General features: G+C 40.8%; 4 protein-coding genes across 7 annotated transcripts; 1 reads left to right on the top strand and 3 right to left on the bottom strand.

Annotated features, from left to right (window-relative positions):
• The first annotated feature begins 27,181 nt into the window (after positions 1-27,181).
• Positions 27,182-91,816, top strand: LOC116523631 (phosphatase and actin regulator 1). Its single transcript, XM_032238744.1, has 11 exons — positions 27,182-27,254; positions 30,644-30,811; positions 33,859-34,065; positions 44,254-44,578; positions 58,989-59,191; positions 61,442-61,598; positions 72,012-72,067; positions 76,244-76,305; positions 83,651-83,791; positions 84,298-84,374; positions 87,274-91,816. Exons 1-11 carry the CDS (start codon positions 27,194-27,196, stop codon positions 87,287-87,289), a joined length of 1,473 nt encoding a protein of 490 aa, XP_032094635.1. The 5' UTR covers positions 27,182-27,193; the 3' UTR covers positions 87,290-91,816.
• A 2,393-nt stretch (positions 91,817-94,209) lies between these two features.
• Positions 94,210-108,086, bottom strand: LOC116523641 (TBC1 domain family member 7-like). 4 transcript variants are annotated; one of them, XM_032238770.1, is made up of 9 exons: positions 107,613-108,086; positions 106,074-106,160; positions 105,708-105,827; positions 104,095-104,175; positions 101,829-102,016; positions 99,124-99,261; positions 94,903-95,048; positions 94,502-94,628; positions 94,210-94,360 (listed from the first exon to the last, which is right to left on the bottom strand). In XM_032238770.1, the coding sequence occupies exons 3-9, from the start codon at positions 105,817-105,819 to the stop codon at positions 94,274-94,276; spliced, it is 879 nt and encodes a 292-aa protein (XP_032094661.1). In that variant the 5' UTR covers positions 105,820-105,827; positions 106,074-106,160; positions 107,613-108,086; the 3' UTR covers positions 94,210-94,273. The 4 variants fall into 4 exon arrangements, with proteins under 4 accessions (XP_032094661.1, XP_032094660.1, XP_032094659.1 ...); XM_032238769.1 differs by having other exon boundaries at positions 107,617-108,086; XM_032238768.1 differs by lacking the exon at positions 106,074-106,160.
• Positions 108,087-122,421: 14,335 nt separating this feature from the next.
• On the bottom strand, positions 122,422-124,291 carry LOC116523643 (glucose-fructose oxidoreductase domain-containing protein 1). Its single transcript, XM_032238771.1, has one exon. The coding sequence runs from the start codon at positions 124,238-124,240 to the stop codon at positions 123,377-123,379; it is 864 nt and encodes a 287-aa protein (XP_032094662.1). The 5' UTR covers positions 124,241-124,291; the 3' UTR covers positions 122,422-123,376.
• Positions 124,292-141,548: 17,257 nt separating this feature from the next.
• On the bottom strand, positions 141,549-142,029 carry LOC116523644 (40S ribosomal protein S15a). The gene has a single exon (XM_032238773.1). The coding sequence runs from the start codon at positions 141,997-141,999 to the stop codon at positions 141,607-141,609; it is 393 nt and encodes a 130-aa protein (XP_032094664.1). The 5' UTR covers positions 142,000-142,029; the 3' UTR covers positions 141,549-141,606.
• Positions 142,030-144,179: the final 2,150 nt, after the last annotated feature.

The following is a 144,179-nucleotide window of genomic DNA, read 5'->3' as shown; positions in this document are numbered from 1 at the left end:
ATGGCCGGCAAGCCACTCCCTCAAAGGAGGCCACACCCACAGAGTAGGTTCCAAAAATTTTTGAAACCCACCACTGGATTGTAGTGCCATTATTCTAATTACAAAATTGTGCATGTACTGTATATCAGCTTCATTGCAGAAGTAAAGGTTTGAGCAACCATTTGGATGTTCAAATTGCTATTATTTGTTTTCAATATTGGGAAGAGTTGCTTTTTTTTTAACCAAACAAAATATATTTAAATAGCGCACATTTAGACCCATAATACTGCATACTGTATTTGCATTTTGCACAGGTAGGCTACTGTTACTCTCAACGTTTAGTTCAGAGTAAATAAAATGACTTTGAAGTATATTTTGCAAGGTAAAAAATTGATAATAAAATTGAAATTACTACAGGACTCTAGCAATAACGGTGGTTTTGAGCTCCCAGACGGAATTATATAATCAGGCCGCAGCTATCGCCTGGCTAAAAGTTTGGGTAAATTTAAATAACAGAAGACTATTGTTACTAGAAGGGCATAACTGGCATGCCTTCCTCTGGTATGGCAGAAATATGGCACACAAATATTTCCAGAGGCATTATGTGAGGAGCGCATTGCTTAACATTTGGGAGAAAATTAAACTACAAGATTATAGGGAAGTACCAGTCTGGCTCTCTCCAATGGAGGCAATAATATATCCAAATCTTATAAATTGGGGGGGGGGGGTTGTATATTACAAGGATATTTTAGATGAAAGGGCTGATCTTAAATCCAGACAACAATTGCAGAGTCAGGGGATGGACTTATCCTGGTGGCCGTATTTTCAGATCCAATCAAGGCATGAAAAATATGTTAAATTATGGGGTGTAAATAAAGAACAAACAGCATTGGATAACATTTTAATGGGGATGGATGAAAAATCGATTAAAAATATATAATTATTTACTGAACTATAAAATGGAGGAAGAGATAGTTAAAGAAATGATTGCCTGGGCAAAGAATTTCAGATACAATATAAAATTAGAAAATGGTTAAAAATATGGGAGAGAAATTACTGGCCAAAATATATAAGAACTCCTTTGCCAAATGCTGGAAATATAACCAGATTCCAGGAACATACTACCACATGTGGTGGACGTGTAAGAAAGCAAGGAATTACTGGGTGAAAATTCATAATTGGTTAGAAATGATAACTGAGCAACATATTGAGTTTAAACCAGAAATATGCCTTTTAGGTATACTATCAGAAAGTTATGACAAAGCAACCATATATTTAGCGTTACATATATTTACGGCAGCAAGAATCTTATATGCTAAATATTGGAAAAATGCAAATATCCGATCGGATGACGATATAATTAGGAAAATTTGGGATTGTGCTGAAATGGATAGATTAACCTTAAAAATTAAAGATAAAAACGACTCGAAATATTACAGGACATGGAATAAATTTAATGAATGGATAGAGACAAGAGGTAGAAATGAGAGGGAAGTTGACAAATGTCAATAACTGTTAGTATGGAAAATAAAGATGCTATAGCATTATGGATATAATATGGAAAAATTGTAAATAAGCTAATGTAAGTAGAAATTTAGTTAAAGCTCTTTTTTTTCTCTTTTGTTTCCATTGGTTGTATTATTATAATTACTGTAAATATATTGCTGTTATAGTTATTAGCTTGTAAAAGTATGTTAAGATTTGCTATCGATTTTTCTTTGGCTTTGCTTTGTAATTGTTACCCTGACATGGCACTGTCTTTTCAATAAAGTATATATATAAAAAAGTTTAGTTCAGTTGTCTGCTGTTTTATAATGTTTCGACTTAAGACACCTGAAAATGGTATAAATCAGGGACATAAATAATGGCTGGCTGGGGAATTCTGGGAATTGAAGTCCACAAATCCTAAAGTTGGCAAGGTTGGACACCCTTGGTATAAATGTTACTTTGGCTTCAAAATGTAATCGACATTAATGTAACTTTCGTCACCAATTTTGAATACCATTTTTAGCATTGAAGATTGTTATGAAACTGTATTGCTTAACTTCATATAGCAGCTCATAATGCAGGATAAATATTCAAGAAATAAGTCCCTTCAGTAGATGACTAGGACTATATTGCAATATCTGCTTGTAGTTTTCTATATTCATGTCTAAAATGCACATTTCCTAATTGATGATAATATTTTACACATCTGATCAAATGAAATTGTCAGTTAAAACTTATGTCATAATCATTTGGTTAATATTTAAGGCAAACGTTCCATTGTGCTTTCCTAACATTTGGGTTTCAATTCCTGAGTTTGAAAGCTGATTAAAAAATGAGACAAATTGCTTCTTTTAGTCTAAGACACAAAGACAAATATTTCAGTGGAAATAAGTATTTCCTCTCTGCTGGTGCAATATACTTAGATATTTTAGCAATGGAGTATTTTTGATGATTTTTATCCCAACTTTATCTTGACCAATTCAAGGCAGTATACCTACCTAATGATCTTGTTTCCTATTTCCCCAGTAACAACCACCCTGTGAGGTAGACTGAGCTGAGAGAAAGTAGCTGACTAGCCAGCTTTCATACCTGAGGGAGACCTAACACTCACGGTTTCTGGCCTACCACTTCAGCCATCAAATCAAACTGGCTCTCAGTTGCAAGTAGCTCATCTTTTAAAAAGTGTTTTCACTGGCTAATGAATAGAATAGAATAGAATAGAATAGAATAGCAGACTTGGAAGGGACCTTGGAGGTCTTCTAGTCTAACCCCCTGCTTAGGAAGGAAACCCTACACCACTTCAGACAAATGGATATCCAACATCAAGTCATCCTCATTGTCCGTCCTTGACAATCTGTTTATTGTCACAGCAGTCACTTAAAAGTGTTTGTGGCATGGGAACACAGGATTATATAACCGTGTGAGAAGACTGCCGACAATTAGAATTTGCAGTCATATCCAGAGCTCCTGGCTTTAATTACAGCCTTCATGCCTAAAAGTTAAGACAGGGTATATTAAGGTTTTTATATAGTACATTTAAGATGAAGGATGTTATGTAATTGTCTTTCATATTGGCACCCCAGAATTGAGGGGGAGGACTAATTCTCCTCCGCCGTTTAAAGCCTGTAAAAAACTAAATCAGTAAAGGTTCATTCTTTGGAATATCTCACTGTTGTCCAGCATCTCCTGTGCCAGAAACAACCTTACACAGATGTCTTCCCAAGCTGTTTCTGTATTTTTCTTTGCCTTCTAACCTTTTCCAACCCAGTTTCTCTCGATAACAGCAACAGAAGAGTCACAAGGCCTTCAGAACTAAAATGAACATTGCCCTTGACTTTCAGGCCTCACTGAGCTGTCGGAGAAGGATTAAGGCCAACTAGGATGTTTTTTCTGAAAGAGCAGGGATCCATCTCACTCCTGAACTTCTTCCAGCAAAAAGCACTGTCGATGGAGGAAGATGTAGATTTCCAGAGCAGCATGATTAAATGAACAGTGCTCTAGCTAGATATGAATGTATCTAAGATCCAAATATCTCCCCGCCAGCATTATTTCTTTATGACTAGGCTCAGAGCCAGCACTTGACGCAGCCAGAACCTAGCTGAAGGCCCATAAATCAGCAGGCACATCACTTCTACTCACAGTGCACCCCTTGGTCTCTTAAACCATGACACAATAAACATTGCCTTAGAGTCTTTAAATGATAGTTGGAATTCAGCAATCTCAATACACGTGAGAAACGTTAGCAATTTCTTGGACCAAGAAATTCCAGTTAGCCTATGCTTAAGATCAGAAATGATTTAAATTGTTTAAAGTTAGCTCAGCAAGAAGAAGCTGAGATCAATGTAGAGATGTCATTAATTTCTTTATTTCTTTTTTCTCAATAGATTTTAGACTGTGTTTGTTAAAAATCCATACCGTGTACGGGTTCTGGGCAGTCGGGGGGGGAGGAGGAGGGGGGCTGGGGGGAGGGTGGAGGGAGGGAGGGGTATACATTAGGCTAGACAAGAATTTGGTGGTAAACTAGAACTATTTTGACACACACAAAAATTGTACTCTGATGTCTTACTGATTGAGGAATGATGAAATGTTTGTTTTAAAAGAAAATAAAACTTTTGAACCTAAAAAAGAAACGTTAGCAAATAAGGACTAATTCCTTCAGAACTGCCAGGGCATGGATTCGCAAGTGGGCAAAATGTTGTATGCTGTCCAGAAATGCAGTATAATGTGAGATTTGCGGCTATATAAATATGATTAATAAATAAAAATTGCTATCTACCGATATATAGGCTGCTGAGAAAACTCATTTTCCAGGGGGAAATGAGAGTTATGTAGGCCAGGGGCATTATGTGTTAGTAATATGTTTTGCTCCAGTGCCGTTTGTATACAGGTAGCCCTCAACTTACAACTGCTTGAAGTTACAACGTCACTGTCAAAAGTGACTTATGACCAATCCCCACTCCTTTGTGGGAGTGGCTTGCCGCCCATGTGACCTGATGGGAGTTCAGCCCTCTCTAAGCAGTTTACAGAGTCAGTATATTGCCCCCACAGTCTGGCTCCTCATTTTACCCACCTCGGAAGGATGGAAGGGTGAGTCAACCTTGAGCCGGTGAGATTTGGACCACCGAACTGCAGCTAGCAGTCAGCTGAAGTGGCTGCAGTACTGCACTCTAACCACTGCGCCACCTCAGAAGATAAGTTTTAGAGCTGTTTTCAAACACACTGCGCACAAAGCTCAGAGAACCAGTTGTTACACTGGTTGAATCCCACCACTGCCTCTAAGGTCCCTTCCAACCCTGTTATTCTGTTATTCGATTTGCCTTGGCCGTTAGTAGTTCAGATTCTTGGGTGTAAATAGCACGAAATAAACTCATAGTACTTTTGAACTCATCAAAACTCATAGTACTTTTGAACTCATCAAAACTCATCACTATGTGTGTGTTTGTGTGTTTGTGTGTGTGTGTGTGTGTGTGTGTGTGTGTGTGTGTGTGAAGTCCCATAGAAGCTTGTAAAAGAGCAGCTGTACGAGGGAATGGAAGACAGATTTGCTGGCCTTTTATTCAGAGGCAGTTTATTCTGGAACAAAACCTTGTAGTCCTGTAAGTGTGTACGGATGGAGGCACAAGGAGAAGAAAAGGCTGGTTTCTTTTCTAATAAGACACGATGTACTTTTCACCTGATTCCACCAATTCTAAAAGCTTTGATTTGTTGTTGTTGGTTGTTGTTAGAGCAATGAACTGGTGGTGAAGCAGCAGAAGAAAATGTTCCTAATTGTATATTTCTGAGGATGCCAAAACAGGGAAGAAAAGCTGTGATTTGTGATAGCTTTGTCCTTTCACTGCAGCTGCACAAAGCCAAGGTGCTGTTAACACAGGTGTTGGTTTGCCTTTCCAGCATGTGTAATTATATGCCTTTAAAAATAAAAATAAAAAAAAGCTGCCTCCCTTTGCTCCCTTCGGGTGGAGGTGTTATTTTTTATATCCTTTTACAAGGGCTGTGGCACCAGCGTGTGAAAGCTACATGACTGATATTCTCCAGCAAAGTTGTAACTCCATTTTACACTGCCAGGTGATTAATTTGTTTAGAGAAACTTCACAGGGTTTTTATTATTCAAGAAGAAATTTGTTGCAAATTGCATGTGGCTATTTCTGCGGGGAAATTTTTGCATGAGAACTGACAAGAGATTTGCATTGGTATGTGTGTACACACACACCAGAGGTGGGTTCCTACCAGTTCGCACCTATTCGGTAGAACCGGTTTGTCAAATCTACCGAACCAGTTAGAAGAGATTCCACCAGTGGACCCGGAAAGCAGGCCACACCTACAGAAGAGGTTCCAAAATTCTTTGAAACCCACCACTGGTCCTTGGATATGATTATTTTACACTGTCATGCTCCTATTTATAAAACTCAGTGCCTCTGTGCAAGGTAAGGATGACTACTGCGTTTGTGGTGCAATCAGAACAATGCGTGTGTTGAAGTTGTTTAACGCAAACCAAAGATGCCTTTTAAAAAACAAGTTTACATCATATTCTTATGCATGCCAGTGCTGTGTGTGAGGTAATTTAAGGTGGTTCTGACAAGTGTCGTCGGCATCTTCATATCCGGTCACATGGGTGGCAAGCCACTCCCATAAAGGAGGCCACACCCACAGAGTAGGTTCGAACAATTTTTGAAACCCACCACTGATGTGTACGTACACACACACACACACACACACACACACATACAGAAACACACATCTGCATATGTGAAAGCATATCATAAAGACCACTAAGGGTTCTATACAGAAAGGTAGATTTTATGTTAAGTGTAATGTCTGTTATTTTTTTTAATGGAGATTGTATTTGTTTATTGAGCATTGTATGATAGAAATGAAAGAAAGGATGGGAAAAGCTTTTTATAGGGTGATATGATTAAAAACTAGACTAAGTAATAGAAATAAAGGAAATATTAATGTGCTACGTTTCTATTTCATTAAATGGGAAATAGGTGGAATAATTGAATAATGAAAGAGGGTAACCTATATTGTTATGGGAATTATATAAGTTGATTGAATATAATAATAATATTCAATCTGATCAGTTTTGTTCGTATTGGAATATATATGTCAGGGCTGCTTCACTTAATAACCAAGAAAGAAACCACTCAACTCCATTTTGCAGAATTAAGAGTACTTTCACTGGTTATAAGTAAATAGAAGCTAAGCAAAACTGGATCTGAGATAAAAGCGCGCAAGCATAGATATCAATACATGACCCATTCCCCTCCCCTTGGTAACCCCAGCCCATAGTCCAATCCAATTACTCCACAGGTGTCATGTGGGAGACATCTTCAAAAACCATCATCTGGTTGGTATGCCGGACAGTTGGCCTTGGCGGGAAACTCCTCTCCCCGCTACATGCGCAGTAGATGGTGAGAAACAACTCCCTTCTTACAGTCTCTCCTGTACAGAATATTTCCCACACCCAAATACCATGCCCCCCCCTCCCTGTTTCAATGGCAGCCGAAAAGCAAGCAGCAAAACAGAGGCTGACATCATGGTGCTCAGGTGACACACTGTTCACGCATTGATGTGACATTTCTATAAATAAAATAAAATAAAAAGAAATTAAATGTGTACTTTAAAGCCTGAATATGAAGCAGTTTTTAAACTCTATAATAATAGAAACTCTGGCTTTGGGTGTTCCTATTCACTCTATTTTATTGAGGCGTCTATCCAGTTTCATAACTAGGCTCCAGTTAACAAATATATAAACAGACTTCTGCATCCGTCTGTAATGTAACTATAACTATATATAGTCTTCTTCATGATTTTCTTCTGCCTGAAAACAGGAAGCCAGAGCCATCTCCTGGTTGAACATCACATTCTTTTTAATTAGAACTCCTTAGCTTAATTGAATGTTCTGAATCTGACCACATATAAGTTGTTTTTTTTATCGAAGGGGGAAAAAGTTGTTCTTCTCCCAAATTAAGACATAATGATAAGAGACAAATTACAGGTTAGTCCTTAACTTACAACCATTCGTTTAGCGACTGTTAAAAGTTACAACATCCTTGAAAAAAAAATACTTATGCCTGTTTTTCACACATGATCAATGCAGCATCCCCAAAATTCAGATGCTTGGCAACTGACTCATACCTATGACCGTTGCAGTGTCCCAGGGTCATGTGTGATCACCTTTTGCGATCTTCTGACAAGCAAAGTCAATGGGGGCAGCCCGTTTCACTTAACAACCGTGTTACTGATTTACCAACTGCAGCGATTCACTTAGCAACTGTGCCAAGAAAAGTCACAAAAAGGGGCAAAACTCGCTTAACAAATATTTCACTTAGCAACAGAAAGTTTGCGTTCGACTGTGGTCATAAGTTGAGGACTACCTGTATCTTGCACACCCGACCCACGTGAAAAACAGGCAGAGCTTCAGTAGCACCATTGCGGCTGCCATCACTTTTGTGAACATACTCAGCAGATACATTGGTGTCTTTAGACTTTATAAGAGCCGAGGTGGCGCAGTGGGTAGAGTGCAGTACTGCAGGCCACTTCTGCTAGTTCAGCAGTTCAGCGGTTCAAATCTCACCGGCTCAGGGTTGACTCAGCCTTCCATCCTTCCGAGGTGGGTGAAATGAGGACCCAGACTGTGGGGGCAATATGCTGACTCTGTAAACCGCTTAGAGAGGGCTGAAAGCCCTATGAAGCAGTATATAAGTCTAACTGCTATTGCTATTACTATTGCTATTTAGATTTTTCAATTCAGCCTGAGATCTTGGACTCAGTTTCTGACAAGGAGAGGACGAACATGAGTGGGTGGTGTCTTCCTTTTGATGTCACAAGTGCAAAGACCAATAAATGGACCCAGCTTTTTTTTTTAAAAAAATAGACAACATGCTGCCGAAATCTGTAATGAAGATTTGGCAATGGAATTTATCTAGTGCCACCATTACACTATTTTACGGGAGGGGGGGACGGGGGGGGACCTGCAGTCCTTCCTGCACTTCCAATATCATCTGATTAATTTCTTGATTATGCTGGATTTCATTATTCAGTCACTCTATTGATTCCTGTGCGTTTTGTGAACAGCATAACCCAGAATAGCAGATGGCTCTGAGATCTTTCAAGTTAGCTATCTAAAAATACCATTTTGCTTTTTTTTTCCTGAAGAGAAAAAGATATGCATAAAATGCTAGAGTTAGTGTTTCTACCATTTTTAAATGTTTTTTAGATTTTAAATTTTAATATGTATATTTAATTGTGAGCAGCCCAGAATCATTGGCTGAGATGGGCAGCTATAGCAATCAAATGAATGAATGAATGAATGGCCCAAGGACGTGCACTCAGGGGAGGCAGGGGAGGCAGAGCCTCACCACTGTCATCATGAAAAGAAAAAAAATGTAAAAGGAAAAAGGCAAGAGCTGAGGTCAGGCTGAGCTAGTTGCTGCCAGAGTCACAGTGGATGACTCTGCTTAGTGCTTAACTGTTTAAAAAAGCCCCTTAAAAAGTGCCCTCTACAGGAGGAGGCAGGAGAACGACGTGCCTCATCTAGTCTGGCATTTTATGACTTGAGCAGAGTTAAGCAAGGGTTAAAAGCTGAAAAATTCCTGACGCTAACAGTTTTTAAAAAATCAAATTGTGATATGTAAGAATTTGCTGCAAGCCTCTTGAAATCTGGGAGGGAAGTGGGTTGAAAAATGAAGATATGCTGGAGAGCAGAGAAGATGGAAAAGCAATTATTCTATAAGTTTTCATAGCTTATTTAATAGCATGCATTGTTCCTTGCTTCTTTGAATTTTGGAATAATATTATTATGTTAATCGGTGAAATTAATTCCAAACAATTTGTCCTAATTTGCTATTATTTCAAGTTTCAGAATATTGTTCTCAGTGGATTTTATGCAAATCTTACTCATTGCATGACTTTGTAAATAGATACCTTTGGATTATTTTTGTCCTCATAATTTGGCGAATAGTAATTACCATATGTCAAATGTCACAAGTCCTATAGTCAACTTCCATTTAGCTTACTAATGAGAGCAACACTGGTTGGCTTATAGTCTCCAGCTAAAAAGAAAAATGTGACTTTGCCATGTTGTAAACGGCAGATACTTTTACAGTTAAAAAAATTCAGTCTTGCCATAGCAACAACTAATTATAAAAAAAGCTTTACAATTTTAAATACAACTCAAGTATCTTAACTTGGCCTGGTGTTCTTTGGAGGATATTGGGTTGGCAAAAGGTACTGTGAACAAGGAAATTGAGAAATGTAACTTTTACTTGAACAAGCATATGGCTTAGTTCTTCATTCATCCAGACATACTAAGAAATTGCTTTTCGTTACATGAAATTATGCCCACAATCAACCCATTACAAATATTTTGATCAACTTAAAAGTTGTCTGATTAAATTAAGAAGTATATTTAATTCAGCTACTTCCACAATATAGGAAGAAATTAGGGATAGAAATTAGGGGGGAGGGGTTAAAAATTAAGTGTAAAGCAAAAAAAAAAACAACACCAAAATATTATTGATAGGTATTCTGTGATGTCTTGCTTATTAAAAAGTAGGTATCAATCTGTATAAAACATCTGTAGCCTAATGTATATGTGGAGAGAGAGAGAAATATAACAATCTACACTTCATTAAAGGCCACATCAGGGTTTTAGCAATAGCAATAGCAATAGCAGTTCGACTTATATACCGCTTCATAGGGCTTTCAGCCCTCTCTAAGCGGTTTACAGAGTCAGCATATTGCCCCCAACAACAATCCGGGTCCTCATTTCACCCACCTCGGAAGGATGGAAGGCTGAGTCAACCCTGAGCCGGTGAGATTTGAACAGCCGAACTGCAGTCAGCTGAAGTAGCCTGCAGTGCTGCATTTAATCACTGCACCACCTCGGCTCTGTTGTTTTGTTTGACTCCGGAGGGCCAGGTTGGATGTGTGCCAGGGTGGGCATGGCCAGCTTGACATAACTCGTGATGGGGGCACCTCTGGCGGCCCGAGCACTCCGCCAAGGCAAACTGGCTACCGAGCTCCGTTTACAGCTGCAACAGCCTCCTGCAACCCTCTGCCAGCAAAAATGAAGCTCCGAAGGGCCGCGTGCAGCCCTCCCAAGCTCTGTTTTTGCTGGCAAAGGAACTGCGGGCCATTCCTTCATAATTTCCAGGGCAACCCCACGAGCCAGATCTAAGTACCCTGTGGGCCAGATCCAGCCCCCGGGCCTTGAGTTTAACATCCCTGATCTATAAAATGAGATGGCTAATTATTTAAGTTGTTCAAGATATCTATGATTTTTTTCTAAAAGATCTCGGTGGCATGTACTACTCGAGGTTCGAGGTTCGAGGTTCATTTTATTTATATGCCGCCCTATTCCCAGAGGGACTCACAAACCCAAAGGGAGAGGGGAGGTAAACACAAAGAAACTACAACAGAAAGGTACAGGGGAATTTAAAAAACAACCAACAGTCACACGATTCGAGAGGGGAAGGGAACTCATCAACCCCAGGCCTGCCAACACAGCCAGGTTTTAATGGCTTTTTGGAAAGCCTGCAGAGAGGTGAGGGTCCGAATCTCTGCGGGGAGCTCGTTCCAAAGGGCCGGAGCAGCCACAGAGAAGGCCCTCCCCTGGGTGGTAGCCAGATGACATTGGGCAGTAGATGGAACCCAGAGGAGGCCTAATCAAATGGGCCTTTGGGAGGTAATTGGCAGCAGGCAGTCTCTCAAGAAATACTACTATTTCTATCCTCCAATCCTGCTTAAAATATAGTGTTACTACCTCGAAATAGTGAAAGTCATAACTGGAGCTGAGTTTTCCCCATTCCTAACAGCTTAATGTTTTGGGCTAGTCCCAAAACACTATTTTAAGTTGAACTAAGAATCTGTTATTATAAAGTTGAGGACTCCAACTGTTAGCTTGCTTATTATGAAGTCCAGCTGATCTTTGGTGTGAAGATGACAATACCAAAATATCAGTTCTCTGTTTCTTATCATTTTTTTAAACAATTTGGAATGGATAGAAGAGCTTCTTGCAACAGACCACTAGAGTACAAATCAAAGTGATGGCCTAAATCCATAAAGCTATATACAGTTTGGATATTGGTTATCTATAAGATAGCCTCATCAAAATTCTGTTTGCCAATCTGTTCACCCTTCTTGTGAGATGATGTCTCAGGTACCCTCAGTTTGAGAGATGTGGAGGCTGTTCTCTACTGCTCTGACATTTTAGAATATGCTCTCTTCCCTCCCCCCAAGATCAAGTTGACCTCTAGCTTAGACATCTTCCTGAAACTGTTAGAACATGCCTGTTCTGTCTTTGGAGATTTATACCTGCATATTCCATGCCATCTGTTTGGCATTTTGTTCCCTTAATGCTATCCTTGATTCTAAGGAGTAATAGGATGTGTCTTCATGGTTTTGCAGTTTTACAGTTTAAATTTATGGAAAACTTTGATCTGTGTGGCAGTCTGCAATAATGGAAAATAAATTAAAATAGGAGTGGAGGACACTTGGCCAGCCTGGCGACTACAATCCTGGAGGTGACAATTTATAGACAACAAAATTCATATTGCTACTACAAAATGCTCTAAGTAAGGATGATTTAAAAAGTCAAGATGACAACTCACTAGTGCGATCAAAGTTCTACCTGGTTGTTTTATGTCACAACACTCATAAAAAGCAGTAAAAACTTCAATTGCACAGTCATAGCTGCCCTCTTGACATTTTAATCATGGCCTGTCAGTGGTGGGATTCAATTTTTTTTGCTACCAGTTCTGTGGGTGTGTCTTGGTGGGCATGTCTTGGTGGGCATGGCAGGGAAACGATATTGAAAAATCCCATTCCCTCCCCACCCCTGTAGGAAGGATACTGCAAAATCTCCATTTCCACCCCATTCCTGGGGGGAGGATACTGTAAAATCCCCATTCCGTCCCCATCCCACTAACCTGCTTTCTAGCTCTGTTCTGTGCAGGGCAGCAAAAGAAGACCCAGCCGATCAACTGGGATTCAGGAGGCAGAGAATAGATGGGGGCGGGGCCAGCCAGAGGTGGTATTTGCCAGTTCTCCAAACTAGCAATAGCAATAGTAATAGCAGTAGACTTATATACCGCTTCATAGGGCTTTCAGGCCTCTCTAAGCGGTTTACAGAGAGTCAGCATATTGCCCCCAACAATCCGGGTCCTCATTTTACCCACCTCGGAAGGATGGAAGGCTGAGTCAACCCTGAGCCGGTGAGATTTGAACCGCTGAACTGCTGATCTAGCAGTAGCCTGCAGTGCTGCATTTAACCATTGCGCCACCTCGACTACTCAAAATATCCACTACCGGTTCACTAGAACCGGTCAGAACCGGATGAATACCACCTCTGTAGCCTATGGACATCCCGAATGATATACATTGTAGGCGCATGGTCCTCCTGAAACAATTTTTGCATAAACTCAGAATTCAGAATATGGTGTCAGGATTCCAAATATACTTACCAGTCTAAGATTTGCCTATCCACACATTAAAATAACTAAATCAAACTCCCTGTCTTCTGTTTAATCAAAAAGCAATTATTTAATAGAAGTAAAAGCCTACAAGATTTCAGAAAGCTAATCTTCATAGGGTGCAGTTTTGTAGGGTTTTTTTAACACTGAATTATTCACCAAGTTTTACTCAAGTGGAAACTTCCTAGAGGCAACTTAAAACTGTACTGACGTTCAGAGAAAGATCAAGGGCCTGTGTTCAAACTTTTTTAAATTCCCTAGGTTTTTTAAAGCAATTATTTTTGAAGGTTGAGCATTATTCCATAAATCTTACAATAATCTGCTATTAATTTTATGAATACATAAACAAGATTTTCACAAAAATAAGAATTGCTGACTTCATCTGTATGTAGTCCCTAGATGCAGATAGGCTGTGGAAGTGAGTCTCATGTTAATAACAATGAATTATCTATTCTTCAGCCTAAAGTAATCTATGACTAGGAGAAACCGCTATTTAATGCAATAGCCATGGTGGTGCGGTGGTTAGAATGCAGTATTGCAGGCTAATTCTGCCTACTGCCAGTAGTTTGATAATAACCAGCTCAAGGTTGACTCAGCCCTCCATCCCTCTGAAGTCGGTAAAATGAGAACCCAGATTGTTGGGGGGCAATATGCTGACTGTAAATTGCTTAGAGAGAGCTGTAAAGCACTGTGGAAAGGAATATAAGTCTAAGTGCTATTGCAATTCCAAATTTTCTTCAGTTATTCAGGAATATCTCCAGGAAGGAAATACTGTACTGGAACCTACATATCTAGTTATGGGAGATTTGCAATCACATTTTTTAATAATTTAATATTTAAAAAGTTAATATCAGACATGCAATTCTCTTTACCTTTCTGGACAGTTCCTAATAAACTTTATCTGGTCACAGAATGCTTTTTCCAGGAGCATTTTTGCCTATTTTGCAAAACATGCTTTTGTATGTGAATAAATCTTAAAACAAGGAAATAAACTTTAAAAACTGAACCATTGTATATTTCTACAATGACTGCAAGCCTCTCCCTCTCAACTATACATATATTGTGCAGGCAGGGCACAGAATGCCAATTATCTTAATTTGATTTTTTTTAAAAAAAAAATTTATGATTCTAAGGCAGAGCTCACTCCGCTTTAAAGGATTATGAACATTCTAGCTTCAATAATGAATTTGTTATTTTTAAGTTTTAGCCATATTTAAACCTAATCCAAATATTAGAAAATGGTCAAGGGATTTCAGAAGACTTCCAGGCTGGATATTAAATTAAATTCTCATGCCAATTACCTCCCAAAGACCAATTCGATTGCACAGGCTTGGCCTTCTCCGGGTTCCATCTGCCAGCCAATGCCGGCTGATGACCCCCCGGGGGAGAGCCTTCTCTGTTGCTGCTCCGGCCCTCTGGAACGAGCTACCCGTGGAGATCCCGACCCTTACTACCCTCCCGGCCTTCCATAAAGCCACTAAGATCTAGCTGCTCTGGCAGGCAAGGGGGGCTGTTGAAATAGCCAGCCCCACAGTAACTATGAATGTTTTGTATTTTAAATTGTTGGTCGTCTACTTATCTATTTATCCCCTTCCCTTGTTTATTGTAAGCCGCCTGGAGTCCTTCCGGAGTGGGCGGCATACAAGACCAATAAAATACAAATACAAATACCCCCGGGGGAGGGCCTTCTCTGTTGCTGCTCCGGCCCTCTGGAACGACCTCCCCGTTGAGATCCCGACCCTTACTACCCTCCCCGCCTTCCATAAAGCTACTAAGCCCTGGCTGTTCCGGCAGGCTGGGGGCTGTTAAAGCACCCAGCCCCGTCTTAATTGTGACTGTTGTGGATTTTAAAATTGTTTGTATTGTCTTATTTATTCCCTCCCCTGTTTATTGTGAGCCGCCCGGAGTCCTTCGGGAGTGGGCGGCATACAAAACCAATAAACCTAAACCTAAACAAAAATTTCCAGCTCTCAACTAAATACAATAATACATGCATAAAATGCTTATTTTCTAATTAGTATTAAGTAACAATTAGTTAACTGACATAAATCTATACAAGTATCACAAAATTAAAATAAAATCAACTTAAGGTTGAACTGACTCATCCAGACAACTTCAGTTCAGACAATTGTCCTCTCTGTTATTTTGGGATGATGTCTAGACAGAAATTATGGTCAGTGGCATCTGAAGCACACTAAAGAAATTCACTAAATCACGATTCTAATTCATAGCAAACTGTGGCCATTAGGAAGATGGTGGTTCCAATCGGGTCCTTTATATATTTTCATATTTGAAGTAGTGAGAGGAATCGTGCTACAAGTTTGTATTAGGCTTCCTCATGGAAATAATTAATTAATTAATTAATTAGACTTATATAACGCTTCATAGGGCTTTCAGCTCTCTAAGCGGTTTACAATTTTTTTTAGCAAATTGAGTCAGCAACTTGCCCCCACAGTCCGGGTCCTCATTTCACCCACCTCGGAAGGATGGAAGGCTGAGTTGACCTTGAGCCGGTGAGATTTGAACCGCTGAACTGCAGATCACAGTCAGCTAAAGTGGCCTGCAGTACTGCACCCTAACCACTGCACCACCTCGGCTCTTCCCATTATGACTGGATTTCATTCATTTCTCTCTCCTGAACAGCCACCTGTGCTTCATGTTGGTATAGTTAATGAATAATACATATCTGCAGTGTTTCATGTATGTCATAATTTGTAATTGAAGTTCACCATTTACTTCTACAATATTCTTAAGTCTCATTTACTGGGAAGGGTCTGACACAGAGTAGAAGTAAATTCCATTGTGAACTGCTCACATTTAGGGAAATATAACATTTTGATTTTGTGCATTGTTATTTGAAAGCAAATCAGATTACCTTTATTCAGATATTCCAAGTAAGCATGTATAGGATTAATGCCATACATATTTTTTTTAACTTGATGAAGTACTTTAGTATTTGGCACTTGAATTTCAACTTCAACAACTTCCCCATTCAACAAAAGGAAAGTTATTATATTAATAATATAATAGTTAACTGTTCTGACCCCCTCCTCCGTCCAGTAACGAATGCCGAGACAAGCTTAAATGGAATGTCCTTTAATAGCAAGACACCAAAACCTCAGTGGCTGAAAGCCAAGCAGAACAAACAGATAAGGACCTTGGCAGCAACTCAGACAAACTCAGGCAGCAATAAACACAGATAAGGCTTGGCAGCAATCCAGCCTGCCAAGCTCACAGTACTGTCCTCCGACATTCAATCCTGCGTTGACTTCTGCAAAGAGGGGCGTGTGCACCAGTAGCTTTTTATAGTCTGGAGAGGAGCCTAATGACCACCAGCTGAGTACAATCACCTCCTGTAATTGCGTAATTGTTCCTGACGCCTAGTAGCTCTTCGATGGCGTGCATCCAGGAACAACTCACTACTGGCCTCCGGCTGACTCTCCCTTGTCTCCTCCCCACTGGTCCAAGGCTCAGGTGCCTCCTGGTGGCCAACCAGCCTCTCTGCGCCCTGCTCGGAGTCGGAACCCTGTCCAGGGTCCTCCACATCCTCCAGAGCCGACTCAGAGGGCCCCTCGCTGTCGGAGTCTGGTGGCAGCTCCAACGGCACCTGCTGGGCCACAATAGTTAACCATATAGTTGCCTTTTATTGAAGAACGCAAAATCAAAAGACATTCTCCATTCTGATAATTATTTCATTTCCAGTTTTGTTTGAAAGAAACTGTGATATATGTTCTTCCTGCAGAGATAGGATTTGCCTTTTCAACAGCTGCATAACACCACTGGCTCAAAATTTAACTTGTGTCAATAAGGATACTAGATTTCTTTTTTTCAAATATGCCATCACCAAACCAGGGTCTCCCTATCCTCTACTTGTGCCATTCAAAGACAAGTTGAAAAGTCTGTAGTTTCAGTCTTCTTTCTTCCCTTTTTTTGGAGATGAGAGCAGTGGTGGGATTCAGCCAGTTCCCACCTATTCGGGAAACCGGTTGGTAACTTTCTAAGCAGTTTGGAGAACCGGTTGTTGGAGGAAATCTCATTTTGGGTTTTTCCACTTTACAGGGCTAATCCTGTAAGGAAGGCAGGAAGGAAACATTCTGGTGTTGTTTCTAGCCTAATCTTTATTGCCCTGCTTACAGAAACTGCCTCTCCAGTTAACCCTTATTACCATTGTAACAACTAAGGCGAAGTGCCCATCGACCTGAGTGACGTTGACTTGGCCACGCCTACATGATCACATGACCACCAAGCCCCGCCTACCCAGCTGGTCATTAGGGCAGAGAACTGGTTGGTAAATTATTTGAATCCCACCACTGGATGAGAGTAATATTTGCTTCTATTCCAGTCTTCCAGGAATGCTCAAAGATTACTGAGAATGGTTCTGTGATCATCTTTGCCAGTTTCTTCAGTATATCCATTTTGAGCATTTGCAGAGCCCTACAGTGAAATAGTAATCAAACTTTATGAAACAGCTGTTCCTTTTTCCTAGTTGGGGAACTGGGCCAGATGTCCTCTTTCTTTTTTTTTAACCACATTGGCTCTTCAGTTCCTACACTTCTGTCATATTACAATCAATAATAATTAGCAACAGCATAAAGTAAAACACAGTAGCGTACCATTACAAGGTTTATTTCCATTTTATGTTACCAGGATGTGATATTCAAATCAGTGAGCAGTAGAGTTCTGAAGATGTCATTGCACTTCGTACTTGAAAAGTGCCAATTTTTAAAAAATGCATTATTTATTTGAATCCCCAGATATGGTTGACAAATAAAGGTCTGGTGCAGTGGTGGGATTTAAATAATTTAAAGATAGATAGATGATAGATAGATAGATAGATAGATAGATAGATAGATAGATAGATAGATAGATAGATAGATATAGATAGATGATAGATAGATAGTTAGATGATAGATAGAGATAGATAGATAGAGATAGATTGAGATAGATAGATAGATAGATAGATAGATAGATAGATAGATAGATAGATAGATAGATAGATATAGATAGATGATAGATAGATAGTTAGATGATAGATAGATAGCGATAGATAGATGATAGAGAGATAGAGAGATAGAGAGATAGATAGATATAGATAGATATAGATAGATAGATAGATAGATAGATAGATAGATAGATAGATGATAGATATGATAGATAGATGATAGATAGATAGATAGATAGATAGATAGATAGATAGATAGATAGATATGATAGATAGATAGATAGATAGATAGATAGATAGATAGATAGACAGATAGATAGATAGATAGATAGATATAGATAGATAGAGATAGATGATAGATAGATAGATAGATGAGAGATGAGAGATAGATAGATATAGATAGATGAGAGATGAGAGATAGATAGAGATAGATAGATGATAGAGAGAGAGAGAGATGAGAGAGAGAGAGAGAGAGAGAGACAGATAGACAGGCAAACAGACAAACATTGTTTGTGACTGTTTGTGTGTGTGTGTGTATAAATAGACAATAGAATATAGGAGATAATATATTAAATTAAGATGAAACCATAATATTGGCCCTCTGTATACTTCTCTATAGATCATCATAATATGGAGCCATAGAATCGCAATGGGATAGATGTTATAAATCGATATCTAAGGAAGCTAGCTATCTAAGTGCTTCTAGTGTGCCTGCAATGGGATCATCCCAGGTGCCTTGACATTTCCTTAGGAGACATTCTTATTTCTTTTATATGTGTTATAGTTTTCTCTGGTGCAATGACATAGCTCACTTCCAGCCATTCCCCACTTTGCCTTAGTTCTGACATGGCCTGTCCTGATTCTATTCAGGTGGCTCCATATTTTGGGAGGCAACTGCATTCCTGGAAGTGGTTTCGTTGGATCTGTGTGATCTGTTTTGTTATAGTTATTAAAAGTCACCCATCTTAATTGCCATTTTTCATCTATGTTGCAAGACTGTGGTGTGTTATTCCAAATTGGTTTCCTAGATTTAAGCTTGGTGAGAGGTAGAGGTAGACCAGTGGTGGGTCTACCAAGGTGGCGCAGTGGTTAAATGCAGCACTGCAGGCTACTTCAGCTGACTGCAGTTCTGCAGTTCGGCTGTTCAAATCTCACCGGCTCAAGGTTGACTCAGCCTTCCATCTTTCCGAAGTGGGTAAAATGAGGACCCGGATTGTTGTTGGGGGCAATATGCTGACTCTGTAAACCACTTAGAGAGGGCTGAAAGCCCTATGAAGCGGTATATAAGTCTTACTGCTATTGCTATTGCTATTGTTGTGTACCGGAGCCTGCCCAGAGCACCGGGTACTGTTCCGGTACGGTGCTCTGGAGGGCCTGCCCTCCCGCCTGAGCTCCTTACCTGTGGTTTAAGCCTTTGGCGCTTCTGTGCACACATATGGCACGTATGGCGCCTGCGCAACACTCTGCCAAGCAGCTGGAGCGTTGCAGAGGCTTGCGGAAGCGTCGCAGGCAAGTGCGATGCATGCGCGCACTGCGCGCATCCATGTGGGTTACACTGGAGCAGTTCCAACCGTACCGGTTGGAATGGAATCCGGAACCCACCACTGAGATAGGCAGTCTAATATTTTATGTATTGGAAGATCTCTAGGAGTCAATTAGGCTTATCAGTTACCTGCAGTGTAATTTTAAATATGCCTACTTAAAAGTAAATCCCACTTTACTTTCAGATTATGACACTGACTTCTAAGATGCAGCATTAAATCTGTGCTGATGTAAAGGACCCAAATTGTGGCTTGAAGCTGTTCTGTATTATTTGGGCCATTGGTAGGATCACCAGATAGGGGACGTATAGGCTGGAGGATTACTTGATAGTGGGAAATTAGCAGAAAACCTCTGCTGCTGTGTCTATTGAGTATCTGAATTTTCCAGGTGGCCTGATACCCCTCATTGAGATTAATCCAGGGGATATGATTGGGATAGCTATTTTTAGAACATCCTAATGTGGCTTGCTTTGCAGTTAAGAACTACTGATTAAAGACATAATGTTCTTGTTATTCAACCAAGTAAAATATGATGTTTCTCACCTTGTTCCACACCTGTTTGAAACTCAGATTAGATTTCTCTTTTTTAAATGCAACCTGTCCTTTCTATGTTTTCCTTCTTCCTTAATAGAAATATCTATTAATGGAAATGTGAAAATACCTGAAATGGGTTTTGTAAGCAATTCACCACATTGTCATGATGTTTGCTCATTCTTACTTTCTTTTGTTATATCTTTGCTGTTTGTTTACTTTAATTTGCTAATTCTCTCATCTGGTCGAGAGGTGGGTTCCTACCAGTTCGCACCAGTTCGGTAGAACCGGTTCGTCAAATCTACCGAACCAGTTAGAAGAGGTTCCACCAGAAAGCAGGCCACACCTACAGAAGAGGTTCCAAAAAGTTTTGAAACCCACCACTCTCTCTCTCACACACACACACACACACACAGATTCACACAGAGAGAGAAAGAGAAAGAAAGGAAGAAAGAAAGAAAGAAAGAAAAAGTGAGAGATGAAAGAAAAATGGAAAAAGGAACAGAGAGACAAAAGGAAGGAAAGAGAGAGAGAGAGAGAGAGAGAGAGAGAGAACACATGGCCAGCAAGCCACTCCCACCAGGTCACATGGCCGGCAAGCCACTCCCACAAAGGAGGCCACACCCACAGAGTAGGTTCGAAAATTTTTTGAAACCCACCACTGATCTGGTCACAGTGTCAATGGCAATGGTTTTTTTTCTCTGTATGCCTGGAACATTTGGTTAGATATACACAAGTTTGCTGGTGGAAATTGCAAATGAAAGAAATCTACATTGACACTGATGGATGACTTTGAAATCTGGATGCATGGGGAAATCTATTCACTAGGTTTGAAGCTTAGTTGACACAAATAAATGGGCAAACTGAAGATCTCTTTTCTGGCCCAGATCCTGCCTGCAGCTACAGGTTTCAGCGGTAATGTCATCCCCATTTATCAGGGATATCTTCGGGTCTTTATATCTCACCAGAAATCTTGATTGACAAAAAGTAAGTTAACTAAAATGAAAAAGTTGGTGAAATTGATCGATGCAGCATTATTCTAAGCTCAATGGAGGTCAGCATAAGGCAGGACTAGCCAAACAATTGCACAGCCTTCTCATCACAGAATGGCTCAAAACCAAGAATGACATGTGCCAATTCTTCCATACTTATTGTTTCATGTGTATTGACAAAATCTTCCCAAATTGAGCACTGCATCAACAATGAATTGGGAGGAACTGCCTTCATCCTCTTTCTCCCACACATAAGATCATGGATCATGTCCATGATCATGGATAAGTTGCCTCCTACTCCTCTGGAATGCCCCTTCTCCTTCCTGGGAATCCATATTGTTATTACAATGTACAACAAAACCTAGTGTTAATATTTTTGACTTCTTTATCATACACCTCATTCTGGAAAAAAATGATTATGATATTGCCACATTTTGTGCCCCACTTTACAAGCTAAGAAGAAGAAGATGGAATTGAACAATTCCTTGAAGTAGAAAAAAAAATCTACTTCCTGTAGAAAATTATGTTACATGTTCCTATTATGGGTTAAGAGCAGAGAAAGGAAAACTAGAGGTACATTGTCATTTTCAGCTACAATTCCAAATCTGTTATCATGTCTCCTTCCAACCACAATGGCATAGTTCCGGTGGCTGTAATAGAGATGGTAATCTCCAGCCCTCAGTAGAAAATGTCATCCATCTGGCTTCCTGTGAATGATGGCACTGCTACAAATTGAGGGAGAGCTCAAAGACATGCTTGTGATTTCTCACCAAAAAAAAGGAAAAAACACTTGCAGTATAGATGGCCTACCCACTCCCTTTTATTTTGGTTGACCTTTAAGCCTTTAACTAGGTTTAGTTAAAATGACTTTCTTTTGTGTCTTATGGATAAACATCTTTTGTTTTATCAGGAAATAATATAATCCAATATCCCTTTTCAGTTTGCCAATGCATAATTCATTCTGGAATTTCTATCTAAAGATTTCGCTTTTCAAGAAAATACTTTCTTCTTAAACAGTTTTTCAATTTATGAAAGATCTATATGTTCCTAATTTGAAGTCTCTCAATGCATTTCCCTCTTTTAGCTAAGGTTTCTAGCATTGTTCAGATGCTACTGATTTGCATTTCCTTGAGTTTCATGGAACCCAGAAATCTAACCATTGTTCTGACAAAAAATCTGGCTTTTTCTGAGGTCACCTATAATTCTGGACATTGGTGTAGAAAAGTATCGGCATGGATGTTTCGCTTCGAAGTTCTGTTTGGGTAAATATTTACTAGAATCAAATGAAGGAAGCAAAATCATATGAAGATCAGCAGAATCAGGCTGGAGAGCTATTGCATGTTGATATGAAGTAATTAAAAAATGGCCAAGGCAATGAAACATGGTTGGATTGGTTAAACTTTAGGGCGGACAATGAGACAATAACATTGTAAAAGACTTTAAGAGTGCTAAAAGGAGTTATTCATGGCACTACTATCCCACTCTCAATTTAGATGATATGTGTGATGCTGGTTTTCTTGACAAAAGAACGAGAAATCAAAATCGCTATTGATGCCTGACAGAATCACAGTTGCACCTGTTTCTCAGTGGGACTCAATACTTCAGTGATAGATTCAGCAGGCCTGACATCTTAAGAAATCCTTTGAACAGCAGGTGTAATTATCTCTTGCAATGAACAGGAAATAAAGAGATTTGCAAATTTCAGAAAAGGTCACAGATTTATTTTTTTTTAAATCCTTTGATGTGAGCTGGCACCAGTTGGTACAGTATATACTACAGTAACAACTAAACTGTGACCTTATTTGACATTTAATGCCTGAGGGGAAATTGACCGTTATTGTATAGACTTTTTCCTATGAAATAAAAATTATGCAAAACATAACTACAGAATCACAAAAGTGGCGATTTGAAAAATTCTCTTTTGAAATTCAGCCCCTCAGGAAAGGAAACTTCAAGGCGCTAGTCGTCACTTATAAAGCCCTTCATGGTATTGGACCTGGGTACTTGAGAGACCGCCTGCTGCCAATCACCTCCACTAGACCGATCAGATCCCACAGATTAGGCCTCCTCCGAATTCCATCCGCCGGCCAATGCCGACCGGCGACTACCCGGAGGAGAGCCTTCTCTGTGGCTGCTCCGACCCTCTGGAACGAACTCCCCGTGGAGATTCGAACCCTCACCACCCTCCAGGCCTTCCGCAAAGCCCTTAAAACCTGGCTGTTCCGACAGGCCTGGGGCTAAAGAGCTGTTGCCCCCGTCTCGAATGGTATGGTTGTTGTGTGCTTTTAAATTGTGTATTGTTATGTTTTGTCTTTTATTTTCTGTCTGTATCCCCCTTCCCCGATTTGAATTGTGAGCCGCCCTGAGTCCCCTTCGGGGGAAAAGTGCAGCATATAAATATAATCAAATCAAATCAAATCAATCAACTTCTATTAAGGCCAGAAAAGCATTTGAAAAGCACCCGCAAAGCATGTTGATAGAAGCAAAGCTTCTCTCTGCTACCTCTGCAAAGCTCAGCCCTGCTGCTAAGAGAGATTTCCTAGGTCATTTCTGCAAGTCTGCATTCTGGTTCTAGCTCCTGCCTGATAAATCCATAGTTTTTCATATGATGAAAAATCCCACTTTTAAATATATAATTCAAAATCGCATTCCAATCTTCAAGTCATATTAATGTTCCCCAAACCATATTAACAAATATATGGATTTGAAAGCCAACCAGAACAATGCCGTATCATATATGTAAGGGCCTTGTCTATTCGTAATTAACTCCTCTATTTACATGGAAGTTTCAAACTATGATTGTCCTAAAATGTAAGTTTATGATGTGAATAATGATCAACCTTTGATTTCTGTCCAAGACTTTTTAAATATATCTTGTTGCTGTTAATACTAGAATCATAGTAGACTTTTTGTTGTAATGAAAAATAAACCAAGTCTCTGCCAACTTATCAGAGAGACTATAACTATAGTGCTTTTTGCATGATTGCTACTTATTTCAGATTTTTTTAAATCTTACCTTTACAATTAAAATGTTCTTTCATTCAGGATTAAAGATAGACACATTTAGCATTTCCAAAGTTGTCATTCTAAAGGTCTTTCATATCTTGGAAATAGTTAATTGTTCTGACCCCCCTCGTTCCACACCAAGGCACACTCTGAGCCAAAGATAGGTTACGGCATTTAAATAACAGACAGACAGGTCCTTGGCAGCAAACCGGCACAGACAAGCTTGGGCAGCAATAAACACAGATAAGGCTTGGCAGCAATCCTGCCAAGCTCATAACAATGTTCTCTGACATTCGATCCTGTGTTGACTTCTGCAAAGAGGGGCATGTGCACAAGTAGTCTTTTTATAGTCTGGAGAGGAGCCTAATGACCACCAGCTGAGTGCAATTACCTCCTGTAACTGCGCGACTGTTCCTGATGCCTATTAGCTCTTTGATTGCGTGCATCCAGGAACAACTCACTACTGGCATCCGGCTCACTCTCCCTTGCCTCCTCCCCACTGGTCCAAGGCTCAGGTGCCTTTTGGTGGCCAACCAGCCTCTCTGCGCCCTGCTCGGAGTCGGAACCCTGTCCAGGGTCCTCCACATCCTCCCGAGCCGACTCATAGGACCCTTCGCTGTTGGAGTCTGGTGGCAGCTCCAACGACTCCTGCTGGGCCACAACAGTTAATTAGTCAATGAGTTGATTACAAAGTGAAGTTTGCTAACATAGTGTGCTGTAAAAGGCTCCACTGTGGTTGCAAGCAAGATGGCTAATCATGTCATCTCTCGGTGCTCAAATTGGCAAAAGGCCACTGTCCTGAGGTCTGCTCATGTGAAGCAATGGTCCAGAACACAAGTGGGATTTTTTTCATCCTCTCTTTATCCTGAGATGTTCCATGGAACCAATTCGCTCATCAGTTCCTTGCTATTTGCCACAGTCACCGATTCCACTTTTTCAGAGTTTTCTTCAAAAGTTCACCATAACTCCTCTGGATATCCAGAGGTCATAGAACATATTTCAGACATTCTCTTTTTTTTCTTTTTTTATTAACAAACATGTAAAATACACACACACAAAATTTAGACGTACACCACATTTACACAATACAATACAAAGAGGAGCTTCCTGTTCTTTCTAATAGCAATTATCAATCGATACCACTCACCTTATATTATTTCCCCTTCTATTGTATTTCATTTGGATTTCACCATTCTTAACTTATTTTACTCATAACTATTATTTTTTGAGTTTTGTTATATTCCTTCATTGATTCTTGTTTCTTTCCTCCCTGGATTTCTTTTGTTAGTTTGTCCATTTCAGTGGACAATCCATAACCTTTCTTATTATTTCATCTTTGCTTGGAATTAATTTGTTTTTCCATTTCTGGGCAAAGGCAATCCTTGCCACCGTAATTATATGTTGTATTAAATACTGGATTTCTTTTTTGTATTTTGCAGACATTATTCCTAATTTAAAAAAATCTTCAGGTTTCCATTCAATTTTAACCCCCATTATTGCCTCCAGCCAATTTTTGATTCTTTTCCAAAAGATTTTAGCCTCCTCACAGGTCTACCATAAATGGTAATATGTTCCATGTATTGATTCGCATTTCCAACATTTCAGATATTCTATATTGAATTGAATAACCTGGGGTAATTGTATGTGAGCAAGACCTTGAGAGACAGACAAAGAAATACTGCTTATGGAATGGTCAAATAAGAGAAGGCATAGCCTTCAGCTGAATAATAGGCATAGAAAGACGCTGAGAAAGAAAACACACACACACACACACACACACACACACACACACACAGACACCAGTTTTTCAGACAGTGAGACATTTGTTCTTTCAGGCTTGAAAGATTCCATTAATGTAGTTTTACAATAAAATAGATCAGAAGGTGGAAATTGGTCATTTTTTCCCTTCTGATCTATTTGGGAAGAATAGGTGTTATTACATAATATTAATAAATTTTGACATAAAATATTCATAATGATCAATAATATATAAAATATCATTAGCATATAATAACTCCAGCTGAAATTTTATTCTTACAGTGCCCTTATTAAAACAGAGCAGAAATTCCAAGGTCAGGTGCACTATATGAGTTAATCAAGATCTTCCTTGAGAAATAGAAGGGGTGAAGTGATGATTGGAAGAGAAATCAAGATATTATGGGAAAAATGCTGGTCAAAGCCAGTTAATTTTAAAAAATACCCACCAAAGCCTATTTGTTCCTGAACAGATAGACATAAGCAGCTTCTTATTTGTGTTCAGAAGAACCATATTATTATTATTTTTAATGAATAATTCTTCTTAATGATTTCCTTTCTGCTAATTTTCTCACTATTGGAAATTTAAACCTTAAAAATTAGAAGTGATTTATTTTTAATTTGTTTATTAAAATAGAATCATTCATGCTGAATTATTTGTCTTTTCTTGGTAATCAAAATAATATTACTGTGTTATTGTTAATGCAGTTTCAGTTGAGAATCTAATAATTTATCAGGTCTTTTTCCTCACTAAGCTGAGCAACTTTTGTCTCAATTGAATTGATTAATAAAAAATTCAACTGCAATGTTTTTTGACTGTTTTGTTTTAGGTCCAAAAAGTTTTAATTCACAGATAAATATGTGTAAATTCAGTTATTCTATAAAAAAATTCCATAATCTATGGGAGAGAGACTTTAAAGTGGTTAGATTTTTCTCTGTGTTCTTTTCATTTTGAATCAGGAATAAATTCATCACCAGCTCAATCTTTCAGCTGTTCTTCAACAGTCTGAAGGAGCTGCTGTCCCTCTGAAGAGGAGGAAGTGATTCCTGTTTTCAAACCCTGTCTTCCTGATTTCAAACCCATAATTAATCTAATGAAACCACAAAGCTGTAATTTAGGCAAAGAAAAACAAAAAGAAGTTTTCTGCTTACTAATTAAGCAATCAAGCAATCAAAAGATCAGATGATCTCCTTGGAAATTCATAAATACAGTTTATCACCACACCAATCAGAAATCTTCACATTAAAGTCAGATGTAAAATCAATAAATGGGAGGACAATAAGGGCAGATACCTTTTTGTAAAGTTGAAAAGATTGGCCAAAATAGAAGATGTTAAAACATTTCAATGATGTGGGTTTATTTAAGTCTTCAGGATTATACCAGTATTTCAAAAGATGAAAACAATTGTTTCCTAATATTTTTTGAGATCATTATTTTGACTTGTATTTTCTTTCTTTTTGTTAGCGCTTGAAAGAAAAATATCAATGAGGCAAAGCAGAGAGGAACTTATCAAGAGAGGAGTTCTGAAGGAAATATTTGATAAAGGTAAGAAACACTGTTCAACTCACGGTGGGAATTGATTGGGAGGGCGTGGATAATGTTATCTGTTTGGGCAATAATTTCTTGTAGCAAGTCCAGGACTTAGATCTGGATTTTTATAATAGCTGGACTCCAAACTACTGATAAATAAGTTCAAATGCGCTCAGGAGCAGCTTTTATATTAAAATATTCTTTGATTGGTTTTGGAATATTTTCTAGCTCAATTATCCATATTTTTATAGCATTAAAAGAGAGAGGCTATGTTCACATTTTTACAAGAAAGGGCGGTCATAAAGACAATAAAATCATATTCAAGTTTCATATTCAGTGTTACAAAATATTCAGATTAAACATTCCATTGTGAAAAGATGGGTGTTAGATGCTTATAAATTGGATTCCTTTTTGAGGTACCCAATTCCTGAGGCTATTAAGAAGTCACCTGAAAAATCCCTATAACACCTAATGAAAATGAAATCTTAGTACATTCTTCATAAAATGAATTACCAGTTTTTAGCACAAGCGATCTCCAGTCTTTTGAAAACAGATCAAGCCACACAACAACAACAACAAAAATCAGTTGTGACACCAAGGGAAATATAGGTGGACATAACGATCTAGCATTCCCCTCCAGTTTTGCTTAGAACTGAGACTCAAATCTTCCTTCTCATCAGCTGTGTCCCAGTTCAACCTTTTCGTTGGTGGAATTTAAGTATTTACTAAAAGAAGAAGAAGAAGATAGTAACAACCTAAAATGATTACTAATTGGAAGCCTACTTTATTGTCTGAAAATAACATTTGTGATGTAAGCAAAAAAAAACATCTGGGTTGTATCTACCATGGCTTTTTGTGGTGCTAAATTATAAAGACTCTTTTAACTGTATGATTCTTTGAGCCCAATTTTGAAGCCCAGAAATACATCAGTAAATAAAAGCAATTAACAGATCATTTCATGAAAAATGAATAATAAATTTAGAACTAGAATACTGCACTAAAAAAGGGAAACTTTTTTTCTAAGCCCGTTAAAGAAAAACACAACACTTTAAAGTAATTTGTTCTGTATAGTTGCGAGATTGCTGTTTGGTTAAAAATAGATCAAAGTTATTTAGTTGTTTTTTTTCCCCATCTCTTGTATCCTTTCCAACCATCTAACTCAACAGATGACAGCAAGCAGCTTGATCTTAAGTCCTTCTGTTCAGTGAAATATTAATGAAGAGACTACGCAGTATTCAAATTTAACATTTATATATGCAGTTCAAATGTCTTTCATTTGACTTACCAATATTCAGTTCATTTGACTTAGCAGTTCTCAGCTGATGCATTTTGTATTGTTATTTTATATATCTTTTACAAATGGAAGGCAGTAATGCAATTATGATTGGTTTTACCATTTTTCTTTTACCAGACAGCACAATCAGGTGCATGTTTGGTTGAATACAAGTCTCATTGATTCCATTCAGGCCTGGGAGAGAAGTGAATTGAATTGAATTGAATTTTATTATTTGTATGCCGCCCTTCTCCGGGAGGGACTCAGGGCGGCGAACAACTCAAAAGGGGAAAAGGGGAACATAGAACAGAATACAAGTAATTAAAATAACCAAGAATCACACAACCATACAAGTCGAGAGGGGAGGGGAACTCATCAACTTAAGATAAACTTAAGGAAGTTTATCTAAAACTTAAGTCCCTCTAAGTTCAACCTGCTTAGGAGAATTTCCATCCAACAACATTTCCAAACTCACTCTCTCTTTCAAAAAACAAACCTTTGAAGTTGGGTAGATTGTAGTCTCCTTTCCTTCTGAAAAAAAAAAGGCTGGGAAAAGGGAGCCCTCCCTTGAAGCAACATTCAATCATAGCCTGTAATGGCAAATCCTTGGATAGCAAACACACAAACACACACAAACAAACAAAAAGAAAGAAGTTTCCTAGCTAATTCAAAAGCAAAGATATTCATATCGATCATAAAAATCAAAAATTCCCAAAACTCTAAGGAAGTATTATAACTTTGGGGAAACCAAATTGCTGCTGTTTATATAGCTGGATTTATAATTAATGAAGACTGGGCAATTTCTAGCTTGTATTTTCATTGGTCCAAACAAGGGCAGATTAGTTTTAGATAATTCTCTGATTAGTTGCACATTGTTTCTTGTAATTGATTAATTATAATTGATTAATTAATTATAATGTCATTTAAATCCATTATAATTAATTGTCATTAATTGAGCAGTGTTTTCTGTTTGTGTTTACATAATATTGATATCAGTTCCAAGATTTTCCCCAAGACTTCATAAATGTGAATTTATGAGCTAATAGAGACTTTCAATGGAAATGAAATGAAACAAGGGTATCTCGAGCATTCTGTTCTGATGCACCAGTCAAGAACCTGTGCAGGAGATGTGCCAAAACTTGCAAATCAGAACATACTATGTTCCAGTCTGTAGATTATTGTATCGAAGAGTTGAAGTGGGACCAATATTGCACTCAAAACCTGAAACAAGATGGAGGGTGGGTGTTGAGCATACAGGGAAATTAGCCTTAGGGGCCCTGCTCTAAGAAGCTCAATGCCAAGTACACACCAGAGGTGGGTTCCTACCAGTTCGCACCTATTCGGTAGAACGGGTTCGTCAAATCTACCGAACCGGTTAGAAGAGGTTCCACCAGTGGACCCGGAAAACAGGCCACACCTACAGAAGAGGTTCCAAAATTTTTTGAAACCCACCACTGGTCCTTGGATATGATTATTCTACACTATCATGCTCATATTTATAAAACTCAGTGCCTCTGTGAAAGGCAAGGATGACTACTGCGTTTGTGGTGCAATCAGAACATTGCGTGTGTTGAAGTTGTTTTAACGCAAACCAAAGATGCCTTTTAAAAAACAAGTTGACATCATATTCTTATGCATGCCAGTGCTGTGTGTGAGGTAATTTAAGGTGGTTCTGACAAGTGTCGTCGGCCTCTTCATATCCGGTCACATGGGCGGCAAGCCACTCCCATCCGGTCACCTGGGCAGCAAGCCACTCCCCCCAAAGGAGGCCACACCCACAGAGTAGGTTCGAACAATTTTTGAAACCCACCACAGGCACACACTAAACAATTCTGTTCCAGTGTCTTTCCTTCGTTACATTATAATGTTCCAACAGCCAATTATCATTTTTACAAATACATCCGAAGCAACAATATATTTATATTAGACATGGTATACTTGGATAACTAGGTTTATTCTATTCCGTACTAAGGTTTTTTTTCCCCCTATGGAATCTGTTGTTTGCAGTTAAAATACATGAGGCAAAGGAGGGGGGGGGGACCCATTTTTCCAATCAACCTCTTTATTAAAGAGCATTGATTTTTCAACTGCAGTTATTATCTTTCTCCCATGCTATTGTGCTTTCTTTTAGATGGAGAGCTTTCTATACAGAACGAAGAGGGGTCATTGGAGAATGGACAGGCGTTGAGTTCCAGCCAACTATCACTGCAAGCCCTATCTGAATTGGAGCCATGTTCAATATCTGGAGATTCCTGTAGTTATGAAGTACTCCCGAATCCAGACGTCATGGATGGAACAGGTAGCTTTTCAATTCCATCATGAGCCACATGATTTAGAAAGAATCGTTTGAGGCAGCCTTGACTCCTGGGGATTACATGGACAAGCAGTTTTATCAGCAACTTTTTTTCTCAAAATTGGCTTGCCATTGTCTTTTTTTCTAGGGTTGAAAGAATGTGACCTGCCCAAAATCACCTCTCTGGCTTTGTGCCTAAGGCAAGACCAGAACATCCTGGTTTCTAGCCCAGTAACATTAACCATTACACCAAACTCGCTCTCCAGAATAAAAAATGCAGTGATTTCCTTAATACTTTAGTAGTAATATATCCAGACTGATATAATTCTAGATTATATCTTATCTGTATGAATAGTCTCTAATTCAGTTAATAAATATGAAGAATTAACATTTAAAGGTTTGTCAATATTAATGGGTAAGTTTGCACAGTACATTATTCTTTGGTGAACTAACTTGCCAAAACAAGTTACTATTTTGTTTTAATGGTGGCATATGTTTATATGAACTAAATTTGAAAAAAATTGTTTACAATCGGAAAGATAAGAAGAACAGAACCCTACTGAACCACACATAAAGAAAAGGTTTTAGATTAAGGGAAAAAAGAAGGCTAAACTTGATTTTTTGGAGTGGGGGACACAGTTCAGGGAGCTGAGCTCCAAATCCTTCTGAATTGAATCAGGTTGGGAAACTAAAAGAGTACAGTACACCAATTTATTTTTTCCAATGTCTAATTTGTAGAATCTACTGCAGTTAGTTGTAGTGTTGATCACTCCACTAGAGAGCTCTAAATAGAATTAAGTATCTGCAAAGAAATCAGTGACATCGCTGTTAGGGAGCCGAGGTGGCGCAGTGGTTAAATGCAGCACTGCAGGCTACTTCAGCTGACTGCAGTTCTGCAGTTCGGCTGTTCAAATCTCACCGGCTCAGGGTTGACTCAGCCTTCCATCCTTCCGAGGTGGGTAAAATGAGGACCCGGATTGTTGTTGGGGGCAATATGCTGACTCTGTAAACCGCTTAGAGAGGGCTGAAATCCCTATGAAGCGGTATATAAGTCTAACTGCTATTGCTATTGTATCTTAGTATGATGGCTGAACAGAATGGAGATATTTGCAAGAAGCAGGGCATAGAAGAGCAGGAAAGGGCTATTGTTTTTAAAAGTTGGCTGACAGACTTTCCATAGACAACAGAAATATATGGAATGTAAATCTGACACAATAGCCATGTTTGTATACTAGTACTTTAATGTTGTCTTTCCATTGATCTAGTTTCAATACAGAAAACTCATTTCATGATGGAAGAATTCCAGCAAAAAAAAATATTGGAATATTCATGAACGAACTCAAAGTTTAGCTTATGTCATCAGTGAAATATTATCATCATCTCTATCTCTTTCTTTCTCTCTCTGTCTCTCTCTTTCAGTATATGGAGGTGACAACGTACCATGTAGTGAAAAGGGATTTTGATGTGTTTATGAAACAAAGGGCAAATTCGGTTGTTTTCTAATTTAGTGGGGTTTATTCTTCTCAAAGCAATGCTTATAATAACTTGACAAGACATGCTGGTCTTTGGCAACAGCTGTACAGCTTAAGTTGTTCAGCTAAAGCCAAAAAGCAATGAGTTTTTCAATGTATTAATATTATCCTGAATTGGAAAAGAGAAATGAAGGCTTTCACTACCAATATCCAAGCAGAAATACTCTTGGTTTTTTAGGATAAAATTATGTATCTGAAGATTATTTAACAGGACAGAATAATGATGATAACTTTTAAAAGAATTGGAAAGCTGGGAATGGATGGATGGATGGATGGATGGATGGATGGATGATAGGTAGGTAGGTAGGTAGGTAGGTAGGTAGGTAGGTAGGTAGGTAGGTAGGTAGATAGATAGATAGATAGATAGATAGATAGATAGATAGATAGATAGATAAATATAGAAAGGTAGGTAGACAGACAGACAGACAGATGTAGAGATGGTAGAGAGAGAAGGTAAATAAATAGAACATAGATAGATAGATAGATAGATAGATAGATAGATAGATAGATAGATAGATAGATAGATAGATAGATATAGAAAGGTAGGTAGACAGACAGAGAGACAGACAGACGTAGAGATGGTAGATAGAGAAGGTAGATAAATAGAACATAGATAGATAGATAGATAGATAGATAGATAGATAGATAGATAGATAGATAGTAGGTAGGTAGGTAGGTAGGTAGGTAGGTAGGTAGGTAGGTAGGTAGATATAGAAAAGTAGACAGACAGACAGACAGACGTAGAGATGGTAGAGAGAGATAGGGTAGATAGATAGATAGATAGATAGATAGATAGATAGATAGATAGATAGATAGATAGATAGATAGATAGATAGATAGATAGATAGACAGACAGACAGACAGACAGACAGAGACAGACTCACTGAAGAACAATTATAACAGGAATCCCCTTTTGAAACATCTGTGCTTCTTGTCTTTCTGTGAGATATGCAGTCATGAGGGAAATATTCTACAACAGTCTGCAGCCTTTGAGGACAAGTGATATATACCTAACAAAATATCTCAAAATCCTTTGCAACATACAGGATATTTTGCAAGTCTGGTCAGTGGGAAAGACCTCAGTGTAAAAAAAAAAAAAAAAACCTTGTTAAATACTTCTGTGAAGAGGTTTTGTTTTTTTTACATTCTGAATAATCCGTGGACTTTAGAAAAAGGAACACTGAAGGCACTGTAAGGATTCTAAAAATAATACCAATGTGGTACTTACCAGTTGTGGTATGTAGTCAGTTGACTTCAGGAGAAGCAAGCTGAGAAGAAGAAAAAGAGCCAGAGAAATTGTCCCTAGATTGTTGCTAGTGAGGGATGCACGAGTGTAAGTCTGTAGTGAAAGCACCAGAATTTCTCTCTCTCTCGTTTTTTTCCCTTCCTCCTTTCTTTGTGCGTCTGAGTAAAATATGCCTACTTACATCTTTAAATCTGCATTGCTCTGCTGCCTTTGCTCTTTCTGCTGCTGCTTCGCTTGTAACCTTGTTGCGTCTGTGCTGTGGTTGTGTCCTCCAGTGTCTGAAGAGAGTCCCACGTCCAGTGAATCTGGAATCCACCTCCCTCAAGAACCTACATCTAAACCCGTCTTGCTACTCCCCCCTAAAAAATCTGCTGCTTTCTCTGGAGATCACGAAGACACCCCAGTGAAGCAGCTTTCCCTGCTCAAACAACCCCCTGCCCTGCCTCCTAAGCCCATTACCAAGATTGCCAACCATTTAGCTGGTAAGTAAATGTTCCTGTTTGGTTTCTGCTGCCTTCCCCTGAAAAAAAAATGCACTTTTCCTCACGTCTCTAGACAAAACCTTATTTTCTTCATGACACGGTCATGTAGGCCTCTCGGCTGTTTTTGCATCTTTCTTTAGAATACCTGGGTTACCAATTTGCAAATGCATGAGAACACCTGGCTATTAAGAACAGAACATTTTCTAGTGTTAAATTGTTAGCTGGAGTCTGTTTCAATCAAATGTCGGATTAATGCAGTGGTGGGTTTCAAAATATTTTAGAACCTCTTCTGTAGGTGTGGCCTGCTTTGTGGGAGTGGCTTGCCAGCCATGTGACTGGGTGGGAGTGGCTTGCCGGCCACGTGACTGGGTAGGAGTGGCCAACTTGTAAAATGTGGTGAAACGCACTTAACAATGCTCTTGCTTAGCAACCAAAATGTTGGCTCAGAAACTCTGGCATTTGAAGCACGCAAGTCTTAAAGCTGTTAAGTTACAAGGCCCTTGCACCGCTAACCCTTTAGAAAAAAAAAACCCAGGGGTGTTCAAACTTGACAGCTTTAAGACTTGTGAACTTCAACTCCCAGAATTCCTCCTCCAGTCATATTGGCTCAGGAACTCTGCCATCGAAGTGTGCAAGTCTTAAAGCTGTCAAGTTACAAGACCCTTGCACCCCTAACCCTTTAGAAAAAAACCCCAGGGGTGTTCAAAGTTGACAGCTTTAAGACTTGTGGACTTCAACTCCCAGAATTCCTCCTCTCGCTCTTCATCTTGATGATGTGCGGACGGGTGGGGAGGGAGCTGGAACCGGTTCTAAATGGCACTGTAGATTTGTGGAACCTTTTCTATAGAAGAGGATAGAACTGGCAGGAACCCACCCCTGGTTTAATGGCTCTATGTTTACTCCAGCTTCTTCCAAAAACGTACAGGTTTGTCTTAAGGAACTGGAGTTCCCCTTATAGCTCATGGGAAATAAATAATGGGACCTTAAATCTCACTCATGCATGCTTTTTTTCTTACTGTGTAGTTGTTGCAAGAGCTGATTGCTCTTTTTTTTAAAAAAACCTATTATTAATTATAATATCTTTTAGATTTCATTCACTTCTATTTATGTGTCAATGGGAATGTCACTGTTGCTTGCCTTTATTTGTTATCTCTTTTACGTATGTCTTCCACCATTTCTCTACTCTGTTTCCAGCCTATTGTAGAGGTTTATTTGAACTGTTGTCCTTCTTCACATATTTCTGTGTTTTCCTTGCTTTCTAATTACTTGGTTGGTTGGTCTTCTGCCCCAAATGTACTAGAAGAATGATCAGACTCCAGAGCTTTTGAACGGGAAGGCAAAATAACGTGACCTGATTAAATGAGTTTTAGATCCTTCAACATCTCGTTTCAGTTGGGGGCCTTATAAACTTTTTAAACCTGGCTTCAAGTGAGGACTTCCATATATCTCCTTTCCATTTTGTCCCCTCAGGATCTCTATTAACACCAAACGTCTCTGCTTCACAATACTCTGGAAGAGCTGTGATTATTTTGTTCCAGCTACTATTTCAATGTGCTATATGTGAATGCTGCACAGTTCATTTTTGCATGGTTTTGTTCAGTGAGAAGGACTTTACGGCTTATTTCCTAAATTCTGAAATTTTAAGTCTTGTAAGCTTTGCTTACTTGGCATATTACCTTTATGGCTATATAAAACTTTTTGGTAATCTAGACAAAATAAGCTCGAGATAAAACTGACAAATGTTTTTCTCGTTTTTTCTTTTCAGCATAAAATTAGCAGGACCTGTGGAAACTTTGAGTTAGGGGTTTGTTTTTTTGTTGTTGTTGCTGCTGCAAAACTCTCAGTAGCTCAGTACGGCAGTGATTTTCACTTGTTCTTAGTTTTTCAAATCAGCAGAAGTGGAGTTCATCATAATTTGCCATCAAACCACAGGTTTGAGAGGTGAAATCATAGTTTATACGATTCATCCTGTGTTGAAAAGGAAAGGTCTTTTCTAACCAGCTCTTTTGTTTGTGAAATGCATGAGATACTAGAGGTTTTAAATTTTGGATTTTGGAAGGAAGATCAAGGACTTTTACTATTTAGCTGCAATGTGAAGACATGACTTCATAAGTATTGTTCACTGCTGCAAGAGCTAATGCAGTGGTGGGTTTCAAAAATTGTTCGAACCTACTCTGTGGGTGTGGCCTCCTTTGTGGGAGTGGCTTGCCACCCATGTGACCAGATGGGAGTGACTTGCCGCCCATGTGACCGGATATGAAGATGCCTACGACACTTGTCAGAACCACCTTAAATTACCTCACACACAGCACTGGCATGCATAAGAATATGATGTAAACTTGTTTTTTAAAAGGCATCTTTGGTTTGCGTTAAAACAACTTCAACACACGCAATGTTCTGATTGCACCACAAACGCAGTAGTCATCCTTACCTTTCACAGAGGCACTGAGTTTTATAAATAGGAGCATGATAGTGTAGAATAATCATATCCAAGGACCAGTGGTGGGTTTCAAAAAAGTTTGGAACCTCTTCTGTAGGTGTGGCCTGCTTTCCGGGTCCACTGGTGGAACCTCTTCTAACCGGTTCGGTAGATTTGACGAACCGGTTCTACCGAATAGGTGCGAACTGGTAGGAAGCCATCTCTGAGCTGATGGCAAGAACATGAAATTGTAAAATGGCATTATTAGGAGAAACGACTTTCATGTCCTTACTTTGCCTGTTCTGATCAATTAGAAATCATCTAAACATGATTCCAATTCCTTGTCTTCCTGCTCCTAGCCAACTTGTCATCAGACACATAGTTCATTTTCCTTTGCTGGGTTAGAGGGTGTTTTAGGTTGTAAATAATGAGATTAAAGGGAGAAAAATATGCTGGTAGGGATAATTTAATTAGAACTCGAATGTATTCAAAATAAGCACACCAATCTCTTGAAAAAAAAACTTAATAGGTGGTAACACAAAAACTTCACATTAGTGCTGAATTAATTACTATCTATAGGGCAACATGCAATTATTGTCTCCTCTGAAACCCAAATGAACAGAACTGAATTTCTGGATGGGTTATATAATTCATGAGATTCAGGATAGAGTGTCCCTTTGAAAGTCCTTTGTACAAGGATGGCCACTTCAAAATCAGTGGCAGAGATTTATACGTTACTAATTAAGTCTACCATTTATGGGCTGCAGAAATCCAGACAATAATTAGATAGTAGCAAGGAATTTTTTTTTTCTGGATTTTTTCCTGTCCAGATAATCACCCCTCTAATATAACTTTCTTCAGGTTTAGTTTTATGAATGAATGTCCTTAATAACATGAAATGAATGAAGATTTATGTAAATCTATTGCAATTTGGAAATCAGAGAGCATGTTGTTGAATGCAGTTTTATGTAATATTATGCCCAGAGTTGTGGGGTCCTTGGTGCTTTCTGATTGTTTTCTTGCAGATGTTTCATTACCAAACTAGGTAACATCATCAGTGCTGGTAGGGTGTGGAGTTTGCTCTCATTTTATACTCAAGTGGCTTGCCCTGTCAATGCCCTGTCACTGTTGTTTACTGTTAGCTTGTTTGGCAATTGCTTAACTGGAGTATTGTTTGCTTCTTGATTACTGGTCTACTGTTAAATTTGGTGTTAATTTCTGCTTCTCTGGGTGTTGATTACTGGTGAGTAGGTGTTTTACTCTTTTAGTTTCCTTTTTGGCTTTTTGACTGTCTCTTTTGAATAGCACATAGATGTTGTTTGTGTCTATGTGCTGTCGATGGCCAATTTGTCTGAGTGCCAGGCTTCCAGGAATTTTCTAGTGTTTTTGGCTTGGTCTAGGGTGCTCAAGTTTCCCAGTTAAACTATGATTACGTGTCTCCACTGTGAAATTAAGAAATATCTCCAGTATTTGGAGTATGATTAAGGGACTGGAGACTAAAACATATGAAGAACGGTTGCAGGAACTGGGTATGTCTAGTTTAATGAAAAGAAGGACCAGGGGAGACATGATAGCAGTGTTCCAATATCTCAGGGGTTGCCACAAAGAAGAAGGAGTCAAACTATTCTCCAAAGCACCTGAGGGCAGAACAAGAAGCAATGGGTGGAAACTAATCAAGGAGAGAAGCAACTTAGAACTGAGGAGAAATTTCCTGACAGTTAGAACAATTAATCAGTTGAACAGAAGTTGCCTCCAGAAGTTGTGAATGCCCCAACACTGGAAGTTTTTAAGAAGATGTTGGCTATCCATTTGTCTCAAGTGGTGTAGGGTTTCCTGCCTAAGCAGGGGGTTGGACTAGAAGACCTCCAAGGTCCCTTCCAACTCTTCTATTGTAGTGTAGTGTAGTGTAGTGTAGTGTAGTGTAGTGTAGTGTAGTGTAGTGTAGTGTCGTGACCCGACAAATGCGCGAACGACAAAAGCGCGCCGACAAAACCGCGGTGCTAAAACCGCGATGTCAAAAGCACGCCGACAACAGCGCGCCGACAACAGCGCGCCGACAGAAGCGTGATTTAAGTTAAGGTAAGGTTTAGGGTTAGGTTTAGGGTTAGGTTTAGGGTTAGGTTTAGGGTTAGGGTTAGGGTTAGGGTTAGGTTTAGGGTTATTTTTAGGGTTAGGTTACAGCGCGCTTCTGTTGGCGCGCTGTTGTCGGCGCGCTTCAGCGCTCATTCGTCGGCGCGGTTTTGTCGGCGCGGTTTTGTCACCGCGGTTTAGTCAGGCGCGCTTTTGTCGTTCGCAAATTAGTGGTGGAACCGTGTAGTGTAGTGTAGTGTAGTGTAGTGTAGTGTAGTGTAGTGTATTTCTTTCTCTAAGAGGTAGTGCTTTCCAATAGATAGAGTTTCCCCTCTCATTCCTTGCCTATTTACATTCAAGCAGCTTCATACCTACAGATAGTCCTTGACTTACAGAGGTTCATTTAGTGATTGTACAAAGTTACAACAGCACTGGAAAAAAAATTCTTCACACTTCCGACCACTGCAGCACCCCATGGTCACATAATCAAAATGTGGACATTTGGCAACTGACTCATATTTATGACGGTTGCAGTTTCCCAGGATCATGTAAACCCCTTTTGTGACCTTCTGACACGCAAAGCCAATGGAGAAGCCAGATTCACTTAAAAACTGTATTACTAACTTAACAGCTAACAGTGATTCAATTAACAACCATGGCCAGACAAGTCGCAAAATGGGGCAACTGACTTAAAAAATGTCTCACTTAGCAACAGAAATTTGGGGCTCAGTTCTGTTTGTAAGTTGGGGACTACCTGTATTTATGTTCTTAGATACATATTAGATACATATTTTCCTGCAAGTATATTTCTTGCAGGAAAAATAATGGTTGAGAAATTGCTTAAGGGTTAAATATTGCCTTTCCGCCTGTTCTTGGCTCCTTCCTACCTGAAGATGATCTATAGCAGGGGTCTCCAACCTTGACAACTTTAAGCCTGGCGGACCTCAACTCCCAGAATTCCCCAGGCACTGCTGGGGAATTCTGGGAGTTGAAGTCCACCAGGCTTAAAGTTGCCAAGGTTGGAAACTCCTGATCTATAAGGGAAATGGGACAATGAATTTAATTTTATATATAACTGAATTTGAATATATGGGTTAATTTAGGCCTTGATGAAATCAAAACTCTTATTTGCCAATAAATATGCTTATAATTCAGGTTGTATGGATCATCAATCCAAAGGTATTGTTCATGCTGGAATTATGGATTGTTATGTTGCCCTGCAGAAAGTCTTGAAATGAGCAGTCAATTGCAGCCTTCTTTCCAGAACGAAAATGTCACATTTGGATTGCATTTTAAGAGAAACTCACAATGAAAATAAAAAACAATCTCAATTCTCAATAAATTTAGGTTTTGTTTAGACATAACATAACCAGTAGCAAGTTGTGATGGACAGTTTGTTCTTGATTTGTAGAAGCCACCATATATCTTGATGAAGGAGGGGCTTGCGGAAACTGGCGGGTTTCATCCGTTTGAGAGTGAACATTTAATATAGAAAAATAATTTCCCTTTAATCTAATATCTGGTTTCTCTTCTCATTGTTGCCATCACATTATGATTTCTGAAAAATTCATATACTTTGCTTTTGCTTTTAAATTTAATCGAAAATTAGCTGTGGTTAATCACATATTTGTCTTTCCCTTTCTGCTGCCGCATTAATGCATTTCGGTTAAAAATAACGTGGAAGCTTTTTGGAAAACGGCACACTACCCTGAAGCTGTGATTGTGTACTTTTGTTCTGAAAGATGCGGAAATCTATGAGTTGGAGCATAGCTATATTTTCTTACGCAGAGGCAGCTCAAGGCATTTTCACGCTTGAGGCAAGGACAGAAGTAGTACTTTCCTTTGTGCATACAGAAACCAGTCAGTGTTTTACCTCCTTTAACACTTTTGGATTAGGATTAGGATTTATTTCATTTATATGCCGCCCTTTTCCCCGAAGGGGACTCAGGGCGGCTCACAACTCAGTCAAGGGAAAGGAGGTACAAACAGGGGATAAAAAAGACAAACAAACAATACACAATTTAAAACACACAACAACCATACCATTCAAGAAGGGGGGGCAGAAATTCTTTAGCCCCAGGCCTGCCGGAATAGCCAGGTTTTAAGGGCTTTGCGGAAGGCCTGGAGGGTGGTGAGGGTTCGAATCTCCACGGGGAGTTCGTTCCAGAGGGTCAGAGCAGCCACAGAGAAGGCTCTCCTCCGGGTAGTCGCCAGTCAGCATTGGCCGGCGGATGGAATTTTGATGAGACAGCCTACTCCAAGGCAGGAGAGAAGAGCAGCTTAACCTCAAATGTTAGGCCACGCAGGCCTTCATAAGCATCTCTCTCTGCTCTGATTGTATGGCAGTGTTCATTTAGCATGTTGTAGCAAAACCCTTAGGATTTGTTTCAACAATTGGACCATCATTCAGTAAAAAATAAAGTGCAAGAGCCAAGGAAAATTCAGATTCTTGATTCCACTACCTCTTTCCAGTGGCTGCTTAAGGATGAACAGTCCATAACTATAGAGCAGGTGGCTAGATTCTGTGCAAGAGCACTGGGGATTCGTCGCAAACACGTGTCTTATCCATCATAGTGATGTTATGTAACAATTGTGGCAAACCCTTTGCATTGCTTAGCCACTTCCCATTTAGCGTTGAACCAGGGGTGGGTTTCTCGCCCCGTTCCAGCCGGTTCGGTGGCGTCCTCGTGCACGCGCGCAGTGCACGCATGCGTACTAGCGTCTGTGCGATGCTCCAGCTGCTCCTGGAGGATCACGCAGGCGCTGTATGCGTCCTGCGCATGCGTGGAAGCGCAGAACTCGTCAAAACCGGGTAAGGAGCGTGGACGGGCCGGTGGGCCCTTCGCCGTTCCCGGAAGTTACTTACTTCCGGGTTCACCGACCAACCGGTTCGCGGGGACCGCCGCAAACCGGTTGAAACCCACCCCTGTGTTGAACCTACAATGGGCCATATAGTTTAGGAATTGCAACTATTGTATAGTCAGACCATGTATAATTGACACTGGATTTTGTTATAGCTTTTAGTTGTTATTTATACTAGAAGTTTTAAGTGTATATATACTGAGTACTTTTATTTGTAATGGTCGCTGATCTAAGACTGTAATAATAAATTGTTGTTGTAGATTCTTGCTTCATGTTTAAACAACAATCACAGCATATTTTTTTACATTTTTACCATAATATAAATACATAAATGCAGTGTATTAAAACTAAAGATAAAAGAAATCAGGCTGCAATCTGTCAGGTTTGCAAGAATTCATTCAGAAATATGTATTCCATCCAATTATTACTAACTAGGTCTACCAACTTTTTTTAATGCCATAAAAATTCACTATTTTTAAAAATATAAATATGCATATTGGTATGTTATTTACTATTCTTTTTTTAAAAAAATAGTAAGGATTATATTAAACAGATAAAGCAGATACAAAAACCTAATACAAAATATATTTAAAAGAATGTTTTTTTTAAAAAAAGTGCAGGAATCCCCCCAAAAAGGAAAGAGAAGAGAAAAGAAAAAGAAACCATATGAAAAAAATTTCTCCCTTCATCTCCTGCAAGTATATTCAACATTAACAATTTCTGACTGTATCTTTAAGGTATTACCAAATGCATCTTCATTCCATATCTCAACACATTTTCTAAAAACCCTTTATCTTTCTCTCTTCTCTTAAAGTCCATTTGCAATTTCAGTGTAGCCTCTCTGGTAATTCTCTGATAGTCCAATTTAAATGAGTAATCCACATCTTTTTGATACCCACTTTTGTTTTTTGAACCATCCTCCATTTGTAAATCCATTTCTTTCTTGTAATTTTTGATTCCTCTATATCCTTTTCAATTTTATTCCAAGAAATTTAATTCTGGTTAATAGTTTTTTTTTTTTAAAACATAAGGTTAAGTAGCTCACACAGTTCTTGAGTCCACAAATCTGAATTTCCTTTAACATAACCTCCAGTGCTTTCTAGTGATTACCCTTCAAAGCCTCCTTTATCATCAATTTTTTAAATTGAAAAATTCCCACAAGAGAAGACATTTTAGTTAGCTTCCAAGTCTTTCATTAAATCAATTTTATACAAATTTCTGGCATTTAAATACTTTCCAAAAACAACACTATAGTCATCATTTTGTGCCTTTTACCGAAAATAAAATCTTACAGAGCTGGAAACACACGTATTTTCTTCTTTTTGAAAGGATTAAAGAGGGACTGACCCAGCAAATACAAAGCTTGCAGTTCTGAAAGATTTTCACTCTTTAGAAAATAATAATAAAAAAAGTTAAAACTCCCAAGGAGTATTAAAAGATGAGGCTTGGTTGAACTTTTGACTTCTTTAAAAAGGCTGTATTAATGGCTCAGAGCATGATAAAACCCACAATTCCCAGCTGATTGCAAGCAGCTACAAAAATATCCATTTCTGCTGTTGATTCACAAAAAAATGTGTCTGGAATACCTGAGTATTCTCTCAAGACATCTCTTTAATCCAACGAGAATTATTGGCAGTCTGGATCCTGCATCCAACCTCATTTCTGCTATAGTGTCCATGTCATTTAAGTGACTCTAAAACATACCAAAATATATTAGTGTGCAAAGCGTACGGAAGCTAAGTTTGATCTTAGTAAAATTAGTGATCTTTTTTTCTAGTCTTAATGAAACTCATAGGCATCGGGAGGGGATCATTGTTTCTTTTCCCACAGGTCATATATGAAGAATTGTATGTTAGCCAGGGAAAGGAAGAAATTGGATTTCTTGCTTATTCCTCTTTGAGTCTCTTCAGATGTTCTTTATAGATGCATATGTGTTCTGACCCCCTCCTCCGTCCAGTAATGAATGCCGAGACAAGCTTAACTGGAATGTACTTTAATAGTAAGACACCAACACCTCGGTGGCTGAAAGCCAAGCATAACAAACAGATAAGGACCTTGGCAGCAACTCAGACAAACTCAGGCAGCAATAAACACAGATAAGGCTTGGCAGCAATCCAGCCTGCCAAGCTCACAATATTGTCCTCCGACATTAAATTCCTGCATTGACTTCTGCAAAGAGGGCCGTGTGCACAAGTAGCTTTTTATACTCTGGAGAGGAGCCTGATGACCACCAGCTGAGTACAATCACCTCCTGTAATTGCGTAATTGTTCCTGATGCCTAGTAGCTCTTCGGTGGCGTGCATCCAGGAACAACTCACTGCTGGCCTCCGGCTCACTCTCCCTTGTCTCCTCCCCACTGGTCCAAGGCTCAGGTGCCTCCTGGTGGCCAACCAGCCTCTCTGCGCCCTGTTCGGAGTCGGAACCCTGTCCAGGGTCCTCCACCTCCTCCGGAGCCGACTCAGAGGGCCCCTCGCTGTCAGAGTCTGGTGGCAGCTCCAACGGCACCTGCTTTGCCACAACACATATGTATTAGAGGTTTCAACTGAATGAACATGTAGATTACTGTAACAACTTACAAAATTCGCTTAACAGAATTTAACCACAGAAATTTTGGGCTCGGTTATGGTCATAAGTCGAGGACTATCTGTGTACAGATTGAACCAGGAGGGATGGCATGATACATAGAGTAATCTCTCATATCTACTTGAAATGCATGACATGTGCAAGAGGAAAAAAAAAACGCTTTCAATGTTAGAGATGTCAATGGCTGTGGAGAGAATCAAAGTACCTTTTCCCACCTATGCTCATAACCAAGTTTCTCAATCTTTGTTTTTAAGATCCTGGTGCTCCGATGAAGCTGCCTTGTATGCCAGTCAAGCTATCACCTCCGCTACCTCCAAAGAAAGTCATGATCTGCATGCCTTTAGGGGGAGCCGATCTCTCCCTCACGTCCTATTCCGCGCAGAAGAACTCCCAGCAACCAATGACTTCGCACCATCACACAGTCCTACCATCACAGTTAGCAGCGCACCAGCATCAGTACGGAAGCCACAGCCCACATATGCCTTCTGGATCCAGCACGCTACCCATGCACCCTTCAGGATGTCGCATGATCGAGGAGTTGAATAAAACACTGTCCATGACCATGCAGCGGCTAGAAAGGTAATTTCCCAACTCTGAGCATATTATCATTTATTATATTATTTATTATATTTATATTGAGAAGAAAAGCTGTGTAAAAGAAACATCTCTACTAACAAACCCTACTCTAATGCTAGCGGACTGGTTTGTCACCATAGAAAACAGGGGGCTGAACTAGATAGGTTTCTGGTTAAATCCAATGAAACTCTTCTTCTTTTTTTATTAAAAAGTTTTAATAAGTTTTACAATTGTATACCTTCCCCTTCCCTCCCTCCCTCCCCCCCCAATCCCACATCCCCTCCTGCCCTCCCTCCCCCCAACCTCCCAGAGCAAATAAAGGGTATAAACATTTAACAATCATACACTAAAATAAACTAACTAACTTTAGCATCATACCTTCGTTTGTACTTTAACTCCCCTTTTATAAAGCTAACTTTAGATAAATTGTGACATTCCTTGTACCTTCATTCATAAGCTAACTAAATTTCTTAGTCTCATATTTATTTTGAATGTAATCAGTCCATCTTCTCCATTCCAGCTTGTATTTTTCATCTGAATAGTCCTTGAGGTATGCTGATATTTTGGCCATCTCTGCTAAGTTTGTTACTTTTAACGTCCATTCTTGAATAGTAGGCAATTCTTCCTTCTTCCAGAACTGCGCCACCAATAGTCTCGCTGCCGTTGTTAAATTCAGAATCAAATTAGTCTCTATAACTGTACAGTCTGTAATTATACCTAACAAGAATAACTGAGGAGTAAACTTTATCCTCTTTTTAAGAATATTTTGAATAATCCACCATATTTTTATCCAAAATGCTTTGACTTTTTTACAAGTCCACCATATATGATAATACGGAGCATCAGCACAATCACATCTCCAACATTTAGATTGTAAGTTCGGATACATACAAGCTCATTTTTTAGGATCTAAGTGCCATCTGTAAAACATCTTATAAAAATTCTCTCTCAAGTTTTGGGCTTGTGTAGATTTTACATTTCTTACCCATATCTTTTCCCATGTTTCCATCATTATTGGTTCTTCAAAATTTTGTGCCCATTTTATCATACAATCTTTAACTAGCTCTCTCTAACTCTTCTTATGGGCCCAAATTGTTTACTGATTTTTTTTTTTTTAAATGGCCATGCCTTCTTTCTGGTGACTTAACCTTTAGTGCAGATGTCTACAGAAATTCTCAGTCATCCAGGTCATAGTTGTTCCAAAGGTGCTTTTTTATTTCCAAGAGGCAACTGGACTTTCTGTTTTTTTCTTTGAAAACATTTCACTTCTTATCCCAGAAGCTTCTTCAGCTCTCATCCACGAAGCTTCTTCAAAGCTGAAGAAGCTCCTTGGGTAAGAAGTGAAATGTCAAAGAAAAACCAGGAAGTTCAGTTGCCTTTTGGGAAAAAAAAAGAGGAAGAAGAAAGCACCTTTGGGATTTTAGTGCACTGGGAGAAAAGAGCCATGGTGGCACAGTAGTTAGAATGAAGTACTGCAGGGTAATTCTGCCAAATGCCAGCAGTTCAATTCTTACTGGCTCAAGGTGGACTCAGTCTTCCATCTTTCCAAGATGGATAAAATGAGGACCCAGATTGTTGGGGGCTACTTCAGCTGACTGCAGTTCTGCAGTTCGGCTGTTCAAATCTCACCGGCTCAGGGTTGACTCAGCCTTCCATCCTTCCAAGATGGATAAAATGAGGATCCAGATTGTTGGGGGCAATATGCTGACTCTGTAAACCGTTTAGAGACGGCTGTAAAACTATATGAAGCAGTATATAAGTCTAAGGGCTATTGCTATTGCTATCCGTAATGGAAAGATGCAGCACTCAGCTCTGGAATCCAGATAGAGCAGGAAAATACATGTATAGAGCCTTGAATCTCTCAATCATTGATTTGATTTGATTTTGATTTTACTTTATTTGTATGCCGCCCTTTTCCCTGAGGGGACTCAGGGCGGCTCACAATTCAGGGGGAGGGAAGGACAAATAAGTTACAAACATGAAGACAATACATTGTTAAAAAAAAGCGCAACAGTCAGACTATTTGAGCGGGGTTGAAGTCTTTAGCCCCAGGCCTGTCGGGACAGCCAGGTTTTAAGGGCTACACGGAAGGTCTGGAGGGTGGTGAGGGTACGAATCTCCACGGGGAGTTCGTTCCAGAGGGTCGGAGCAGCCACCGAGAAGGCTCTCCTCCGGGTAGTTGCCAGTCGACATTGGCCGGCTGATGGAATTCGGAGGAGGCCTAATCTATGGGATCTTATTGGCCTAGTGGAGGTAATTGGCAGTAGGCGGTCTCTCAAGTACCCAGATCCAATACCATGAATCAGTAGTGACAACGCTGGATAGATAGTTCAATGATAGAAAGCATCATTTCCCATTAGAGGCAGATACCAAGAAATGTACCAGGAACCATAGAAACAGAGCTCTTTGAGCATAGGCAATGGAGAAGTACATTTTAATACAGAAATATATTTAATTTACACATCAAAATGTTGAGATTATGTTTTGCTACATTACTTATTCTTAATGATGATAATGCAGTTAAGCCCATCATTTCTTTTTTCTGGGTAAATATTCATTTTGAGGGCTTGTGTTTGCTATGGCAAAATAAAAGCTTTGACCATTATGTCTCTGTACAAATGAGACAGATTTCCATTATCTTTGAGATAATAGTGTTGTTTTTTTAGAGGTTAGAGTAATTTGGAGAACAATTTCTCGGACACCTCTTTGAAAATTGTTTGATACTAATACTGTACCTTTACAGGCATTTCTGCATCACCTATTTCTGCTTCCTATTTCATTTGTTGGTTTCATGTTTTTCAAAAATGTGTGGCTATCTATTCTGATGGGTCAGACCCGATTAAGGAGATGAAGAAAATTGCTACAATTACCCTTATTGCCTTCATTTTATATACTGATATTTATGTGTTTGTGGGTGGAATGCCATAATAATTATTATGATCATTATTCAGATTAGGCTAGATCAGGCAATTTGTAATATAAGGTGTTCATTTTTTTTTTTAAAAAAAGCAAGTAATTATTAGATGGATGGTTGCACCATGCAGTGTGTTTATGGCAAAGAGTCATTTCAAATTCCTGACTTGTCATGCAAAGACAGTAGTCACTACTTTATTAATTATCCCTATATAATTTTATAATCCCTGTATAATGATATAACTAATCATCCCTATGATATATTGGCTGTATCCCTATGTATCTGTTATATGTCATGATAGTTATATAATACTATAAAATTCAAAGTTCAAAGTTTCGTGGCACGACAAAACCGCGCTCGACTAAAGCGCGCCCAATTAAACCGTGTCGCTGACGTCATAAACAGGGCGACAACAGCGAGCGCGGCGAAAGAAGGGCGCTTTAAATAGCGCTTTGAAAGCAAGCCGATTCAAGTTAAGGTAAGGGTTAGGTTTAGGGTTAGGTTTAGGGTTAGGTTAAGGGTTAGGGTTAGGTTTAGGGTTAGGTTAAGGGTTAGGGTTAGGTTTAGGGTTAGGTTTAGGGTTAGGTTAAGGGTTAGGATTAGGTTTAGCGTTAGGTTAAGGGTTAGGTTTAGGGTTAGGTTTAGGGTTAGGTTAAGGGTTAGGTTTAGGGTTAGGTTTAGGATTAGGTTTAGGGGGGTTAGTTTAAGTTTAGGGGTTAATTTTAGGTTTAGCGTTTACAGCGTGCTTTTTTCTCCGCGCTGTTGTCGTGCTGTGATGACGTCAGCTACGCGGTTTCGTCGCGCGCCCTTTAGTCGAACGCGGTTTTGTGGTGGAACCCAAAGTTTAATGAATTTATATGCCGCCCAATCCCGAAGGACTCCGGGCGGCTTACATAAAAACAACTCTAAAAAGAATACTAAAAAAAAAAATTAAAATAGAGAGGGAAAGCAGGTTAAAAAGACACATCATGCACTCAATCTTAGTGGGCTGGACCTCATTCATGAGGTCAAAAGCCCCAGGCCTGCCGGAATAGCCAGGTCTTAGTAGACTTCCGGAAGGCCGAGAGAGTGGGGAGGATCCGGATCTCTGGGGGTAGATCGTTCCATAGGGCCGGGGCAGCTACAGAGAAGGCCCTCCCCCGAGGAGCCGCCAGATGACATTGTCTAGTCGACGGCACCCGGAGAAGGGCCATCCTGTGTGATCTTATTGGACGCTGGGAGGTATGTGGCAGAAGACAGTCTCGTAGATATCCGGGTTGATGACTTTCACAATGGGGAAAGGGCCAACATATTTGGGTCCTAATTTCCTTGACTTCTGCGTAGTGTGCAAGAATTTCGTGGACAAATACACCAAATCCCCAGGGCGGTATTCATAGGGCTGAGAGCGTTTTTTATCGGCTTGCTTCTTATGGGCCTTATGGGCAGTGTCCAAAGTGGAAAGAGTCAGAGGCCAAATGCGACTGAGACGCTCACTCCAGTCCGCAACTGAAGGAACTTGTGGTTGGTCAGTAGGCAATTCGGGAATAGGAACAAAATCTTGGCCGTAAACGACCCGAAAAGGGGTGAACCCCGTGCTGGAGTGAACCGAGTTGTTATAGGCCACCTCAGCATGTGGTAACAAGTCGACCCAATCGTCTTGTTGATAATTGATGAAACAACGTAAATATTGCTCAAGGACGGAATTCGTACGTTCACAGCCGCCATTAGTCTGAGGATGGTAGGCGGAGCTAAGGCCCTGGGCGGACCCAATGCGTTTGAGAAATTCCTTCCAAAAAGTAGATGTGAATTGGACCCCACGATCGGAGATAATACGGTCAGGCACCCCATGCAAACGGTAGATGTGTGAAATGAACAGTTTAGCTAATGCCTTGGCGGAAGGAATTTTGTGACAAGGCACGAAATGAACTTGCTTGGAAAACAAATCAGTGACCACCCAGATAACGGTATGCCCCTGGCTTTCAGGAAGCTCAACAATAAAGTCCATAGAAATCTCCTTCCAAGGGGCAACCGGGCGAGCGACGGACTGGAGTAGTCCCTGCGGTTTCCCCGGCGGTTTTTTGGCGGTAGCGCAAACTGGGCAACTGGCCACATAAAGTTCAATGTCCTTTTTTAAAGAGGGCCACCAGAATTGTCTCTTCACGAGATGCAAAGTTTTTACGAATCCAAAATGACCCGCCAATCTGGAGTCATGAGCGCGACGAAGGATGACAAGCCGTAGGGATGCGGGGATGTATAATTTAGCACCAATCCACGGTAGATCGTCCCTCATGGTGCACTCGTCCCGATGGTTCAGAAACCAGTCGTCTTGAGGAAGAGCTTTTTTAAGGTCAGAAAGTAGATCTTGAGGCACTTCCCTCTGAGCTTGGGTCTGTTGACGTGTGAGTACCGGAGCTGCCAGAAGCGGTTGGACGATACTCAGTTTAGAGCAATTATATTGAGGTAATCTGGACAAAGCATCCGCCATGAAGTTTTTCCCGCCCGGGATATACTTTAGAGTGAAATTGAAACGGTTGAAATATTGGGCCCATCGCATTTGTTTGGGGGAGAGACGACGAGGCGTCCGCAACGCCTCCAAGTTCTTGTGGTCAGTCCAAACCTCAAATGGGTGTGTAGCGCCTTCTAGGAAATGGCGCCAAGTAGCGAGGGCCCAACGGACTGCGAAAGCCTCCTTCTCCCAAACCGCCCAACGCCTCTCCGTGTCAGTGAGTTTTCGGGAGGTGTATGCGCAAGGCTGCAAGTTACCTTGGTCGTTGGCTTGTAGCAGAATGGCCCCTACGGCGACATCACTGGCATCAGCCTGGACGACGAAAGGGCAGTCGAGATCAGGATGTTTAAGAACTGGTTCAGCGGCAAAAAGGCGTTTAAGTTTCTCGAATGCCGCCTGGCATTCCATGGTCCAGTCCAAAGGCTTATTAGGTTTAGGCTTCGGGTCGCCTTTCGTCTTGAGCAAATTAGTAATAGGGAGAGCAATCTTAGCAAAAGAGGGAATGAACTGACGGTAGAAATTAGCGAAACCCAAAAATTTTTGCAATTGTTTACGAGTTTTGGGCGCGTCCCATTCAGTGACGGCCTTCACCTTTTCAGGGTCCATTTCAATGCCATCAGGGGAGATGCGATAGCCCAGATAGTCAATTTTAGTTTGGTGAAACTCACACTTAGACAATTTGGCATAAAGGTTAGCGGCACGGAGTTTTTTCAAAACAGTGCGCACCAGAGTGACGTGGTGGTCATAACTGCGAGTATAAATGAGGATATCGTCCAGGTACACGATAACGCCCTTGTACAGATGATCGTGCAAGATCTCATTAATAAGGTGCATGAACACAGCAGGAGCTCCTTGTAGGCCAAAAGGCATAACCCGAAACTGGAAGCAACCAAGAGGGCAGTTGAAAGCAGTCTTCCATTCGTCCCCTTCCTTAATGCGTACTCGGTAGTAAGCTTCTCGGAGGTCCAATTTAGTGAAGATGCGGCCCTTCCCTAGCTGTGCCAACAAGTCTTTCATCAATGGGAGTGGGTAGAGGTTCTGAGTTGATACAGCGTTAAGATTTCTAAAATCACAGCATAAACGAAGAGAACCATCTTTTTTTTCACGAAACAGTACAGGGGCAGCCACTTTGGGTCGAGCAGGTTCAATGAAACCACGTTTCAAATTTTTGTCAATGAAAGAACGCATCTCCTCCATTTCCCTGGGCGACATGGAGTAAATCCGGGGTTTAGGGAGCTTAACCCCGGGTAAAATGTCTATGGAGCAATCAGTAGGCCTGTGGGGGGGCAGAATGTCCGAAGATTGTTCGCTGAAGACTTCCTTAAGATCCAAATATTCTTTCGGAATTTTCTCCTCTCCTGCAATCCTCTCCTGCCCTCTAGCGGCCACTTCAGGAACGTCAGTGATAGGTTGGTCCGGAGAGCCCTCCCCCACTGGAGGCACCTTGGAGCGAATGCGTAAGCGGCCTGTCCGCCAATTTATGTGAGGGTTCCACTTCCGGAGCCATGGGATGCCCAAAATGAGTGGCCTGTCCATGCCAGGTGCGACCACAAAAGAGATTAGTTCCGTATGGGTACCCATTCTCATTTCCAAAGGCTCCGTAAAAAAATGGGCGGCCCCCCCCCCCCGCAATGGATCCATCTATTTGGCAAAACACAATTGGGGTTTTCAAAGTGCGCAATTTGAGGCCTAATTTTTCCACCATGGCTGGGTTGATCATGGATCGGGAACAGCCTGAATCAAGTAAGGCCAGGAGGGCGGCAGGTTGCCCCTCAGGAGGAACTTTTAACTCAATAGGGATTAGCAGGGGCCCCTTATTTGAACTCACCCAGTGAGGCGATGTGTCGTCATCGGACTCCTCCGAAGAAGAGGAGTTAGCGTTCGCGTCTCCCTCTAATGGCTGGGCAAAAGGAGGGGGGTTGGAATCCCCAGCGAAAGCCGTTTCCTTCTTCTTCTTTTCAGGGCCTCTGCCAGACTTTTCCTCACGTTTGGGAGGGAGTTGAGCAGAGAGGGGTAATTTAGCACGACATTCGGGAGCGGTATGCCCTAATTTTCCACAACGAAAGCATGTCAGAGGCCCGGAGAGGCCAGAAGGGGGCCCCCTCGCTTCACCTCGTCGTTTGAAGAGCGATTGAGTGGCTGGAGGGGGGAGGGACTTGGCAGCCCTCTCTTTCCGCTTCCTTCTTTCCTCTTTAGCATAACGGAGACGGGTTAAATCGAGTTCAGCGTCCGCTGCATGCTCAAACCATGTGATTAAACGTCTAGGCAGGTTACGATTGATACATTGCTGATAAATGTCTTCATTCAATCCTTCAGCAAATTTGTCCAGTAGGGCGTCCTCCCCCCAGCCTCTCATGTATTGTGACAGACACTGAAATTCCTGGATGTATTGGGCGACAGGCCTATCGTCTTGTTCAAAGGTTATAAACTTCAATTTGCTCCGCTTCTCAGTTAACGGGTCATCAAAACGTTGGCGGAAAGCCTCCATAAAGCGGTTGAAATTCCCCAAGAGGGGAGAGCCAGACATATGCAAAGCAGTTGACCATTTAGCAGCCTCACCATCTAATGACAAAAGAATCATTCTGACCCTCATGATGTCAGTTTCAAAGTCTCGGCCATAAATCTCTATGTAATTAAACACTTGCATAAGAAAAGAGGCCAGGCTAGCAGAATCACCATTGTAACGCACAGGCAAGGGAGGGATTTTTGCCATCCGATGTCTTCGGGGGGGAGGCCCTCCTTGGTCAGCAAAACCTCTAGCCGCAGGGGGTGAAGCAGGCCGAGGGGGAGGGGGAGATGGCGGGCGTGGGTAACGTTGCCAATTTTTCCAGTCTCTTTCCTCCTCCCCCTTTCTTTCCCCCAAGTATGTTTGACCCCAATAATCAGGTAATTCACTCCGCTGGGGTTTTCTCATGGGCCCCTGGTGCTGCCAGATTCTCCATTCTCCTTCATCGCCTCCCCTTCTTTCCCCAAAGTACCTTTGGCTCCAATAGTCAGGGAATTCACTCGTCTGTGGTTTTCTCACGGCACCCGGCTCCAGCGCTGGTTGTCGGGGTGTTCGTTGGGTGAGTCCAGCATTCCAGCTTGTCTCTGTCTCTCTTTGTCCCACCGAAGTTGACCATCGGGGTGGGGGGGAGGTTCAGACTGGCTGGAAGTTTGCAGTTGAAATAAATCTTCATGTAGGGAGAGGTCAGGCGGGCTGGGCTCGTGTAGAGAAAGGTCGGGAGGTCCTACTCCACTGGAATCTGCACCTCCAACGGCCCCCTCCTCCTCTCTGATCGGAGAAGACATTATCTCCCTTCTCGGTAGATGAAAATCTCCTGGAAAGGGTTTTTTTTTCAGACTTTGCTTCTTGTCAGCTCCACTCCATTACATAATTAGGAAAGAAAGACTAAGAGACTCCATGGGTTGGAAATCAATAGTACTTTTACTAATTATAAATGGTAAGCGAGCAGTAGCGAAGCAAAGTCTGCTTAATTAGGCGCGAAAGCAATTGATATATAGAATAGCCCGTTCCCCCCCCCCTTAGGATCATAGCTCCAGTCCAATCATAAGTCCTTCAAGTGTCAGGTGTGAGATAACTTCAAAAAGACAGGCCGAAAGATGGAATGTCGAGGCCGTTGATGCAGGCGGGAAACACACACGCATGCGCAATCCCAACGTCTGGTACATCCTAGAACATTCCTCCAGCACATCAATTAACCCCTCCCAAATACCAGCCCCCCCCCTTCCCGTTTCATGGCAGCTGAAGCAACAGCAAGGCAGAAGCTGACAAATCCCTACATAATGAATCTGCTGTGATTATTTCCTATTGTCAACTGTAATCTTAGTAGATGCTCTGATTGTAGGACTAAATCAATGTCCCCAACCACTTTGTGCACGTGTGGTTTTCAAAAGTGGCTTTCAGCCCATTTTATATAGCAGAAGGAATTTAAAAAGCAGATACATTTTGAACGACGTTTCACCCTTGTTTCCATACCTATTATATTCATCGCAATCATTTATCTGCAGCAATCTTCCCAGTGGGGAAAAGATTATGCTTGTATAATTACCTGCAGAAGTCTTAGAGACAGTGCGTTGTCTGAAAGGACACAATAGGAACTACTGTGGGAGAAAAATGAGTGATTGGTGTTTTGGGATTTTTTTTTTCTCCTTATGAGATGGCATTCTTTAGCAACACTTAATGTTGTAGTGGAGACCAAGCACTCTAAAATGAAAAGCCTGTGGGGCTGATACGGCAGTTCACACTTTTCCAAGTGTATGGATCTTGGGAAACATCAGATTTGCAGGTATGGGTTTAATGGGGCTCATTTAAAACATCGCGCTGGGGTTCTAAGTAGCCCAGTTCTTAATAATCATAAATTGTTATGAGATTGGAATTGTATTTCATCCCACTTGTGGAGCCTCAGCTTACAATAGGACGTTAATTAGACAAGATTCAACTCTTTGAAAGGACCGAAGCAGAACATACAGAGTACAGAGTAATTAATGGTCCCCATGAAAGAAATATGCCAAAGAACATGGAGCGCTTTTTCCTGTTTTCTGAGTTCCAGAAGTCAAAGGGAAACCTACTTACCCTTGCAATTGTGTACAATGTAATGAGGAAATTTAATACACTCGCCCTCCCTCTTCCATGTACAACATGATCTACATCAAAAACCGCTATTTGAATTTCCAGAGAAACTGCAGGCTGTTCCAGCTACATCCTGCCGACTATTTGCATAACAAAAAAAAAAAGTGTCATTGTATTCATACGCAATTTACTTTACCCCTAATCTGATCCTAACCTTACAACTAACCGTAAAGGGAAAGAACAAGAGAGCAGGTTCAAAGATAATTCTGTCATTCAGATTCACATATTATGTATCTAGTTGTTTGCACAAAGATAATTACTTCGGAAATGTGTGCTGCGTTGTAGAATAGTTCTTCCTATGCATAATTTCGCTGATCCTTATAACAACCCTGTTGCGTGATATATATATTTTTCTTGCTTTGCTGATAAGAGGCTGGGACTGACAGTCAGTCAGTCTCTGGATACCAAGAAGTAATTCCCACTGGGTTTGATAGGGCTTTACAGGAATTGCAATCTTGCATGAATAAAAATAATTTAGCTAAAGCAGTGTTTCTCAACCTTAGACAACTTGAAGTCCGGTGGACTTCAACTCCCAGAATTCCCCAGCCAGCCGGACTTCAAGTTGGCCAAGGTTGAGAAACACTGAGCTAAAGCCTTCATGGTAGCAGAAGGGAGAGATGGCCTCATTAAAAGCTCTTCAAATCTTTTATTTGACCATTAAATCAATACTGACCTTGGCCGTAGCAGGTAGACAAACCTAGTTGATGGCCAACAGATAAATAGGTCAGATTTGGAACTTCTTGGACAAGAGACCATAAGGCACTGTTTGTCATCTTTGGCAATTTTAAGATGTCTGGACTTCAACTCCCAGAATTCCCTAGCCAGTGTTACTTATCAAGCTAAAGACTACTTTATATTACAAAGTAATTCAGTGCTATCTGATCTACCTTTACCTTTTCAGGACTAAACAATTCCAGGAGAGCATTTGAAGTCTCCATTGATGAACTTGCTCTGTAACTGGAAGGTGTCATTTTCAGATCCCAGGATGGCACAACTCATTCAGGCAACTCGCCATTGTCAACTCACCGCCGCCGTTTCATCCCGGCCAACTCAACCATGGCCAACTTGCTGCATGACAATTCACTGTGGGACAATTCAATAATTCAATTTAATTATTTAAAACAATTTCAAAAAATAGTTTAATTTTTGTCGTTTACATTTCATTTCGTCCCTCCTTTTGCATCCTTTCTTGAATGATTCTATTCTACCATTTCTTATATATTAGTGTAACTCTTGTCCCATGTTGAGTTGTCCCATGATGAGTTGGCTATGACAAGTTGACCATGGTGAGTTGGCTGAGACCTTTCAGGCCCTTGACTCCATATCACTCTACTCTTCTCCTTAGCTTGTGTTTTATGGAAGAATGGAACCAGCTTGTAGACATAGAATCCTATAAAATTCTTCCAGATTTAAGATTTAACTTTTCAGATAAAGTTTCTATTTGGTTTGGGTTAATTTGGTAGGGATTCTAACCAGCTTGTAGACATAGCATCCTATAAAATTCTTTCAGATTTAAGATTTAACCTTTCAGATAAAGTTTCTATTTGGTTTGGGTTAATTTGGTAGGGATTCTATTTTTCCTTATATTTCTTTAGCACAAAAGAATGCTCCTTGTTCAAGGTTAGTTAAATCCAACCTACTCCTTTAATGTAGCTTTGTTAATAATTCATAAATTGAGAATTCAGACAGATGCTGAACGATTGGGAAGAGGTACAAAAGTGGCACATGTCTATTTCTCATAATCCCCAAAGCAGGGTATCAAAATAATGGGCCAATTATTCAGTTGCCATCACTGTCGGAATGATATCTCTTAACTTCATCCTTGGGAGATTAAGCAGCTGATGGCATTGTTTTGTCTGAAAAAGCAGTTGCCCTTTTCATAATGCATGCGGGCAAAGCATCTGCAAAAAAACCAACACGCCTTGATGCATTTTAAATTTCTTTTGTTTTGCTTTGGCAAACATGCTTATCTCCGAAGAGATTAATGTACATTTTTTTAAAAAGACGTGTTTATTTTAAGAAGTCAATTGTGCCATGCAGCATCTCTTACGAATGTCTTTGATAGCATTGCCATTTACAGTCTTGCTGATCTAAAGGGAAAAATTAATCGCCAAAGAGTTTGCAAAGTTGGCGGCAACAGACATTTTTGAGATTTCTTGAAACCATAGGTGTCCTTATCAGTGTCAACCATATAAAGATATATATGTCAGTGTTCGAAGATTGCAATTGGTCCAGAATGCAGCCGCACAAGCGATATTGGGTGTACCTAGATACACCCATGTTACACCCATCCTCCGCGAGCTGCACTGGCTCCCCATTGGTCTCCGGACGCGCTTCAAGGTGCTAGTCATTACTTTTAAAGCCCTACCTGGTTTAGGACCTGGCTACCTGAGAGACCGCCTCCTGCCACTTACCTCCCAACGGCCAACAAGATCGCACAGGTTGGGCCTCCTCCAGGTGCCGTCGACCGGATAATGCCAGCTGGCGAACCCCCAGGAGAGGGCCTCCTCTGTAGCTGCGTCGGCCCTGTGGAACAATCTACCCGTTGAGATCCGGACCCTTCCACTCTCCCAGCCTTCCATAAAGCCACCAAGACCTGGCTGTTCCGGCAGGCCTGGGGCTGTTGATTAATATCCAGCCCCACTTAGATGGAATGCATGATGTGGAATTTTAATAATTGTATCTTTTTAGTCTTATTTTTTAATATGTTTCTTTTTACCTTGCCTGTAAGCCGCCCAGAGTCCCAAGGGAGTGGGTGGCATACAAATCTTATTAAACTAAACTAAACTAATGGCACAAACCCTGCTGAAGACAATGAAGAGATGAAGCCTAAACATCACTTCATATATGATTTCACTGCATACCTACACGTAGTTCTTGACTTATGGCCACAATTGAGATCAAGCGAGATAGTTGTAAGGGAATTTTACCCCATTTTATGACTTCTCTTGCCACACTTGTTAAGTGAAGCACTGCAGTTGTTAAGTTAATAACATGATTGTTAAGCAAATCTTGGAGCCGAGGTGGCGCAGTGGTTAGGGTGCAGTACTGCAGGCCACTTCAGCTGACTGTTATCTGCAGTTCAGCGGTTCTAATCTCACCAGCTCAGGGTTGACTCAGCCTTCCATCCTTCCGAGGTGGGTGAAATGGGGACCCAGACTGTGGGGGCGATATGCTGACTCTGTAAACCGCTTAGAGAGGGCTGAAAGCCCTATGAAGCGGTATATAAGCCTAACTGCTATTGCTATTGCTAGAAATAGAAAACAAAAAAACCCCAAAATATTATATAATAGATTATATGCTTTAAAAACAAAAGGGAGGGAACCTAGAAAAAATAAAGAAGAGAAGAAAACAATTAAAAAAACTGAAAAAATAACTAAATCAAGCATAGAAAACTTTTTAAAATGGGAGGTAGAAGTGAGATAGAGACGGATATGGAAAAAAGAGGAAAAATAGGGTCATACTTCCCAAGTTTTTAAGTTACATTTTTGAACATCATTGTGATTCAGTTTTTAAGCAATGAATTAAACCTTGACCATAAAAAGCTAATTCAAAGACAAATAGAATCCAACATTTACCTACCGTGTTTCCCCGTAAATAAGACACAGTATTATTTTCTTTTGATCCCCTTAATAAGCACTTGGCCTTATTTTTGGGGAGGTCTTATTATTTTTTAGGTGCAGGAGGCAGTGAACGGAGCTGCTGCTGTATTGCAATATTTTCAGGGAGGGCTTGTTTTGGGGGATGGCTTATTTTAGCGCATGCGCTCCAAAGCCTGATTGGGCTTATTATCTGGGGAGGTCTTATTTTGGGGAAAACAGGGTATTACTCAAATGTTCTTAATGTCAGTGTTCCAAATACCATGCAGAATTAAATCAGAGTTGAAGGCAAAACTATGCTTAAAGTTCCAATTTAATAAGACAGGCATGTTGGCATCATGCTGTGGAACTCCAACTCTGGAAGTTACATCAGAATCCCACCCAGTTAAAAGTTCATGATCTTGTCCCCACACCCACAGTCCATCACATGGTCCAATCTTCTTCTTCCATGCTGGCATCTACGCCCAACTGCTTCCGGTCAGGTGTGAAAGTACGGAGACAAAGGATGACCTTGGCTTCTAGTAAAGAATGAAAAACTATACATTCCACAATCCTACTCCTTCTATTCCCCCTTCCCATCGACTATACTTAAAGAAACAGCATAATGAAATAAGAGAAAGTGTGGCAGGCCAAAATTCTAAAAGGAATATAAATGCAGGCCTGACACTTAGTAGGAGTGTATCATCAACTTGTTGCCTCTGTTTTAACCTGAAAGATGCTGACATTGCATTTCATTCTGAAGATGTAATATTTCTCTTCTGTATTATTTCTTGATTCTAAAGCTCCAGTTTACATGGCGGTGACAGCCTCTCAAAAACTGGAGGCCTTGCAGACATGAGACAAGTGCCAACTGTTGTGATTGAATGTGATGACAATAAAGAAAATGTGCCTCATGAATCTGATTTTGGCGATTCTTCATGCCTCTACACAAGAGAAGAAGAGGATGAGGAGGAAGATGAAGATGATGACACCTCGTTATATTCAAGTAAGTAGAGCTCATTATTTACAAGTCACATGTGCATGTTCTTTACACATGGTGCTAGAAAAAACAGTACTGGTTCTTGCAATTGCTTTGAATGGATCATGATGAAAAAAAGTAAAAGAACTTTTCTGGAGTGAAACAGTTCATTACGGGAAATAAAATATATGAGAAAACCTTAGCTTAAGGAATGTGAAAATTCTGGGAATTAACAGATCCAGATATAAAAGTAAAAGTGGTAGATCAGGAAATGTATAACTTTTGCTTGATCTCTCATAGTGAGCCTCAACCAGTGGTGGGATTCAGCCAGTTCGCACCTATTTGGGAGAACCGGCTGTTAACTTTCCAAGCAGTTCGGAGAACCGATTGTTCGAAGAAATCTCCTTTTGTTTTTTCCCACTTTACAGGGCTAATCCTGTAAGGAAGGCAGGAAGGAAACATTCTGGTGTTGTTTCTAGCCTCATCTTTATGGACCTGGTTACAGAAACTGCCTCTCCGGTTAACCCTTATTACATTGTAACAGCTAAGGTGAAGCCCCCATCAACGTGAGTGACCTTGAGTTGGCCAAGCCCAACCAGTCACATGACCACCGAGCCCCATCTACCCAAATAGTCATTAGGGCAGAGAACCGGTTGTTAAATGATTTGAATCCCACCAAGGGCCTCAACACAACCTCTTTGAGTCCTTTCATAACATCTGAAGTTATTGTAATTGAATTGAAGGAAAATATATTAATATTTAAAGGGATCATGGGATCACCAAACCTTGTGAAGTTTCTTCCTATATCACCAGAGAAAACTTGGAGAATAATCTTAATATGATTTTATGAGATTTCAGGTGATATTGGAGCACAGTGGGGATTGGACAAAATCTGAAAAGGATTGATGACACATGATATATTTGCTTAAATCTTTGCATATTCATATTTGGATCTGAAAAGATTTGAAAAGATATTCAACCTCTTGCTTCTGCCAGACCAAATCTTAGCTGCAAAAAGGCTCAAATGTTGCTGTAAAACTTACTCAGTTTTTCCAAGTCCGTTATATGGAACCCTTGGGCTCTTCTTCGTGTTCTCCTGACAGGATTGGTCCTTTTACTGACCCATTGATCACATTCCAAAACTTTGGGTATGTTGCTTTTCAGCCTGAGATTTCAGAAAAAGAAGTTGGGTTTCCACTGCAATGGAATTGGAGGATGCAATCCAATCCTGTCTGTCTCCATTGTTGCCTTGCCTCCTTGTTTCCCTAGCTGCAAATGCAGGATTCAGCAACACAAATATAAACATAAAATAAAATACAATATCTGGCATTGAACATTACGCAAGCCGCAATTGCTTAAGTTTCATTGGGAATATGGTATTGTGGCCCCAAAATATCTAGTGTTGGACTTAATAATGTTCTTGACAGATGTGATCAGGATGTAACATTAAATGAAGGAGGAATCAGGTGTTCCACCTTTTTCTTTGTGTGTATAGGTTGAGGACAAGCAATTTTATATTTATTTTGTTCTTTATTTATTACATTTTTACACCACCCATGTTACCGGAATGAATCTGGGCAGTTTACAACAAAGCAGTAAAACAATGTAAACACATATGTAAAAGGAGAGGTTAAAAAGGGAGTTGAATCAAAATGTACAAGGTAAAAGTGGAATTCAGTTAAAAACTCAAAAGGCTAAAAAGTTATTTGTATTATTGCAAATTGTGCCTTTCTACCATTACAGGCGTTCTTTCAAGGGAATATCAGTTCCTTGAACTTAGGATCCTGTGCCAGGGAGGATAGCTTTAATCCCATTTTTTTCTTTCACATAATGCTTCCTCCCAATTATGGTTGTTTTCCTTATAGTGGCCTATCAGTTCTGCTGCTCTTTTCTACCCTGGAGATGGCAAGAGCAAAAAGCCTTGGGCCTGGATAAAGAGCCGCCTTGCTAGCTGAGACTGGAACCTTGAAATCACTTCCACATGCACATTTGTCTCACATGCAAAATAATCCACTTTGCATTCATGGAGGGTTGAGATAACATTATATTCAGCAGGGAAACATTCACCTTCACAAGAGAGCACACTAAAGAGAGGAAATGCTTTTGAAATGGGCATTCAATATTCAAAGTTCCATATTTGAAGTTTCCGCAAGGGTGGGTAGAGATCTTAAAAACAGATTTTCATTTTATTTTGTTTTAAACAAAAAGAAATGCAAAAGCAATGCTCCTGTGCCTGCACTGCAGCAGTTAAACGGAATGCAATTCTCTCTTTCCAAGGCTCGCTGGCAATGAAAGTTTGCAGGAAAGATTCTTTAGCGATCAAGTTGAGCAACAGGCCATCCAAGCGAGAGCTGGAGGAGAAGAACATCCTCCCCGTGCAGACAGATGAGGAGCGGCTGGAACTCAGGCAGCAGATTGGCACCAAATTGACAAGGTAGGAAAAATTGTCTTTCTTCCCAGCACCAACAAGCATGAAATAAAGCTGAGCCGAGGTGGCGCAGTGGTTAAATGCAGCACTGCAGGCTACTTCAGCTGACTGCAGTTCTGCAGTTCGGCTGTTCAAATCTCACCAGCTCAGGGTTGACTCAGCCTTCCATCCTTCCGAGGTGGGTGAAATGAGGACCCGGATTGTTGTTGGGGGCAATTATGCTGACTCTGTAAACCGCTTAGAGAGGGCTGAAAGCCCTATGAAGTGGTATGTAAGTCTAACTACTATTGCTATTGCTGTTGCTATGTTACAAATACAGGTAGCCCACGTGTTACAACAGTAACATTTAGTGACCACAGTTGCAACCGCATTGAAAAAAATTGATTTATGACCATTTTTCACACTTGTGACAGTTGCAGCGTCCCCATGGTCACGTGATCAAAATCCAAGTGCTTGGCCAATGGCACGTATTTATGACCATTGCAGTGTCCTGGGGTCACCTGATCATCTTTTGCGACCTTCTGACAAGCAAAGTCAATGGGGAATCCAGATTGATTGAACTACCATCTAACTAACTTGACTCCTGCAGTGATTCGCTTAACAACTATAGCAACAAAGGTCATTAAAATGGGGGGGGGGAACTCCGTTAACAAATGTCTCACTTAGCAATGGGAATTTTGGGCTCCCATTTACAGTCATAAGTCGAGGACTTACTTGTATAGTTTTCAAACAACCCTGTACTTCTGCACTGCACCGATCACAGAATTGAACTTTGCACCTTCCCAGATGCCAGGAAGCAAAAAGCAAAGGTTCTCTCAACTGAACCTCGAGAGAGGTTTAGAGACAAGGGGTTTGTTAGGTCAGTTTGCTAAGCTGAGTCTAGTAATAGGACAAGACAATAATGTAGACACGATTGCTTCAGATTCCTCCAATGGGCAAGGCGGAAATGATCTTGCGTTGGGCTATTGCTGTATCTCACTTCTATTTTCATAGAAGACAGGGCTTAAACATGATCAAAAATGGACTCTCTAGTACAGTGATGGCTAACTTTTTTTCCTTGGGTGCCGGATGAATGCCCCAGGGGTGGGTTCCTGCCAGTTCTAACCTCTTCTATAGAAGAGGTTCCACATATCTACAGTGCCGTTTAGAACCAGTTCCAGCTCCCTTCCCCCGCCCGTCCGCCCATCATCAAGATGAAGAGCGAGAGGAGGAATTCTGGGAGTTGAAGTCCACAAGTCTTAAAGCTGTCAAGTTTGAACACCCCTGTGGTGTTTTTTTTCTAAAGGGTTAGGGGTGCAAGGGTCTTGTAACTTGACAGATTTAAGACTTGCATGTTTCAAATGCCAGAGTTTCTGAGCCAACATTTTGGTTGCTAAGCATTGTTAAGTGAGTTTCACCACATTTTATAAGTTGGCCACGCCCACCCAATCACATGACTGCCAAGCCACTCCCACTCCATCACATGGCTGGCAAGTCACTCCCACTTTGTCACATGGCTGGCAAGCCACTCCCACACAGCAGGCCACACCTACAGAAGAGGTTCTAAAAAATTTTGAAACCCACCACTGGAGTGCCCACACCCATAATGCAATGCCTCCGGTGCACACCCGACCCCCCTGCACACGCCCCCCATGCATGCAGCACAACCCCCATGCCCCATTTTGATCTTATGGGGCCTCCCTGAAGCTGTTTCAGGTGTTATGTCTCCCTTGTATGCAGCTTTATTTATCTTTAGCATTCATCTACATTGTTTTGTGATGCATTTCCTACCTCTCTAGGATTTACCTCTATCTGCTTCTGTTAGGCACTTCCTGTTCCTGTTATGTGTATATATTTATATTATGGACGGCTTGTATAGCGTTTTAACTACATTTTGATTAAACTAGTTGAAACAGAAGCCTCCTGGAACCAAAAACAGGGTGCCGGCGGGGGTACTCCCCCCGTGGCCCAGTTTTTGGCCCCACGAGGCTTCAGGGAGCCCTGCTAGGCCCAAAACACAGAGCAGGAGGCGCTCCCCCTGCTGCCCATGCATGCGCACGTGCCCCCACCCACCCCGCGCATGCACACGGATCTCCCGCATGTGCAGCACAGACCCAAAACTCAGGTGGCTGGCGGGAGGTGCATGCATGGTGAAGCTGAGTTGGGCGATGGCTGGCGTGCCCACAGAGAGGGCTCCATGCGTCACCTGTGGCATGCGTGTCATAGGTTCGCCATCACGGCTCTAGTGTGATAGACATGAAATGCTATCTGAGTAATTGGCTGGGGTGAATAGTTAGCCAGACAAACCGCCACTGCTGGAGAGGGAGGCTGACCTCTGATTTTTTGGGGAGATAAGTATCAAAAACATTTCGTTTTTAGGTCAGCTTCAGTGCTGGCTTTCCTACTTCTCAAAGAGATAAAGCATTTGGCGGATAAACTATAGTTTGCTGTATATGCTTCAGTTCTATTCCATTTTTCTTCCAGGATGATGAGAAGCCCTCTAGCAGAAGTTAAAGAGTCGTCTTTAGTAATCAGTTTTGGCCTGGATTTAAGGCAGTTAAATCTCATTTGCGTCTCGAGGGGGGACAGCCTGTCTTCCAAATTCGGAAGGAGATTTGAAGTGCATTCAGTGACTCAGAGCATCTCTCTCAGAAATTTAATTTGTGTGGCTTTCAGAAGACTTGGATCTTTATATTGCAAATCTGTGAGTCACCATGGAGGAGATTTTTCACCTTGACTTTAGGGGTGTTTTAGCAGCAGGCACAAAATTGTCTCCCATCACTGCTGCCAAATGCAGAATTACATTACCTATATTACAGGCCCACTAGAAGTAGCCTTTATTTGTGTTAGGTAAGCTCCCCGTTGGGAGAGCGAGTGCGTTCAGAGAAGCGTTGTGAGAGTGGTGTTGGAGAACACACAAACCAGCATACAGAGACACTGCAGTTTAAATAGGCTTTTACTTTCGTGGAAATAGAGGTATCAGAGTCCATCAAACAGCCCAAGTCATACATGGATAAGATAGTCAGCCATCAACATCTTTCAGTTAAGGGATAATCCAAATAACATAGTCCATAAACATACAAACAGTCCGGTACACAAAGTTTGCTAGCAGTTGCAAAACTTACAATAGCTCACGCTGATCACTATACGGCACTTCTAACAGTCAGCTTCCAAACACTCAGATCAGATCAGCATCTAACAGTGATTCTGATTCCATCTTATGGCCGATTGAGGCAACAGCAACCAATCACATTTTACAGCATGATTTAAAGAAACAGGTACAGCATTGTTACATAATTTATGTATTGCCAACCCAACCATTAGAATTATATTCCTAACAATTTGTTTCCTCCACAATGCAAAAGATTGAAAAATGACACACACACACACACACACACACACACACACACACACACACACAGATCACTAAAAGCCTTCATTTGTTCTACAGATAGTCCTCGAGTTATGATTGGACGTTTAGTGGCTATTTTTATCCCCTCAAAAATACTTATGATCTGATATCTGACAAATCCCCTCCGCCGCACTCATAACGCTGCATTTATGGACATCTCCAGCGTCCCCTCATCACATAACTGAGGTTTATGACATTTTTGACAAAAATAGATATTTACCTCTGGGTTTAGGCAAAAACGCTCCATAGCAGACTGTTCTGATCCCCCCCTTCTCCATCCAGGAACGAAAGCCGAGACAAACATAAATGAGAATGTTGTTTAATCAGTCCAGACTCTCGTTGGCTGCAAGCCACATAAACAAAGAGATAAGCACTCCGGCAGCAAGTCCTACAAAACTTGGCAGCAATGCAAACAAACTCTGGCAGCAATCCAGCCTGTCAAGTTTGTTTCCTGTTAATCCTTAACATTGACTTCTGCAGAAAGGCGTGGCACAAGCAGTCTCTTTTATAATCAGGAGAGGATCTTAATGAGCATCAGCTGAGCATAATCACCTGCAGTGATTACGCAGGTATTCTTGACACCAAGTAGCCCTTTGATGGCGTGCATCCAGGAACAACTCACAGGTATTTTCTGGATCACTCTCCCTTGTCTCTTCCCCACTGATCCAAGGCTCAGGCGCCACCTGGTGGCCAACCAGTCTCTCTGTGCCCTGCTCAGAGTCGGAACCCTGTCCAGGGTCTTCTGCCTCCTTCAGGACCGACTTATAAGACCCCTCGCTGTCGGAGTCTGGTGGCAGCTCCAACGGCTCCTGCTGGGCCACAACAGCAGACAATGAGTTCATTAAATGACAATCATGTTCATTCAAAAATCGTGGGTTTATTAAATGATCTTAGTGATTCATTTAACAACAACCACAAAATAGTCATAAAACAGAGTTGGTCATTTGATGAGCCATTTTTATGACCATCCCAACTTACTACCATAATGGGCAAGTTCCATCACAGTCATACATCAAGGACTGCTTGTATGAGAGTATTTATCTAGTTACAACTGTCAAGTGTTTTAGAGAAGCTCCTGTTTTTGTTTTGGCTTCCCGAATAACAAATTAGGGAGGTGCCAGATAAAGCTTTTTTTTTTAGCCTCAGGTTTTAGAATGAAGAGTCCATTAGTATTAAAGCTGATAAAAATAAAGTTCATGTAAGAAAATGTGTATAGTTTTCATTTTCCTAATATATTTTGCAAGCAGTTTTTCACTATTGGATTTTATATGTTATTAAAAGGAGTACATTGAAACAAAAAGCAATCATCAGTGAATGTAAAGGTTATTTGAGCTTCAGTTTATTTACTGAATCAAAAGTTTTGTATTAAAATGAGGACTGATCAAATTTCTCTCACATCCCCAGGGATGGGTTCCTGCCAATTCCAATCTCTTCTATAGAAGAGGTTCCATAAATCTACAGTGCCATTTAGAACCGGTTCCAGCTCCCTCCCCCCGCCCGTGCGCACATCATCAAGATGAAGAGCGAGAGGAGGAATTCTGGAAGTTGAAGTCCACAAGTCTTAAAGCTGTCAACTTTGAACAAGCACCCCTGGGATTTTTTTTCTAAAGGGTTAGGGGTGCAAGGGTCTTGTAACTTGACAGCTTTAAGACTTGTGCGCTTCAAATGCCAGAGTTTCTGAGCCAACATTTTGGTTGCTAAGCAAGAGCGTTGTTAAGTGAGTTTCACCACATTTTACAAGTTGGCCACACCCACTCAGTCACATGGCTGGCAAGCCACTCCCACCCAGTCACATGGCCAGCAAGCCACTCCCATCCAGTCACATGGCTGGCAAGCCACTCCCACAAAGCAGGCCACACCTTCAGAAGATGTTCTAAAAAAAATTTGAAACCCACCACTGCACATCCCTCATAGGTAAAATCCAGCCAAAGAAAGAACTAATTAGCAATAGCAATAGCAATAGCAGTTAGACTTATATACCGCTTCATAGGGCTTTCAGCCCTCTCTAAGCGGTTTACAGAGTCAGCATATTGCCCCCAACAACAATCCGGGTCCTCATTTTACCCACCTCGGAAGGATGGAAGGCTGAGTCAACCCTGAGCCGGTGAGATTTGAACAGCCGAACTGCAGAACTGCAGTCAGCTGAAGTAGCCTGCAGTGCTGCATTTAACCACTGCGCCACCTTGGCTCTAATTCACCTTGTTTAATTATTTCATTCAATTCTTATGATTGTGTCAAATAAAGCATGCAAAGAGCGTTTGCTGTTCTCTTTGAGAGTTAACCTTTAAAACTGAGAAGGAAACAATTCATGTTGTATTTCCAGTTTCACTTTCAGCCTTTCTGTTGTCATATCACTTCCTTATTTGGCCTCTGGCTGTGGGATTTAAAACAACAATAACAACAACGTGCTCACACATTTAAAGCATACATAACAATCCTGCTACAAGATCCTCAGCTGGTGTAAGGCATTAAGGAGAACAAGATGCCCTACAGGTGTCATTGGTTGGGATTGTAAGTCATTGAAATTCCACTGTCCAAAGTTGGAGGGTTTTTTGTTTTTTGATATCTACTTCCTCCTTCTTTTGGATTCACATTCTCCAGATTTTATACTTCTTACTTCAAGAGATTCTCAAACTCATCTTTAATATATTGCAATCATTCATTCAAAGCTTTTTTTTCATAGAGAATTAGAGTTGGCATACTAAGATAAGGATATCAGAAGTTAAATTCTCACAAGAGTTCTTAGCAGAGTCAAGAAAAAACTAAAAATTATACTCTTCTGAGAAGTTTGAAATGTGAAGTGTTATTGAAAATGTAATAATTTTGCATTACAAATGCAACATTCTAAAGAAAGTCCCTCAAGTCTTAAACAGCCTGCTGATTAAATTAACTACATTAATTCCAGCAGGAACAACAACATTTTGAACATACGACTCCTTGGATAATAATCATACCCATCTGCTTTCAACTAGGACTCTCCATTTTCATAAGAAAACTGATCTAGATATTTTTGAAGAATGTTTTTTATTGCTTTAAGCTCAAAAGAAAGCATTAGTAGAGAGGTTTAAAAAAAAGGCTAAAAGAGTCCCTGCGGATTTTAGTCCACGAGTCATTGTTGACTATAGGGAGTGGTGCTCATCTCCATTTCAAGGCCATTAAGCCAACACTGTCCAAAGACATTTTCCACAGTCATGGGGTCAGCATGACATCACAGAGTGCTGTTACCTTCCCATTAAAGTGGTATCGTATTTTTGGGAGTATAAGATGCACCTTTTTTCCTCAAAAAAGACGCTGAAAAACTTGGTGCGTCTTATCCATCGAATACAGCATTTTTTGCCTCCCGAAGCCCCACCCCTTCACCAAAAGGGTTGTACATACCCTTATGAGGCTTTCAGAGAGCTCCTGGGGGCTGGGGAGGGCAGAAATGAGAAAGAAATGGGCTGTTTTTGCCCCCCCCCCCAGCCCCCAGCCCCCAGCAGCACTCTATAAGCCTCCATAAGACTATGCATGCAATTTTTTTGGCAAAAAACGGGCCCGTTTTTGTGAAAAACAGGACATTTTTTGCTCATTTTTGGCCCCCTCCCCTCCCCAGGAGGACTCTGAAAGCCCCTCCAAGGTTATTCATGATTTTTTTAAAAAAAAACGGGCCCATTTTCGCAAAAACGAGCCGTTTTGGGGAGGTTTGCAGCGTGTAAAAACTCCCCCCCCCTTTTGGAAAGCTCTTTAACTGATTGATGAGAATTACATTGATTAAGTGCTGTGCCAGCAGAAACAAAGTCTTAGGTGCTGCAGATTGTCAGCGATTTCCTTCTCCAGCGCATGGATAAATACACCTGGAAACATCTAGGTACCTACTCCCTCCCTCCCTCCCTCTCTACCTACCTACTGTATTTCTCTCTCTCTCTCTATCCCTCTATCTACCCACTTACCTACCTACTCTCTCTCTCCCTATCTACTGTATTTCTCTCTCCCCCTCTATCTACCTACGTACCTACCTACTCTCACTCTCTCTCTCTCCCTACCTATCTACTGTATTTCTTTCTTTCTCTCTCGCTCTCTCCCTACCTATCTACTGTATTTCTCTCCCTCTCTATTTCTCTCTCTATATCCTTTTATCTACCTACCTAACTACTCTCTCTCCCTCTATCTACCCACTGTATTTCTCTCTTTCTCTCCCTCTCTATCCCTTTATCTACCTAACTACTTTTTTAAAAAAAATAGCCTCTTCAAAACCTTGGTGCATCTTATACTCCAGTGCGTCTTATACCACGAAAAATACAGTATCTATTTATCTACTTGCATTTGAATGCTTTTGAACCACTAGGTTGGCAGAAGCTGGAGTGAGGACAGGAGCTTACCCTCTGTCTTGGTGTTCTGGTCTCAAACCCGGGCTGCTGGCTTTCCAGCCAACAAGCTCAGCATCTTAACCACTGAGCCACTCAATAGAGATAGTGATGGATGAAAGTAAAAAAACAAGGAATTGTTATCACAAACTGGAAGCATATTAGATGGCATAATAACATTGCACTCTCTGAAAAATGCCAGGCCTTGGATGAATTTATTCTGATTATTAAAATGAGGAAGGCCTGAATTTAAAACACAGTAATTATCTAATAATTGTTAAATGTGGGTCTTGTTGGAGTATTGTAGAGTACTGAGTTCTCGCTTAAGGAAAAGGAAAAAGATGCATAAAAAGAACACTGTAGCAATAGCACTTATACACCACTTCACATTGCTTTACAGCCCTCTCTAAGCAGTTGGGGCCTTTTGCCCCCAACAATCTGGGTCCTCGTTTTACTGACTTCAGAAGGATGGAAGGCTGAGTCAACCTTGAGCTGGTCAGGATCGAACTGCAAAACTGCTGGCAGTCGGCAGAAATAGCCTGCAATACTGTGTTCTCACCACTGTGCCACCACCATATAGTTGAAGAAAGAATTTGTATCTGTGTTTGCACAATAGGCGAACCTGTGTTTGTTTTAGTCTTGGCTTTGTTGTTATTGTTAATTAATTGTTTTATTTTTGTGTTTTATTTTATTTACGGTGACAGCTTACGGAGTTGAGATCAGAATTTGCGTTGCTAAGCAAGGCAGTTGTTAGGCGAGTGTCACACCTGGTTTTATGACCTTTTTTGCCATGCATGATTGTTAAGCAAATCACTGTTGTTAAGGGAATCATGTGGTTGTTAAGCAAATCCAACTTCCACCAAGGACTTTGCTTGCCAGAAGCCAGCTGGAAAAGGTCAGGAATAGCAATCACATGACTGCAGGAGACTTGCATCAGTTCTAAACCCATGCCAGTTGCCAGGCACTCAAATCATGTGACAGAGAAGATGCTGCAACATTTGTAAATGCAAAAACTGGTTGTAGGTCACTTTTTTTCAGTTCCATGGAAACGTTGAATGATCACTAAATGAATGCTTGTAAATTGAGAACTCAAATTCAGAAAATAAGTTCAGTCAGTAACCTGGTTAAAAGTTTGGTTACAACCAGAGGTGGGTTCCTACCAGTTCGCACCTATTCGGTAGAACCGGTTCGTCAAATCTACCGAACCGGTTAGAAGAGGTTCCACCAGTGGACCCGGAAAGCAGGCCACACCTACAGAAGAGGTTCCAAATTTTTTTGAAACCCACCACTAACACACACATACACACACTCACACACAGACAGACAGACAGACAGACAGACTCAAAGAAAGGAAGAAAGAAATAAAGAAAAAAGAAAGAAAAAGTGAGAGAGAGATGAAAGAAAAAAGGGACAGAGAGACAAAAGGAAGGAAGGAAGGAAGGAAAGATAGAGAGAGAGAGAGAGAGAACACATGGCCGGCAAGCCACTCCCACCAGGTCACATGGCCGGCAAACCACTCCCACAAAGGAGGCCACACCCACAGAGTAGGTTCGAAAAAAATTTGAAACCCACCACTGGTTACAACCTGGAGAGAGAAAAAAATGATGCAGAGAAATTGGTTACTGGACTGGAATTGGTTCTCCTGTGCTCATAGTACAGTAATATCTCTTGGGTTCTTCTTCAACTACTGTCTACTATAAACTGCTCACTGTTTCTATTGTCAGAAGGCTGTTTGGTGATTTGTTATGTTTATTTGTTAGATTTATATCTCCCCACACACTTGGAACCAGAAGCTCAAGATGGCACACTGAGCACTTTTAACTTCAATAGGCAACAGCCCTGTGAGAGAGGTTGGGTTGAAAAAGAATTGAGAAGATTGAGAATTTCCATAGCTAAGGGTGGACTTGAACTTGGATTTCCCAATCCCTAGTCAGCAACTTAATCACCATACCACACAGGTTCCTCATATTTCTGAGCTAGGAAACAAAAACAATCAGATGTGACTCTATTTACAACATACTCCCAGCTATTAAGAAGTTGCTCAATATTTAGTTTGGTTTAACAGGTCGAAAGGTCTATGTTGAATTGGCAGATTGAAATCCTTGCACAAGATGACCACAACTGCTCACAGCACACAACTTTTTACCTTTACTTTAAGGCAGCCACCCATAATCTGATGACCTTCCTCTTGGCTGAAGATCATCTCATTTCACCTTCTATCCTCCTCCAGGTTTTATTCCAGAATCTGAAGACAGGTTTTTAGATGGAAAGCTTGATCTGAAGAACAAAGGAAAAGTCCTAATCGGAGCATAGTTACTTACCATGCCTGGTAGTTTGGAGGGTCACACAACAATAAAAACACAGAACTGATGTCACACTGATGACAGTCAGGAAGCTAGCATAGAAGGAAGGAAATTAAGTAAAAGAAATCATCCTCATCTAACTCTCCACTGGTTAGCTTGAAGGGGTAATACCTAATATGACACAATCCGTTTGGTTTCCCCTCAGTTGGCAATAAAGGAAAATACAAGTGTTACGTTTTACTCAGTAATATCCGTATCTACATAGGAACAATGTCATTTCCTGAGCTCTCGCATTATCTGTTGAAGAGTGACTCTGGCAAATATTGAAGGCTGGAGGAGGTCCTGATATGGTGAAAAAATTGAAATTGAAATTTTTCTACAGGCGGCTGAGCCAGAGACCGACTGCTGAAGAATTAGAGCAGAGGAATATTCTCAAACGTAAGTAGCTTCAAACTTACATTTAAATTAAGGAAAAATCATACAGTGTAAGTATGCCCCAGGGTAGAACAGTATTTCTCAACCTTTTGGAGTGTGGACTTCAACTCCCAGAATGTTGTCTGGGGAATTATAGAAATGGGAGTCTACACATCTTAAAATTTCCAAGTTGAGAAACATGGCTCTAGGGTGGTAGTCAGGGGTGGGCTGCTAGAAGTCCGCCCAGGTTCAGGAGAATCTGTAGCTAACGTTATGGCCAGTTTGGAGATCCTCCAAACCCACCCCTGGCTGGCCCCGCCCACCCCACTCTGTCCCTCTCGGGAGTCTCCACACGGCCTGTTTTGGATGTGAGGTAAGTACAGGGTCCGCACGAAGGATCAGGGAGCGGGAAAAACAGGCCTTCTGGAAGGCCAGAAACGGGCCCAGGGAAGGCAGTTTTCACCCTCCCAGAGGCTCAAGGAAAGCCTCCAGAGCCTGGGGAAGGGGAAAATGCCCCCCCATGTGGTGCAGGAGGCTGACTAGGCCACACCCACCATGGCCATGCCCTTCCAGCAACCAGGCAAAGAACTCATTGCTGAAATTTTTGAAGCCCACTCCTGGTGGTAGTTCTCAAGCTGTGTGTCAGCGTTCCAAGTCTCATGTAGAATTAAATCAAAGTCCAAGGCAAAATGATCCTTAAAATTCCAATTTAATAAAGCAGACATCTTGGCACTGTGCTATGAAATCCCAATACTGGAAATGACATCAGAATCCCACCCAGTTAAAAGTTCATGATCTTGTCCCCACACCCACAATCCATCACATGGTCCAATCTTCTTCTTCCACGCTGGCATCCACACCCAGCTGCTTCCAGTCCAGGTGTAAAAGTACGGAGACAAAAGATGACCTTGAGCTTCTAGAAAGGAATGAAAACAATACATTCCACAATCCTACTCCTGTCTATTCCCCCCTCCCATCGACTATACTAATGAAACAGCATAATGAAAGAAGAGAAAGTGTGGCAGGCCAAAATTCTAAAAGGAATATAATTGCAGGCCTAACACTGTGGTCTGCAGAGCCCTGAGGGAGCTGCAATATCTTCACAGGGTGTCCATGAAGGTTTGAAGAAATGTTATGATTTAAATGTTAAGTCTTGGGTGTCCATGGCCATGGTCCATGATCCCAAAAGTATTCAAAGGGGGCTCCTGGTGAAGAAAAGATTGAGAAGCACTGCTCTAGGGGATCCATCCAGGATGGAGTTTCCATTCTTCCATTCTTACCCACCTGAGCCAGGCATACATTATGCTCTTGCACTGTTATTATTACCCAAAAGGGATTGCTTATCAAGAAGACATATTTATGTTTTGGTGGTTTAGCCTAAAGTTGAAATGAGAACATACTGAGGTCATCCCAGGATATGCAAATAAAGGTTGACCGTTTTCTCTTTTTCTTTTACCAAAATGTCCTATACAGATTTATTCAGAAATATTCCCCACAGTGGGACCTCAGTGTGTTTACATCTAAGACGCTGTATGGATTTCAACCAAAAATATAATCTAAACTATGCCTGTTGAAAAACGATCCAGTAAAATGCAATGGAGCTAATCCTAGATAAAGATGTAGAGCCTTGGCCAAATATCTCAGAATAGTACGCAAGTCATTCTTGCAGAAATATATAACTACATTTTCATGCACATTTTTTTTAACAGAAAAGCCACCCCGCCCCCCTTATGCTAGAGTTTTCGTTGTACAACCTGAATTAATGATATATCATCCTCAGCAAAACCCATGGTGGCACAAATATATTTGACTTAAAAATAGTTTAAGACACTTAGCTATCAATAATTAAAGAGAGAAAATAGTTTAATTACACTCCTCTTGCTGTAGGACATCAATCTTAAGCAGAGCAGCGTGAACATAAATTCCAGCGAAATGACTGGTATTTTGATGCAATTAATAACTGAATGCTAGTAAGAATGTGTCTCAGCATGCATGCTTTGAGAACCAAGCCAACTATATATCTGCTTTCACTCCTCTGTGATCAGTCTTATAAATGCGCTCTTGACAATTACAAGCTGGAATCAGGATGCCCTTGAGATAAACACACGTGATCTTGTCACCTCGAGGCTTCGCTAGCGCAAAGTGTTCTCTGTTGTGCCCCCCCCCTTGTCCCACACAAACACACTCCGAGCCAAAGATAAGTTACGTCATTTAATTAACAGACAGACAGGTCCTTGGCAGCAAACTGGCACAGACAAGCTTGGGCAGCAATAAACACAGATAAGCCGTGGCAGCAATCCAGCCTGCCAAGCTCACAATAATGTTCTCCCACATTAGTTCCTGTGTTGACTTCTGCAAAAGGAGTGTGTGCACAAGCAGTCCTTTTATAGTCTGGAGAGGAGCCTAATGACTACCAGCTGAGTGCAATTACCTCCTGTAACTGCACAACTGTTCCTGACGCCTATTAGCTCTTCGGTGCTGTGCATCCAGGAACAACTCACTGTTGGCGTCCGGATCACTCTCCTTGTCTGCTCCCCACTGGTTCAAGGCCCAGGAGCCTCCTGGTGGCCAACCAGCCTCTCTGCGCCCTGCTCAGAGTTGGAACCCTGTCCAGGGTCCTCCACTCATAGGGCCCCTCGCTGTCGGAGTCTGGTGGCAGCTCCAACAGCTCCTGCTAGGCCACAACAATTCTCTATGGGGCTGACTTTGAAAATAATTCAAAATCTTCAGCTGGTCCAGAACACAGAGGCACGAGCAATGATGGGCATGCCTCACTATGTCTGTGTGACACTTCTGCTCTGCAAGTTGTGCTGGTTGCTACTTCTGGGTGCAATTTAAGGTACTTATCATTACCTCCAAAGCCCTATATGTGTAAGGTCAGTTATTCAATTGACTGCCTCTCTCCCATGATTTCTACCTGGCCAGAGCCTGCCTGTGGAATGAGGCCTCTAAAATCCATGTGGCTCCAACCTGGTTGGCATTCCAAAAAGCCTTGAAAATTTGGCTGTTCTCCCAGATCTTGATTGATGTGGTCCCTTGCTGGGTGTATCTATTATTTTCTCTTTCTCAATGTATATTGTGCCCAGAGCCATCTTGTTTTGTGGGTTGTACTGTTTTTTTTAATATTTTTTTTAAAATTTAAAACAAATACAACATCCTTCTTTACATGCTGTAGAAAGTGTATCAGTTGGTTACAAATAAACTTTCGTGCATCTCTTCCACAGTCAACAAACACAATTCATATTAACTCAAGTATTTTAACTGAAATATTTATACATGTCACCATCATCATATCTCCATTTTCATTTGACTGTAATTGTTTAAGCATCCTTCATCATAAAATATACCAAAATTTAATACATAACCACATACTGGCCTTTCAATTACTATTTCTAAAATCCTCCACTAACACTAAATCCTTATGTCCTATTCTAGCTAAACATCCATAATATTTAATAACAAAGTTTTCTAATCCTCCTTTCCAAATCACTGTTTAAAATTTACGTCCAGTTTCCTTATGTTATACCCATATCTATATATACGTTGTTATTCTTATCCCTCCTTTATTTGACTATATCCTGTATCATAACATTTTCCCCCTAATAATCAAAACTTTAACTGTATCTAACTTGGTTCTTTTTTTTTTTATTAACCTTTATATATAATCCAAATGGATTTCTAATCTTCCTTACATGGGTACCATAAAATATTCATATCCAATTATACTCATCATAACACTACACATTGTATACATTAGTAACATTATCAATTATTTATTTAAACTATATCTATTGTCAATAAATTTCACTAAGTTTAACTAGTTTTAAATTATATTCTTCCATCTATCAACCTTCCATCTATCTTTCCCTAGAAACTCTTCCCTATTGTTTGCCCTGCCAAGATTAATCTATACTTTTATTTGTAGTTAATAAATCTTGAAGTGCAGAGATTGACAATATCTTGGCATTGTACACGATTTCTGTCAAATGCACGCTAACATATAACTATTTATTTATTGAAATCATTTATATAGCTACCCATCTTATAACCAATTCTGGGTGGCTCCCAATTAGAGACTGAAGAATTTGAATATTTTTAAGATGTACAGAAATTTATATCCAAATGAGCAAGGAGCAGTAATCATCCTTTGCCATTTTTTAAAAATGCATGCAAATTTAGAATTTTGTCAATCTTTTCTAGCACGGAATGAGCAAGAGGAACAGGAAGAAAAACGAGAGATCAAGAGAAGATTAACCCGTAAGGTAAGAAATTCCTTTGTTTTGTCCTTTGTGGCAACCTCGAAGCTTTGAAGCAGATATTCTTTACCATATACATCTTTGATGTGTTTGTTTCCTGAAAAGCATATTTTCCAAACACTTTATTCCTTACAAGGAATCCTTGAGGCATTTTCTCTTGATAATAGCTTTGAAGCCCTAAATGTGGATAGAGAAACCAGAAGAGGAAGCCGTCACAAAGCCGTGAGGAATTCAATAAACTGCTTGGAGCTGCAAAAATTGAGGAAAGGTTTTCAAACACTCGAGATGTTGCAAATTGCACACTGGGTTTGGTAAATCAAACTTGTTTTTTGTTTTAATAAGTTCATGCAATGGTGTGTCCCCTATTTTTTTCTTTTAATAGGCATATAGTATGTGTGTTTAAATCCCAGGACAACAAATGATCTTTGCTATTTTTTAGACAGAAAATAAGGGAATAAGGAAAAGTTAGTGAATGTTTTTTGAAAATAAAAGCACTCAATATTAGCCTAAATTTTTGGAATACATACACATCCATGCAGAGACACATACATTTCTGTATCTTTAGTGAAAAAAAGAACAGAAAAGATTCTGATGTATGAAAAATATACAAACTACAAGTTTAACTCATACTTGTGTGTATGTGTGAAGATTTAATTGGAATTATAAATAAGGTTTTGCAGTACTTTGCAGCTCATTCTAAAAAGGCACTTCTTCATATTAGATAGGAGTAAGAATGTGAGAAAGTTCCTGTCTTCAGCTCTTTAAAGCAGATGCATATTTCCCCTGGATTATATGATCCAGATCTCAGCTCTGGTTGGAGATATTCTGGGATACAATATTCCAAACAATCTTCTTCAAAAGGCATTATGGAGCTAACTCTGTCTTTTAAACACACTTTTTAATGGAGAAAGAAATAGAATCAATGGTTGGACAGTGGCTAAATCCAAGATACAATCTAAATCTCCAGTAAAATTCCACCCAAAATGAATGAGAAATTAATGATGGAGGATTGCTCAATAAATATGTCTAGCACCCAAAGTCAAAACGGATGAAAAGATTCAGTAATTTAGTTGCACCCTTTGTTCAGGAACAGTCTATCTCCTCTTCATTGTTTTGTTCATTGTACATTGATTCACACTAAGTGTGCTATGAACACATTATAGAAAAGGTGTTGTATAAACAACTTTTGTAACTGAGGTTTAAGTAGAATCAGTTTACAACATAGCTAAGTAACGTTCTCTGTTGCACTTCTCAAGACAGGTCTATCCCAAAACTTGGTGACTTTTTATGAATTGCGTTGAGTGAATATACATGGTGTGTCAAAACATCAAGAACAAAATACTCAGTTTGACTCTTCCGTTTAGGAGAAGGCAAAGGAAAATTAAAAATGAAGCCATAATGTTTGATATTTTTTTTAATCCAATGCTGGCTTGATTAATTGTAATATTAAATCAGCCATTCACTAATCTGGACACAGATTCTAATAGATAAACTGGCTATTCCAAATCTTTTATCAATCAAAAGGCTATATTTATTAGATTTTTCTTATTTAGCACACTTTTTTTAAAAAAAATGAGAAAGTATATTATAATATACGATAATCATTTTTATTTAAACTCTAGTCTGTGCAATCCATCAACTTCAGGGATGGGTTTCAACCGGTTCGCGGCAGTCCCTGCGAACCGGTTGGTCGGCGAACCCGGAAGTAAGTAACTTCCGGGAACGGCGAAGGGCGCGCCCGCCCGCCTGCGGTCCTTACCCGGTTTTGACGAGTTCTGCGCTTCCACGCATGCGCAGGATGCATACAGCGCCTGCGTGATCCTCCAGGAGCAGCTGGAGCGTCGCGCAGACGCTAGTACGCATGCGTGCACTGCGCGCGTCCATGAGGACACCGCCGGCCCCGTTCCAACCAAACCGGTTGGAACGGGGCGAGAAACCAACCCCTGATCAACTTTAACATTTGCATGTACCTCTATAACCAGCCCGTACCACAACAACAGCTCTCTTCCCTCCCATTTAGAAAACCAAGAAATAGGAAGAAATCAATTGAAGGCCAGCAAATTTTCTTTGCTTCCCTCATATTGGCTCAAATCAGCAGGGAATGTTAGAGATAAAGGGATCTTGAGAGTGGTGTGATTAGCCAGAGGATAGAAAGATTAGAAAGATTAGGTAACAATCTTTCATCAGCCTTTCAGACATAGATGTCACATTTGGTTCACTTGTGGTTCTGATAAAAAGGGAATAGAATTTGGAGTTTGTCAGAATAAGGATCCCAGTTTTATTCCTGTTTGTCTTCTCAGAGCCAATCTGAGCCCTTGCCATCATGTCTTAACCTAAATAGAATGGAGGGGTTTTTTTTTGTTGTATATTAAATTATCTAATGACTGATTCCTGCACTGTGCAGATATAACCCAGCAGAAAATTATAACAATGCACATATGGCCCAGTAGTGGGTTTTAAAAATTTTTAGAACCTCATCTGTAGGTGTGGCCTGCTTTGTGGGAGTGACTTGCTGGCCATGTGACCAGGTAGGAGTGGCTTGCCAGCCATGTGACCGAGTAGGAGTGGCTTGCCCGCCATGTGACTGCTTGGGCATGGCCAACTTGTAAAATGTGGTGAAACTCACTTAACAACGCTCTTGTTTAGCAACCAAAATGTTGGCTCAGAAACTCTGGCATTTGAAGCACGCAAGTCTTAAAGCTGTCAAGTTACCAGACCCTTGCACCCCTAACCCTTTAGAAAAACCCCACCAGGGGTGTTCAAATTTGACAGCTTTAAGACTTGTGGACTTCAACTCCCAGAATTCCTCCTCTCGCGCTTCATCTTGATGATGTGCGGATGGGCAGGGGGAGGGAGTTGGAACCGGTTCTAAATGGCACTGTAGATTTTTGGAACCTCTTCTATAGAAGAGGTTAGAACTGGCAGGAACCCACCCCTGATAGGGCCATAGCACACTGACTGCCCTTAATATGCCTTAAAGTGCTCCTCCTCCTCCTCCTCCTCCTTCCTCTTCTCTTCCTCTTCTGCAGTCCTGTAACCTAAGTCTACTTTTATAGTAAGCTAGTGGTCTTGCTTCGTTTAAATAGCATTCAATGATAAACTCTGAGAAGTCTTGACATTCGATAATAGCCTCAGAACCCTTAACATATAAGCCTTAGTTTATGTTGAAAGTGGGAAAAGAATAGCATTTTAACATGAACAAAGATAGCACAAATCCAATTTACTTTTGCATATTTTGTGCTTATAGTCCTATCTTTGATATTTAAAAAGGGCTTTCAGGGGATTTTTGTTTTACTTATTCAGCTTATGAACAGAATGGAAAATAAATAATCACTGGGTGGTTACCATAGTGGCAACAACAATAATAATAAAAAATGTAGACTTTGATGCAGGCAGTTCAAAGTTACTCAACACTATGAGAAGGAAACCCATTTATAACAAGTGAATTTACAACACCAGGCAAATGTATGTGTGCTTTTTACTTTTATCCTTTGTAGAAGTACAAAGATTTTTTTTAATGTGCATTTTCCAAAAAGGTCAGATTTTCTTTCAGGGTGTAAAACCCAACATTTTCTTGGGGTTCGGTGTGTTTGTGTGTGTGCGCGCGCGCGTGCACGCATGTGTGTGTGAGAGAGTGAAAGAGAAATAGCACATCAATCTGAACATATCAATAAGCAGTCCATAGATCTATTTCTTCTCTTCCATGTAACCTATGAAAACATTCTAGAGCACAGGTGTCAAACTCGCCGAATCGCATTGCCATCACTTGACATTTTGTGACATTTTGTGACATTTTTCCCCCTTTGCAAAGCTGGGGTGGGCCTGGCCTGTGCATGACACATCGGGCCACGGGCCGCCAGTTTGATACCCCTGCCTAGGGGGAATCTGCCTTTAGCTGGAAAACATTTTTATTTGAAAACTCTTTTTTTATATAACAAGTAGCTTCAACTTGTGATTTCTCAGTGGGGATAGAAAGTCAACTACTTTCTCACTAAGCCTACTGATCTTGAGTTGCTGAATGACAAATAGATATAAACCTTTTAGCCCCAAGGTGTAGATCAGTCCAAGAAATCAACTCTATATTAGGATTTAAACTACTTTTATTAAGATTGGCTACAGTAAGAGCATCTTGCCAATCTGATTATAGTTTACCTTACTATCTCCCCTTTTATAATAACGTGGATTAGGGAGGTCTGAAACATTTTTTTCATTCGATTGTTTGGATTTAAGCAAAACCTCTCTCCTCATTGTTTTGGCAACAGATCTCCTCTTTCTCCAATAAGGTCATCATCTCCACTCTCTACATCAGCTATGCTCAAGGATGCTCAGGTTGGAGGTCACAGTAGTGCACAATCAGCCCTATTCGTTCCAGCATTAATTTTTCACCAGACTGCTCCATCTACTAGCAGTAGATCCATTTAAGGCAGAGGTCATTCCATATCTCCTCTCTAACTCAATGTGCATTCCTCTTTCTCTAGGCATATATTACTTTGAGCCCCTAACATTACTGGAATTGTTATAAGACTGGTGAGTCTGGTTATAAGACTCACTTGTAGTGAGATGGGCGGTGAACAAAGTTAAGAAATAAATAAGACTGCAAACTTTGGCTGTTTCTCTGCAGCCTGTGGGGACATTATGTTTTCCATAGGAAGGCTATCTCACCTCATTTACAATTCTCCTACCACCTGAGTTCAATATCAGCATTTCTGATTACATCCAATACGGCATTTGAAACAAATTGCCTGTCTTCATTCCACCAGAGATTTCCTCTGTTGCTCATGGAGCATCCAATATCCTGATGTTACACCTGCATTCTTTATACTGATTTTCCTTCACTGTCCCTTTCCACATTCAGAAGAGTGTCTCTTAATAGCTGCTTAAATCAGACTCCCTTAACCGAGCCAATCAAAAGGGTGTCTGCAGGCAAGTTTTAACTGCTGTGTTACAATGACCACAGAGAATACTGTGCTATGTATGTACCATTGAGTTTTGTTTTTTTTTTTAATTTAAAACCATCCCTTGCAAACAGTGGTGGGATTCAGCCAGTTCGCGCCTATTCAGGAGAACCGGTGGTTAACTTTCTTTTGAATATACTTTTTTATTTTCCATTGTCATAACATACAATCACATGTATACTATTACATAGCCAGTATCCTATTATATTAAGTAGCAATTACATCAGTTCCTCTTGTCATCAACACCCAAAAAGATAAAAACCCATTATTAGCTCTTCTGCTCGCCATACATACACCTCTTTCTTCTACCTCTCTCCTACCTCCTTTCTTCCCTCCAGCATCCTTTCCTACTCTACTTCCCCTTCCTTTCTCCTTCTCCTCTCTCTACATTCCACTCCTCCTTATCCTCCTCATCTTCCCCCCTTACCCTCTCCTATCCCTCTCTTCCCATCTTTCTTCTCCCTTCTGTTTCCCACTCTTCCTCTCATTGGTATATTTCCGCTTCTGAGCAAATTCCAATCTATGTTGATGGCATTTATACTTCCATAACAATATACTTAACATATCCTAGTTTTAAAGAAAAAATAAGAGAAGACAGTATACATGTGCAATCATATTACATTAAAATCTAACCTCCCCCCTCCCCCCTCCCCCCCAACACCCCCCCCCCAGCCAGTTAACTTTCTAAGCAGTTCAGAGAACCGGTTGCTGGAAGAAATCTTTTGTTTTTTCCCCACTTTACAGGGCTAATCCTGTAAGGAAGGCAGGAAGGAAACATTCTGGTGTTGTTTCTAGCCTAACCTTTATTGCTCTGCTTACAGAAACTGCCTCTCTCGTTAACCCTTGTTACATTGTAACAGCTAAGGCGAAGCGCCCATCGATGTGAGTTGGCCATGCCTACCCAGTCACATGACCAGCGAGCCCCGCCTACCCAGCTGGTCATTAGGGCAGAGACCCAGTTGTTAAGTTATTTGAATCCCACCACTTCTTGCAAACCAGCAGAAGGTCTGGATAGCCTCGTTGTCTTTGATTTGGAATTGTCCCAGGTTTTTCGATCCGTACTGTCTTTTTATTACCAGAGGAAAAAGTAAAGATGAATAGCTTTTGGGTGGATAACACACACAAAAACATTCTAGCTGAAAGGAGCTGCCTCTTTTGATACTCTGACAGAGAAAGAGTGAACAAGAAGAGAGAAAGAATCTGGATAAGTCTAAAAGAGGGAAGAAAAGCAGAGGAGAGTTTTCCTCAGAAAAGGAGGAGTAGAAATTCAGATTATTTTACAAGGGTTTTTAAATCAGGCTATCCACTACATATGATCCTGGGGCTCACACCCCTTTATTTGAGGTTGTGTCTTCCTCATCCCACTATGCATGATATACGGTTTTCTCTAATAATTAAACAGCAAATAATAGTTCCGAGGAAATACAGGGAGTCCTTGACTTACAACCATTTGTTTAGTAACCATATGAGGTTACAACTGTTCTGAAAAAAGTGACTTATGACTGGTTTTACACTTATGACCACTGCAGCATCCCCATGATCACATCATCTTAAATTCGTACCAATTATCTGGACATACCTTTAACAATCTTTGGACCATTATGTTATTATCCACTTTTAATGTCAGCACTTTTTAATTATATTTTAATGTTAGTATTTTTTAATATAGTGTAAAAACTAATGTGTATTGCTGGTCTTTGACCGTAATAAAGATTTTACTTACTTACTTACTTACTTACTTACTTACTTACATCATCTAAATTCAAACACTTGGCAACTGTCATGTATTTATGACAGGTGCATTGTTCTGGGGTCATGTGATTACCGTTACAAACGTTCCCGGACAGCTTTTGACAAGCAAAGTCAATTAGGGGAGGACCGCTGGATTTGCTTAACGACCGCATGATTTACTTAAACTGCAGTGATCCACTTAACTGTGGCAAAAAGATCATAAAATGAGGCCCAACTCAATTAACAATTGTCTCATTTAACAATGGAAACTTGGGCTTCCATTGTGGTCATAAGTCGAGAACTACTGGTAAAATTAACTTAGAGCCGAGGTGGCGCAGTGGTTAGGGTGCAGTACTGCAGGCCACTTCAGCTGACTGCTAGCTGCAGTTCGGCGGTTCAAATCTCATCGGCTCAAGGTTGACTCAGCCTTCCATCCTTCCGAGGTGGGTGAAATGAGGACCCAGACTGTGGGGGCGATATGCTGACTCTGTAAACCGCTTAGAGAGGGCTGAAAGCTCTATGAAGCGGTATATAAGTCTAACTGCTATTGCTATTGAAAATAAAGCAGCCTTTCCTTGATGGCTCTTTTGTTTAAGACATTTGGAAATGTCTGCTGGAAAGAAGAACATTTTGGATATTCTTTTCCTATTTTGCTCTTCCTACAGCTAAGTCAAAGGCCTACGGTGGAAGAGTTGAGAGAGAGGAAAATCCTCATCCGTTTTAGTGATTACGTAGAAGTGGCAGATGCTCAGGACTACGACAGACGGGCAGATAAACCATGGACAAGGCTAACAGCTGCTGACAAAGTAAGTAGGACAAGCCTCAGAAACAGCCAGGAAGCTGAAGAAACATCTCAGATATTTTTGGAGGGAACCAGTAACCAGAGGATGTAGTGAAATTTATTTAATGTGGCAGTGACTTCAACATCATCCTTGCTGGTTGAAAGTTCATAAGACCTACCCAAGAGGAGCCAGAATTGTATGGTGTTTCTTTTTCCCCTCTCCTTTCTTTTTACCATTTTTTTTCGTTATTTTTTAGTTCTAGTTTTTTTAGTTAATTTTGTTATCATGCACTTGCATAATAACTCTGGTTGGTTCCACACAAGCCTACATTTCCTCATTTATTGACATGTATACGAGTGTGGTGGGTGTCTCTTCCACCTGAAATCCTCTTCCCCGTGGAAGAGTGACACGTGACGCGAAACTATCTTCCACAACCTCACCTTAGCAGCAGAGTTCAGCTGTTCCTCGTGTAGTTTACTCACATATTTCTTTTCAGCTGGGCTAATCGCTTACTCTTTTGTCCTACGCAGGCAGCAATTCGCAAAGAGCTAAATGAATTTAAGAGCACTGAAATGGAAGTTCATGAGTTAAGCAGGCATTTAACAAGGTAAGATAATACTCTTTTAAATAAAAGTTCTTAAAAACCACCCTATTCCTATATCTTACTTATTTATCTTATTAGCTAGATTTTTCTCCTGCTCAAAGCAGCGTATGTAGTCCTTTTTCCTCCCATTTTATTTCCATTTGCAACAACCTCTGAGAAAGGCTAGGCTGAGAGATGCAGACCAGTGGTGGGTTTCAAATTTTTTTAGAACCTCTTCTGTAGGTGTGGCCTGCTTTGTGGGAGTGGCTTGCCAGCCATGTGACTGGATGGGAGTGGCTTGCCAGCCATGTGACTGGGTGGATGTGGTAAAATGTGGTGAAACTCACTTAACAACGCTCTTGCTTAGCAACCAAAATGTTGGCTCAGAAACTCTGGCATTTGAAGCACACAAGTCTTAAAGCTGTCAAGTTACAAGACCCTCGCACCCCTAACCCTTTAGGAAAAAAACCCCAGGGGAGTTCAAACTTGACAGCTTTAAGACTTGTGGACTTCAACTCCCAAAATTCCTCCACTCGCTCTTCATCTTGATGATGTGCGGACGGGCGGGGGGAGAGATCTGGAACCGGTTCTAAACGGCACTGTAGATTTGTGGAACCTCTTCTATAGAAGAGGTTAGAACTGGCAGGAACCCACCCCTGATTCATACACAGACAGACTCAGAATCACCCAGGGTGTTGTCATGGCTGAACGTGGGCAATCAGACCTATTTCAACATTATTATTGTTCAATAATACTCAATATTATTAACCAATATTAACATAGTGAATGATCTCCTCGGGTTCTTTTCTACTTGATAATTGTATATACAGGGAAGAAACATAGCTAAATTCTTGAAAGAATCTTTCATTTCCATTTCCAGCGATTGTCAGAATGCCCCAAAGATGCCACTGCTGAATTTTGCTTTTGTACTACTCTTAATAAGCAGAAATAAAAACCTTGCATTTCTTTATAAAAAAAAGAAAGGCATAGATTCCTGATAAGGAGAAGAGAGGAGGAAGAGGTAGTTTTTTGGAGGGTATGTTACAACCTGGAGTCAGAAGAATCTCACTGTGAAAAATTTATTATGTACAGCAATCGAGAGATATGTAAATAAAGTGGGATACAGTATAAATGATACTTTGAAGAGAACTGCTTCCTATTTACCTAATCTTCACAACAGTTCCACATCATACGACACTTCTGAGTTTCCCTTTTCTTGTTTCTCATCTGAGCCCCCAGATATTTTTTTTCACCTGACAAAAATAACGCCACAAATCCTTCTACCGTTAAGTTCATGGTAGAGTTAATGTCCTGCCTTCCAATTCAACGGTCTCTTAGAGCTTGGCATCCATCAGTTATGTTGGGACTGCTGTCCGGGAGTTATAGAAATTACAGCTTCAAGTTATATAGAATGTGTCAGGCTGGGAAACATTATTTTGTGTGTGATATTTACATTAGTGCTATCTGTACTCTCATGTCCTCTATTGCAGCTTGCTGAACAAGTAATTTTTTTTCTATCACATGGGGATCGATCAGGGGTGGGTTTCAATCAGTTCACGGCAGTCCCTGGGAACCGGTTGGTCAGCGAACCCGGAAGTAAGTAACTTCTGGGAACGGCGAAGGGCCCACCCGCTCGCCCGCGCTCCTTACCCGGTTTTGACAAGTTCTGTGCTTCCACGCATGCGCAGGACGCATACAGCGCCTGCGCGATCCTCCAGGAGCAGCTGTAGCATCGCACAGATGCTAGTACGCATGCGTGCACCGCGCACGTGCACGAGGACGCCGCCGGGCCCGTTCCAACCGAACCGGTTGGAACGGGGCGAGAAACCCACCCCTGATGGGGATTATATAAAGGTATACTGTTATCAAATAGACAATCAAGAATGTAAATGAATTATGATTTACTGGAAAAAAAATAATACTAATTGTAACTGAACATATACTGTACAATGAAAGTGAGGTATTTAGTTATACTAGATGAAAAATCTGAGATGGTAAATGTTATTTGAGAATATGGATGTTAAAACACCTGTAACCAAACGACATGCTGTATGTGATGATGCTTTTTTTGTGTGTGGGTTTTTTCCTTTTTGTTTCGCTTTTTTATTGTTGTGTGTATGTGTTGTCTATGTAATAAAAATGTATATTTAAAAAAAAAGTAATTACTGGGAATCAGCCCTCTCTATGATCTGATAGTTTATTGTCAACCATTTTCTGAGGCAAGTACATCGCCACATATTTTATTTAAAGTAGGGGTCTCCAACTTTAAGTCTTGTGGACTAACTACCAGAATTCCTTAGCCAACATGGCTGCTGAGGAGTTGGAGTCAGAGGTGGGTTCCTATCAGTTTGCACCTATTCGGTAGAACCGGTTCGTCAAATCTACCGAACCAGTTAGAAGAGGTTCCACCAGCGGACCCGGAAAGCAGGCCACATCTACAGAAGAGGTTCCAAAAATTTTTGAAACCCACCACTGGTTGAAGTTCACAAGTCTTAAAAGTTGCCAAGTTTGGAGACCCTTGACTTAAAGCACTATAGTAAATAAATCCCCCTCCTCTTTTTAAAAAGAGCCAAGGTGGCGCAGTGGTTAAATGCAGCACTGCAGGCTACTGCTAGATCAGCAGGTCAGCGGTTCAAATCTCACCGGCTCAGGGTTGACTCAGCCTTCCATCCTTCCGAGGTGGGTAAAATGAGGACCCAGATTGTTGGGGGCAATATGCTGACTCTCTGTAAACCGCTTAGAGAGGCCTGAAAGGCCTATGAAGCGGTATATAAGTCTACTGCTATTGCTGCTATTGCTATAAAAAATTACTACAGGTTTTTTTTATTTGGTTGGTTTTGTCACTGATTCTTCTGAGTATGGGTGCTAATGCTGGTAGTAATCTATCTCATTTGTCTGGGCTTTTTCTTCTTCACTGTTTTAGGTTTCACAGGCCATAGGAACGGAATATGCTGCCATCTTGAGAGCAAAATGGAAAAAGAACCATAAGTGCTGATGTCATTCATTTCTCTGTTACGTACAGTGGTAAATCTTCTGAACTGAACTAAAAACCTATGAAAACATGCAGGAAATGTGAGTTTTCTCATCCTGGGAATAACTTCCTCGTACAATCTGTTGGCACAACATTCGGCAACTGAGGCTATCTTGGCAAGAATCATCCCTGGAGTTGGCACACTTATATTTTAAATGCTGCTGTATGGAGCCCCCAAGCCATTTGTTCACATTAGTGGTCTTTGTTTTTCGATCCCGTCAGTCCTCTTTCATCTCTGAAGGAAGCTGAGGCCCTTGGTATTTGGCACTGACAGAAGTTCTGCTGGACACGAAGTCACTGTTCTGGAACAACGTTTCTACCAAACATTTCATTCTGTGTGGAGCACCTTAGATGGGGTGAGCTGGGGAAATGGAATGGATCCATCTCTCTTTGACTTTCCAAACCCCACCACCCCGGGAAGATCTTCGGCTGACTGGTGGGCTACTCTTCGATTTCTACAGGACCAAGAAAGATTCTCCACCCTCCATTTCTCTTCTTCAAATGATTCTTTTGCTGCAATGTTTTGGAAGAGTTCAAGATTGGAGAACTTTGTCATCGCACGCTTATTTTCTACAGTGGAACGTGTCACACTGCCTTCTGCCCTGCTGGCTATTTCATGTTTCATATGGTCCTGTGTAGCAGTTCGATAGCCTAGCGTGTCCTGGCGTGGCCTGTCAGCTTTACATAGGTTTTTCCAATTCACTAATGTGCAGGACAGAAAAGGCACGAGTTAAAGAGAACACTAATTATGCTGTATGCTTGGATGTTGATTTTTGTTTTCTTCTTTTAACAGGAGGGATTTCTATTCTTCAAAGTGCTTCTTGGTATAAATAACTAAATATGCTGTTGTGAATGGCTCAGTCTTAAATTGAGAAACAAAGCATTTGGCAAAAGGCTAGAGATGTGCTATTGTTATTATTTATCATCATATTTTATAGTTTATTTTATGATATTGGTCTTCTTTTAATAAGAATACCTTTGCACATTGGAAAGGATTATGAAGCCACTGTATCAAAACACTTTGGTGATGTCTACTAAGATCTACATCTAGTTCAGATTAAACATCTCTGACTATGCCTTTTAGGTTGAAACGTTGCCATCTTGAACGTTTTGCCCATCCATGCAAATCACTATAGATATGGCAGCTTTAATTCTCAGACCTTCGCTGGTGTAAGATTATAATCTGAGATCTAAATGTGGTTGTACTTAGAGGAGACTGTTATACTGAATAGGTCTTAAATAGACAATAACTTAAGTACTGTTTCAGTGGGGTCTCCTCTAAAGTGAGGGCTACTTAAGTTCAGGTGATTTCAGTGGGCTTCATCTATTTAGGATTAAATCAAAAGAGTGGTTGGATTGATCAATTTTCTTTGAGAAAACATGTATATGGAAGCACATTTTAATGGGTGACTGCAATGATTCAGGTTCTTCTCCAAACTAAAACCTGGGTCACCGTAGTGCCCATTACAATCCTCACTGAATATGTGATTAAGCTAGACTAAGAAAATCCATTTTTTCTTACACAGATTGGTTTTGTCTAGTTATGTTACTCTGGGTATAAGAAAAAAAAGGAGATGAAATAATAGAGTACTTTGTTTTTAGATAAAAGTACATGTATTGGTTTTTTTTTATTTAAAAAATGCAAAAAAATAAATAAAGAGATTACGACACCACCAGTGGTCAGCAGATGAAGTAGGCTGGGTGAACCGCTAGGACTGTGGAGATGGGATGGTAGTGAAAATGTTAATTTATTTGCCTGGTTTGCACAGAGCAAATCTATAGCAGATAAACTGTTTTTTTTTACACCTTGAAAACACTCATTTTAACATAGCCAGTTTTCATCTGTCATAGTTTCATAGCATTATGAAATAATGGAGACCTGCTTGCCCACCATACCAGCTTTACAGTCCACCAATCCTTGAGTGAAGCTCCTCCCCATTGTTCAAAGACTTATTCTTACCACCACCACGGATTATCTTTTTCTTTCTTTCTTCCTGAGAAGAATTAATGGGTTACAGAACTGATCCTCTCTGCACATCTGAATTTCCAGATGACTTTAATTTCACTTTGCTGATAATCCAGGTAGTTCCTGTCTCTTTACCTATGAGGAGTAAAAGACCAGGACCATACATGAAGGTTGGATTGAACTGCTAAAAGCCCATGCATAAGAATCTTCTCCACTAATGGTCAGCACCATTACGTTAGTTAGATGAGGGTCAATGGACTTAGTTCATTTGAACTGTGTAGGGATTCTAGGCTGAGCCCCCTTTTCACTCTGCCCCCAGGTACTGCCATTCCTTCTCTTGAATCATCTTCCATAAAAGTGAAAGCATTTTTGTCCATGTTAGAAGACCCAAGGAATAGTAACTCGATATTTTTTTTATGCAGGTGTATGGGTGGAATCAAGAAATGGGGCATAACTAATTCATACAATGGAACTGTATGGTGTAGCTTATCAAAATGGAGGGTTGTTTTGCTTTCTGCATACAAATACTTTCAGGTTTTTGTGTGCAAAATATTTTATTCCAATCCTTACCATCCATACAAGCAAATTGTTGAATTGGACAAAACTATCCGTTTTCAAAAAGTCAAAAGTTATCAGCTGAGGTCCCACCCACTCAATGTTTAAATAACTTGATTATTCCCTAAAGCTCTTTGGTGAAAAATAGCTTATTTTTGAAGACCAAATGGTGTTTATTCTTTCTAAAGCACAGTCAGCTGTTTCTCCTACAGAGTCAGCTGAAACATAGAGTTATACGCCACTGCTATGCCAAATTTAACTATTTTCACCAGTAAAATCTATGGATAAAAACAAGCTATTGTTGTTGCCCTACTCCCATTCATTTCACCAGGGCTTGAGTAGGATGTATTTTGTTTAAATGGAGAGAGGCAGTCTTTTTCCTAGCATATTCAGTTTATTTCTAAGCCTCTGTTGTCCACATGAAGCTCTCAGACATCTATTTTCTACTCTTGGAGGAAGCATTCCCCCCACTTAATCTCTATGAAAGAACAAGGATTGTAAATCTTGCAAAAGGCACACAGGGCTGCATGTCAGTCCCGCATAGAACTTGATTAGGCAGCTTAACTTAATGGTTGCAGGACTAGAAATGAGGATTCCAGTTGCTCTCCCAAGTTATTCTGAAACCGGTACATTTCCCAGGTCCTTTTCCCGTCAAAATGAATGTACATAGTTTTGTCTTTGTATAGGAGTGAATGTGGTGACAGTCGAGACTGTGATCTTCCAGTATTGTAATTTAACAGATTATGGCTGTATGGAAAACGATGATGATAAAATGTAAATATCTAGAAAAAAACACTAAAGTGAATCTCTACATCTAGAGTTTCAATTTGTATATACTGAAACTGCATGGTATTTAAATTGTCTTGGATGTATGCAGTTTCTTTAAAAAAAAGTTTCAAAGAAAAAATGTTTTGGTTTTCTTTCTTCTGTCTGTTACATGTTCAGAGACACCCAGGAGTCAAAAACTAAGCCGCAGAGAGAGCAATACTTATATCAGAGGATCAAACGAAGCTCCGGGGAAGTCTTCCCCGTCCTTTGAAGAACTGCATCTTGTCCACCTACGTAGAATGCTACCAGTTGTCTTGATGTCCGGTTTATGGACTCCCTGGAGGCCTTTATGGTGGCTCCAAAACCCATCAACCGATTTGGTCATTGGTTTTGGAGATTAAGCAAATCCCATTTGCCTTCTTTACATTTTAGTGGGGGTTTTCTCATTGTTTCTCATTGTTTCCAGTTCTTCAGAAATCATAGCTATGGTTTTAATTCAACAGAAAAAAAATTGCAGCGATTATTTTGTCAAATTCTGCCAAGTGTTTTCTTTTAGTACTTTCTCTTAGCCCTGGACAGTTATTGATTGAAGAGGGCATCACTGAATTAATTACACTCCACGAAGCAAGCCGTTCCATCCTTCATCTTTGTATGCAAAACTCAGTGATGAGTTTTCCTCTTAACATTCACATGGTAATATTTGACTTCTGAACATTGTGTAAAAAAAACTTATGAGAGCTCTTTCTACACTAATCTAAAATAGGTTTGTTCAGGTGAAAACCTTTGCAGAACATTAAAGAGAACAGCCTGCCTCTGAAGAAAGATTTGAATTTCACTAGTCTGGCACCTTATTTTTAAATAGCATTTCACGCTTGACACAGTGAGGATTCTTGCACTGCTGTGGAACAAAATAAAATTTGAAGAAGGGATCAAGCCATTACGAGAAGTCATTTGTTGCTCACAGTCAATGTTACTGTAATCATAAAAGTAGTCTGCATTTTAAACATATGAATGGAAAGGCAATACATTTATTTCAAATAATAAAAATGAATCCACTCTATTAGGAATTGCTGATGACCAGAGGATTAGTGGATCCATTGTGGTGCAGTGGTTAGAATGTAGTATTGCAGGCTCACTCTGCCCACTGCTAGGAGTTCAATTCCAACTGACTCAGCTTTCCATTCTTCCAAGGACGGTTAAGGACGAGGACCCAGATTGTTGGGAGCAATATGCTAACTCTGTAAACTGCTTAGACAGAGCTGTAAAGCCTATATATCTAAGTGCTATTGCTATATCTGATATTCAAACTCCGATCCCATTTCCTCTGTTGGTTTAGCAGCTTGGTAATTTCTGCTGCCAGAATCCATCTTCTGGGGTGGGATAAGGGATAATTACCTCATTTGGTATACGTTTAGTCTTGGCATGAGAGGAAAAATGCAGTCACTTCCAATGCTGCCTTTATCGAAATAAAAAAGTTCAAATAATTTATATAATGCCCTTTCCTTGCGGCATAGGATAGTATACAATACAATACAATAGCAGAGTCGGAAGGGACCTTGGAGGTCTTCTAGTCCAAATGGCTATCCAACATCTTAAAGACTTCCAGTGTTGGGACATTCACAACTTTTGGAGGGAAGCTGTTCCACTGATTAATTGTTGTGTCAGGAAATTCCCCCTCATTCTAAGTTGCTTCTCTAGTAGAGCAATTGTGGCTACAAGATTCAACCCTTTTTCTCCGTTTGAGAGAAAACCAATTCCACAGGATATATACATATAGAATCAAACTTTATTAAACACAGAAAATGTAAGGACAAAACCTATTTTGAAATGTAGTATGAAAAGATAGACATTCAAACTGGAAGATAATTACAGAGCTGTCCAGATCATGGTCATACAGCAACTTACAAATTAGTTTAAGAAAGAAAAATCTAAAATACAATAGACCAGAAGATGGGCAGTGATCTAATTCAGAGAACATTCCGCAAAATATCTGTACAAACTAGACAGATTTCCAATTATTAAATTAATATAGCAGAAGGAAAAGGTATGTTCATTAAAATAGTGTAAAGATTGGTGTTAAATCCCAAATAGAGTTTACAGGTTTTCAATCAGTGGTGGGATATGACCGGTACGGGCATACCGGAGCCTGCTGGGAGCAACAGGTACCGTTCCGGTACGGTGCTCTGGAGGGCCCGCCCACCCTTCTTACCTTTATTTGAGTCGATCAGGGCTTCCGCACATGGAGCGGCGCCTGCTCTGCCGAACAGCTAGAGCATTGCAAGAGGTAAGTACGCATGCACGCACTGCGCGGGTGCATGTGGTGGGCGCACGGCCCCGTTACACCCTACCGGTTGCACCGGGATCCGGAACCCACTACTGTTCTCAATGTATAACCGTTCAGCCAGTGGCTATTCCAAGTAATGATGGCACTAACTGAATGAATGGTTGAATGAAAACCATGATCGGGAGTTCCAGCCATCCCAGTGGAGAATCACGATCTGGAAGCGCCAACACAAAGATCTATCTTCACCCAAGAATATTTAACCAGGTCAGATAAAGTTCTAAAAAAATGCACTCATATAATGTTTAATTTTAACCTTGATTTGTTTCATGGCTTAGCAATGTTGTGCAAACCTAGCCTATCTGGTTAGTTTATAATTTATTATAGTGTGCCAACCATGAAAAAACAATCCAAAGCAATTTAACTGGACTTTTTTCTAACACCAACAGCTATCGACTCCCTTTTTGTACATTTAGTGATTTGCACATTATCTTTGTTTTGTACAGAAACTGAGATGTATAAAAGAACTTCAGCCAATTTATTTCAATTACTTTAGGCAGAGCTAGGACCTGTTTTACTAAGGGTAGAAGATTGTGCTGTTGAACTGTTACGGCCCACATACTTTCTTTAAATCTAGAGGAATCTGAATGATAAAAAAGAGCTTGTTTAGTTGAATACCTCAATAAATAGCAATCACACTTAGATTTGTATACCGCTTCACAGTACTTTACAGCCCTCTCTAAGCGGTTTACAGACTCAGCCTATTGCCCCAACAATCTGGGTCCTCATTTTACCCACCTCAGAAAGATGGAAGGCTGAGTCGACCTTGAGCCAGTGAGAATCAAACTGCCGAAATGCTGGCAACCGGCAGTCAGCAGAAATAGCCTGCAGTACTGCATTCTAACTACTGTGCCACCAGTGAGGTGAGAATGAATGAACACTATATTAAGTTGATCAAAACCTTCCTTTCATAATGCTTTGATCAAAATAAAAGAAGTAGAGAAAAAGAGCAGCATTTATTTATCTTTGCTTGACATTTTTCTTCTCCCAGTTAGCCTCTTCCTAAAAAGTATGTGATAACAAATATTTCTGACAGGAAATCTGTGACTTTCCAAATGTTGATGAACTACAACTTTCGGAATCCTTCACCATTCACAATGTTGACTGGGACTTGACTGCTAGGAGTTGTCATATTATAGATTTCAACTCTCTGCAACAGGAGTGACACATCACAATTACAACCACTGTACCCACAATATTTAAATTAATTATATATTTCGGAGAAGGAAACAGAGATAAAGCAAAAACAAATGCAGGTAATTTCAAACTGAATGAGCAGGGGTTCCACAATGTTTGTGCCACAGTTCAATAGCCTTGCTCACAATTGCATCAGTATTATCTTGAGGTATCTATGAAAGATAAAAACATAGCTTGAAATACAGAGGTATTTTACAGTGCAGTCTTGAATGTGTTTGAATGTGTCTTCAAAATACTATTGAATTTGATTAAAGCACTGTTTTCTAAGAAGCTGGAATGTATGAAATACTTACATTTTCCAACAACTGTTCAATTTCAGCACTAGTCAAGGCCATCAACTTCATTTTAAAGGTTAATAAGATCTCAACAGCAACAAAGACAAGGATTTTGCAAGAACCGCTAATAACCTTGTCCCAAACCCTAGAAAATTCAACGAGACCGTCATAAAATTGCTAATTTTACAATATACAATTTACATTATCATTATATTGCCTTTGTAATTAAAATTTGGTGAAGCCCTAGGAAAGCTGAACAACTCCTAGAAAAGCTGACAAATTGTCATTTTTCAGAATGCTGGTAATATAATTGACTGTCAAAACATCATGTCTATGTGATTCATGGACATATTCTCCACTGGAGACTACAGGGACTTAGGTTTTCCAGTGTAGGAGAGGTGGAAGGGAGAGAAACTTGCCTTTGTAAACTTGATTCAGGTAGGCATCCAGCAAAACACTTTCTAAACCAAAGATTATAAGGAAGCTGGCCCATTGCTGAACACGACTTCAGATATGCAAGAAGCCGGTTGTCCTCAAGGCTCAGGATTTGTTCCAGAAGTTTTGGCTGCAGTAGCATAAGTATAAAAAGAATTAATGAAATATGCTAAAATCAGATTAAAAACTTTCCTTGTTCATAGATAGTTGTGGCAAGAAAACCATCAAATTCAATTTAGTGTGATATATGAAGCAAATGACATCATGCATGATCATTCTTCCAGGTCAGAAATATGCATAACAATATATTTCCAAAATCATTTGAGAATTCCTTTACAGAACCAGTTTTGTAAAAAAAAAAAAAAGGAATCACATGGCAAAAGAAGCACATTATGACATTTTTATCATGGCACCAGTTTCTGTCTGCTAATCCATTGGATTTTTTTCCAGTGGTTCTGCTTCACACATGCAATTTGCATGCATACAGGACTGTATCCAACATCTTCAAAATTACTGGTCACATTTTAAGAATAACACTCTCCCCACCCCCTCAAAATCAGGTCTTCCAGGGTACATTTCATGAATGTAAGACTCCCTTATGGTCACCTGATCAAAATTTGGACATTTGGTAACTGGCATGTATTTATGACGGTTGCATCGTCCTAGGATCACGTGATCACATTTTGCAACCTCCTGTCAAATAACGGGAAAGCCAGATTCACTTAACAACCATCTTACTAACTTAACAAGTATATCTATTCACTTAACAACAGTGGCAAGAAAGATTGTAAAATATGGTAAAATTCACTTAACAACTATCTTGCTTAGCAACAGAAATTTGGGCATCAATTGTGGTCCTAAGTTGAGTATCAGGTTTTCAAGGTCATAATCAGCACCTTGAATTACATCCAGAACTAGGCATGTAATTAATGCACAGAGAGCAGTGATGCTTTGTGGCTGGATTTTGAACCAGATGAAACTTCCAAGCGTTTGTCAAAGGCATCTCTACATATGCTGCTTTGCAATAGACAAGGTGTGAGTGACTAGAGCAGAGCTGTCAAATTCCTGGCCCATGGGCCAGATGCATCCCTGGCCACACCCATGCCCAGTTTAGCGAAGGGGGGGGGGAGCCCCGACACGTCACATGATGCTGCTGTGATGATGTGAGTTTGACGCCCCTGGACTAGAGCATGAGTGATCAAGTTTGAAGGGCCTCCTAAACGAGGAAAGGATGCAGCTGTTGCACCAAGTGAAGCTGTCTAAAGGCCTTCCTGACCACTGTTACTACCTTTTACTACTATGGTTACTACAACCATAGCCACTTGGTACTTGATGTTCCATCCCCATCCCGGCCTGCATAGCCATCAGTCCCTGGGGCCGAACTTTGATAGCTTCACTCTGCCAGTCTGGGACTGAAAGATATAATTGTGTAAAGGAAGAAAACTGGAAAACAGTGCCTCCAATTCTCAATCCCTGGAATTGATTCCGAAGGGAAATTGCTTTAAATCACCGTGGTTTACTTGAAATAACTAACCTCCAAACCAAGTAAAGGTTAGCACATTTTTAAAGTTCAGGTACAACAATATAATGCAGTTAATCAAAACTGAATATGAATGTTTGCAATCTACTCCTAGCAGATGTTTGTGCAAAAGGTAACATGGGGCACGTGAAGCCCAGCAGGAAGCTGGATCACTTATGACAATAAATCATCATATATTGTGACACACCCAATCTCTTCTATCACTCTTTGCAGCCTCTTGGTTTTGTCAGCAACTCTCAAGATAATGAATTGTAACATAAATCATCAACAAAAACTGATAGAAGCTAATCAGTAAGAGAGGTGTGTGTGTGTGTGTGTGTGCGTGTGTGTGTGTGTGTGTGTATACATACATACTGAGAATGTTCCAATCTCAGAGCAAGCCCTTTTATTTTAATTATATATACATACATGTTGTGGCCCAGCAGGAGCCGTTGGAGCTGCCACCAGACTCCGACAGCGAGGGGCCCTATGAGTCGGCTCTGGAGGATGTGGAGGACCCTGGACAGGGTTCCAACTCCGAGCAGGGCGCAGAGAGGCTGGTTGGCCACCAGGAGGCACCTGAGCCTTGGACCAGTGGAGAGGAGACAAGGGAGTATGATCCTGAAATCAGCAGCGATTGTTCCTGGATGCCCGGCACCGAAGAGCTAATAGGTGTCAGGAACAATTATGCAATTACAGGAGGTAATTGCACTCAGCTGGTGGTCATTAGGCTCCTCTCCAGACTATAAAAGGACTGCTTGTGCACTCGCCCCTTTTGCAGAAGTCAACGCAGGAACTAATGTCGGAGAACATTATTGTGAGCTTGGCAGGCTGGATTGCTGTCCAAGCTTGTCTGTTGTTGCCAAGGACCTGTCTATCTGTTAATTAAATGCCGTAACTTATCTTTGGCTCGGAGTGTGTGTTGGTGTGGGACAAGGGTGAGTCAGAACACATACAGTATACATAATTAAAATAAAAGTGCTTGCTCTCAGATTGGAACATTTTTTCAGTTATCCTCTCTTACATGATTCATCTTGTCTGAAATAATCAGCATATTTCCAATCTCCCACTAGTGTTTCAAGTGTCACTGGAGGAGATCACACATACACCCAAAGCCAAGGGCAAACAAACTATCTCCTACTTTATCACAGCGTATTTTCTCCAATCTAGACCACAATTCTTCGGTCTTCTTCAAAACCATGATGTATATTTTTAATGATAGAATCCCTTACGCCACCAGGTTCAAACTTTTGGGCTTGGACAACCTGGAACTACACCGCCTATGGTCTGACCTAAGCACAGTACACAAAATTATCTGCTACAACGTCCTACCTGTCAACGACTACTTCAGCTTCAACCTCAATAATATACAGGCAAACAATAGATGCAAACTCAAGGTAAACCGCTCCAAACTTGATTGCAGAAAGTGCGACTTCAGCAACAGTGGTCAATGCCTGGAATGCTCTACCTGACTCCGTTGTTACATCCTTTAACCCCCACAGCTTCAACCTTAAATTGTCTACCGTGGACCTCACCCCATTCCTAAGAGTACCATAAATGGGGTGTGTGCATAAGCGCACCAGCGTGCCTACCATCCCTGTCCTACTGTCCCCATTTATTTGTACTCATTTTCTTGTTCATGTCCATGTTTATACTTATACTTGTTATCTTGTACGTGTTCGACAAACTGAAAATAAAAAAATAAAAAAGATACCTTGCCAGAAGCAAGTGTCAAAAAATACAGAAAAGTGGATTGGACTTATTATGGAAATTATCTTCTTTTACCACAATCCCGAATCCACTTTTTATAACAAATGCAAAATAACGTGGTATCGATGGATAATGGAGTCTATTATAGAGTTTGTATACGCACAAATTCAATGTAAATATATGCACCCATGTTTTACAGCTACATAAATCCACAACAAATATTAGAAATGGCCAACATAACACTAGAAAGTGTTGATCCTAGGCAATTGCTGTTGTTTTTTAGAGGGGGAATATAAACCCTACAAGACAAGCAAACAGCGGGAGTCAATCATGCTAATTTTTTAATGTTCCCATTGATATCTCATGTGAAATTATTTAAACCAACAGCCCATAGCCAGAAACTACCTTAGATCATTGTAATTATCTTTGCTTCTCCCAAACATTTGCATGTAATTTTAAACATATATTTTCCTTATCTCTAACAGTAAGTATGATATATATTATCAATTATATACAGGCAGTCCGCAATAATTCATTTAGTAACCAAAGTTACAAGAGCAATAAAAAAGTGACGTGACTAATTTCTACATTTATGACCAAATGCAACATCCTCATGGACATGTGATCAAAAATCAGGTGCTTGGCAACTGACTCATATTTATGATAGCTGAAGTGTCCTGGGGATCATGCGATCTTCCTTTGCAACCTTTTGACAAGCAACGTCAAACGGGGAATCCAGATTCACTTAATAATTGTATTACTAACTTAACAACTGCAGTGATTCACTTCACAACTGTGGCAAGGAAAGTTGTAAAATGGCGTAAAACCCACTTAACAACTGTCCTCACTGAGCAACAAAAATTTGGGGCTCAATTGTAGTCCTAAGTCAAGGACTTACCTCTACCTGCCATCCTATTTCTATATTGGACGTTCGCTCATATGTGCAGTTCCGCAGAGATCACACTTATTTTCTTACCAGCTGTGGTAATGACTCCTTGTACCTATTGTTTAACTGGTTCACAAAACTACTGACTAGCCAGTAGCAATCAACATTGTCTTCCACCATTTCTTCCATTGCTTTCGCAATAGCAAGGAATATCTCATCTTCGGGTTGCTAGAAAACAAAGAGGACATGGCAGAGAATCAGAGAAAGACATTCATGCATTCAGTTAAAAAATTGCAATCAGGTTCCCACTAATAAGCAAATGTGTTTGGTACAAATGTGTACGGAGGATGCTACCCAAAACTTTCTAAATCCGCAAAGCTACGGGACTTCTGAGAAGGAATGGTGAACGGAAAACGAGTTCACTAGAAGTGGAGCTGATGACCTCAGCAGAAGGGCTGGCTCTCCGAACAAGGAGAGGACTTGCGATCACTCACAATTGCTCCAGACAATTATGGAGTGAGGATATGACATCAGTGGATTTGAAATTGCTGGGAAAAGAGGACATAGTCATATTTTGCTTAAACCTTGGCCAGCACCTTCAAAAGGACACTAGGTTGGCTGATATCATTTCCTAATCCCTTTCAGAAATTGCTTGTTAACTGCTTTCAGTTACTAGGATCCTTTGGATGGACAGGTTTTATAGCACAGGAAGAGTTGTCTTTCATGTTTAATGAAAGAGGTTTCAAATACAAAGGCTTGTTTTCTTTTGTTCCATCACGCCCAATTTTCAGAGACAGCCTGGGTTAAGTTCCTGCTGTTTGTTTGGCAAAGTTTTTCAGAAATGATTTGCCACTGCCTCTGTCCTAGGGCTGAAAGACAGTGACTGGCCTAAGGTCACCTAGTTGATTTTGTGCCTAAAGCGGGACTAGAATTTACAGTCTCCTGGTTTCTAGCCTGATTCCTTAACCACGACACCAAACTGGTTCTCTAAACATGGACATTTTGAAAGGCATTTTTGAACAACAGATCCAGAAGGTAAGCTTAAGACCCTCTGCATCTATAGATAAGACTGTGTTTAAAAGACATTATGGAAGAGGAACACGTTGTATCTGGGTCCTAAAGACCGGTTATTATAAGTTAAAAATAAAACTGTGATTGATAGATGATTTCAAGTGGCCCTCATTTACCTTCAATAACCATCTGAACTTACGACTATTCTGAAAGAGAGATACTTAATTCTGACGTTTGGAGTGTCCCTGTATTTATGTTGGTGATTGGATTACAATTACGACACTGCAGCATAATACCGTCATGCAATTTTTAACCTTCACTTCCAACTTTCAACAAGCAAAGTCAACAAGGAAGCTAGCAGGAGGTTTGTCAGCCTCTGTTTTGCTGCTTGCTTTTCGGCTGCCATTGAAACGGGGAGGGAGGACTGTTATTTGGGAGTTGTTCTTAGCATCTACTGCGCATGTGGCCAAGGAGGGGAGTTTCCTGCCAAGGCCAACTGTCCGGCATACCAACCTGATGATGCTTTTTGAAGATGTCTTCCACCTGACAGCTGTGGTGATATTGGATTGGACTATGGACTGGGGTTACCAAGGGGAGGGGAATAGGTCATGCAATGATATCTAATGCTTTCGCGCGCTTTTGCTCAGATCCAGCTTTGCTTAGCTTCTATTTACTTATAATCAGTAAAAGGACTCTTAATTCTGCAAAATGGAGTTGAGTGGTTTCTTTCTTGGTTATTAAGTGAAGCAGCTTTGACAAGGTTGCAAATGGCAACCATGTGGCTTTGCACTGAACGACACAGTGGGATTCCCTTAACAGCAGCAACCAGAAGTGCAGGATTTGTGGTGCGGTCACAGGATGTTGTCCTTTATGACCTTATCACTTAGCGTCAAAAATTCCAGTCCCAATTGCCAACTTCAAGACAACCTGTTATCAGCCCATTACACACTGTGTAAAAATACCAATTTGAGGGTAAGATAGACTATATTTATTTATTTATTTATTTATTTATTTATTTATTTATTTATTTGTCTTGTATGCCGCCCACTCCCGGAGGACTCCGGGCGGCTCACAAAAGACAAGGGAAAGGGGGGAACAAGACAAAGACAACATATTAAAAACAAAACCAACATTCACAATTTCTATGGAGGTAGATGCTTCTCAGCTCTCCCCAGCCTGCTGGAACAGCCAGGACTTGGTGGCTTTGCGGAAGGCCGGGAGGGTAGTAAGGATCCGAATCTCAACAGGGAGCTCATTCCAGAGGGCCGGAGCTGCAACAGAGAAGGCTCTCCCCCGGGGAGTCGGCAGCCGACATTGGCTGGCAGATGGAATCCGGAGGAGACCCAACCTGTGCGATCTAATTGGTCTGAGAGAGGTAATCGGCTATAAACGCAGTTTCAAATATAGGGGCCAACAAAGGGCTTAAACAAGGGTATATTTCTTTTTCATTTTATCAACCCAACAGGAAATGCCCTAAGCCAGGGGTGGGGAACGATGGGCCCTTTTATGACTTGTGGACTTCAACTCCCAGAATTCCTGAGCCAGCCATACTCAGGAGTTGAAGTCCACAAGGGCCCAGTTCCCCATCCCTGCCCTAAGCGAAAGTTTCATTCCCTCACATTGACTAACAATACTGAATCTATACTGCTATACATAGATGATGCTGTCACATTACTGCAAATACCAACATGTTTTGAGCAGCCACGGCATTTAATCTCAGTCAGAAAAAAAATCTGGGTTTGTGTGTAAAAATCTTATTAAAAGAAAAAGTAATCTTCACTGACCAAAGGAAAAGTTGAGTTCTGAGGTAGCTTTCCTGATTCCAACTGATATATCCGGAGGAATACTTCAACCTGTGGAGTAGAATCTGTGATAAAGCGAATTACTTGAAGGGCACGATATACATCCCCATATTGCTCCTTTCTGTATTTCATCACAAATGCATGAGAGTCATGGTGAGGTGGGAGAATTCCTTTAAAGAAAAAGAGGAGAGATTTAGATTAAGTTCTACTTGTTCTAAGGGTGAAACATTCATCTTCATAACAATTATTCTCAGATCAAATTAAAAAAAAAGATCTAGCATTTGTTCCTAAGAAATGCTTTGGCACTGTAACTGCAAACACTACTTTGCTAGCCATATAGTACTAAAATTCTCGTTGTGCTTCTACATTTGTTTCTATTCTCAAGCTAGCTCAAACTATGCATTATATCGCAACTATTTTTGAATCAAGGTACCTAAAATACGTTCGGAATGCAAAATCTGGGACCCATTATTCCTGTGGAATTGAAATTCCACAATGTTCAGACCAGCTGTGTTTGCAAAGTTGCAGGCACTGAAGCATCCCCACAATCCCAATTGTAAACATGTGAGCAGCCAAGTTAGTGGGGGAAATTGGCAGGTAGTCAGAAGTCACTTCTGCTCCCACTGTTTTTTTTTCCACACCCATAGTCCTTCTGTTTATCTTTTTAGGTTAAGTAAATATTGACTTACTACTGAAGTTCATTTGCCATTATTATTATTATTATTATTATTTATTTGTCTTGTATGCCGCCCACTCCCGGAGGACTCCGGGCGGCTTACAAAAGACAAGGGAAAGGGGGGAACAAGACAAAGACAACATATTAAAAACAAAACCAACATTCACAATTTCTATGGAGGTAGATGCTTCTCAGCTCCCCCCAGCCTGCTGGAACAGCCAGGACTTGGTGGCTTTGCGGAAGGCCGGGAGGGTAGTAAGGATCCGGATCTCAACAGGGAGCTCATTCCAGAGGGCCGGAGCTGCAACAGAGAAGGCTCTCTCCCGGGGAGTCGCCAGCCGACATTGGCTGGCAGATGGAATCCGGAGGAGACCCAACCTGTGCGATCTAATTGGTCTGAGAGAGGTAATCGGCAGGAGGCGGTCTCTCAGGTACCCAGGTCCGATGCCATGTAGGGCTTTATAGGTAGCGACCAGCACCTTGAAGCGGATTCGGAGACTAATAGGTAGCCAGTGCAGCTCGCGGAGGATAGGTGTAACGTGGGTGTACCTTGGTGCACCCACGATCGCTCGCGCGGCTGCATTCTGGACTAATTGGAGTCTTCGAACACTCTTCAAGGGCAGCCCCTTGAAGAATTATTAGAATTATTAGAATTATTTTTCCATGTACACTCTTCTTAGAATATTACAGGACTGTGCAGCATTAGGATAAAAAAAGATGGTCAACCTAGAATTTCATTATTCATTCTGGTCTCATCAGACTGCATTACCCTTCTCTCGAAGGATGACCCAATGGGTCACAGCACAGCTTAATGTTTTCTAATGTCTCTGCTAACAAGCTGCAAGGACAATTTCCTTGCTAAAGACAGTGTACCGGAGGAATGAGCAGAAAAGCAAGCCTCAGTCGTGTACTTTTTTTTTAATGAACGTGAGAACTCCCTGTAAATATATGTACATATATGCAAAGGGACTTAGATATGATTGATTTAGGATTAATTACACAATAGAGCTTTTATACAGAAAACTTCAAGCATAGTCCAAGCCTCCCATTTATTAACAAAGTTACTGATCATTTTTAACCATGTATTTATTTTTAGGAAACAAAACAGGGAGACTAGTCTTCCCCATCCCAGATACAGATGTGGTTGAGAAACTGAAATGTACAGTTCCAACATATTTGAAAGAAGCCAGGATTGAGAAGCTGATTAAAAACCACAACTGCCTATTTTGCTTAATAGCAGCTTTCTGAAAATTTCAATTATTTTTCCCAGACTCACCTTAACAAATCTAGAATAGAGCAATTGTTAAAATACTTTCAGGGTGGAAAAAAATAAAAATTCTTTCTTAAATACCAAAGGTACTCAGAGACATAATGCAAACTATTAGAAATTTGACTTTTATGTGTTACAATAGCCAATTATATTGCTCAGTGCCACTTCTTAATATATTTTAATGGGTGCACCTGCTAAGGCATCTATTGCAAGGTTTTATCGGGGAGCAGAACTGCAAGCAGATCAGCAAAGCCACCCTTGTTATTTATAAGGAAGCCTTTGGTCTTCATCAATTTCCATACCTAGAAGCACCTTCCATACCAACATCCGGTACATGGATGGGAGAGGGAACCTTTGACTAAATGTGCAAAGCTTCTCAATATCTGTAAATAAAGATACAAAAACATTGTTTAACAATGTTATGAGGCAGCTCTAATCAATACTCACACTGGAACCCTGGCACTAGAACAAAAGGGTCCTCAGAGAATATTCCCCTCTGCTGACACTACTTATCTCCTGTTTACAATGCAGTCCTTTCAGCAGTCCCAAGATGGTTCCACACTCACTTGCATTCTGATTCAGGTGACTCTGAGGACACAGATGAGTTTCCAAAACCAGAATATTAATAACTGCCTAGTTGCAGAAAGTATGGATCCCTTCCACCCCCCATCCCCTATTAGTTAGAATTGAAGAAGCTTCTTGTATGAGAAGCAAACAAGAAAAATCAGAAAGTCCAATTGCCTTTAAAATAAATCCACCTTTGAGACCAGAAGGCAGGATAAGAAACAATGGATGGAAACTAATCAAGGGGAGAATCAACCTAGAACTAAGGAGAAATTTCTTGACAGTGAAAACAATTAACCAGTGGAACAGCTTGCCTTCAAAAATTATGGGTGATCCATCACTGGAGGTTTTTAGGACACTGGACAGCCATTTATCCAGAATGCTTTAGGGTCTCCTGCTTGGGTAGGGGGGATGGATGAGAAGACCTCCAAGATCCCTTCCAACTATGTTGTTCTGATACAAGGACATCATTCTGGACCAACTAAAGCTTCCAAATTCTCAACGGCAGCCCCATGTAGAGCATATTACAGCAGTCCAATCAAAAGGTGACTTATCCTCATCTACCATTCTTACTTCCAGCAGAAGACAGATTTAAAACGATTTGCTTCTATAAAATACTTAAGATGGAATATTTTCACAGGCTGAAAATGGAGGAGAGAAAAAACATATTTCTCATCCCTCGTTTCTATCTTGCTATAATAACATTTCGGGTTTTGGTGAAAATGGATATTCAGTTGTCAAAGAAATTCAGAATCCAGAGAGTAATTCAGAAAGACAAAAAAGGTACTGTATTTTTCGGACTATAAGACACACCAGTGTATAAGATGCACCAAGATTTTGAAGAAGTAAGGAAGGAAAAAAAAGTTTTTGCCTTCTCTCAGCCCCCAGTAGCATTCTGTAGGCTTCAGCAGGGCTGGGCAAGGCAAAAACAGGGGCATTTTTGCCTTGTCCCAGCCCTGTTGAAGCTGCTGGGGGCTGAGGGAAGGCAAACAAGCCTCCATTTTTGTGAAAAACATGCCGTTTTTTGCCTATTTTTTGTAAAAACGGGGGAAATTTTGCCTTGCCCCAGCCCTGCTGAAGCCTGGAAAATGCTGCTGGGGGCTGAAGGAAGGGGGGAAAAATCCCCCGTTTCTGCGAAAAATGGCCAGTTTGCCACAAAAAATGAGATGGGGGCGGGGCTTCGGGAGAACAAAAATGGCTGTATTCGGTGTATAAGGCGCACCAACATTTCCATGCTCTTTTAGGGGGGGAAGGTGTTTCTTATACTCCAAAAAATACGGTAATTCTGCCCAAATTCAAAACACACCCTTAGCAACTATAAACATTATACTACATAGTATATTGCACATACCCAACCGATCATCTTTCAAAAGAATTTCTAATGATTTTTTTTCTTCAACACCACGAAATCCTACTTTTTCATAGTACACGGATCGGAAATTTCTCTGAGGATCCTCAGCCATGCCTCATTCTAAAATAAAGACAAATTAAAGTATGTCACCAAATAAAGTGTTTTACCATCAGTATATTCAACAAGAAAATGTTGCAGTACAAAATTCTGTTTGGTGTTACATTCAGTCACATTCCTTTCCAAATAATTAATTCCGCTTCCTTTTTTGCCTCTTTCCCAACCTGTCCAACCTTCCTCTCATTGGCTAGATCAGTTCTGCTTCCAGTGTTAGTTTGCAATATTTTAAAGACCTTGAAGTCTACCCACCCAAGTAATATTCATAGTCCTTTATGTGCAGGGTGAATGCAGTTTTGACTGTGCATGAACTGGAACACAGGGCAGTGTTCAGGATTTCTAAAAAAAATAAGACACAAGTCTGATGTAGTTGTGATTCTAAACCATGATGGGAAACAGGGATAAGCAGCAAAATTAAAGCCAGATTCTTCCCTCCTTTCCACTTCTGCTATTTCTTTTTCCTGCACAGTGGGTTTCATTTTCTGCACACTTCAATTATGATAAGTCATCAGATACATTTTGGGGGGTATGTGATACTGTTTTGGCTACACAGACAATGCAATTCACACTTTAATAATGCAAAAATAAGAAGCATAGAAGCATATGTTGTAGTTGTCACTAAAGGGATACTTTAGACGCTTTCAGGTTTCAGAAAAAAATATGGTAACTTCATTTTTACTTCTTTGCAATAAATAAAATAATGGGATGCATGAAGAAAGTGCATTTCCCAAGTTTAAACCTTACCTCAGTGACAGGCAGCGAACTAGAGCGAAAGGATACTTGAGGTTTATTGCTAAACATTAAGTTGGTGTTTTAGAGAGAAACACTGATAGTTACAGCATAGTTTGCTTCTAAAAACTAAGGTGTTTTTTTTAATAGACCCTGGAATTTTATTAAAAAACCAACAATCCTGCACAATCTAGTTTCACTACAAATTATGGCATTAAAGGATTCTTGCAAATCAAACTAAAAGTTTCCAGAAAGCTCATCAGTTTTGGAAAAAAGATTTGTAGTACAATATTTTAAAAGATTTTCAAATATTTACTAAGTGGATTAGCATTCCAGTCACAAAGTGGATTACAGTACATGGAAGACTTGAGTGATAAATATGTTAATCTTCTAAAGCAGTGGGTCTCAACCTTCCTAATGCTGTGATCCTTTAATACAGTTGACCCCCAAACATAAACATTATTTTGTTTTCTGTATTATTTTTGAAAATGTGTTTTCCAATAGTCTTAGGCGACCCCTGTGAAAGGGCCGTTCGGACCCCCAAAGGGGTCCCGGTCCACAGGTTGAGAACCACTGTTGTAAAGCAACCAAACCAAACCCATCTCCATTGTTTCTGAAGTTAAAGAGTTACCTTTGTTTTCATTCTTAGGCTACAGGGGAATTTTTTAAAAAGGAAGACCCATCACCAATTGTTTACACCTATGTTTCCACAGCTGGTTGTTGTGTGTTTTTAAATTTTGTATTGTTATGTTCGTCTTTTTATCCCCCTGTCTGTACCCCCTTCCCTGACTGAATTGTGAGCCGCCCTGAGTCCCCTTCGGGGGAAAAGGGCGGCATATAAATGTAATAAATCCAATCCACAGCTCAGAGGAGCATGCATATTCTTATTTTCTGTCTCGATTCTCAAAATAACCCCCTTGAAATAAATTGGGTTGAGTTTTGGTTTGGGACAAGCTAACAAAAGTCTTGGGCTGGACTTGAATCTAAGCGCCCCCCCCCCCCCCCACAATTTGGACCTTCAAATACACAGACCACGGTGTACCCTTGGTGGTATCAAAGTACCTACTACTAATAGGAGATGAAGTCTAACACAACCGGAGGGCAGGCACCAGGCTGCAAGGAACTGACTTGGGAGGATAAGTCGTTTGAAATGCCACAGGGCAAAGGCGCTAGTCCGCAGGATATCCACGAGGGCGCCTCTCTCTCTCTCCTCTGGGGAACTGAGGCATCTGGTGAGATGGACAACAGGCAGTTGACAAGATAGCTGAAAAGGAGGCCACCGCGAGAGAAGAGCTTAAGGTAAACTGAAATAAACGGCGGGGGGGGGGGGGAAACAGAGCAACGAGATGGGGAAGCCAGCGGGTCGTAACAGTGACTGAACGCCAAAGATAGGCTGACTTGGAAGGCCGTCAAAGCCGCCGCGACTGGAGCAAGAGAAGTAGCTGGAGACACCCGGCTGAGGCAGCTAACAAGACGGCCGCTTCTGGATTCCGATCCGGCCGAAACGAGAGCCACGCCTCGGCCTTGCCAAGCCAGTCGGCAGCTCCGCCCACGAGCTCCACTGCGCAGACTCCAACCGGCCCAGACGTGAAGGGGAGGGAGCAAACTTACGGAGGCAACCGGGCAGCGCGAGGCCTCACCTTTCAGTTATCGCGAGTTCTCCGGCTTTGTTGCTTTCCATAAAGAGAGAGGTGGAGGGGGGAGAGAGAGACGCTGCGCAGGCGTGCAGCTGTGGCTGCCGCCTCTGGCGGAAATGTGTTCGAATCTCGGTGTCGGTTCTGGCGGCTGGCCAAAGCGACTGGGTGGGAGGGGAGAGTTAAGGGAAGAAGGAAGGGGAAGAAGAGGAGGAAGGAAGGAAGGAAATAGAGAAGGGAGGGAGAAAAGAAAAGAAAGGGAAAATAAGCTGGTGTTACAATAGGCGGCAGAGAGGGTGAATAAAGTAACCCAAACTGTATATTACAACCTATTAAATCGAACAACAAATGTATAAGAACAACAAATGTAAAGCAGAATAACAATTATGTGAATGTATACTTACAATGGTATGTAAGAGAATAAAAAATAAATAAATAAATTGCCTGTTGAAACACATACTTTTATACTATAGAGCAGTGTTTCTCAACCTTGGCAACTTGAAGATGTCCGGACTTCAATTCCCAGAATTCCCCAGGCAGCGAATGCTGGCTGGGGAATTCTGGGAGTTGAAGTCCGGACATCTTCAAGTTGCCAAAGTTGAGAAACACTGCTATAGAGCACGGGTCTCCAACCTTAGCAACTTTAAGCCTAGAGGACTTCAACTCCCAGAATTCCCCAGCAAGCTTTGCAGGCTGGAGAATTCTGGGAGTTGAAGTCTGCCAGGCTTAAAGGTGTCAAGGTTAGAGACCCCGGCTAAAGACAATAGCTGCTTTTTACGGGTGGGGGGGGGGATTACTCAGCTGCATTCCTCAATTTTTATTGTTGCAATTTACTGCAGAATCTGGAGATGGCAGCCTTAAACTAGTTTTTCTTAAGAGCACCTGTTAGAAATCCTGTCAATAAGCGGCATAATTGTTCTGTGCTTTTTATTTGTTTTCCTATTTGAAAAAAACCAAAGTTTATTGGGGGGGGGGGGGTCACAAGATCCATGGGCCAAGGTTTAACAAAGCCTGCTGAGGCACACCTAAGAGCATGGGCATGTTTATAGGGTTGTAAAACATGGGTAGGGTAGAAAAGGTGTGTCTTCATTTTGTAACCAATTTGAGAGAAATACAGTACAGGAAATCTCGACTTGCTACCATAATTGAGCTCAACGCTTCTGTTGCTAAGGGAGGCACTTGTTAAATGAATTTTGCTCCATTTTACGACTTTTCTTGGCACAGTTGTTAAGCACCGTATTTTTAGGAGTATAAAATGTACCTTCCCCCCCCCTAAAAGAGTGTGGAAATGTTGGTGCGTCTTATACACGGAATACAGCCATTTTTGGCCTCCCGAAGCCCCATCCCTGCATTCCATTTTTGCGAAAAATGGGCCATTTTTCACAAAAACTGAGGCGTTTTTGCCTTCCCTCAACCCTGAGCAGCACTCTGCAGGCTTCAGCAGGGCTGGGGTAAGGCAAAAATGCCCCAGTAAAAAAGGGGGCTTTTTTGCCCGTGACCGGACAAAAGGGCGAACGTCAAAACCGCGTCGCTGACGTCATCAACGCGGTGACAACAGCCAGCGTGGAGAAAGAAGGGCGCTTTAAATAGCGTGTCGAAAGAAAGCCGATTTAACTTAAGGTAAGGGTTAGGTTTAGGGTTAGGTTAAGGGTTAGGTTTAGGATTAGGTTAAGGGTTAGGGTTAGGGGTTAAGTTTAGGTTTAGGGTTACTTTTACAGTGCGCTTCTGTCTCCGCGCTGTTGTCGCCCTGTTGATGACATCAGCGACGTGGTTTAGTCGGGCGTGGTTTTGTCATTCGCCCTTTTGTCAGTGAACCACAGGTGCTGCTGGGGGCTGAGGGAAGGGAAAAACTTTTTTTCTTTTTTTTCGTATTATTATTTTTTATTATTTTTTCTTTCTACAACACCTTACAGTCATTATATCAACATTATTATGTCATCATACCTGTACATGTAAATATTCACTTCTATGTTTATAAATCTTTGTACACAGTTCTACATGTGTGTGTGTGTGTGTGTGTGTGTGTGTGTGTGTATGTATATATGTATATATGTGTATGTGTATGTGTATATATACTTGGACTCTTGTGACGAGCCGATTGATAGATAATGGAAGCAATTAGCTTCCTCCCATAATTGGGGCATACCAGGGGTTGTGACACTAAATATATACCTTCCTCCCTGGCTTCAGCTGATAAGGAGGAGGGCCTGTGGCTTAATGGCTAAGATGTCTGCCTAAGATGTAATATAGCACAGGTTCGAATCCCAGTAAGGGTATGGCTCTCTGATGAGAGCTAAATAGCTTGAAATAGATCTACACTAGTCTCCCTTTATTTATTTATCAGCACAAATACAACACACACATATATACACACATATGTGTGTGTGTGTGTGTGTGTGTGTGTGTAGTTTTTTTGCTTAATTAATTTTATTCTTGTTTTGCAGCCATTTGTACCAATTGTTCCAAATTTCATAATATTCCGACTCTTCTTTGTCTTTTAATTTCAGTGTTAATTTGTCCATCTCTGCACAATCCAAAATTTTTTGTATCACTAATTTGTCCCAGGGGATATTATTTTGTTTCCAGCATTGGGCAAAACGCTATTCTAGCTGTGGTCAGCAGATGTGTTAATATGTACTTCATTTTCTTTGTCTATTTCCCTTTGATTATTCCCAGCAGAAAGAGTTCGGGTTTGTATTTTATTTGTTCTTCTGTAATTTCTTGCACCCATTTCCAAATTTTTGTCCAATATTTTTGAGTTTCCGGGGAGGTCCACCATATGGGATAGAAAGTCCGTTGTATTTTTTTACACTTCCAGTAGGTCGGATTCATGTTTGGGTACATTTTAGCCAATCTCGTTGGTGGTAAATGCCAACGCTAAAATATTTTATACATATTTTCTTTGAGTGCTACTGATCGTGTTAGTTTATAATTTGTGTTCCAAATTCTTTCCCAATCCACTAGATCTATATTGTGTCCAAAGTTTTTGGCCCACGCTATCATGCAACCTTTAACTTTTTCTTCTTATAATGTTACTTCTAATAAATGTTTTCGTTATGAATTTATTTTCCGGGCCAATTAAAATTTTAGCTATTTGTTGTAATTCTGTGTATATTCCATATTCTTTTACATCTTTTTTTGTATCTCGATTGTAGTTGAAGGTATGGCCACCAGTCTATATTTATATTTTGCTCCTTTAATTCCTGATTTGTTTTCAAATTTCCTTGGATGTCTAAAATTTCACTATATCTAACCATTTTCGATGGATCTAGTGTATTGGGATGTGTCATGGCTTCCATGGTGGAAAGCCATGTCGGTATTTTCATGTAGTATTTTTCTCTAATTTTATTCCAGACCTGTGTCGGTGCATCTCTAATATAGTGTCTATGAAAGTATTTTTGTTTCTTTTTACCCTCTTCCCATAGGAAAAAGTGCCATCCCGTTTGCAAATCGTGGCTCTCTAATTTTAGTTTTTTATTTTATTTTATAAATTTATCTAATCCCTAATCCATGTTAATGCTGCTGCTTTATAATAAACCTCCCAGTCAGGGAGTCCCATACCACCTCTGCTTCTGTCATCCTGTAGAGCTTTCAAATTTATCCTGGCTTTCTTCCCTTGCCATATAAATTTTAATATAATCTTGTTCAATAAAAAAATGTTTTTTCTAATTTTATGGGGATTGTTTGAAATAAGTATAATAGTCTCGGTAATACATTCATTTCTATCGCTGCTATTTTCCCTAATAATGATAGTTGTAGTTTTCCCCATAATTCTAGATCTAAAGCCAAGGTGGCGCAGTGGTTAAATGCAGCACTGCAGGCTACTGCTAGATCAGCAGGTCAGCGGTTCAAATCTCACCGGCTCAGGGTTGACTCAGCCTTCCATCCTTCCGAGGTGGGTAAAATGAGGACCCAGATTGTTGGGGGCAATATGCTGACTCTCTGTAAACCGCTTAGAGAGGCCTGAAAGGCCTATGAAGCGGTATATAAGTCTACTACTGCTATTTTTTTATATGTTGCACTAATTTTGTATAATTATTTTCTTTTATAATTGAGCACTTTGCAGTTACCCATATTCCAAGATATTTAAGTTTCTTTGTCACTTGCAATCCTATTATTCTTTCTAATTCTTTATTTTGTTCTTCCTTCAAATTTTTAGTTATCATTTTAGTCTTTTCTCTATTAATCTTTAACCCTGCTACATCTCCATATTTTTCTAATTCTCGCATTAAACTATTTCCTGTTTCTAGCGGATTTTCTATAATGAATACCAAATCATCTGCAAAGGTCTGAATTTTATACTCCTCTCTTTTAATTTTAGTTCCTCTTATCTCCAAATTTTGTCTAATTCTTATTAGCAGACTTTCAAGCATCAGGATAAAGAGCAGAGGTGATAGTGGGCAACCCTGCCTTACCCCTTTCATTATTTTAAAGGTCTCTATACTTTCCCCATTTAATAATATATTTGCCCTTTGGGTAGAGTATATCGTTTCTATTAATCTTTCAAATTGGTCCCCTAATTTCATATTCTTAATTTGTTGCATCATGAATTCCCAATTTAAATTGTCAAATGCCTTCTGTGCACCCAAAAAAATAAGTGCCACTTGTTTCTCTGGATGCACTTCATAGTACTCTTAAGATATTTGCTACTATTCTGGTATTATTCCTAATTTGTCTTGTTGGGAGAAATCCATTTTGTTCTGGATGTATATAGTCATTTAATAGTTTTTTCAATCTCTCCGCTATTATTGTTGTGAATATTTTATAGTCGGCATTTAACAATGAGATTGGCCTATAGTTTTGAATCTGTTTTTTATCTGCACCTTCTTTAAATATTAATGTAATATGTGCTTCCCTCCATGAATCCGGTATTTTTGCTTTCATCAGTGCCTCATTATACATCTCCAACATCAAGGGTTCTATCAATTCCTTCAATTCATCTATTGTTTTATATCATTCTGCTGGAAATCCATCTGGGCCTGGCGTTTTATTATTTTTCTGTTTTTGGATCGCCTGTTTCAATTCTAGTTTCGTTATTTTTTTGACAACATTTATTTCATGTCTTCTGTTATTGACGGTGGAAAAAAAACTTTTCTTTCTTACTTACCTCTTCGAAATCTTGGTATGTCTTATATACTGGTGTGTCTTAAAGTCCGAAAAATATAGTAAATCACTGCAGTTGTTAAGTTAGTAACGCAGGTGTTAAGTGAATCTGGCTTCCACATTGACTGCCTGTCAGGAGGTCTCCAAAAATGATTCACATGACCCTGAGACACTGCAATTGTCATAAATGTGAAGCAGTTGCCAAGTGTCTGAATTTGACCATGGGGATGCTCCAGCGGTTGTTAAGTGTGAAAAATGATCATAAATCACTTTTTTCAGTGTTGTAATGTTGAACGGTCACTTGATTTACCGTTGTAAATCAAGGACTACCAGTAATTAAGGAATGTTAAGTCCACTCTTTGGATACACAATTTAAGATATAGTGTCTGGACCTTGCTTATAATGCGAATTTAATTCTCATTGGGTTCTTGACAGAGTAAAACACCCAGATTAGGATTTTCTAAGTATTTTATTCTGAGAATGCGACGGCAAATTAAAAATAACCAATACAGTGTTTGATTACTTAGCACTTCGTCTGATTAAATCCAGAGAGACTTAGTTCTGCATTTTCAAAGTTATTGTCAATATCTTAGTCTATGTTTGTGTTAACACAGAGATACAGAATGGTTATGTATTTATAGGTAGCTACATACACAAAGGCTTATACTGAAGATAAATTTGTTCAGACACATCTATTTTTAAACATGGGCAGAGATCTGCCTGCAGGAGAATTCGGCTTAAATAGTCTAGAAATGACCATGGCACTTTTCCAGCATCAAATTCCAATGATGGAAATGGGAAAGATTAGTAGAAATGCCACAGTTCTTCAGACCTCACGGCATATTTTCTAAACCAGGCTGAAACCTGCCTGTTCACTGGCATAAATCACTTTCCTCCTATTAATTTTTTTTTTGGGGGGGGGGGGGAGAACCAAGGCATAGAGAAAAGAAAATATAAAACTTTCTCTTTTGCTTCTGAAGTTGGAGCATTTCCAAAGTGAAGTAAATCATTCTCTTACTGCTTTTATCCTTTCATTCCTGGGGCTGTAGTTATCAAACAAAGCTGAACAGTGGGAGATAGAAAGCAGGCAGAAGTATTTCTTCATGTTTTATATAATAATTATATGGAACTTGGCTAACTCAGTATGTGGTTACAGAGTGGGATACATAAATACATGAATCAGTTAATCAATGGCTACTAGTTCTACTACATTTCTGGAGCTTATGCATATTAATTTGTATTAAGAGGCAGGTGCCTTACAAAGATAGCTTCTAATGGTAGGGAATTTTTGCCTTTATCACCAAATCAGGAGCATCCGCAAGGAGGATAAAAAAATAAATAAATCACGATGCGGCTGTGATTAAAGCTCTGCTCTTTTTTATATCCCATCGTCTATGATTCATGTAAAAAAAGGGGGGGGGGCTTGATTGCATAAGCCTAATTGCTATCTTGAATTATACATCTACCTACCTTGATGTTTCTGAGATGTTAATAAAAGTCAAAGCTGCTTTCAAGAGGAGAAATGGCAATCAAATCTTGGTTGCCATTATCTTCCATTAACTGTTCTAGACACTATTGCAATCATTTTATATTCGCATATTTTAGCAGATGTTTCCAGTTTGATGAACTCTTTCTTCATTTGGTATTAGAAGCATGTATAAGTAGCTGTCAATTTATGGACAATTGGAACCGGAATTTCAGTCTTAAAGTCACTGCAGTTGTTAAAGCAAGTCGTCATATATCCAGAGCCAATTGTATGACCATTTTTATCACAATTGCACAAATCATCATAGATCAGGGGTGTCAAACTCGTGGCCTGCTGGCCAGATGCATCACATGCTGGCCATGCCCCCCCCATCCCCCCCGGTTTAGCAAAGGGAGAAAAAGTCACGATACATCACGTTACGACTTGAGTTTGACACCCCTGCCATAGATTTTTAAGCTTCTCCAATTAACATTTTTTGCTGGAAACCAACTGACAGAGGGACAGCTGCCATGCGCTTGGATTGTGATCATGTGACTATGGAGGGAAACGACAAGGAGATCACTTTTTCCAAGACCGTCGTAGCTTTGAACCATCATTAAATGAACAGTCATAAAATTGAGGACTGTATCGTGCAGTCCCAGTTTCTCACCAGGGTTCTGAAATTCAAGATGCCGCTAAATCTAAAAGTCCCTTGGTTTTTGTACCAATTATTTTCAGCATTGCCTATCTTGTAAGTTTATTGCAATAAAAAGGCAAAAGGCAGGATGGCTGGGCAATCCAAGTTATCTTTTCTTTGCCAAGTCAGTCTCATTTTCTTAAAAAATGGCTTAGGAGAATAGATGGCAAAGAGAAAATATGTTCTGCTTCATTGCCTGAATATAGGTATTATGAAGGCTGGAGACAATTAAACCTTGATTTATCCGATAGGTTGAGATAGGGTATGTCTATTAGGTTCACCAACAAAAGGGCGAACGACAAAACCGCGCCCGACTAAACCGTGGTGACAAAACCGTGTGTTCTAAAGCGCTCGGATGAATGAGCGCTGAATCACGCCAACAACAGCGCGGCGACAGAAGCGCGCTGTTAAACTAAACCTAACCCTAAACCTAACCCCTAACGCTAAACGTAACGCTAAACGTAACCCTAAACCTAACCCTAAACCTAACCCTAAACCTAACCCTAAACCTAACCCTAAACCTAATCCTAAACCTAACCCTTACCTTAAGTTAAATCGGCTTTCTGTCGCCGCGCTGTTGTAAAGCGCCCTTCTGTCTCCGCGCTGTTGTCGCCGCGTTGATGACATCGCGGTTTAATCGGGCGCCGTTTTGTCGTTCGCCCTTTTGTCGGATCACGCTCTATTAAATCCAAATTTGCATTATTTGTAGATTTTACCATTTAATGGACATAAACAGCATAATCTACAGTAAAACCTGTTAATGGACAGCCCTCTATTTAACAGACACTAGGAGGGGTATATAAATCAACTAAATACACCAATCTTGATTAACAGTCTGATCTTGTTGGTAGCAGCTGATACATAAATGCACTTTTTGAAAGTTTTCCTACCCAGAGCAATCCTACAAACCCCTGCGAAAACCATCTTAGTAAAAGAAAGCTCTCGTCCCATTTGCTATGCTGATTTTTGAAAGCTTTTTGCATTGTAACATTTACTTGCTGCATTACTTAATCAATACTATAACAGCCCAGCTGTATTTCCAGCACTTGTTTTTATAACATTTTCCCCCAGGGCTCCATTGAAACTTAATGAGCTCTTACTTCAAATATAAATGCAGGCCTTGAATTAAGATAGGCAGAGACCAGATACAAACATCCATTCTTGGATATTGCAGGAAAAAGGAAACTCATACTTTACGTTGTCCTTTCTCAATACCCTGCATTCACATGTGTTCTTGGGGAAAGTTCGTGATGATCAGAGAGGCGCGCCCTATGCTGCTCTGTCTGCATATGACAAGCTGGTGCTTGCTTCATTGCAACACACAATTTTGGGCAGCAAGCAGGTAGTGGACAGCATAACGAGCATGTAGCAACAAGTCACTGGAGGACTAAGCTAAGAATGCTCTACAGGTGATAATCCTTGACTTACAACCACAACTGAGGCCAAAATTTCTCTTGCTAAGCGAGACAGCTTTGCTAAACGAGTTTTGCCCCATTTTATGACTTTTCCTGCCCCAGTTGTTAAGTGAATCGCTGCAGTTGTTTAATGGCTTCCCCATTTGCTTGTCAGAAGGTTGCAAAAGGTGATCACATAACTCCAGGACACTGCAGCCGTCACGAGTCAATTGTCAAGCACCTAAATTCAGATCACGTGACCATGGGGATGCTGCAACTTTTCATAAGTGTGAAAATAAGTCACTTTTTTTCAGTGCTACTGTAACTTTTGAAAGTCACTAAATGAACAAGTTGTAAGTTGTGGACTGTCCCCTGCCCTTAACTTTCCCAATGCAGGGACATCTTTAACACGCATCAGTCAGTAGCTAATTTTCTCTCTTAAAGCCTGGACTAAAATATGAAGTATCAACGGAGATTAGGCTAGAACCAAACTCAAATTTGCAAAAGAACGTTCAGTCTGCACATATATTTTTTTCAACACTTAGTGAGATCACCCATCTGCTTATTTGGCCATGTTTAAGATTATTAAAAATGAAGCCGTTTGCTTTTTATAGCTTTTCTTTGGGAAGGACTCATAGACCAGCCTTGGTTTGCACCCTAGTCCCAAAACTATTTCTCTCAAAAACAACCTGGGTAGGATAACTACCAAGGTTTGACTGCAACAACACTACCTTGTACCAGGGGTGGGTTTCAACCGGTTCACGGCGGTCCCCGCGAACCGGTTGGTCGGCGAACCCGGAAGTAAGTAATTTCCAGGAACGGCGAAGGGCCCACCCGCCCGCCCGCGCTCCTTACCTGGTTTTGACGAGGTCTGCGCTTCCACGCATGCGCAGGATGCATACAGCGCCTGCGCGATCCTCCAGGAGCAGCTGGAGCATCGCACAGACGCTAGTACGCATGCGTGCACCCCGCGCGTGCACGAGGACGCCGCCGGCCCCGTTCCAACTGAACCGGTTGGAACGGGGCGAGAAACCCACCCCTGCCTTGTACCTAGAAATGGTACCACCACCTGGTATCAAAATGACTTGTCCACTTTGGGAAGGAAAAGGAAGGAAGGAAGGAAGGAAGGAAGGAAGGAAGGAAGGAAGGAAGGAAGGAAGGAAGGAAGGAAGGAAGGAAGGAAGGAAGGAAAAGAAAGGGAGGGAGGAAGAAAGAAAGAAAGAAAGAAAGATTAATCAGCTAAAAACAAACACAGGGTATGTATAGGTGTTTAGTATTCATACTGTATTATATTGCATTGGATTTGCCTTTGTTCCAATTATGGCAAAAATGTTTAGCTTCTAAGATTCATCTTCCATGCCATACCAAGCCCTAACAGAATTCTGCCGAGTAAAAGCAGATAAAAACTATTTGACAGAGATACTAAAAATGTTTTATATTTCAAAATAGCTATTCAAGCTGGCCCCAGGGCAGTGGAAGAGAATCAATTACTTCTCTTCTTCCCACTGTGTTCCCTGGAGTCTTATCCTCAAAGAAACAAAATAAAATGGATAGTAGAAATCTTGGGAGTGTTCATTCAGGTATATCAAACATCGGTTATGATGTGGGAGTAATGAATTATTTTTAAAAAATCTAGGCTATGGAAGAAGAACACACAACTGAAAGGAATGACTTGCACCTGGAACCCAGTCTCTTTTATGTCTTTATTCAGCATTTCAGTTCTTTTTATGCCGATTATCAAATATGTACGAACAGCAGGAAGCCTTGTTTAAAGCAGCACATATATGCCAAGGACAGATTATATCTAACTACATTCCCCCAAACAATGAAAGACTAACGCATAAACATTGTACAGAAGTTGTATGGATTTTATTGTAGCTGAGAAACATCAAAGGCTGCTTTCTATTAAAAAAGCAGGCAGGTTGTCAAAAGCTGGGCACATTCTCCACATCTGCTCTTTTCTTTTTGCGATAACCCCGCTTTCTCTTTTTTGCTTTCTAACCTCTTGAGGTATAAAATATAGAATCTGTTTTTAATCACAATTTTATTGTTTGATAAATAACTTTTTAAAATATTTGCTACACACAAAATGCCCATGCAACTGAATATATATATATATATATATATATATATATATATATACCCGACAAATGCACGCCCGACAAATGTGCGCTGACAAATGCGTGGCGACAAAACCGCGATGTCAAAATCACGCCCACAAAAGCGGGATTAGGGTTAGGGTTAGGGTTATAACGTTTTCGCAACCCACTGTTGTTTGTTGATGGCGTGCTTTTGTCAGCGCGCATTTGTGGGCACGATTTTGACATCACGGTTTTGTCGCCGCGGTTTTGTTGCCGCGGTTTTGTCACCGCGTGTTGGTGAACCATATATATATGGTTTTATATATATATATATTTTCACGCTCTATATAATATATATGCTTGTAAAACACAATATATATATATATATATATATATATATATATATATATATATATATATTAAATACAGCAATAAATGTACACTTGAATGTTTAAAGTTAAAAACAAAGAGCAAAATGTCATTCTAGAACCAGATCAATGAAAGAACTGCAATTAATCATAGAAATGCTATTTTAAGAAGATTTATAGGGCTAAGTACCTCTCTGTCTCCCTCTGTGATCTTCAGTGCTTTTTTAGAGAAGGACAGCAGAATGACACAAAAACAAAAACCGACTAAATCTGCCTAGGATAAAACAAAAAACAAAATGTTCCCCAGCAGATTTCCTTTCTTTTATTATTTAAATTACTGTGGGGGGAAAAACCCTGTAAATCGGAGAATAAATCATTCTGCAAGGATTGTTCAGATGGAGACCAACAGTACAGCAAAAGCAATGGAGAACTTGTAATAGTCTATATAGCAGCCATCTGGTGCCCTCCGGCTGTATTAGGTCCACAACTGCAAAATTGCAGAGCCAACATTAAGTGGGATAATGGGCACTGTAGTTTCAACGTACCCCAAGAACGTGGAGTTGCAGAAGTTTCGTTTATTATCAAGTAAATGGGAGTATCAAACATCATCCAATAACAATGACACTTCTCCAACGCTTCATCCATTTTGCTCTTTTAAAATTATTTTTTTTCTATCCAGTATTTGATACTGTATGTAAAACTTTGAACAGGGATGGAGGGATAGTGGTGATAATTTAAAAGAAAGTGATGCCATTACATTCTAATTTTTCTTAGTGCAAACATATTCCTACCCACCCACCTGCTATTTCAACTGCAGTTTTAGATCTAGGAGAGGAGGAAAGGTAAGGGAGGTTCTATTACTGACCCTTGTAGAGATCCTTTTTTGAAAGATGCGCTATCAATCCATATATAGAAACAAGTGAAACACCTTAGCAGGCAAGAAAGATTGCTCATGATGCTGTTAAGATGTCCCAATAACAGATACTCCTTTAAATAATCCCCCAACATTAAACTAGTTAAGGCAAGCTCAAGTACATATGATTTCCATGACAGAACAGGATTCTTCCATTTCTGCTATTTGTCATCTGACTTTATACAAAATGGGCTCTATCCAGTTCCTAGAAATTAACGCAGTTCTCTCAGTTATACATGCAAAGTGCTAAACCAAGCCCTACTCGACCAAGTATAATCCATCTTTTCATAAATCTTTAATTCCTGACTTTGGGCAGTTTATTAACTTCTGGTGAAGATCAGTTGCCAGACAAATGCAAATTGTGATATAAAGCAAGAGTGGGCAATTTGTGGCTTGTGGCCGGATTCAGTTCCCACAGTATTGCCGGGAAAATTATTTTCATCAGTGCAACTAGTCCTTTTAATGCAATACCCCCCCCCCCACTAAAATAGATATTTAAGCCCTACCAACATTTCCCTTTTCCAATACATAATAATAATTAAAAAATCAGTCCCATCCTCACTGGCAATATTATGACTTTATAAACAATGCTCTGTTGGGCTTCAGCACCACCACCAGCCTCAAAATCCCATGCATTTCCCAACCGAAGGGTAAAGTGTCATTTTAAGCCAGTGCAACTCTCGGGATTTTTAATAGTAAATGTTTGTTGGGATGGTGATATTTGCAAACAAACTGGAGCTTTCTTAAGAGGATTATTGATTAAATTTATCCAGGAGAGTTTGCAAATGCTACCCCAGAGCAGAGAATAAACAACGTATATATGGAAGAGAGCACTTTTTCTTTCTTTCACAACTTGTAGAATCAATCAAAACACAAGAATGACTCTTGTCCAGGATAAGACTTGACACTGCTATTTCTAAAAGCAAAATACCGTAAAGAGATGTAACCAAGATCACATCTATCATGGTTATCATAATTTCAAAATCTTTCTTCAGGACATCAATTAACTTATTCTCTGCTACTTAGAAAAGAGAGAGAGAGAGAGAGAGGAGTGCCAACAAGTGAGGGGGGGGGAGGAAGGTTACCAGATCAAATTCTTACCATTTGGGGCTGTCGTTGGCTCAGTTCACCCATCAAAGACAATTCCTGAGTTTTGGTCTTGGCCTGGGCCAGTGATGGTTAACCTTTTTGGCACCCAGTGCCAAAGATTGAGCGCGCATGCACATGCCGGAGAACCAGAACCTGGAGGAACAGCTGGCAATGATGCGTGTGCCCACAGAAAGGACTCTGCATGCCACTCTGGCAGGTGCGCCACAGGTTCGCCATCACAGGTCTAGGCCCTGTAGGTAGTTAGGGGTCAAATGGCTTTTTTAGTCTAGTGAGCTCTGGCAACTTTTGCTACAATATTCATCAATTCCTGCAGGGTAATTTCCATTCTAGGGATAAAGTAATATGAAACCTACAGTCCCAAATAATGCCTCCAATTTTTATTTGAATTTTTCAAAGTGGAAGAAAAGAAACATTCAACAGTTCATTGTGTTGGGAGTTTTCATGGTGAAGATCCCCGAGAATGATCTGTATGGAAGCAACAGGGCAAAAGGCTCTCCTGTTGTCATTATGATAATGGATTAGACACTCCAACAATATTGCAATGGAACTGCCAGGCACACCATTTATGATGACGGATGTGCTTCCACAACAGGAACAAACTGTCCAACTCAAACGTATAAAAATGATCAGTCGCCACATCTCACCTCACCTTTAGTTACCAGTAAATCATTTCTTTCTCTAAGCTGGGGCTTTCCTTCCTGGGGAGGCATTGTGCAGTTTTTGCCTAAAACACATGAGATTTGGCTCAAAGCTATGTCTTGCGGATTATCTCCCTCAGTTCCCCTGGTTTGAGACTTAAAGATATAATTCCAAATTAGGAAATAGGAACCTTGTAATTGCTTGAGAACTAACACATTACAGTATATGATTTTTGCAACTAAATCAGGGTTTCAACCGGTTCGCGGCGGTCCCTGCGAACTGGTTGGTCGGCGAACCCGGAAGTAAGTAACTTCCGGGAACGGCGAAGGGCCCACCCGCCCGCCCGCGCTCCTTACCTGGTTTTGACGAGTTCTGCGCTTCCACGCATGCGCAGGACGCATACAGCGCCTGCGCGATCCTCCAGGAGCAGCTGGAGCATCACACAGACGCTAGTACGCATGCGTGCGCTGCACGCGTGCACAAGGACGCCGCCGGCCCCGTTCCAACCGAACCAGTTGGAACGGGGCGAGAAACCTACCCCTGAACTAAATCCACTTTGTCAGACAGACTACTTCAAGCCGCTAATGGGGGGGGAAGGCCCAGTCCGTGAAAATGTGTGCTAAAGTAAACATTTTAAGGTATCATAGGAGTTATGCTTGGTTTTGCTCTGAAACAAAGCAAAAAACATCACCCTGGAATTTACCAGGAATCAAAGCTCATCAAACATTATGTAGCTATCCTAAAATTAATTTTTGCTCAATCCTATAGTGGAACATACTATGAATTTGGAGCAATATGAAGGGGGGTGGAACCTACTTGTTCAAGTTATATTCCATAGGAAAAAAATAATAATCCAAAAACATTATTTATGTTAGCCATGAAAACCAATCTACCAAATTCTTTTGACAACAGATAACATATTCATGCCAAATGCTCTTATTGTATCATTTAACCAATGCAACCAACTAAGAACAGAGTAGCATGCTTTTATCAGTGGAGCTCTTAGAAGCTATGGCTAAGTCTGTGCAATCTACATAAACTTGATTCAAGCATCTTTATGGCCTGTTTTCTTTTCCTGTAACACCCAACTAGACCTTCCTGAACCTTTTTTTAAAAAAACAGTAAACACAATTGAATCAGCTGTGCCCCAACAGATTGCAAACTGATTACATTTTACCTTCCTATTATTTGGTAAAAAGCTAACACACATTTTTCCTCCATAAGGATCTGCAGGTTCTACGAGGGCATTTCAAACGCATCTACTATTTCAGCACCAACTAGGCAATGTGGCTTTAGCAACAAATATTGTTCCTTTAAACTGCTTCCCTTTTCCAGGCCTGATGTGTATAGTCATATTTCTGTCAGGGAAAAGCTGATTCGATTCACTTCCTTTTTTTCCCCACCCCGAGTCAAGACAAAAATCTAGCAGTACAGAGACATCCTGCTCCGTCGCATGGCCTCACTGATCAAGTAAGCAGGACTCAGTTCTGGTTCTTCGGTCATAATCACAATGTTCTGCCATTCACCCAACTGGTTGGATCTCTTAATGGTATCCACCACACACAAAGCATAGAGGCAATCATCAAAAGTTGCAGCCATTGTGAGTGGCCGTCCGTCCCAGGTCCGTCGGTCGTCTTGATCTTCAAATGCCTCCCTGACTGCTTGTACCATCTTTATAGTGCCCCGGAGGTACGGAGATGGGATGTCACTGAAGGCCTTCTCAGGTAACAAGGCATTGCTGACTGGGGCAGAATCCTTCAAGAGGAGCTCCTTCTGTGGAGAGTTGTTGCTTTGTCCATACAAATCAGTGCCGACCGCAATTAGCCGCCCGTTTGATCCAATCACAACAATATCTTGTTTAAATTCTCCCGGCATGTTGAAATTAAGGGTAACAGTGCAGCACACGCCACCTTCCAAGACCATTTGAAATGTACAGAAGTCGTCACTCGTAATTTGCCGTATTCCCTTAATGTGGTCGGTCTGTTTCACAAAGGTCTTAAGAAGTCCATGAACTTTCACTGCTTTCTGACTGGTGAGGAACGTCAGGAGATCAATGATGTAGGTGCCTACAGAATGCAACCCTCCACCTCCCATCAGATCATCGCAGCTCCAGTTGTACTTCTTCCCCAGAAGGCTTCCACTGTGAACCTGCACCTCGCACACAAGCAGTTCTCCCACATATCCCTCTTGGATCAGCTGCTTCATCTTCACAAAGGCAGGCAGGAAACGGAGAACGTTGCCCATGATGCTCATAAGCTTGGGATAATAATGGGCAGCTGTCATCATCCGAAAGGCATCCAGCGGAGTGGCTGTTCTATCACAAATGACATTCTTCCCAATCCCTATTAGATATTAAAGGGGAGGGGGGGAGGAAAAACCATAAGGTGAGTTTAGGATACGTTGCGGTACAATGTACAAGTGTAGAAATCAAGAAAAGCTACATAAATCTTTCTTTTTCGATTTAATATGTACAACTCAATTTGAATGAAATATATGTAAGGATTGTGGAAGAAACGCACGGAATGTGTTTGTAACCCATCAATACGCTTTCTACAAGATGCAACGAAGGATGATTCTTTTTTTGTGTGTTTTTGTTTAATTAAAACAATTAAAAAGGTTGACTCAGCCTTCCATCCTTCCGAGGTGGGTGAAATGAGGACCCAGACTGTGGGGGTGATATGCTGACTCTGTAAACCGTTTAGAGAGGGCTGAAAGCCCTATGAAGCGGTATATAAGTCTAACTGCTATTGCTATTGCTAAAAAAATTCCAAAAAAAAAAAAGAAAAGCTACAAAGGAAAAATAATTTTAAAAACTACTTGAGGAGGGCACGACAAACTTTCTTCCCCTTTTTGCTTCACTTATAATTAACACGAATTTGAAGGGTCTCGGTTGGCAAAAGCCATCCGTTCAGTCTGAAGAAGGGAAATTCTGCAAATAGACATTATCCTATAGTGATGCTTACAACTCTTCAGTTTGTATTTAAATTTTCTTTTAATTCTATATTAGCATCTAGTCTCTCATACTCAGTTGCATCATTTATAAAGGAAATCTGAGCTTAACAGAATTCCTTCCATTTTCCACCTTTAATGTCCTAAAATTATATCTTATATTGGATTATAACCTAAAAAGACAAAACAATACTATTGAAAATTTTGAGATTGTTGCATGTAGTGAGTTATCTCAAGGAAAATGATTCAAGTTATTTTATTTCTCTATTTGCTCATGGTGAATTACTTATTAAACAAATGGATTACTAGAACTCCATGGATTTATCATTATAAAACTTAATTCCTTGACCGTGGCTAAATTCACACATGCTGCTTTATGGATCACTTGATACATGTAGATAAGAATTACAATTTGCAAGCTGTATTTATAGATTCAAGTAGAGACAACTAACTCAAGACTTTTCAGAGTGCTGTGGGTTGTTATCCCCAAAATGAATGGGTTGGGATAAACACATTTAACTTAATTAACGTTTAACTAAGATTAAGAACCGATTAATTCCAAGGTACTTAATTTCTCCATTCTATCCTTTTAAAACTTACAAGTTGGTGATTGGCAGATTTGGAGCAAATTTGGCAGCAGCAGCCAAAGATTTTGGCACGGCTGCACTATTTCCGATCATGTATATACTGCTGAATTACAACTCTCAACAGTCTCAATCAGTGTGTGGACAGTAACAAAGGATGAAAGAACTGCAGTTCAGCAATAGCTGAAAGATCACAGGCTATGCACCCAACTTAGCCCTTAAGCCTCAGCTTATGCATCCCTAGCCTAATAAGTTGATTTCATTGCCTGATAACTACGTAGGTGGAACTGGCTGGCAGCCACTGCAGATGGGTGAACAGGAAGAGTAGAATTAAATCTAAAGTTTGTGAATAAATACAGTGTAATGTGGTTTCACAACTGCAGCTCACGTGAAGTTCTAGTGCAGCCCTTTCTACTCTCAGACCTTCCAACTGGGTTGATGTTTGATGTTAATGTTTAATAAATTTATAGGCCGCCCAATCCCGAAGGACTCCGGGCGGCTTACAACAATACATTTAAAAATAGAAGTTAAAAGCACAAAAACATAGATTAAAAAGACCACAACATACACCCAGTCTGATCGGGGCTGGAACTCAATCATGAGTTCAACAGCCCGGGGGGCCTGCCGGAATAGCCAGGTCTTAAGAGCCTTACGGAAGGCCATGAGAGTGGGTAGGGTCCGGATCTCTGGGGGCAGTTTATTCCAGAGGGTCGGAGCAGCTACAGAGAAGGCCCTGCCCCAGGTAGTTGCCTGCCGACATTGTCTGGCTGATGGCACCCGGAGAAGGCCCTCCCTGTGCGATCTTATCGGTCGTTGGGAAGTATGTGGCAGTATGTGGTTGAGTTCCACCTCTCAAATTCCCTATCCACCACTGAAGCTAGTCCTAAAAGGTTTGGTGGGGTTGCTTCCAGCCCTTACTGCTAGGTTTCTATCCTGGAATTGCGCAGCAGTAGCAGCTTTTGTCATCCTCCAGAAAAGGAAGAACATAAGATAGTCAGAAACATAGAAATATCGTGAGGTGAATTAAACAGTATACAGCGCATACAGGGGAAAAAAGGAGGGAGGAAAGGAAACTCCCCCTTCATACTTACCAATCATAGCGTAGATTGCCTCAAATCAACTACAACTGTCTTTTCTATTAATTCAACTACAACTGTGTTCTGGCCTATTGTACACTTCACTATTCCAGCTACTAAAGCCAATATCCTAACAGTTCGTAAAAAGAGAACTTGCTGAAATTCATTCTGTTTTTCTTAAAAGCCACGGATTCCCCAAATTTAAGGAAGGCACCAGAGGTGGGTTCCTGCCAGTTCGCACCAGTTCAGTAGAACCGGTTCGTCAAATCTACCGAACCGGTTAGAAGAGGTTCCACCAGTGGACCCGGAAAGCAGGCCACACCTACAGAAGAGGTTCCAAAAAATTTTGAAACCCACCACTGACACACACACACACACACACACACACACACAGAGAGAGAAAGAGAAAGAAAGGAAGGAAGAAAGAAAGAAAGAAAGAAAGAAAGAAAGAAAGAAAGAAAGAAAGAAAAAAAAAAAAAAGAAAAAAAGAAAGAAAAAGTGAGAGATGAAAGAAAAAAAGGAAAAAGGGGCAGAAAGACAAAAGGAAGGAAAGAGAGAGAGAGAGAAAACACATGGCCGGCAAGCCACTCCCACCAGGTCACATGGATGGTAAGCCACTCCCACAAAGGAGGCCATACCCACAGAGTAGGTTCGGAAAAAATTTGAAACCCACCGCTGGAAGACACATTTGGCATCCTAGGACAAAAGCGATACCGCCACTGTCACTTAAAAAAGACAGATTTGTGCGGAGAGAGTAACAACTGAAAGAGCCTAGAAGAATAAGCAAAAACCACATGCCATTACAGCCTCGATTTGCAAGCATACACTGTTGCTCTCCAGCCTCCTGCCTTTGTGAGAAACATTTTTTTAGCATTTCAAAGGGGGTTGAACTGCCAACACCCATTCGATTAACAAATGACTACTCAAGCTGAGTCACAGCAGATGCTCAGCTCATGCTTTGTTGCACTGTGTAATCATGCATATATTTGGGAAGCTTAGCTATCACTCTTAAAGTAGTTGTATGGACAGTCTGCGAATCTCAGAGGAAGGGACTCAGCAGAATTGTGATATTTGTATTCTCCTGTTTTTAAAGAGGAGAATGCTGTTGCTTATGTAGCAAAAATGGTACCGTCTAGGTCCAAGAGAGAAATACCAGCAGACTGGGGAAGACGCTAAGATGTGCAAGAATACAAAGTTGTAATCTTTATTAGAATCTCATGTCCGGGGATGGGGAAGAGCCCAATAAGAACAGAGCAAGCTCAAAGGCAGGGAGTAAAAACTTACAACTGGGATGGAGGTCAGTGGTGGGATTCAGCCAGTTTGCACCTATTTGGAAGAACCGGTTGGTAACTTTCTAAGTAGTTCAGAGAACCGATTGTTGGAAGAAATCTTTTGTTTTTTCCCACTTTACAGGGCTAATCCTGTAAGGAAGGCAGGAAGGAGACATTCTGGTGTTGTTTCTAGCCTAATCTTTATTGATCTGCTTACAGAAATTGCCTCTCCGGTTAACCCTTATTATATTGTAACAGCTAAGGCGAAGCGCCCATCGACCTAAATGACCCTGAGTTGGCCACGCCCACCCAGTCACATGACCACCGAGCCCCACCTACCCAGATAGTCATTAGGGCGGAGAACCAGTTGTTAAATTATTTGAATCCCACCACTGGATGGGGTTGAGTTGACCCATAAAATAAAAGCAGATTTGAAACAGAAGAGCTGAAACGCCGAATAGAGGGACTGTTTCTACAGCAACATTTGGTCATTGGTATGAATGGGAAACTTCACACTAAGGATTAAACTTCTTTAAAAAGTGTGTCTTTGTATTTGAACACACAAAGTTTTGAAAATGCAAACAGGATCAATTTGAATTACTGGGAAAAGAGCAACTGTAAAAAGTACATTTGTGTTTTTCTTAAACAGCTGAAGTTCAGGTGGCGGGGAATCTCACCTCTGAAGTTGATGTTTATTTGTATGGGAAGAAAATTCTCCATTTGTGGTTGATTTCTACTACAATAGGTGGGATATTGATAAGGACAATTCACAGAAATATAGAGTAAGCAAGGCTGTTTTTTTTTTTTAGAGAGAAAAATATTATTTAGTCAGAAGTAATTTCTTCAAGCTTTGTACGGGAGAGACTAAAATACACTTTAACATTCCTCTGCCATCACCACAGAATAAAGTTAGAGTTTTATACTAGTGGTGTCTTCTTTCATATCAGTTCCTTTTTTTTCTTTTTTTAATATATTTTCATTTCTTTTTTAAACAAAACAACACATACAAAACAAAGCAAGAGCAGAACAAAAAACAACTTTCCTCCATTTCATCAAGCATGTCGTTTCATTACAGGTTTTTGTGCACCAATTCTTAAGCTCAGGGTTAACATCCCTGGTTTACATTAAACATAACTGAGTATTTCGCTGTCATTGGGCATTATGTATTCAAATTACCATTAATATTCTTTCATTTATAACAATCCTTATTTCCTTAAATTCATGATTATCTATCAAATAACAATAAGTCTTTAAAGTATTGTAGTGTCACCTATCTCTAAGAAGAAAGAGCGAAGAATAGAGGAGAAGGAGCTAGCATGAAATTAGAGAACAAGAGGATGAGCAATATTATAAAGTATGGGACTTTTTTTACCAATGGCTAGAAAAAAAAAACCTGGGAATGAAGTTGTTTACTTATGTTGTAATCATTTTTTGTTTTTTCTTTTCTTGCTATGATATAGAGTACTATTCACATGATATATAAAGTACAATAATTAGCATTACATTTAGGGTTAGGGTTAGGGTTAGGGTTAGGTTTAGTTTTACAGCGCGCTTCTGTCGCCGCGCTGTTGTCGGCGCGATTCAGCGCTCATTCGTCGGAGCGCTTTAGAACACGCGCTTTTGTCACCGCGGTTTAGTCGGGCGCGGTTTTGTCGTTCGCCCTTTTGTCGGTGAACCACGTATTGGTGCCTGTGCATGTGGCTTCTGGGCCGTTTTTGGGAGGTTTGCAGAGTGCAAAACCTTTTTTAAAAAATTTGCCTCTTCAAAACCTTGGAGCGTCTTATACGCCGGTGTGTCTTATACTCCCCCAAAATATGGTACTTTATAATAAATTTCCTAAGTTCATGTTGACATTGGGCTAAAAAAAAAACCTAAGACCTAGACACATCCATCATTAGAGACGGTCTTCTAAAGACACTTCTACATTGGATAGGGAACTTCAGTATGTCATATTCACCCAGAGAGTTCTCTCTGTCTGTCCTCTATTAACCTACTGGGTGTATGCACAAGATGCAATGTTCTATATTGTTCTATCTATCAGCTATCTCCATGACAGCGGCACTGTTGCAGATAATCAGCACCCTGGAATGTCAGAATACCAGACTTTGCTTTAGATCTCCCTGCTGTTGGCATGACAATTGTTAATCTATGTATTCTGTCAGGGTTGGCATAAGAGGAGCAATAAACATCAATGCAGGGGAGAAAAAGAATGAAAGCCAGATGCAAATGTCTTACCAAACAGAAACCAGAGCTACACCAGAGGAAGTAAGCATGAAAGTGATGTAAACAAATTAAAACAATTAAACTTTAAACAATCTCATAGACTTTGTTTAATAAAGTCCATTCCAACTGGCTGTGACTCTCCATAGCCTTAAGCAAATGCCCTTTTCAACTCTGCAAATCCTTTTATCTGTGGAGTTGCAAGAGTCTCATTCAGAGATGTTCTCCATGCTAAATGTGAAAGTCCCCCCCCCCCAGGACAGCTCATTGCAATAAAGATTAAAAATCACCAAGATAAAGCAGATAATTTAAAAGCATGTATGCATTATATTAATTCTAGGAACTTACCCTGTATGTGCATGAAATTATTCAACTATTCCCTAGAGCAGGGGGCCTCAAACGTTTTAAACAGGGGGCCAATTCACGGCCTCTCAGACAGTTGGGGGGGGGCGGATCAGCTGGGTGGGCGTGGCTAGGTGGTCATGTACTAGGTGGGCATGGCTAGGTGGTCATGCTGACAAGTGGGCGTGGCCAATTTAGCAGTCCAAACAATACACACAAAGTTTAATTTGTTTTGTTCCTGGGGATAGAAGGCAGAGATGTGGCTGCCCTGGGGTGCGTATGATGGACTTGTGTGTGTATGTGTGTGTCGCTCTCCCTCCCCCCTCTCTCTCTCTGGAGGCCGGTGAGGAAAAAAATGGGCCCGTTTTTGGCCACCCTGGCTTCCAGAAGGCAGGTGGGGATGGGCAGGTAGGCAGGGTGATGTGGGTGAGGCAGCCTCGTGGTCCCCCACGGACCAGATTAATTGCTTCGATGGGCTGTACCAGGGCCGTACCTGGCCGTAGTTTGAGGACCCCTGCCCTAGAGAATTCTGCAGACATATAACTGTGATAAAGCTTGAAGATTATATTATAATCTGCATGCAAAACTAACCTTTCAATCCCACATTGAATCAACTGAATATTTATTCCCCACCTAAATACTACTTCACCCTACTGTTTCTGGTTGTTTTTAAAGGCTCTTGTTCTTTCTACAATATCCCAAAATAAAAGAACCAGTAATGCAGAGACATCTGGTCATGATATTCAGCTGACTCTGACAACATCAACTTCAGATAATTGCTTTCTCTTCTGTCTCCATCTCAGAAAGCACATGAAATGCCTCCCTCTACTAATGCAAAGCAAACAATCATTTTCTCTGTGTGCACATTACCTTATTAAAAAACACTGCTTACTACGCAAATAATTATCCAAAGCACAGCAAGTATTAAATGTAAAGTAGTAAATTACTGCTGAGAAGCAAATACTTTGCTTTTGGAAACTCAAGACTCATGCCAGTAATTTACAGATGGTCACCAATATGATTTTGGATATCTATATCCTAGGAGACAAGGAGAAATATTAAGTCCTGCTTTAGAACAAGGCGGTGTAAACAAGTTATTCCCGAAGCAAGGAACGTATCAGCAAGAAATTATGTCTGCAACAAATTCATTTCACTTCCTTTGTACTCCCATTCCAGAGGTGGGTTGCTCCCAGTACGCACCGGTAAGGGCGTACCAGTAGTGGAAATCGGCTGTACATTTCATACCAGTAGCGGCGGCGGCCTGGCCATGCCCCCGTACCGGTACAGTCCTCTGGCCTGCCCCCACTCGCTCCCCCCGCCCAGTCACTGTTCACTTGCTTTCTTGTCACGCCCATCCATACCATGCTTGCCCCACCTACCCACTTCCTTTGCCCGCCCAGCCAGCGGGCCGCAGGGGCAGCGGTGGCAAGTGGTAAATGAAGCAAGTGCCAGCCAGCATTCCTTCCTCCTTCCTCTGCGAGCGCAGCCAGAGAGAAATCAGGGGGAGAGAGGGAGGAGAAAGCCGAGCTTCTGCTATGGACGGCCTTCTCCTCCTTCTCTCCCTTAGACATGTGCCTTGCGCCACAGCAAGTGCGGTGTGTGTGATGCAACACGTCTGTGGCGTGCCCAACGCCTTCAGACACCCACCAGGTCACCCACCGAGAAATTGGGCTTCTGCAAAAGGAAAAAAAGCCGTTTGAAATTAGCCCTCTCTGCCACTCTGCTAAAAAGGAGGGAACCACGGCCGCAAGATAACAGGATGACTAACCATATTCGGTTAACCCCCAGAGCGGGAAGAAGCTGAATTGGGGGCTCTGTGAGTTGGTTTGTAGGACACAGATGGCCATGGTCATAGGATTCGTTGGGCGTTGGTTTTAGTTCATAGAATATATCTACGAATATAACTGGAAGGGATGTGTGTGTGAGAAAGGGAAGGGGAGGGGGAGAAAGAAAGAAAGAAAGAAAGAAAGAAAGAAAGAAAGAAAGAAAGAAAGAAAGAAAGAAAGAAAGGAGAGAGGGAGAAAAAAGAGAGAGACAAAGATAGAAAGAGAGAGAAAGAAAGAAAAAAGAAGGAAAGAGGAAGAAAGAAAGAGGGAGAGAGAGACAAGAAAGAACGAAAGAAAGAAAGAAAGAAAGGAGACACACACACACAACAAAGAAAGGAAGGAAGGGAGAGAGAGAGAGAGAAAAAAAGAGAGAGAAAGTTAGAAAGAGAGAGAGAAAGAAACAGAAAGAAGAAAAGAGAAAGAAAGTGGGAAAGAGAGACACATAAGAAAAAAAGAAAGAAAGAGAAAGAGAGAGAGAAGAAAAGAAGGAAGGAAGGAAGGAAGGAAGGAAGGAAGGAAGGAAGGAAGGAAGGAAGGAAGGAAGAAAAAGACGGAGAACTTATGATCACAATTGAGCCCAAAATTTTGGTTGCTAAGTAAGAGCGTTGTTAAGTGAGTTTCACCACATTTTACAAGTTGGCCATGCCCACCCGGTCACATGAGCACCAAGCCATGCCCACAAAATAGGCCACGCCCACAAAATAGGTAGTACAAAATTTTGAAACCCACCCCTGATTTGTATGATTGCTCTTTGCAAAATTAATGTGGACAGAAACAAAGAGACCTGGATCTCTTCTCTTTCTCTTAGGTTCAAGACAACTTTTTTATTTGGAGGAGGACTCCGTAGGCTATTGAACATTCTATCCTTGAAGAATTTTAAACAATGGCAATGACTTTTATATTTTTTTCATTTTCTTTAATTACCCTCTAAATACTTGCTTTTGCTGCAAATTGACTAAGAGACTTTAAAAAAAGCAGGCTGTTTCTCTTGTTTGACTGAGCAATTGGACAGAAACGTTTCCAGAATATAATTTTGTTGTAAATTATAAATTATAAACAACTAAAGTAATAGACAGGAAAGGATAAAAAGGGGAATTTATTCCAAGTGCTATGACAATGTTATCATTGGGGCACCAGTTAAATCGTACTCCTTATATCACATTTAGGACAAAAAAAACCCCAAGTATGTATTGACTTTCTTTGAACTCTCTGAAAAGTTCAGTGGTATAAGTTCACCAGTAGAGACATTTCTCTTCATAGCACCAGTCCATCTACCATTACCCTTCATGGATTGTGCTTTTGTGATACATTACATCAAAATGCCCAGAAGCCAAATTTGTCTTTCATTACAGCATGCCAGTATCCAGAGGCAGTCATGCTGAAAAGCTTAATATTGGGTTGGGGAGGGGGGGGGGCGCATGGGAAGGAAATTCCTTTGCTCTTCCATATAAAGAATTGTCTAGTTGAACCGATCGATGATACACTAGTGTCTAGAACTACTATACAGCTGTGAGTTACATTCCAAATCGATAAAAGTGTAGATATGCAGTGGACAGGTTTTGAACCAACTCATACAAGTCTCACAGAAATTTAGCCATCCAATACATCCTTTTCATTAATGAGAGATTCTTATTTAAATCTTTAGCCACGATTTCTATGCAACAGAAATACAGAGCCGAAATAATTACAATTATTAAGGCACCGAAATAATTATAATTGGTATCATACAGATTAGTCGCATATTCCTGAAAAGAGTTCAGATATGCTCCTAGAATTATAATTAACCCTCTACCCAGGGGTGGGTTGCTGCTGGTGTTACTGCAGGTTCGCTTCACGCGCGCTGCACATTGCTTGCTCCTGGTACGCACTGGTAAGGGTGTACCAGTGTACCAGTAGTGGAAATCGGCTGTACATTTCATACCAGTAGTGGCGGCGGCCTGGCCATGCCCCCATACCCCCACTTGCTCCCCACGCCGAGGTGAGGTGAGCCGAGGTGGCGCAGTGGTTAGAGTGCTGTACTGCAGCGACTTCAGTTGACTGTTATCTGCAGTTCGGCGCTTCAAATCTCACCGGCTCAGGGTTGACTCAGCCTTCCATCTTTCCGAGGTGGGTAAAATGAGGACCCAGACTGTGGGGGTGATATGCTGACTCTGTAAACCGCTTAGAGAGGGCTGAAAGCCCTATAAAGAGGTATATAAGTCTAACTGCTATTGCTATGTGCAATTGATTGTTAATTGGTCTGCGCACGCGCAGAACATTATAAAATGAGCAAAAAACATGCCGACAACCGCATGGGCAACTGGGGAACCAGTTTCGGGGGCGTGGCCAGATGGCCGTCCCCACCAGTTCAGCAACCCAGTCCCAATGTCCACTACCGGTTCACCAGAACCAGTGTGAACCAGTAGCAACCCACCTCTGATTTTACCATATAGGTTATTTTCAGATAGCAACCTGACAAAAATTCACAAGTGAATGGTTCTTTAAAACTATTATGACTTGACCTTTAAAAGCTGACTTCAAATTGGAAACATTCATTTACTACAATACAAAAAATAGGATCCCATTCCTCCATAAGCAATATGCATTTTTATAACACGGAAACCCGACAACTTCTGGCGGAGCCCCAAACCATTGTGGAATGGCAGTTTCACACCTAAATCTGCTGCTGTGCTTTGAAAATTGTTAACTTCTTTTTTTTTTTCTTTTTTCATTTGCTAAATCAGGGGTGTCAAACTCAAGGCTCTTGGACAGCATCCGGCCCGCAGGGTGCTTGGATCTGGAAACAGCAAAGGGACCAGCCTGTGATGCCCCTGCCAATGAAAACAAGCTCCCTATCTCTGTTTTCAGGTGACGCAGCCTCCTGAAACCGTCTTCCAGTGAAAATGGAGCTCGGAAGGGCCGCACGCAAACAGAAAAGAGAGATTGGGAACCCATTTTCGCTGGCAGAGGACTCGGACCACCTGCGGTGCCTCTGACGCAAGTGACGTCAAGTTTGCCATGCCCACCCAGGCCATGCCCCCCCAAACCCCGTCCCCCCAGAAGTCAAACACAATGCTAATGCGACCCTCAATGAAATCAAGTTTGACACCTCTTGTGCGGAAAGAACCTGACAGACGACAAGGAATGTGTCAAGAGACATAGTCACCACTTTGAAAATTTTGAAAACTAAGAATTATTATCAAGATTCTCTAAATCCCCGCCAAATCTGAAATACAGGAATGCTGTCTAAAAGTGGCTCTGTGAATTAGCAATAGCAATACCAGTTAGACTTATATACCGCTTCATAGGGCTTTCAGCCCTCTCTAAGCGGTTTACAGAGTCAGCATATTGCCCCCAACATCAATCCGGGTCCTCATTTTACCCACCTCGGAAGGATGGAAGGCTGAGTCAACCCTGAGCCGGTGAGATTTGAACAGCCGAACTGCAGAACTGCAGTCAGCTGAAGCAGCCTGCAGTGCTGCATTTAACCACTGTGCCACCTCGGCTCTTGCAATTACATTGCAACGTTGAGTTTTGTTGGTTTTTTTTTTTTTTTTTTTTGTAAACTTATCCATTCAAAATAGCCATTAGTTAGATGCATTATATCTGGAAAACACCCAAATCACAGTCATGATAATTGTAGCTGCACATTAAATTTTCAAACATCAGTTTGACTTGGTTCTATCTTCATAATTAAATAGGGACTGACAGAAAATTGAAATGGAAGAGGCAGACAGGAGTGGAAAGTGTTATCCTTTCAAAACCTTACTCCACAACTATCTAATCATTTAAAGGATTGGAAGTTCTATGTTGTATTTTATATTCTCTGTATTGACAAAATGCCACACAAAGCTCTCACATTACTTGGATTACTTGAAACTAAAGCTAATTATTGATTAACCACAGCTGTTTTGCCTTGCATAAAACATCTGATACAAAGAGAATATATTTTATTACCTGATATAGTTTATTCCAATCCACTTGCTTTGAAAGAGATTTAAGCAGCCCATTGAAGGGCCACTTTCAACCTTAGCTCCTGTTAATCAAGAGGTGAAGTTGCAGATTTAAACTAAATTACATTTAAAACAAGACCTCAGGTCATATTGGGTAGTGATATTTTGTAAAAAAAAATGTTCACATAATCCAGAAACTATAACTTTATAAAGCTATGGCAGCATCAATATTGATTTATTTATACATTGACTAAGTGAAATACTGGCAATTATTCCTCTGCTTATTGTTGGAGCTAAATTAAATTCTTAAGATTCTCTAGGTGTGGAGTTGCAAGGCATTAAATACAACATTTACTAGTAACACCAGTTACCAATTAGTCTCACAATTAATGGCTGTGCTTATTAAGAGTGAAGAGAGGGTTAGCTAAAGATGTCTGGAGGATTCTAAGTTGGCAATGAACAATTTCCTGTCCTTAGGATTGATAAAAGTGGGATCATTCTTATTCCCTCTAAATTTATCAGTCCTAAGAACAAGAATCCATCCTACACAAATCAGAATTATTTCCCCAGTAAATTCCCGTTTTATATCTCGGCTGTTGACGAGTCCCCAACCTCAGATATGTTGCTTCTGCAGAAGAATCACAAGAAATGGAGCAAAGTAATTTACATGCCAACAGGAAGCATTAGATCTTTGTAAGATAGAAATGATTAGACTTCTTTGTTTATAAAGGAAGGTTCTCCTTAGAAAAAGGAAAAGACTCTGCTTTATTTCTCTTTTATCAAATCCTTGGCCACTTGAATAGTGCGGTGTTCTGTGCTTCCGGCAGCTGTTATTCGGCTGTTTGCCTATTAACCTTAGCAAATATTGCTTAAGTTGGAAAGCCTAACAACAGATCACTTTGCATACTTTATTTTATAGAATGCTTCTAAAATATAGTGGTTGTAGACAGGATGTTTCCTCTATGCGCCATTCACAAAACTGAACAGGGGTTCCAGATGCTGGGATCTTCCCTTTGGAACTTTCCCTCTCTCCCTTCCACATTTCAGTTCTTTTTTTAAACCACAGAAAAATCAGTTAAGCAGCAAAAGATAGAAAGGTTGTGCCATGTGGCTTTTGACTGACAATTGTTCAAACTATGTGAATCCTTTAGAGAGATGCTTCACATTCTTTCCAAAACTCAGTGCAGTCACTTTAAAAGCCTTACCTCCAGTGGTGGGATTCAAATAATTTAACAACCAGTTCTCTGCCCTAATGACCAGCTTGGTAGGCGGGGCTCGGTGGTCATGTGACTGGGTGGGTGTGGCCAACTCAATGTCACTCACATCGGTGGGCGCTTCGCCTTAGCTGTTACAATATAATAAGGGTTAACCGGAGAGGCAGTTTTTGTAAGTACAGCAATAAAGATTAGGCTAGAAACAACACCAGAATGTTTCCTTCCTGCCTTCCTTACAGGATTAGCCCTGTAAAGTGGGGGAAAACAAAATGAGATTTCTTCCAACAACCGATTCTCCGAACTACTTAGAAAGTTAACAACCGGTTCTCCCAAATAGGTGCGGGCTGGCTGAATCCCACCACTGCTTACCTCTGATCATCTAAACATACTTCTCTACACAAAGAAGATACTTCCACTGTGAGTATCCCTGAATGGCTTCTTCCCTGATATAATTCATTTTAATGATCCAACAATTATTACGGAGATTTTCTGTTAAGGAAATTACACCAGCTTTAGTGTAACATAATAATGTTAATATGATAATGTTAACATGATCATTCAGAAGGTGCCATTCTTTTTCCTTTTACATTTTTTTTTCTTTTCATGATGAGAGTGGTGAGGGTCTGCCTCCCCTGACTGCACGTCCCTGTTTGAAATAGATCTATACTAGTCTCCCTTTATTTCTTTGTCAGTAAAACATAAATTTATCATCTCAAGAATGTTAACTGTTTTCAGCTAAAACAGGAATTTGTGGACTGGCACGGGTCCATGGCATGCCAGAAACCAGGCCAAGCAAACTAGTGAAGCTCCATCTGCAGGATGCAGGCAGCACATGAAACCATGCCCCCTCTCTCCATGGAACCGATCCCTGGTGCCCAAAAAGGTGTGGGTCACTGAGCTAAACCAAGTACAGAAGGAGTTATATTGGCAAGTGTGATTCACTTCTACACTCCATGTGGAAGAAAGCAGGGACGTGCAGTCAGGGGAGGCAGGGCCTCAACACTGTCATCCTGAAAAGAAAAACAAATTTAAAAGGAAAAAGGCTGAGATAGTTGCTGCCAGAATCACAGTGGATGACTCTATCTTTATGATCACTTGAGCAGAGTTAAGCAAGGGTTAAAAGGCGAAAAATTCCTTATGCAAAGGAGGCACGTGGTTCTCTCGCCTCCTCCTACAGAGGGAACTATTTTTAGAGGCTTTTTTAAAACAGTTCAGCAGAGTCATCCATTGGAGGCTCTGGCAGCAGCAGCTTTTGCCTTTTTCTTTTTACATTTTCATCATGGCAGATAAGAGGAGAGCTGAAATCCTCTGTGACACAGCTGGAAAAGGTATGTGGGTCCTGGGTCAGAGGGAAGGGGAGGAATTCAAAATTATTGTAATTTGTAAGTAATTGTAATTTGTGTTATTGCCAGTAATTTGTATGTGTATGTGTGTGTTTGTGTGTGTGTGTTTTACCCGCCTCTGCTGGCATGCGGGCTGGCACTTTATTTATTTATTTTTATTTACACGCCCCCTTTATGGCCGGAGGGCGCGCCAGCATTTTAAAGTGCATGCCGCCACGCCGGCCATATAGGGGGACATGTCGGGGCTTCGGGGCGGCTGGTGCTGGCAAACATAAGGTGGCTTTTGCCTGCTTGCCTCACCAGCCATGAACCTCACCGCACATCACTGCAAGAAAGGGATCCCATCAAAAATCCCCTTTATTGGGTAGCTATTGAGTTTCACAACTTATTATTTATTTATTTATTAATCAGACTTCTATACCGCTTAATAGGGCTTTCAGCCCTCTCTAAGCGGTTTACAATTTATTTATTTTTAGCAAATTGAGTCAGCAACTTGCCCCCACAGTCTGGGTCCTCATTTCACCCACCTCGGAAGGATGGAAGGCTGAGTCGACCTTGAGCCGGTGAGATTTGAACCGCTGAACTGCAGATCACAGTCAGCTGAAGTGGCCTGCAGTACTGCACCCTAACCACTGCGCCACCTCGGCTCATTATAGAAGGCCCATTGCTAATCCCTAGGTAACATTCCTTCCTGGCATTGTGCTACTCAGAAAAAGAAGGAAAGTAAAGAGGACGGATAAGGAATCTGCTCAGAACAGCAAAGGTGCCACTGAGAGTTACTGTTTTTATATTTAAAAATCAGGTTCCGTCTCAGAGTGATTAGGATTGAGAGGTGTGTGTTCTAAAAATCAAGAAACCGATATTTTTCAGTTGGTTACAGGCAGGGATTTTAATTTTACATGGTAAGGAAGGAGAAGATGTTCTGCAGACTGCAAAAATCAATAATCACATATTACTGCTGGCTGATAAAGTTGGAAGGAAGGAGAATAAAGTTGCAGTCTCCCAGTTGGAAGTTCTTGGGACGAGTGGCGTCTCGGCTTTTCTATCTCTACCTTGATGCCTTAGTAGCTGGCATTAAAAAATCATTATTCACTGAATAAATCACGGTTGGCTAGGTTTGCACATATGCTAAGTAAACAGATCACAGACTATGTAATGACTTTTCATCAGATGTGACTTAAGCCAGAGAAGCTATTCAGCAAAGGTAAACATTTTGCATTCCCTGGCATCTTAACAAGACAGAAGAAACAAGACCAGAAAACCACACAAGCATTCCAGAGCTTGGACCAAAATGAAGGCATCTTCGTGTCTTTCAAGCATGACATTATTTGAATCTGAGACCAGGGAATGCAAAAATAAAATGTCATTTTTGAAAGATAAATCAGAACTTCATTTATAATATTATGAGAGGGTAGGAATTTTTACTGACATCATGTCGCTCCAAAGTCATTTGTTGGCAACATTATTCTCTGCAGTCGAGGTAATCCTCGACTTACAACAATCCGTTCAGTGACCATTTGAAGTTACAATGGCACGGGAAAAAAGTGACTTATGACCGTTTTTCACACTTTTGACTGTTGCAGCATTCCTATGGTCGCATCAGGGGTAGGTTTCTCGCCCCGTTCCAACCGGTTCGGTTGGAACAGGGCCGGCGGCGTCCTCGTGCACGCGCGCGGTGCATGCATGCGTACCAGCATCTGTGCGATGCTCCAGCTGCTCCTGGAGGATCGCGCAGGCGCTGTATGTGTCCTGCGCATGCGTGGAAGCGCAGAACTCGTCAAAACCGGGTAATGAGCGCAGGCGGGCGGGTGGGCCCTTCGCCGTTCCCGGAAGTTACTTACTTCCGGGTTCGCCGACCAACCAGTTCGCAGGGACTGCCGCGAACCGGTTGAAACCCACTCCTGGGTCGCATGATCAAAATTCAGATGCTGGGCAACTGACTCACATTTATAATGGTTGCATTGCAATATCCTGGGGTCATATGATCCCCTTTTGCAACCTTCTGACAAACGAGGTCAATTAACAACCATGTTACTAATGTAATAACTGCTGCGATTCACTTGACAAGTGTGGCAGGAAGTTCGTAAAATGGGGCAAAACTCTAAATGTCTTACTTGACAACAGAATTTTCAGGCACAATTGTCCTTGTAAGTCAAGCACTCTCTGTAGAGCCGGGGTGTCAAACGTGATTTCATTGAGAGCCGCATCAGGGTTTTGTTTGACCTTGGAGGGCCGGGGGAGGGTGTGGCCAGCTCAATATCACTCGTATTGGAGCACTTATGGTGGCCAAGTGCTATGCCAGGACTTCCTTGAGACCCTTCCTTCCCTCTTCATTCTCCTTTCTTCTTCCTTCCCCTCTTTCCTTATTTTTCCTTCCTTGCTCTCGTCCCATCGTTTCTATTCTTTTTTTGGTCTTTCCTCTTTCCCTTTCTCCTTTCCTGTCCCTTCTTGCATTCTCAAATGCAAAAGGGGAAACATTTCTCCTTTTGTTTTTGTTTTTAGTGTTTTGATAGCCCTCTCTCAGCAAAAACAGAACCTGGGGGGGGGGGCGTGCATGGCCCCCCCGTGCCCCATTTTGACTGCGGCAACCTCCTGCAGCCATCTGCCAACACTAACAGAGCTCAGGGTCCATGCGCTGGCAGAGAGCTGCAGGAGGCTGTCGCGGCCAAAAATGGGTGCCGGGGGGGGGGGGCACGTGAGCTCTGTTTTCACTTGCAGAGGCACCATGGGCCGGTCCTTTGCTGTTTCCAGGCTGGCACCGCGGGATAGATCTACGCACCCCGCGGGCCATTATGGCCCACGGGCCTTGACTTTGACACCACTGCTGTAGAGTATTCTTTTTTTTTTTTCCTTTTGAACCATTTATTAATTTGTCTGCCTTTTTTTTTTACAAGTTTAGAAAAAGAAACCCAGGACTTTCCCTCCTGTATGCTTTCGCCTCGCTTCCTCGTGATCCATGATGCCAGCTGACGTGGTCAGGACAATGAACCCGAACTGACGTGAAGGCAGCAAATTGTTCTGCCACTTTTCCAAGTCTTTCAGCTGGACATCGAATCTGGGACTGATCACACCGCACTTGTTAAGCCTGCCTGTGAGATTCACAACAATTTTCCCAGCTCTGTGGTCATCAATGATCTCAAATTCACCTATGTAGCCATGTTTCATCATCACGGTTAAGAACCGGACAATTACTTTGGAGCACGGCCTGATGAGAACCTGACGCTTTCCACGTTTCTCTGCATTGTTGATGCTTTTAAGAGCATCGGCCAGAACATTCATGCGCACCATGATGCCAGGGCAGCAAGATGGCGGAAAAAGGCGCTGTAGAGTATTCTTGATAGCTGATCCTGAAGCTACTTAAGCTGAAAGATCCCCGTGGCCTCAGATTAGAAAGAACATTTCACTTATTTTATTTAGTTCTGCTTCCTTTTTTCCACCGTGTAAAACAACAATGCTTATAGTTATTGCCAAAAAGGGAGCCACTTCATGTTGAAAGTGAACGGAATATTGCATAATCTGTAGTAACATGATTTCACTTGAAGAAATAAGACTCCACTGGGTGACTCCAGTTGTCACATTTCATAAAACTGCTAGAACTCTGGGCTAATTTAGCTATTTGTGGCTCACTCCCTCTGGTCATAAGGAAGATGAAAGCACAAGTCATGGCATCTTTTCTGAACATCTGAGGGAGCCTCTCTCTTATTTAGAGCCATTTCTAAACAGGCAATGTTTATTATAGCAGGATTCCAACATAAGAATGATGTCGATCTAAAGCATATTTTATGGAAGCCTCAAGGCAAAGCAATCCGATGATCAATTCAAATGCCCAGCTGAAATACAAAACACACTGAATCTAAATCCTGGTGCTATCTTTAGAGTGCCAACTCATTAATAATCAATGACTACAAAGGTTAATGCTGGCAGACTTTCCTAATTATGCACCTCTTGAGAAAAGCAATTGCTCTGCCAGGGCATGCACTACTGACTCCCTGGCTTGAATGAAACGTATAGCACTGCCCATCCTTTGATTTTACATCAATTTGAGAAGGGGAGGGAGGAGCAGCCTCTTTCTTTGAATTCCATGACCACGGCAGACATTGATTATTTATTATTATTATTATTATTATTATTATTATTATTATTATTATTAATACTTATAGGCCGCCCTTTTCCCTGAGGGGACTCAGGGCGGCTTACATAAAAAATGAGGGGGGGGTATACAGACAGTAGACACAAACAATACATAGAAGTAAAATAGTAAGCAACATTCATTCATCATTCGGGTGGGGACAGTTATCTTTGTCCCCAGGCCTGACGGGCTAGCCAGGTCTTAAGGGCTGTGCGGAAGGTCTGGACGGTGGTGAGGGTACGAATCTCCACGGGGAGATCGTTCCAAAGGGTCGGAGCTACTACTGAAAAGGCTCTCCTCCGCGTAGTTGCCAGTCGGCACTGACTGGCAGATGGAACTCGGAGGAGGCCTAATCTATGTGATCTAATTGGTCGCAGGGAGGTAATTGGCAGGAGGCGGTCTCTCATTGATTCCTTAGAGCTGTATTTTTCACTGATATACTTGCTCCCCATCCTGGGCAAAGATAAATAAATGAATCAATGAAATATCGCAACATAATTTTTTGCAGGTAGCATTTGTATGAATGCCTTTATGAAATAAGTACAGGTAATCCTCGACTTACAACTGTTCACTGTTGTGGCCCAGCAGGAGCCGTTGGAGCTGCCACCAGACTCCGACAGCGAGGGGCCTTATGAGTCGGCTCTGGAAGATGTGGAGGACCCTGGACAGGGTTCCGACTCCAAGCAGGGCGCAGAGAAGCTGGTTGGCCACCAGGAGGCGACTGAGGCCTGGAGCAGCAGTGAAAGCCAAAGGGAGCGTGCTCCTGATGTCATGCATTGGAGCAGTGGGGAGGAGACAAGGGAGTTGGTCCTGGATGCCCGGCAACGGAGGGCTAATAGGCGTAAAGAACAGTTACGCAGTTACAGGAGATAATTGAACTCAGCTGGTGGTAATTAGGCTCCTCTCTAGACTATAAAAGGAATGACTTTCCACATGCTTGTTGCAGGAATCAACATATTTACTAGAGCTGGAGAAGCTATCGTGGCTAGCTTGGCAGGCTGGATTGCTGCCAAGGTTAGTCTGTGCTGGATTGCTGCCAAGGTCTGGTCTGTGCTGGATTGCTGCCAAGGTCTAGTCTGTGTGTTAATAAATCCTTGAAGTATCTTTGTCTCGGCGTACTTTGGTGTATGAAGGTGGTGGTGGTGGGGTTCAGAACAGTTCACTTAGTGACCATTCAAAGTTGCTACAGCAAAAAAAGTTGCAACAGAAAATAGTGACTTATGACCATTTTTCACACTTATGACCGCTGCAGCATTCCCACAGTCATGGGATCAAAATTCAGATGCTTTGCAACTGTGGGTAGTATTGCCTTGCCTAGCAAAAATATAGCACTGAAAAT

Source organism: Thamnophis elegans, unplaced genomic scaffold (assembly GCF_009769535.1).
Source record: "Thamnophis elegans isolate rThaEle1 unplaced genomic scaffold, rThaEle1.pri scaffold_76_arrow_ctg1, whole genome shotgun sequence".
Classification (NCBI taxonomy): Eukaryota; Metazoa; Chordata; class Lepidosauria; order Squamata; family Colubridae; genus Thamnophis; species Thamnophis elegans.
The sequence above is the reverse complement of the archived record's forward strand: the minus strand, read 5'-3'. Positions and strand labels throughout refer to the sequence as shown.

Excerpts from the sequence above, each read along its gene's own strand:
- LOC116523631 (XM_032238744.1), top strand. The coding sequence starts at position 27,194 with ATGAGGCAAAGCAGAGAGGAACTTATCAAGAGAGGAGTTCTGAAGGAA. Across the intron at positions 44,579-58,988 it reads ACCATGCAGCGGCTAGAAAG|CTCCAGTTTACATGGCGGTG; the intron begins GTAATTTCCCAA and ends TTGATTCTAAAG. Across the intron at positions 83,792-84,297 it reads GGCTAACAGCTGCTGACAAA|GCAGCAATTCGCAAAGAGCT; the intron begins GTAAGTAGGACA and ends TGTCCTACGCAG.
- LOC116523641 (XM_032238770.1), bottom strand. The coding sequence starts at position 105,819 with ATGGCTGAGGATCCTCAGAGAAATTTCCGATCCGTGTACTATGAAAAA. Across the intron at positions 94,629-94,902 it reads CCTGAATCAAGTTTACAAAG|GGTTTGGGACAAGGTTATTA; the intron begins GCAAGTTTCTCT and ends TGAATTTTCTAG. Across the intron at positions 94,361-94,501 it reads TTGAACAGTTGTTGGAAAAT|ATACCTCAAGATAATACTGA; the intron begins GTAAGTATTTCA and ends TATCTTTCATAG.
- LOC116523643 (XM_032238771.1), bottom strand. The coding sequence starts at position 124,240 with ATGATGACAGCTGCCCATTATTATCCCAAGCTTATGAGCATCATGGGC.
- LOC116523644 (XM_032238773.1), bottom strand. The coding sequence starts at position 141,999 with ATGGTGCGCATGAATGTTCTGGCCGATGCTCTTAAAAGCATCAACAAT.